General features: G+C 34.7%; 1 protein-coding gene across 9 annotated transcripts; it reads right to left on the bottom strand.

The window, feature by feature from the left end:
* Positions 1 to 19,442: 19,442 nt before the first annotated feature.
* On the bottom strand, positions 19,443 to 126,266 carry LOC142351519 (reversion-inducing cysteine-rich protein with Kazal motifs-like). Of its 9 annotated transcripts, none has more exons than XM_075403581.1 (20): positions 125,333 to 126,266; positions 86,754 to 88,140; positions 80,498 to 80,602; positions 74,787 to 74,902; positions 47,157 to 47,198; positions 46,210 to 46,322; positions 43,297 to 43,424; positions 42,320 to 42,535; positions 41,778 to 41,923; positions 39,964 to 40,139; positions 38,920 to 39,210; positions 36,647 to 36,828; positions 29,030 to 29,287; positions 28,181 to 28,444; positions 27,489 to 27,763; positions 26,620 to 26,774; positions 26,055 to 26,183; positions 25,432 to 25,565; positions 24,423 to 24,667; positions 19,443 to 19,970 (listed from the first exon to the last, which is right to left on the bottom strand). In XM_075403581.1, the coding sequence occupies exons 2-20, from the start codon at positions 86,845 to 86,847 to the stop codon at positions 19,569 to 19,571; spliced, it is 3,471 nt and encodes a 1,156-aa protein (XP_075259696.1). In that variant the 5' UTR covers positions 86,848 to 88,140; positions 125,333 to 126,266; the 3' UTR covers positions 19,443 to 19,568. The 9 variants fall into 9 exon arrangements, with proteins under 9 accessions (XP_075259696.1, XP_075259702.1, XP_075259700.1 ...); XM_075403587.1 differs by having other exon boundaries at positions 27,489 to 27,739; positions 125,333 to 126,265; XM_075403585.1 differs by lacking the exon at positions 125,333 to 126,266 and adding an exon at positions 98,280 to 98,466.
* Positions 126,267 to 134,847: the final 8,581 nt, after the last annotated feature.

The raw sequence follows: 134,847 nt of genomic DNA, 5'->3' as shown, positions 1-134,847 counted from the left end.
ATTAGTACGAGCCAGTTTCGCAAGGCGAATACCTCTACCTATTAAAAAATCAAGCAAAAAAAGCGCGTCAAAAAATTTCAAACTACATACAAAGCAGTCACCATGCAAATCCACCCAATTAAATTAAAAAAAAACTGAGGCAATAGACAACGACAAACTTTTTTTACCAACTATGCACCATCTTGATCTCCAGAACAGCTTCACTCAAATAATTCACAATGAAAACAAGACAATATCTGTGGTGTTTTAAAACATTTTTATAGTCAGTTCTTTTATTAGCAGAGCACGTCTAAGTTTCAAGTTGCTGGAGAATGGAGTCAAATTTGTTGTTGCAATTTTGGCGGCTTTTCTAAGCAATCAAATTCCTGAAGATTGCAATAACATTAGCAACATGCTGTGAGGAACAAAAGGGCATCACGGGCCTTCGAGATATCAGTTGATTGAAATCTTTTGTCATCTTGATAAAATTTTTACATTTGACTCGTAGTTGTTCTGTCTTATATAAAGTAAAGTTAAGAAACGGCTCAAATTCAAAGGAGCGACGATTTTTTTGGTAATTTGCAAAATCCCTTATTTTTATGTAGGCTAAGCAGCCTGGCTCTTTCCGTTCAAAATTAGCGACGCAAATTTTCACAGAAACAAGAGTTCTAAATGAGTTTTTTGTGGTACTAAATCTAGCTAAAAATTTGCTTGAAAAAGGAAAAACGAAGCGTTCGCGCGTGTGTTACATTGATTTGTTGAACAGGACCAAATAACTGCTCTCAATTGTTTTTTACTTATGTGACTTCGCAGCGATTCTTCTGCAAATTTTTGCTCTCCCTTAATCACAATCAAGTTAACAGCAAAATTTTCTGAACTGCTTACTTGTTTTGGTGTGGATCCTTAGGAAAAAATAAAACCTAAAAACCAAACAAACTAAATTTAAAATGATACTTCTGCAAAACAAGTTAAATTTTTTGAATTTAAATTGCGGTGCTACCAGGTGTAACGCCGAAATATAAATCACCAGTTCACAATCAACTGCAATGAAGAGTTAGAAACGCGCAGTTAACAATCGCGTAGAGAAAGAAATGCCGCAAAGTGAAAGGTAAAGACAATCTGGTTGGAGCAAGCCACGGACTCTTTCCGATTCCAAGGCAGTTTTTCTGTCAGCTGTCTTTTAAATGTGATCTAGAAAGTAATAAGGAAAGTATCACCATAACATGAATAAAACTTCTGAAAGAAACAATTAAACCCCAAAGCTCATTAGCTTTGGATGTCAGCAATCAAATTAGTACGAGCCAGTTTCGCAAGGCGATTACCTCTACCTATTAAAAAAATCAAGCAAAAAAAGCGCGTCAAAAAATTTCAAATTACATACAAAGCAGTCACCATGCAAATCCACCCAATTAAATTAAAAAAAAAACTGAGGCAATAGACAACGACAAACTTATTTTACCAACTATGCACCATCTTGATCTCCAGAACAGCTTCACTCAAATAATTCACAATGAAAACAAGACAATATCTGTGGTGTTTTAAAACATTTTTCTAGTCAATTCTTTTATTAGCAGAGCACGTCTAAGTTTCAAGTTGTTGGAGAATAGAGTCAAATTTGTTGTTGCAATTTTGGCGGCTTTTCTAAGCAATCAAATTCCTGAAGATTGCAATAACATTAGCAACATGCTGTGAGGAACAAAAGGGCATCACGGGCCTTCGAGATATCAGTTGATTGAAATCTTTTGTCATCTTGATAAAATTTTTACATTCGACTCGTAGTTGTTCTGTCTTATATAAAGTAAAGTTAAGTAACGGCTAAAATTCAAAGGAGCGACGATTTTTTTGGTAATTTGTAAAATCCCTTATTTTTATGTAGGCTAATCAGCCTGGCTCTTTCCGTTCAAAATTATCGACGCAAATTTTCACAGAAACAAGAGTTCTAAATGAGTTTTTTGTGGTACTAAATCTAGCTAAAAATTTGCTTGAAAAAGGAAAAACGAAGCGTTCGCGCGTGTGTTACATTGATTTGTTGAACAGGACCAAATAAGTGCTCTCAATTGTTTTTTACTTATGTGACTTCGCAGCGATTCTTCTGCAAATTTTAGCTCTCCCTTAATCACAATCAATTTAACAGAAAAATTTTCTGAACTGCTTAATTGTTTTGGTGTGTGGATCCTTAGGAACAAATAAAACCTAAAAACCAAACAAACTAAATTCAAAATGATACTTCTGCAAAACAAGTTAAATTTTTTGAATTTAAATTGCGGTGCTACCAGGTGTAACGCCGAAATATAAATCACCAGTTCACAATCAACTGCAATGAAGAGTTAGAAACGCGCAGTTAACAATCGCGTAGAGAAAGAAATGCCGCAAAGTGAAAAGTAATGACATTCTGGTTGGAGCAAGCCATGGACTCTTTGCGATTCCAAGGCAGTTTTCTGTCAGCTGTCTTTTAAATGTGATCTAGAAAGTAATAAGGAAAGTATCACGATAACATGAATAAAACTTCTGAAAGAAACAATTAAACCCTAAAGCTCATTAGCTTTGGATGTCAGCAATCAAATTAGTACACCAAGCCAGATTCGCATGGCGAATACCTCTCTATTAAAACAGCAATAAAACCGCGTCATAAAAAATGTTAATTTACATTCAACGCAGTCACCACGCAAATCCACGCAATTACATTAAACAAACTGAGGCAATAGACAACGACAAAATCATTGTACCAATTATTCACCATCTTGATCTCCAGAACAGCTTCACTCAAATAATTCACAATGAAAACAAGACAATATCTGTGGTGTTTTAAAACATTTTTCTAGTCAATTCTTTTATTAGCAGAGCACGTCTAAGTTTCAAGTTGTTGGAGAATAGAGTCAAATTTGTTGTTGCAATTTTGGCGGCTTTTCTAAGCAATCAAATTCCTGAAGATTGCAATAACATTAGCAACATGCTGTGAGGAACAAAAGGGCATCACGGGCCTTCGAGATATCAGTTGATTGAAATCTTTTGTCATCTTGATAAAATTTTTACATTTGACTCGTAGTTGTTCTGTCTTATATAAAGTAAAGTTAAGAAACGGCTCAAATTCAAAGGAGCGACGATTTTTTTGGTAATTTGCAAAATCCCTTATTTTTATGTAGGCTAAGCAGCCTGGCTCTTTCCGTTCAAAATTAGCGACGCAAATTTTCACAGAAACAAGAGTTCTAAATGAGTTTTTTGTGGTACTAAATCTAGCTAAAAATTTGCTTGAAAAAGGAAAAATGAAGCGTTCGCGCGTGTGTTACATTGATTTGTTGAACAAGACCAAATAACTGCTCTCAATTGTTTTTTACTTATGTGACTTCGCAGCGATTCTTCTGCAAATTTTTGCTCTCCCTTAATCGCAATCAAGTTAACAGCAAAATTTTCTGAACTGCTTACTTGTTTTGGTGTGGATCCTTAGGAACAAATAAAACCTAAAAACCAAACAAACTAAATTTAAAATGATACTTCTGCAAAACAAGTTAAATTTTTTGAATTTAAATTGCGGTGCTACCAGGTGTAACGCCGAAATATAAATCACCAGTTCACAATCAACTGCAATGAAGAGTTAGAAACGCGCAGTTAACAATCGCGTAGAGAAAGAAATGCCGCAAAGTGAAAAGTAATGACATTCTGGTTGGAGCAAGCCATGGACTCTTTGCGATTCCAAGGCAGTTTTCTGTCAGCTGTCTTTTAAATGTGATCTAGAAAGTAATAAGGAAAGTATCACGATAACATGAATAAAACTTCTGAAAGAAACAATTAAACCCTAAAGCTCATTAGCTTTGGATGTCAGCAATCAAATTAGTACACCAAGCCAGATTCGCATGGCGAATACCTCTCTATTAAAACAGCAATAAAACCGCGTCATAAAAAATGTTAATTTACATTCAACGCAGTCACCACGCAAATCCACGCAATTACATTAAACAAACTGAGGCAATAGACAACGACAAAATCATTGTACCAATTATTCACCATCTTGATCTCCAGAACAGCGCCACTCAAATAATTCACAATGGAAGCAAGACTATCTGTGGTAACAAGACAATAAAAAAAGTAGTATTACCGCAAAACTCGCAAACCTGAACTAAAAAAAATTGAGAAATTTGAAGGTCTCACAGATGAAATCGATGAACAAGATGATCAAGTCAACAACCAGTCTGTCAGCCAACCAGGAGGTAAAAATATACAATTCTTATTATGATCAAGACCGATACAATATACAATAATTGTGATGCAATTGTAGAAAGTATCGCCAATTCGACTACACCAAATTTAGGCGTTAGCATTGGAAGTTTAACAACAAAAATCTAATGGATTCAGGTAGAGGATGCACGTTAATCAACAAATTGTTGGCAGACAAATCGTCAGCCTAATTGTAAATTGTAAAATAGTAACAAGTCACTGTAAAATTACTAACAAGTGGAAACTAGTAACACAGCAGAGTTGCAAGAACGGGAAACCACTGCTGAAGAATGAACGTCTAAGGTCTCTTTTTCTAAAACATTCATTTTCTTAAGTTTAATATCCCGACTTTTCGACTAAATTTTATCGCGTCTTATTTTTACTCTTCCAAAGTCCTAAGCTCTTTTTTAGCCTTAGTTTACCTAAGTAATCCATTCATTGTGAAATAAAAATATTGAAGAGTCAACAAAGCTCATAAGAATAATCAACTCAAACAATCAAGTCCGCTCTGCATAAAAACACAGAGTAACGCTGCGAAGCAAGCCGCGAACCTCCTCACGTGATGCAATGCTTCAAGTGCCAACAATTTGGTCACTCTGTCAAATATTGTAGCAATACAACTCGTTGTCTCCATTGCTCTCAAGAGCACAGCGTTAAAAAAGCACCTTCCGAAAAGAAAACGCAAAGTGTTCGAATTGTTTGGGGTCATTCCAATCTCTATCTAGGCTTCCCAGCATATCAGATCAAGGTGGCTGAAGCTTTGAAAAAAAAATGACACTAAATATTCAACATTCGCAAACAAAATCAAGTCGCATAGAAACTGCGAAATAACTCCCTCTTCTGAAGAAGTTGCTATTCTAGTAGCAGAGGTCCTGAGCAAAATACGCACAGTTCTCTATGCCATTTCAAACGGTGATACAATTAGCTTTGTCTCGAACAATGCCTCGCACGTCTTCAACGAAAAAACTGATGAACAAAAAATACATGAAAGCATAAAAAGCGCAAACCTTGTCCCTGAAAACACAGCACCAACAAATCATGCATCAATCATCCAGGACTTCAGGCAAATGGATGAGCTAAGAAAGGAACTGCTGCGGACAAACAAGAAAGTGAATGAAATGACCTTATTTTTAACATAAAATGATACAGATATTATGTGTGTAAAAACAACCAAAAACTTGCAAAAAAGTTTATCCCCAGTAGTTAAATGGTAGCAACTGTAATCTGTTTCAATAGACATCACGGATCTCTCATTTGAATAAAATCCAAAATCATTTTAAAGTAAACAGAACCAGTGCAGAAAAAAGAGATAACAACGGATGAACCATCGAGATCTCAAAAAATATGGATTAAGCTGCCTCCAATCGAAATTTTTTTCTCATTTTCCTCTACGATTCTCCTACAAAGCCCCCAAGCATATAGAAAATTTTCACAGAAAGAGAGTCGAAAATTTTTTCATAGGTGGCGACTTTAATTCTCTACATCAGGAACTTAATTGTTGTTAAATTTTTGAAAACGGCCAAAAACTTCTTAATCTAATTGACAAAGGCCATTTAAAACTTTTTGGCAACGGTAGAATTAAATACCAATCGTCAGACGGTAATAGCAAAAATATGCTGTATTTGCACTTTTGCGGAGGTTAGTTGTTTGAGCATTTCGAGTACTTTTTGTGTCAGAATATCTAAGAAGAGAGCATAGAACAAAATTCGAAAACAGTTTTTCTATATTTTCAAACTTTTTAAACTTTTGGCCACCGTGCTACCCAAGAAAACATGAAGTCGGTCAATTCAGTGACAAGGTTGTCATTTTATTGCACGAACCACTCGAAGATTTTTTCATTAATACAACGCAAATTTCATGCATTTTTGAGACAAAAAAGGTGAATAAATTGAAAGGAAAAAATCAAAGACAACTAAAAACCGCACCTAGGGAAGAAAACTGAACATCAGAGAGGTGCTCTTTGGTTCAGCCAAATCACTAAAATTTTTTAGTATCACTTTCAACCGTCATCTTAAGTGGAAAGACCACTGCAACAGCCTAGTGATGAGAGCAAACAAGCAGAGTATTTCCACTCTGGAGACTAATCAAATTAAACATCAACGATGAGACTGCTATTATTCTATAAATCCTGAATTCGCCCTCTGTGCTTGTACGCAAATGCCTGCTGGCTGAACCATTTGCAGTCGCTGATCAATTAAATCAAGGTGGTACAGAACCCAAAAACTCCATGACGAAGCAAAAATACCACGATGCAAAGACATGCAATAAAAATTAGCCCTCATTTATATTAAATCAGCAACCAAAAATGGGAAACTGTTCATAGTAGACTGAATACGCAGAAAAAGACATTTTCCACTCAACACATGCAAAAAGTACTCCTGATAATCTCATTTAGCGTCAATTTTTTCACGCACAGCAGACTAGAAGCACAAGTAACTGATCATAAAACTTGACTATTCGGACATATTAGCATCAAGCCCCAGTGCATATCAACCTCCAATAATCATTCCTACGCAAATTTTTGTTCAAAAACATAACAGCAGAGAAGGAAGAAAATTAACCACAACTACTAAATAAGTACAAGTAAAACATATGACTGCTGAAATTAAAAAAAACCAACAAATCAACGAACTGATATTTGGCCTTCAGTTCAAGCATTCCATTAATTCCAAACATATAACGAAACAGCGCAGTTGCGAAGATGCCAAAGTAAATCAGCGATGTTTAAGAGACTACAGTTCATATCCAAGTCGGACCAAAAACAAGTTTTTCCTTTTCTCTCCTATGTGAAGGTTTTTTCTATCAATAGTACTGTGAAATTAACGGCACAAAACAAAGCGTAACAGACCAGTCCCAAAAAGCACAAAATTGTGCAATCTAGTGGTATGAAGTTCAATCCTCAGCTCTGCTTCACCAGTCCCTCCATTTTAGTTCTCTTATTGCGTTTCAATATGCAGCATCTCTGTTCACCACTCGAACTAAAGTGTATACGGTCAGCCGCTCGCCTAGACAACTCTGGGCCTGAAAAAACACGCTTTTATCTATCCCACTTCACGTTTTCTTCTCCTCTCCTTTTTGCCGAGTTCGATCAGCCGCTCTCCTAACTTATTCGAGGCCAAACCGATCTAGCGATTTTGATACATTGTTACCATATTGAATTGCTTGCCTTCCCATATTTCCATTTTTTTATTCTTTTCGTATGTTGCACTGAAAGCCAAAATCTGACAGTTCATTGGTGATTTTGCATTATGTTACAGATCATGTTTCACCAGGTAATTCAAGAAAGTCGTCAATCATTGCTAAACAGCCATCTGAACTGAAGCGATTTACTCAAACTCAAAATTCATCCGAGTAAAAATCAATATATAATCTTTAAAAATCACTCAAAAAAGGTGCTGAACCTGAACGTCAAAGGGGTGCCCATTGGTAAAACCAAATCACTAAAATTACTCGGTATAATCTCAACCATCATCTTAAGTGGAAACACTACTGCAACAACTTGGTGATGAGAGTAAACAAGAAGAGTATTTCAACTGCGGATACTAAGCAAATTAAACATCAACGAAGAAGTTCTGCTCCTAGTCTAGAAATCCTAGATTCACCCTCTGTGCTTGTATGAAAGTGCCTGCTGGCTCGATCGTCCCCAAGCGCTCATCGACAAAATTAAAAACGTTCAGAGTCGAGCACTGAGAATTTGCCTCCCAAAAAACCAAAATGGAAAAACTCTTTAAAAGTCTTAGAACAACCTCATCTTTCCAAAGAACTACTCAGCTTATAAAATATATGATTTAAATTCTTTTAAACCTGAACTATTTTAAGTGACTCTTATTGTACTATGGACTACCCCGGATCAAAGTTTACTTAACAAATTTTGCTTAATGGTCTTGACTCCTATTTAGATTCTGAAACGACTTTTAAAATCGCAGATCCGCAACAGGCTTCGTTCTAAAATGAGCCACGGAGATACGTTATTACCCAAAGCCAGAACGACAGACAAAGAAACAACAGAAGACAAAAATAGTATCAATTTAGTGCGCAATAAAAGTCTTAGAACAACCTCATCTTTCCAAAGAACTACTCAGCTTATAAAATATATGATTTAAATTCTTTTAAACCTGAACTATTTTAAGTGACTCTTATTGTACTATGGACTACCCCGGATCAAAGTTTACTTAACAAATTTTGCTTAATGGTCTTGACTCCTATTTAGATTCTGAAACGACTTTTAAAATCACAGATCCGCAACAGGCTTCGTTCTAAAATGAGCCACGGAGATACGATATTACCCAAAGCCAGAACGACAGACAAAGAAACAACAGAAGACAAAAATAGTATCAATTTAGTGCGCAATAACAAAGAATTTGAAAAAAAAAAGCAAACACCAATCTATAGTATCCGGCCGATGATTGTTTATCAATCCCAGTCCATTTTAATTTCAATTTGCATGAGAGAAGGAACTCCAAATATTTGTACAGCAAGAGGACTCCAGATGAAGAGAAAGGCTAAAATGTTTTCAACTAACCTCCAACAAAATGTATTTAACACAACTGTAAACTCTAGAATTACGCTTCATGGGCTATAACCCTAACCAATTTTTATTTTTGTGACCTTTCACTAAAGCATAAGTGAAATCGATATAAAGGAAGCACTTTTTAATAACATTACAATGTTCACAAGAATAATAAGGTCACATGGATAATAGGTAGAGCTACTTGTCAATCAACAAATTACTAAAAAGCAATTTTCAATTCGAATGATCAAATTAGCGCTGCTACAAAACAGAGCGCCAAAACAGGCTGGAGCAAAATAGACAAGCCGAGAACTTCCTCATTTAATGACTTGTTTCAGTTGAAGACAGTTTGGTTACTCTGCAAACGAAAATAAGAAACTCATGTTGTCTCCTTTGCTCTCAAGAGCAAATACTTGAAAACTGTACTGCTCAAAAAGACAATGTAAAATGCATGAAAAGCCAAATACTCATATCGCTGTTTATAGCAGCCTTCCATTGCATCAATTCAAGGTAACTGAAGCTCCGAAAATTAAAAAAATCATTCCAAAGATTCAGCTGTCACAAAAAAATTTAAGCCGCAAACAAATCATAGAACGACTCGTCAAATGAAATCGTCGATTGAAAAAAATGCTATTCTGGTGGCTGAGGTCTTGAGCAGAAGACGCACATTTCTCAATAAAAAGTCATACAGAGACATAGTTAGTTGTGTCACCAAGAGTGCTTCTCGCATTTTCAGCATCTCGCATCGACGGACAAAGAATACACGAAAGCATCAAGAGCGCAAGTCCAGTCCCTGCACACAAAGCATCGATGCATCATTAATCAGACATGAACAGTTTCTGTGGAAACTGTAAATTTTTTTAAAAAATGCAATGCGACTGCCATGAAATAATCAACAAAACAAACGATTCAATTCTTTAACTCTAAATGATAAACATAGTGTGTTTGTGAACCAAGCCACGAAATGGCAAGAGGTTCATCCTCATTAATTATATAGAAGAAACTGAAACTTCTTATGATTATCATAGATCTCTCATTTTTGAAAAAAAAAGCAATAACGATTCGAAGCAATTTAAACCATTGAAAAAGAAAAAGCCACAACTGACTATCACTAGGAATCCTGAAAAATTGAATTAAACTGCCTCGAATTAAAAAATTTTGTACCGTTCCATCAAAAAAACAACCAGCATTGCTCACAAGAAGAAAAATCACGGAAAAAGTGAGCAATGCTTCTATATGTGGTCACTTCATTTCTCGGCATTAAGAATTTAACTAGTTATACGACACTGAAAATGGCGAAAATATCCTAATCTTATTCACTAGATCATCTTAAGCTTCTTAACAAAGGTCTTTACAAATAGCCACTGTCAGATGGTAAAAACAAATTAATGCTGGACTTTTTTTGAGATAGTTTAAGGACAAAATGTAGATTCTGTTCAAGGACAAAATGTAAATTCTGTTCAAGGACAAAATGTAGATTTTTTTTACGAAAAGCTCGAAGATTTTTCCAGAGGACAGTTTCCATGAAGTAATGAAACAGAAAAATGACAAAAAATCAAAAAACGACGCAAAGAGAGCTAAAAACGCAGCTAGAGATGACTAAAAATCTCCATGAGCGGATTTTAATTACCTTCAAAAGGAAGTATAATGATCTATATGACCAGGTGAGATTAAAAGAATGACAAAAGGAATTTTAAAAAATTTCGAAAAAGTCCAGCTGTCACAAACCAAATTAAGCCGCAAACAAACCATGGAATGATTACCTCAATTGGAAAAAAAGTTTTCTGGTAGCAGAGCTCCTGGTGAAAAAGACATACGACCCAGTTCTCAATAAATTGTCTTACGGTGAAAAAATTAATTTTGTCACTAACAATACCTCTCAACATCTCAACATTCTCTCAACAGACGTTTCAATTGCATTTTCAACATCTTTTATCGACAAAAGAACACACGAAAATATCAAGAGCTTAAAACCAGTACCTGCCAACACAGCATCGATAAATCGATAATTAGCCATGCAGAGTTCCAGCAAAAACAGTTAAATTAAAAAACGTAATGGGACTGGCAGGGCCTAAGCAATAAGTTTGACAAAAGGAATTAAAACTGTTTGGGCTCTGGAAACCGATCCAGGCACAAACCAACTAGAACCATCTGAGTGAAAACGTTGCTGACAACCTACATTAGTTTTAAAAGAGTGCATTGTTGTCTCATAATAACTGAGATGGTCAAACAGATGCTAAAGTACACAATGCAAAGACACACAACAGACGAATAATTAGGTACTCGTCAATGCAGTACACTTGGAAGCGAAGCCCAGTTAACAATCGACACAAATTGTGACGATGAAGAAGCCGAAGTCCTGGTCACTGACCCGGTTGTTTCTATCAATCCCAGTCCGTCTTAAATTCAATTCGCATGAGAGAGGGAACTCCAAATTTTTATACAGCCAGGGGACTCCAGATGAAGAGAAAGCCTAATGTTTTCCTTTAACCTCCAAAAAAATGTATTTAACACAATTGAAAACTCTAGAAAAACACTTTCTATGCCATAATTCTAACCGAGTTTTATTCATGTGAACGTTCACTAAAGCACAAGTGGAAGCGAGATAAAGGAAGCACTTTTTAATAACAACGCAATGGTCACAAGAAATAAGGGTCACAAGGATATTAAGTAGAGCTACTTGTCAACAACGGTCTTTACACATACAAATGGTCGGATGGTAAAAGCAAATTAATGGTTGACTTGTTTTTTTGTGATAGATCTTTATTTGAGCACTTTAACGATTTCACTTTGTGAGTTTCCAAGCAGTAACGAAAAAAAAATTGATCAAATTGAAAAAAAGCGACATGAACAGAGCCGAAATGCTCACCCAGAGATGACTAAAAATCTCGACGAGCAGAAATTAACTACCTTCAAAAAAATGAATCGATTTATAGGACGAAGTGAGAAAAGAACTACAAAGGGAGAAAAGCAGACGAAAAAGGCAGCAAAGAATTTTTGAAACCGATCAGGAACTAACAAACGAGAACCAATGAAAATAAAACGTTTCTGTCAACCTATATTTGTTTAAAAAGAGCGCCTTGTTGTCTTAGACCTTGAAAAAGTGAGATGTGCAAACATATGCTAATCGACACAATGCAAAATTACACATGAATCCCAGTTGACAATTGACAAATATTGTGACGAGAAATTCTGAGTCTTGGTCGCAGTAATTCATTGGGTCAACAAAATGCTACCCCGGATCTGTCAGAATCTGCTACAATTTTTTTAAAAAAACTAAAAGAAATGTATTGAATCATAGTCTGTCTTCTCTTTTCTAGCTCAAAAAAAATCTTAATTAGCCCCGCTTCTGTTCAAAACTTAAGTCGAACATTAAAAAGAGATGGCAAAAAGGACAACAACAGAAAAATTGAAAATTTGCAGACCCGTCAGTCTTAACAACTGTCAAGCCGAAATCTGTCAAACTGCAGTAACGGTTAAATTTAATCAGCAAGTAAGTAAAGCCTTTGAAAGTTCAGAAATCGTCGGGCTAGGGTTTTTGATGTTAAAAATGCTTCTGTTGAGGTCTCTCGTCTTGGTTTGATTCATTATTTGAAATGAAAGTGGCTGGAAGTGTCAAACATAACATGGATGAAATCATTCTTATCACACAGAAACATTTTTGAAGACGATCACAACGGTTAGCAGAAGTTTTGGAGTCTCAAAGCAGTCAATTGGAGTCCCACAACGAGTCCCGCAACTGTCAATTGGAGTCCCACAACGAAGAGTTTCACATACCCGTTTGCTCACAACGACAGATCAAATAACACATTTCGCAGATAGTTTTGCATTATAATACAGTTCACGGTGCATCAAAATAAACAAAAAAACTCCATTAAAACAATCCATTTCCGCAGTTTATCCAGCCGTGCTTAGGTCATTCATTTTTTATGTTTCTATATGTGGTCATTTCAATTCTCGGCAATAAGAATTTAACTAGTTGAATAATACTGAAAATGGCAACATTCTCTCACTCTAATTCACAAAAGTAATCCTAAACTTCTTAAAAACGGTCTTCATACATACCAATTGTCTGATCGTAAAATCAAATTAATGCTGGACTTTTTTTGTGATAGATCCTTATTTGAGCACTTCATCGGTTTCACTGTATCAGATCGTCTAGAACACAATCATAGAACAAGAATTATGATAATGAACTTACAAGAACTCACAAGCAAGATTTACTGATGATCAAATCAGCGGCTCGCTCCGTTCTCATGAAAAATATATATTGATCTCTTCAATGACATGTTGTAGACTTAATTCACAAATAGCTCGAAGATTCTTACCAGATAACAGTTTCCAGGCATTAATGAAACACAAAAATTGATCACATTGAAAAAAGCGACGCAAAAAGAGCTGAAAAGCTCATCTAGAAATGACTAAGAATCTCGAAGGGCAAAGTCTAACTACACTCAAAATGAAATAAAACGATCTATAGGACGAGGTGAGTAGAAGAGAATGTAAAAAGGAATTCAAAAATGCAGACGAAAAAAGCAGCAAAGGATTCTTGAAACCGATCAAGGAACTAACCAACAAGAACCATTCAAAATAAAACGTTGCAGTCAAATTTTATTTGCTGAAAAAGAGCGCTTTGTCGCCTCAAACAATGAAAAAGTGTGATGTCCAAATAGATGCGAAATGACACAAAACAAAATCACACAACAGATGCACAATTAGGTACTCGACATTGCAGTACGGAAATGAATCCCAGTTAACAACCGACACAAATAGTGACGACAAAAAATTCGGAGTCTTGGTGGCAGTAATTAACTTGGTCAGTAAAATGCTGCCCCGGAACTGTCAGAATCTGCTACAACTTTTTTTTAAAGAACTACAAAAAATGCCTAAATTTATTATGTTTCTTCTCTTTTCTAGCTCAGTTAACATCTCGTAACACCCAGTCAGTTGAAAACTTAAGTGGAAGATTGAAAAATGATGGCAAAAAGGACAACAGAAAAATTTAAAATCTACAGAACCATCAGTCTCCACAATTGTAAAGCCGAAATCTGTGAAATTTTACTGAACAATATAGTCATGGAGCAATGTAAATCCCGTAACAGTCAGCGAAACTTGAAGCGCGCACACGAAATATTGCTGAAAAACGGTTAACTTTAATCAGCACCTAAATGAAGCCCTCGAATGGTGGGAAATGGTCGGACTAGTGTGTTCTGGTGTTGAAAATACCGTTGGTGGTGTCTGGCGTTTTGGTTTGATTCATTGTATAAAATCAGAGAGGCTAGAAGTGTCACTCATAACATGGATGAAATCATTCTTATCACAGAGAAACATTTTCGAAGACAAACACAAGTCAGCAAATGTTTTGGAGTCCCACAGCAGTCAGTTGGAATCCGACAGCAAGTCCCGCAACTGTAAGGTGGAGTCAAGCAACGAAGCGTAATAGCCCCAATTTTTTTCATCAACTGGTTTGCCCACAATGAAAGATCAAATCACAGTTCACTGATAGTTTTGTATTATAATACAGTTCACGGTGCATCAAAATAAACCATAAAAACTTCAAATATAACAATCCATTTCCTAGACTGGGGTGATTTAAAGAAATTTAAAAATTACTTCAACTAAAGGCCCACTACGTGATCATTAAAAATCCCTCGAAATAGGTTTCAGCACTCATTCTCAAATCTGAGATGTCCCCATTGAAAAAAAATCAATTTAGTTGGTGGCACTCTGACCCATTGCCTCTCTCATCTAAAGCGGAAAGATTGTAAAAGGAACTTAGTAATAAGAGTTAAGAGCAGGGTATTTCTCATGTGTGAGTGAACAACCTAAACATCAACGTAGAAGGTCTACTAATGGTGTACAAATTTTGTCTTCACCCACGTTTTGCTTGCAGGAGTTTTTTTGTGAGCAATCGCAGGCACTCTGCATTAAATATGAAAACGTCGAGAATCAAGAGTTGGCCTTAAAAACCCAAGTTGCTACAAAACAGGAAAACACCCTCGACGAAGCAAATACACAAACTTCACAAATTCGAATGAAATCTGACAAAGATGACATCAATTGGGTAAACAAACACAGGATACAAATTCTTGAAATCATTTCAAATTCGAATAATCATAGAGAATTCGATTTTAAGCTGTGGTAAAAGAGAGAAATTGATTCACAACTAAAAAGGACGGCAAATAAAAGCAAATAACTGAAACTTGAATTTAAGAGTCTCAGACCAGTGAACAAAAAACGAAATGACTTCCCAGGTTGAGGTCCAGACCCAAATTTTCGTCTGATCAGACTTTCCAGACCAAAATTACTTCTGATCAAACTTTCCAGACACAAATGGTCTCTGTTCAGACTTTTCAGACCGAAGTCGTTCTGATCAGACCATCTTCAGACCATAGTCCAGACTCAAATTCAGACCATTGCCCAGACCGCAATCAGACCATGATCAGACTCAAATGCGCTCGAAGAGGTTATGATCAGACCCAGTTGCGCTTAAAGCCACTTATGATCAGACTGAAGCGCGCTCGAAACTGATTCTGATCAGACCCAGCTGCGCTCGAAACATTTATGATAAGACCCAGTTGCGCTTAAAGCCATTTATGATCAGACTAAAGCGCGCTCGAAACTGGTTCTGATCAGACCCAGCTGCGCTCGAAACATTTATGATAAGACCCAGTTGCGCTTAAAGCCATTTATGATCAGACTGAAGCGCGCTCGAAACTGGTTCTGATCAGACTCAAGTGCGCTCGAAATGGTCTGATCAGAGAACGATTTTTCTTATGAACAAATCACTTAATTTCGCTATAATATATTCTTTTCATAAAAACTGATGTCTGCAGTATTTATTTCATCTAAGGAAAAATCAATTATGAAAGTATTGCTAAAGAAAACGAAACGCAACATTTGAGAGCAAGTTTTATTTAGTGTACCGTTTAGTTTAAATTTCTGACTCAATGGATGTTTAGACAGCTTTCCATAAGAAACATTGTGGTCTCCAGTTGATCAAAATTTCCTCTTAAGGGGACCGGCCTTTGCTGTCAGCTGGACTCCTTTTTTCTGATCAGAGCTATCGAGCTTTAGATGAGTCTCTGATCAGAACGCTGCTTTGTTGTTGCCTCTTGGCAGCGCCAATATCTCTCAATAAAAAAAAACAAAAAAATGAAAAAAAATATTGCGCTCGAAATGGTCACTGATCAGACTCAATTGCGTTCGAAAACATTTCTGATCAGACCCAAGTGCGCTTGAGGAGGTTATGATCAGTCCCAATTGCGCTCGAAGTCGCCTCTGATCAGTGCAAAAGAAATACGTACTAAGTGCGCTCGAATCCGTCTATGATCAGACTTTTCAGACAAAATTCTCCTCTGATCAGACCATCTCCAGACCATGGTCCAGACTTCTCAGACCGAAATGACCTCTGATCAGACCATCTCCAGACCATCGTCCAGACTGTAGTGAGCTCGAACTTCCGTCCAGACCCTGTAATTTCGGTCTGGGAACACACGGGTGTGTGCTCGACTGGGTCTGATCATAAACCAATTTGGGTCTGGACCTCAACCTGGGTTGCGTACTAAAAACTCCAAAATTACAGCACAATAGTACAGTTGAGTCTGGCACAAGAAATTAACAAAGTTTAAACCATTACATTTTGATTCATAGTTTGACCAAAAAATTTGTTTCTTTGTGACTATTTTTTCATTATCAACTTTAATTTTAGAGCGAAACAGACCAGTGGTTTAATACAAAAATTCATTTCAACACCTAGTGGATACACTGCAACCCTCAACTCAGCTTCATTTATTTCGTTTTTTCCTTCCATCATTTGTCAAATTCAAGCAGCCTCTCTGTTCATTAACGAGGTTCAAAAATATATGCCCAGCTGCTCGCCTATTCAATGCGAGGCCTGATAGAACACTCTTCATTTATCCAGCTGTGTTTCAGTCATTCGTTTCTTCCGGCTTAGCCGGTCAATCTTCTAGTTACTTCGGGCTGCTTTGATTGTGGTGTTATGGTTAAGGTCAGCCTAAACTTTTTATCCCTTTTTTTATAACTTTTAATAAATTTGCTATCTTTACTTTCGAATTGAAACTTTTTTTCTTTTTTGATGAAATGTTATTGCTACTTATCTGTCGATTTTAAAACATCCAACATCCCTGCTATCACTCTCAAGCAACATTGATTTCTACATTCTGCATTAGGAATAGTTATTATAGAACCTAAACGCAACCTGTTTCTTTTATTAACAAAAATGGTGGATTCTGTCCTGATAAATACTAGCGCAGCCTTTTCACTAACCTTTTAAATGCGTCGGTTCGAATCCGTCAATTATCGTTACCTTTTCTCCAACCGCAGATATTTCGAATGTCTAATAGCAGTTTCAGAAGACAATTGAAAAGAAATTCATTTCCAAGACCATTTAGTGCAGCCCGCTGTTACAATTCATAGAACAAAGCTAAGACAGTTCGAGACCCGCCCATACTCTGCAAAATTGATGTTTCCACCTCTTATCTCACTCCTATGCTTTTAGAACTGTTTTTACGCTTTTTTCATTTAATGCTTTTAGAACTAAGAGCATATCGTGGAAAGGCAATTTTCTACTACAAATAACCTACGGGGCTAGCCCCGTAACATGAAAAGAAGGAAGTTTCAAACTGATCCATCAGAGTTCCTCCACGGTACTTGAAATGGCCGAATAAACCAGATGCCAGAAGAGCAATAGTTTGCAACACGAGAAAACTGAGCCGTCATTTTAACACGAACCCCTTTTTTATCCTGAAAATCTAACTTCTTAACGTGCGTTCAACTTCTTCTTTAGCTGAGGTTACGCATACATTGCTCTAAAATTGCTGACGAGCTTAAAAGTATTAATTTTTTTGCTGTGTTCGTGCTAAACGCTTCTAGTTTTTCATTCGGATCACCTCAAACTAGATACTTGAGAGGATTAGTATCATTTTTTGATGTGAAAAAATTTTGTTGAAGATTAGTATTACCACTGTTGCGTTCTCAGACCTCGAGTAGAAATTTGTCTCTAAGTACATAAATTCTTTTAATTTTTGTGTGGCAAAAGAGTGGGAAGCACATGGTTAAGGAAAATGAGAATGACAGAGTAAAATGAATAGTTTGTTTCAATAATAAACTTGTAAGCGATTGCGTTCAATTGTTTTCAAACTCAACAAAATTCAAGCTACAGCTTTTTAACAGGGAGTGTTTACCCGTTCGTTTGTTTGTGGGTTTTTTTCTGCGGGCGTCCTGTCCTTGGAGGCTTTCTGCATTTACACAAACAGCTGGGGTTACTTTTCCGGCTAATTCACTGAAACCTTTTTACTGTAGTTGGTTTCGACGTTTCTCAATTATTTTCATAATTTGCCCTCGAACTTGAAAAAAGAAGCATTTCTAAATCATTTGTTGGTTGTTTGATTTTGTTAGGTTGAGAGAATAGAGAAAGAGAAAAATAAGGAAGCACCAATTGTGTCGAAATGGGCAATTTAACAACAACATTTTGACTGATTCATTGATTGATCAACTAAAACGAAAAACACTCAACAGGTAAGTGTGAAATAGGATTTGACTAGAGCCCAATCGGGTAATTATCTAATTCATTAACTCAAAATGAGAAAACAAGTAAACAAACCTAACTCAAAATATTTCCCACAATTGGTAGAATTGAGAAATCTTATCGCAACTCCTGTTGTTTAGTCTCATTCTCAATTGCTCTCTATTGGTTCGCCTCATTGACTATACTTTTTACGACCTCTATAACATCCTAATTCTGGAACATTCCAATTCTAGAACATTCCAATTCTAGAACATTCCAATTCTAGAACATTCCAATTCTAGAACATTCCAATTCTAGAACATTCCAATTCTAGAACATTCCAAATCTAGATCATTTTTTTAAATTTTGCTTTAATGTTAGGTGTTGCTACAATTAATCAAAATAGAAAGGTTCTCCAATGCTTTCCTATTTCTTTTCCCCCTAAAAATCATCGAATTAAAAAGGTTGAGACTCCACAACAGCAGTTTCCCATTTGGGTCATTTTGAAGTGCAACTATGGTTCAGACAAATATTTCTTGAACACACTAATTATTAACGGTAAAGTATTGAAAATCAACTTCTGCAAAACAATTAGTTCAAAAATATTGTTCAAATATTTGTCTGACAAATATCGAAGAGCAAGTTGAGAAGGGCGATAGTTTTTAGGATTTTTTGGGTATTTTTTTAATTTTTTTTTTCAATTTGTTCAGATACCTTCTATACTAGCCTCTAACATTGCTCTTAACGACTTGTAATAGTGATAGTAAGAATAACAACTATAACACTGATGATAATCTCTATTGATCAGCTATGAATTGAATTGAATTGCGCTATAAAAATAGACAAATAAGATAGAAATGAGAAAAAGACAGCAACACAAATTTGATTCGAATGTAACAATACAAATTTCAATGTGAATTTATTGCAAAAGTTTAATGTCAAAATGAAGGGAAGAATAATGCATTCAACTGCAGTATAAAAACAAAAATAGCCTCTTTGGTACTAAAAAAGAAACGAAAGGGGAGATAGTCTAAAAGACCCTGTTCATATTTTATATATCTCAAATACCATCATTCACTCATTCTTCCGAACTCAAGAGGGCAAATTAGACCGATATGTTGCAAACCCCCCCCCCCCCCCCCCCTCCACTGTCCCATTCAGATGCTGGTTACGCTCCTTTCAGATTTTTGTCGTGCAGCTGGAAATTATGTGCTAAAATGGTGTCTGCTTGAGGAGTATTGCCATCGGAAGAGTGAGTGAACAAAGTGCGTTGAGATTGGGTTGAATTTGTATAATTTTAAGTTACAGATGACCATCTCTCTCAAAAGAGAGTGGAGGTTATCTTGCGATTGTGCCTGCTCTAATACTGCTACTTGTCATTACTTGTGACGTCATCAGAGCACAGGAGGAAAGTGAGAATGAGTTTGTGAACAAGTAGTATCTCCACGTGAACAAAGTGAGCAACAGGAGGCTGATTAGAGTGTGATTAGGCGTGGGTATGGCTGGGGTGGCGAAGGCTGTGAACTTGACGAAAGAGTGTTCGAGGTCTGCTCCTACGATTGGGAACAGGTGTATGTTGCTGATGAGGGTGATGTCTCTATTGGCGACTAGGGATATGATGCGTTTTGATTCTAGGATGCAGGCCTGCACCTGAGTGGGGCTTGGACTCTGTACGGGCACAGTGAACAGAAGGGTGACTGAATCGTCCAGGGACAGGTGCCCATAGACGTCACACTGCGGCTGCAACCAAAATGAAGTCACTCATATTATTAATAAAGGGTGTTACAAAGCTCATCACTATGTTCATTATAACTTTTCCGCTTGTTCCCCCCTTCTCCAGCTTAGTGGGTACATATTATTTACACCCCCCCCCCCCCCCCCCCGACCCACGTGCCATTTTCTTACATAACGATTTACTTTGGAATGGTATGCGCTCCGTAACTGAGGGGGGGTGGGGGGAACGTACTGCGTGTGTGTGTAGGAGGGGTGGGGGGCACAAACGAAAAATATCCCAATTTTTTAACCTCATTAACTTGTTACAAGAAATTGTTTTTGCAAGTTTGCAATTTGAAATGGAAACCCTGTTAACATAATACATTACTACTGTCTATATCCCTATATTCTGATATGTTGAATACAATGATTGCAAATCAAATCAAATTATTACTTTGATGGCTATAAAAAATGACTCATCTCTAATAAATGTCTCAATTTTAGTCATGCAAATTAAAAACCGCGACAGCTAAGTTTGATGCTAACATGCGAACTGCCCCCCTCTCCCTCCCTCCCTCCGTTAGAATATGGAATATGAATATAAATTATAACAGTATACAAGGCGGCTCGTTAATGTGCGTTCGCACATGATGTTCCGACCCGAGCACATCTACATTTTTGACTTAATTGTCAACCAAATGAAGAGATAACAAAAATAGATGTTTGAATTTTAAAAAAAAGCTACAAAACCTAACTACAAATTGAATTACATAATGCCATTTCTCATTACAGCGCGATCTACCAATAAAAAGACTACGAGAGAATACAGCAAACAACAAAATACGCAAAAACAAAATTTTCACGGCAGAAACCAAATATATAATTTTAAAAGCACCTAGTAACAACGTCAAAATGCAATCAGATAAAACCTTAACTCCACAAATTTAGTTTTTGCTAACTATACAGCAGATGTATGTTTTTCATAATGAGATTAGGTAAAAAGTTGACACAGAGAAAAAAAAATGAGGTTAAAGTCAAAGATCAATCAACATTTCTTAAACCAAATAATTTCAAAAGTCTAAAAAAATCTTTAGCTTTTTAACAAAATAATTCTTGATAAATTTACTAAAAAGTCAATATGAAACTAATGGGACCTGTCTTTGCTGAGACTAAACCATAGGAATAAACTAAATACGCAGAAAAAAATGAACAATTTACACAAAGACGCAGAAAATCTCAAAAGATTACGAACAATAACATAAATTATTGAAGCCATTAAAATCATTAGCTATTATCTGAATTTTATTTATTTTTATTTCAGTTTACATTTAAACTCAGTCAGCTAAAATTATACTGAAAGAGAAAAGAGGTTCGTTCATTTGGGCCACATTTGAAAATCATTGGGATCTGTTATTACCTGAATAAGCTAAAAGAAGAGAAAAAAAAAGAAACACAAATACACCACTCACAAAATTTTTTTATGAAAACGCATAATGTCCACCAAAAAAAACATCAGTTACGACATAATATTAGTAGACAAGTTGTTTTTTGAAATTCAAGGAATTGGAGTGGACTTCTCAATGACGAGAATAAGTTGACGAAAAGAACAAAAAAAACTGAAGTTTGAAGGCATTTAATACGCTAAATTATGCCTAGATGATGTGACGACTAGGATGTTTGTAATTCAAAATTTATCAATAAGACGTTACAACAAGTCATTGACTATGAAAACAACAACAAAAACAGGCAAAATCCAAAAGTTCGGTAGAAAATTGAGAGAAGAAAGTGTCGAAGCTATTTAAACCATAAGCTTTTTTCTCTGAAAACTTTTTCAACGATCCATTAAACGTCTTCACTAAGCCAATGGGAGCTATCAATATTAGGATAATGTAAAACGATTTCAAAAGGAACCAAAATTACTAAAAAAAACTCCAAAATTTATAAAAGTTATGAAAACTCATGCACCGAAGTAAAAAAAAAACAATAGTTAGAAGACAAAACCGCTAACTAGATAAATTGTTGTTGATGTAGAAAAAAATGCCACGATGTGAATATAAGGATGTTTATCATGCCTAGGTAATCAATAAGACATCACAATATGTCTTATGACTATGAAAAAAAACAAATACAGGCAAAAACCAAAATTTCTTTAGAAAAATGGAAGAAAGTGTTGAAGCCATTTAAACCATATTTTTCTCTCAGAAAGTTTTATCTATAATCCTTTGGACGTCTTCACTAAAGGAGGATGTATCCATCAATATTAGGACGACGTGAAAAGATTTCAAAATGAACCAATAAAACGAAATGTCCAAAAAAAATTTAAAAAAATTTGAAATCTTTGAAATTTGAAAAATTTGATAAAGCCTTCAATGAGATTAACTTATGTTGCAGTGGTATGAAGGAGTTCAATCCTGTTTATACTGAGATGAACTTACAGTTCACAAAAATAAGTTTATGATTTTCTAATTTTAAAAAAAAGTTCGAAAAATTATTTTCAAAGTCTTAACAGCCATTAGCTGTCCACTCACAGCACTAGATAGGTTCACTTAATACTCATCAGCAAATCTATTGCACCTTTAGTCAACAAGTTTAAGCCATAGGATTATAAAACTTTAGTAGAACCTCAAAAAATGAATCAAAATTTCATTTGAAATTACAAAGTTTGAGATACGAATCCAAAAAAAAAAACATGAGCGATCCCTTTGAAACAAATTTTTTGTTCATTAGGCTTCATTTGATCGTTAAAAGAGCTTTGCATTAACGGAACTTTGATATTAAAAGTGTCTAGTAGTCTCTAGGTGACTTGAAAAAACAAAATTGCCAAATTTTCTAAAAAAGAGCTCCCAAACCTAATTCGAATTTTTCTTATATATTAAACTTCCCTCTAAGACTAGAACTAGTCTTTATTATCTCCTTTCGTCTATTAAAAACCTAAAATTGATATATTTTTTGGCGTGAAATCTAGTTTCGAATTAAATTTTTCGTAGAAAAAACGATAATTCGAACGAAAATTACGGTAAAAGTGAACAAAAGTGAACCAAATATCCAGTGTTCACATGAAACCTTAAACCTCGATAACTCCTCGAAAAAAACGGAATTCAAAAAAATCTTTTTAATTTCGAATTCTACGCTGGACGAGCTTTTTAATGATACCATGCACATTTCTCTACGGTGAATATATCGGTCGGCCAAAATTCACGGAACAAAAAAACCCATTTGAGTATATAGTTCCTCCCCCCCCACAAGTGGGGTCGGAACAATAATAACTAATTACCTTCCCAGATTTTAGTATGCAATCAGTGAACATAGCCGGCAGATTGCCGGAATAGCTGCGAAAGAATAGACCTGCGTGCCGTATAATAGAGATAGAAACAGATTCAGATCCAAATTGAAAAAAAATCGACGCCGCTCTAAAAACTAGGTAAAAAACATTATTCAGCGATAAATTAATAAAGCTTGTTAAAATTCTTCCGCAGAAGCCTCTTATTAGGGACCTTAACTGCACAAATGAGTTTCTTTGACCTTAAACAAATTCAAATTAAACTTAAGTTTTAAAGTGCAAAAGTCATTTTATTGAGTGAGGTAAGTCACGTATGATCAAAATTTAATCACGCAAATAACCTAAAAACTTTTGCTAAAGCGAGCGAGAAATGACGTCACGCGCGCAAATGCCGTTAGTGAGAGGAAGAAGTCAATCAGAAAATTTGACTTTTCAGCTTTGCTGTGTGAACAAATGTAAAACGAAAAAAAGGCGTCAGACGACGAAACAAAAAAACATAGCAGGACAAGTCCTGACGTACAATTCAAAGAATTTTCATTGACTAAACAGAAAACTAGACCTAGAACGGACTATGAATGGATTGGGAAAACCATTTAGAAAAAAATCCGATCCAAAAAATCGAAAAAACAGTAAAAATCAAAGTGAAATTGCCGCATGTGAACAAAAAACCACTAGCGAGAAAGCGAATTTTTGTTCAAACACCGTTTCCTCACTCTACTTTAAATTTAGAGCGAAAAAATTTCACGCCGCAAAACCACTCGCTTTTTCGCTCCATTTCCTGTTTCGGCGTGACCAAAATCACCACTCCAATTTGACTTCAAAAATCATGAAAATGTGTGAACAGATCTTAAAAAAAAGACAGCGCCCCAATACAATTCAAATTCTTTGAATTGTAAAAAACCAAGAGCACCGCAATATAGCTTCGCTCAGCTTACAGCTTCGCAGCTATAAAAAACTTTAAAAAAAACCGGCTAGTTTGATCACACATTGGTACGAAAACAAAAACTTTGTTCACGCGGCAAAAATGAAACATATCACTTTCATATTCATCCTCTAATAATCAGCGTCAACAAACACGAAAATCTGAGAAAACGCTTTCACTCATGTCTCATATGAAATCGGGAAGTTTTCTCAAATTCATGCTACATCTCGGATGATTCGAACAGCATATGTGAGATGGTGCGGGGGGTGTCACTTACCAAGGTTATTTGTTGTCTGACAGCTAGTACCACATCCCTCACGGTGTACTGATCAGCTGGGTTGTGGCTGACATTACCCACTAGTGTGAGATGGACCATATCTACCAGATCAGGAACCACAATCAGTCTGGCCACGGCACCACAAATAGGACAGCACACCCCAAATGCATGCACTCCTCTGCAGAAACTGGGCAGAGCCGAACAGGTGTTCTCTATCTTGTAACACTCCCGGGGCTCCTTGTCAGCTAAAAAAGTGTTGTTGTTCAAATTCACATTGTCGTTGTTGTTGTTGTTTCAGATCTTCAGCTCCCTCTGGAGTTTAGATTTTGTTTCTCAGTTGTCGTTTTCAAATAATATCCTTTCTGATTGTTTCTGCAAAAGCTGTTGTTTTACATAGTGACCACTAAATTATTTTTTTAACCCAATCAGAGAGCAAATTTTTTCAATAACTGTCTCTTTTTAACTCACCCAATTAAAGGGGAGTTAAAAATTTGCTTCAAAGTTGACAAAAAAGATAGAACAAGTGACAGACGTAAGTTCATAGAATGAACTTTATCAATCGACTTAATGGACAATGAATTTTATTCATGTACCCCAGTCGAAATCGAATGCTTATCTTGCAAGATAGCCCTCGTCTTCAGAAAAAATCTTTCAAGAACCATTCATCTTGCAAGCTAACCCTTTTTGCAAGATCTTGCAAGCTAACCCTTTTTGCAAGATCTTGCAAGATAACCCCTTTTTGCAAGATCTTGCAAGATCTTGCAAGATAACCCTTTTTGCAAGATCTTGCAAGATAACCCCTTTTTGCAAGATCTTGCAAGATAACCCTTTTTGCAAGATCTTGCAAGATAACCCTTTTTGCAAGATCTTGCAAGATAACCCCTTTTTGCAAGATCTTGCAAGATAACCCTTTTTGCAAGATCTTGCAAGATAACCCTTTTTGCAAGATCTTGCAAGCTAACTATCCGGTCTGGACTGGGGTAGAAATAGGGGGTGAAAGGTAACTAACATAACTGTATGGCGAAGTCTCGACACTTGCCAGGGTAGTCGACTAATACCCTGTCTTGATGAGCAGCACAGGCTGAGGAGTAAGTGTGTCCATTAGTACCACACACCTTCTTCATTTCACACTTCTGGTCACACCTACAACACACACACTCAAATGCTAACTCTAAATGTGATAAACACACTTCAGAATATCTTTCATTCGATCAGATTGGTATACAAACTAAACCTAAAACATCTCGTTTCCCGAAATATCAAAAACTTCTAACCAAGATTTCGCTGGAATTTATTTTGGTTTAACCCAATCTTTAAAACCAATATTTTCAAAATTCTCCCCCATGCTGCTGTCGTAACATACTGACGATAGAAATTTAGACAACTGATTAGATTTCATCGGCATTCAAAAGCTTGTTTTGTTCCCTTTCCCGAATATTTGCCAATCTCTTAGAGTAATTCAGACCCGAGTTTCAAAAAACGCCAAATTAACATGTTTTAGCCGCGACCAGCACTGAGAAGGTGAAAACTTTAACGCATAGACCAAGTTAAGAGCCAGCAAACTTGTACAAGATAGTGTGGTGTTGTATGTAAAGGGGGGAGGGGGGAGAAGGAAGGGGAAGGGGCGAGTACCTTCCAGGGTATGCGATCTCTGCCCTCCTGCCATTGGTTGTGATTGGAAGGTCAGTGTCACATCTAGATGCGTGTGTCCTCCCGTCTTCGTCACACACGTGTTGTAAACAGTCGTCCTCCTTCACACACCTGTAAACACAAACAATCAAACATTCCAAAGTGAGTTATATTGCTGTTTTTATGGATAGTAGAGTTATGGGTGTCATTTTTTAATGAAATTCGTGATTCAATGAATCTGCTTCAATTATTGTGGTTTTAACCAGTCATTGAAACTCGTGCAGTTGTGATAAGCTTACAAAAAACGAGCTCAATTATTATTAAAAAGGCGATGTTTACTTTGTTGATTCGGTTACAATCACAATATCTATCTAACTCCTAATTCCGAATTATGAAGTCTTAATCAAACTTGTCCAAAAGCAGTACTCTAATGAACCTAATTTACAAATGTACATGACAAAAATATGTACAATAACTCAACTGTCCATATTAACGGACACAGAAGTCACGTAGATGTAAATTAAGTCGTGTAACTGTTTAAATTGTTGTTGTTGTTGTTGTTGTTTACCTGTGTTGTATGCACTCGTGTGTTTTGGACAGACAGACTTCTCTGTTGGTGACACACTTGTACCCGAATGGACAACTAGACATCCAGCACCTTTTCCTCAGTTCACACATTCCCAACTGGTAGCTTCCTGGACTAATTCCCAGGGCCTCTGCAACCTACACATTATGCATGAAATGAGTGAATATTAATAATATAGCCAGATCGATCATATATTTGTTCGATACGCACCTCAACAAAAATTTAAACACAGAAACGAAAAGGTTAGATAAAATCTATTTATTGATCGGAAATTAAAATGGCATAAATGAAAGCGTTTTGCTGAATTCTCAGGTTCAATTCGACAATCACCCACTTTTTTCCTGATAAATCACCTAATTTTTTCCTGATAAATCACCTAATTTTTTTCTGATAAATCACCCAATTTTTTTCTGATAAATCACCCAATTTTTTTCTGATAAATCACCCAATTTTTTTTCTGATAAATCACCCAATTTTTTTCTGATAAATCACCCAGTTTTTTTCCTGATAAATCACCTAATTTTTTTCTGATAAATCACCTAATTTTTTTCTGATAAATCACCCAATTTTTTTCTGGTAAATCACCCAATTTTTTTCTGATAAATCACCCACGTATTTATTTTATTGGTTATAATTACAAACAACTATCATTCATAACTCGGGTAAAAACCATAAATGTCATGTCATGTTTTATTGTAACTTTGTCGACTGTTCCGCAAAACATTCAAGAAACGCGAATGAGTGAATGTCTTTCAGATTTAGCGGTTCCTTTTGAAATGAACGAAAAACAGCTTGGGACAACTGGAAACAACACACCTGGTCATTAGAACAAATCTGGTCATGAATCATACCTGGTCATTAGGGTAAGTCCTGCCATTCAGAGCACAAGTAGCCAGATACTCGTCGTCTGCATTGTCAGGCATGCCAGTGAACTCCAGTCCATACTTGTTCATCTTTGTAGTGTCGTCATTCTCCAGCACGTAGTCAGAGAGACAGAGTCTTTTGGTGCAGAATGCCTTCCCGTCCAGACACGAACACAGATTGCACTCGGCCATATAGTCTGTGGGGGGATCGCCACTTGAGGAGCGGTAGGATCTCTCACCTATCATTGAATCATCTTGAGACACTGAAGCAAACTTTCGCTTTTTTAGATTCAAACGGATGATCGCCGTATTGACCGAGCTCGATCTTAGCCGACAACCAGCAAAAAGAGCATCTAGCCGACAACTTACATAAGTTGAAAAAAATAGAGCGTTTCTCGAGATGTGATTGGTAAATTTGAAACGGTACTTTCTTAAACGAACAAATTCTTCAACACCTAAGGTGATTGCATCCAACACCCCCCCCCCCCCCCCCACCAACACAACGACGACCACCACCACAAACAGAGTGAGCAATTTCGAAGAGGCTTAGGGCGGGCGCACGGCAAAAATACAGCAAAAGCGATGATCGCGCGGATCCATCTTAAACCCGCGTTGTCTAATGATTTTAAGTCAAGCGGTTCTCATCATTGGATCTGAGCAACTAACGAGTTTAAGCTTACTTGAGCTATCTTGTCCAATTCTGATCACATTCGGATTGTCTGCCTTGGTGGATTTAGGACAGAACTTGCGCAGTTCAAAAGAGCAGTTGGCTTTGAGGAGTTGTCTGGGAAAGAGGTCACAGTAGAAGGATGTCTTGGAGGGGTCTATGTGCTGGACACACCTGCAGGCCACACATGCATTTGCCAGACCATCTCTCGTTGAGATCACAATGTCACCCGGAAGTGCCTTCATGTGGATCATCTCCCAGTCTTGCATTGCACATCCTGAAATTCATTCAAACTCACACTTGATCATTTCCATTGTTCAACTCTTTCACTAACTCCATTCCAGATCTCAAGTATTCCGGAGATTTATCCCAAATTTTAAACTTTTTAAACTTTATCCCAAATTAAAGATAGAACTTTGAATTTTTCTAGCTTTAAAATTTCCTGTCACTTTTGAACGGTGGGCCCTAAAAACACTCTCTAAGGAACAATTAAATGTCTATCCTTCAAAAATCCTAAAGAAGTTGCAATTAAATCAATATTTTTCCTTTGACCCCAAATCTAACGTTAGAGAATTTTTGTAATCAAGATGGTCATCTGCTCAAATGTTTCTTCTTGCCTCTAGAATATGAACCAAGAAAATGCTCAAATGCCAGCTGACCCGAACCCCAAGTTTGATTAAACTGATAAAATGAAAACTATTCGTACTCTGAGTGGTTGAATGAATCTTTTTCTTCATTTTTTAATTCCGGTGTTAGATTTATAGATACCTCTGCACGTTGATTCCGGGATGTTAACACCAGTAATTTTTAAAGAGCCAATATTTCAAAATTGCAAAAGAAACTAAAAATGATATATCTTCACCTTTTGTACATTTGCTCTGAACCGTAGACGTCCCTGGTCCCGACGAGTATCGACTGCCAGACCCCGTCCTGGCGTGTGTTGAGGGTACAGAGTGCAAACTGGGTCTGGTTAATTCACACACCTCCAGCTGTGAGTCCCTGCAGAGGTTGCTACTGGAACAGGGGTAGGACACTTCACTGCTGGCACTGCCGGATGAAGAACTGCTGGTTGAGAGGGATGACGAGGATCCGTAAGAACTGGACTGACTGCCTTGTGTTTCTGAAAGAACCAAAGGTTCAACATATCGTGACTTCTATGTTTAGTGATTTCTGTTTTTAGTGAATTCTGCTTTTAGTGATTTCTGTTTTTAGTGATTTCTGTTTTTAGTGATTTCTGTTTTTAGTGATCTTTATTTTTATCCATCTTCCAAATATTTTGACTGAACCAATTACCGAATTTTGACAGAATTCTGGCAGAATGTAAATAGAGAGCCTTTCACATCATTGAAGTCAAAATTCAAGTCATGAACAAACATGCTTCCGTTAAAAAACCTTGTAGAATGCGCCAATACGCCTCTTCGAGTAGTAAAGACCAACACGTTGACAATAATTGCTTCACACTTCGTTGGAGAGCATTTAATAACAGGTGTCAATATCCATTACAATGCATACCTACCACAATTATGAAGATTTAAAAAATTTTAATTGAGTGCCAAAATATAACGGGGGAAAGGTTAATAACAGTTCCAAATAGGAAGAAACAAATTTACATGTAGCTGGTATGACAACCGTCTAGATCTCAATGTTGTCAACAGAACTCTTCAATAAATCTGAGTTCCTGCAAAGGTCTTGAATCGGACACGAAAGAGTACCGATTCACAATTCCATACTTGCAGATAACCGGGTGTTCTCTTTTAGGCTTCTTCACCGAATGATGATGACAACTTGTATCAACATCATCAATTTTATTGTCTTCGCTTTCACAACCCGGGTTCGAAATCTCTAATCTGCGAGATTCATTGTCAAAAACAGCGCTGTTTGGGTCCAAGCATTTAATGAGTAGATAGATAACCCCAGTGATGAAAAAGGCACACAGCATAATACAGACAAAGGCGAATAACAGCCATAAAAAACTTCGAAGAATTACAAATTGCATCTCGCTTTCACTGTAGTAAAGGGAACCATCAAACTGGTTATTTGGGGTCATTTTGAAACTCGTGAAGCCATTATGACGATCACAACTTCATCTCAGAATAAGTAAAAAATGTAGTCAAATCGTTTCCAAGCACGATCGTGGGAAGCCTGATTATAAGCTTTCAACAACCAATTTGAATATTTAAGTTAAAAAGTAAACAATGAATAGAGAAAACTTTTTGTCAATTCAATTTTAAAAAATAAAAAGGAGACGCCATTTGAGCAATAAAAGTATCAATTTTGAAACCGAAGATTACTTTGTCAAAAACAGGTGAGGAAATGTTATCTTGATAGATTGTCAAAACCGTCAGACAACTACCTTGATAGATCTTAAAAGACAGAAAACGCTTTAGACAGTTTACGAATGACTGCACTTGAATGAAAAGATTAATTTGTCGTTTTATGAGCGAAATAACTTTTTCTTTCTCCGGGCTATAAAAAGAACAAGTAAGCAAAATAGACGTTAGTTTACAAAATAGGGTTCCCCGGGCAACGTACAACATGTCCGTATGTCTGGCAACTTTCACTTTAGACTTCCGGGCAAAATAACAATTTACACAAGATCACTTTCCAAATGTGAACAAAGCACAAATTTGTATTCTGTTGACTTCACGAACAGCTGTTGGTTGTGTAAATCAAATTTGAAAAGTTTGAAATTTGAAATGGTGCCGCTGGTTCGAGATACTTTGAACCTGTCCTTCCTAGCGGGGTCCAGACATTCAATTACCACAGCTGGCACATTCAACTGAAAAATTGCCCAGATTGATTTCTAGTACCGGGGTGAGAAAGATGCGGAACTGCGATAAAAGATTTGACATGGTTTCGCCAGACAAAACAGAAGCGCGTTCGAAAAGTACAGTCGCCATTTTGAACAATATGCAAAATGGGTGTGCTGGTCAATTTACAAAAACGCACACTTCACACTTTTATTGCTTCGAGTGAAATATTAGGTTTTTATTCACAACCCTACTCGAAAACTAAAGTTAATCTTGCAAGATTCTCGAAGAAGAAAAGTCAATCTTGCAAGACCATGCGAGACAAAGTTAATCTTGCAAGATCTTGCACACTCAACGTTTGTTTCTGACTCGGCAATGTAAATTTGCGGCTAAAAAATTCAAATGGAATAAAAAATTGAAACCAAATGGATAAAATAACGAAAGAGAATTTTTCAATAATTCACATGATCAAAGAGACAAAGTTTGCAAAACGTGACACTCGATAATATGATATCAAACAACGCCCTGATTTGCAAAAAAATGTAAATATTCTTTTAACCATCTGGTTATAAGTAATTTACTTGTTAAAAAACAACGGCATTTCAATCAATATCGAGCATCCAAATAACTATACCTGGTAATGCAAAAAGTAATTTGCGTAAAAATAATAGGAAAATAACATCCATCACAATAAACAGCACCCAGAGTTCAAAGGGCACAAATAAGTTTTTCATTACACGGTGGTAAAAACTAGTGCAGTATAAAACTGCTGTGATTTGCGATGCAATTTTTGGCCTTACTAACAATAAAGAAAAAGCTTTGTTGGTGCTTAAAGAAAATCATTTTTGATCATTTTGTGAACAAAAAAAGCTGCAAAATTTAAATTGATAAACCAAAACCGTAAAACTTTTCCGGGAATTAAGTATTTTTTTTTACAAATATTAAAAACTAAAACTTTTAGATATTGGATTCAAATTTTAATTTGCAAACAAGAAGGCTCAATAATGTGCGTTCGCACATAATGTTCCGACCCCGCTCATCCACTTTCTTGACTTAATTGGCTACCAAATGAGGAAGAGATAGAAAACATTTAAAAACATACATATCTTTCAACAAACCATTAATGAAATAGAATAATGACAAGTTCGAGGCCCGATGAACTTCCGACCCCCCTCATCCACCTTCTTGACTTAATTGGCTACCAAATGATGAAGAGATAGAAAACGTTCAAAAACATACATCTTTCAACAAACCACTAATGAAATAAAATAATGCCAAGTTAAGAGGCCCCATGAACTTCAGACCCCAATCATCCACATTCTTGACTTAATTGGCTACCAAATGATGAAGAGATAGAAAACTTTCAAAAACATACATACCTTGCAACAAACCACTAATGAACTAAAATAAAGCCAAGTTAGAGGGCCGATGAACTTCCGACCCCGCTCATCCACATTCTGGAATTAATTGGCTACCAAATGATGAAGAGAAAAATATTCAAAAACATGCATATCGTTAAATAAACCATTGATAGAATACAGTAATGCCACGCTAGAAAGCGGATGAAACTTGTTGTTAATAGGACTACAAGAAAAGACAACCATAAAAATCAAATAACAAACAATAATTGCGACGAAACTTGATGTTTATAATTGAAAAATAATAACCAGATCAAACTCGCATCAGATAAAACCTAAACAAGAAAATTAACCCAAGCTCCATTTGAAAAGATAAGGTACCTGTCCTCAATGCGACTGGGTAACAGGTTGACCACAAAGAGCAAGAAGAGGCGAAGTTCACAAAAGTTTCTACTTTTGAAAACAATTAATTTCAAAGCAATTAAAATCCTTAGTTTATAAATGAAAGCATTTATATCTCCATAGGGAGCAATTGAGACCTGTCATCATCCAGTGTACGTCATACGACTAAAAAAAGAAGGACATATACCGGCAACATTAAAAAGTTCAATTAAACCCCGCGCGATAACGGCAATGAAGTCGTTAAAACTTTAAGTTTGTCACAAAGTGCATTATAAATGTCCAATTGCGCAATTTTTCAAAGCCAATGGGACCTACCAATGAAGTTAATTAGAAAGAAAACAAAAATACATCAAAAAGTACAAATATATAAAAACCACGAATTTTTATGAAATCTTGTAGCAAGAAAGCCGAGAAACAAATGGATGAAACAAATACCCTTATAAAGATTAAATTATATCAAAATGGAAATCCAAGAAATAAAGAGTAACGAAATTTCGAAAATTTCAAATGAAATTAAATGGCCGAAGCCATCAGTCAAGACATATAACCAGCAGCGATTTGAGACTTCTTGTTAATGAGGTCGAGATACATGATGACCAAAATGAGATCAAAAAGGAGTTAAAAATTCTTTCATTTCTTTTAAATTTTCATGTGAAAGTCGTTAAACCTTACAGCTATAAAGTGCAATAGTTCTATAGGTTCAATTATATGTCTTTGGAAAGCAATTGAGACCTTTCATTATCAGCTGTAAGTGGTATACCATGAAAAAAGAAAGAAACAAGCAACAATTTTAAAAATGGAATTTTGCGAGAGAATTGTGTCTAAGCACATAAAAGCATACACTATTCAACAAAAACAATCATATTTAATTGCACCTTCTTCCAACGCTCTGCATTTATCCAACTAAGCATCCCATCAATTTAACCTGTCAATAAAGTGATAATTCGACAAGGAAACCAAATGAACCTATAAAATTGCGCAAATATGCTCATAATTCATTTTTAAAGACTCGTGGCATCAAAACCAAGAAACCATTATTTAAATATAAAACTGTTACAGACATTAATTTATAAGTCACTGGAAATTGCTTTTGGCCTCTTTTTATTGAGACTACGCCGGAAAATGAGCCAAATACGATCACATAGTGGCAACGTTCAAAAATTCACCGACCCCCCTCATCCACCTTCTTGACTTAATTGGCTACCAAATGATGAAGAGATAGAAAACGTTCAAAAACATACATCTTTCAACAAACCACTAATGAAATAAAATAATGCCAACTAAGAGGCCCCATGAACTTCAGACCCCAATCATCCACATTCTTGACTTAATTGGCTACCAAATGATGAAGAGATAGAAAACTTTCAAAAACATACATACCTTGCAACAAACCACTAATGAACTAAAATAAAGCCAAGTTAGAGGGCCGATGAACTTCCGACCCCGCTCATCCACATTCTGGAATTAATTGGCTACCAAATGATGAAGAGAAAAATATTCAAAAACATGCATATCGTTAAATAAACCAATGATAGAATACAGTAATGCCACGCGAGAAAGCGGATGAAACTTGTTGTTAATAGGACTACAAGAAAAGACAACCATAAAAATCAAATAACAAACAATAATTTCGACGAAACTTGATGTTTATATTTGAAAAATAATAACCAGATCAAACTCGCATCAGATAAAACCTAAACAAGAAAATTAACCCAAGCTCCATTTGAAAAGATAAGGTACCTGTCCTCAATGCGACTGGGTAACAGGTTGACCACAAAGAGCAAGAAGAGGCGAAGTTCACAAAAGTTTCTACTTTTGAAAACAATTAATTTCAAAGCAATTAAAATCCTTAGTTTATAAATGAAAGCATTTATATCTCCATAGGGAGCAATTGAGACCTGTCATCATCCAGTGTACGTCATACGACTAAAAAAAGAAGGACAAATACCGGCAACATTAAAAAGTTCAATTAAACCCCGCGCGATAACGGCAATGAAGTCGTTAAAACTTTAAGTTTGTCACAAAGTGCATTATAAATGTCCAATTGCGCAATTTTTCAAAGCCAATGGGACCTACTAATGAAGTTAATTAGAAAGAAAACAAAAATACATCAAAAAGTACAAATATATAAAAACCACGAATTTTTATGAAATCTTGTAGCAAGAAAGCCGAGAAACAAATGGATGAAAAAAATACCCTTATAAAGATTAAATTATATCACAATGGAAATCCAAGAAATAAAGAGTAACGAAATTTCGAAAATTTCAAATGAAATTAAATGGCCGAAGCCATCAGTCAAGACATATAACCAGCAGCGATTTGAGACTTCTTGTTAATGAGGTCGAGATACATGATGACCAAAATGAGATCAAAAAGGAGTTAAAAATTCTTTCATTTTTTTTAAATTTTCATGTGAAAGTCGTTAAACCTTACAGCTATAAAGTGCAATAGTTCTATAGGTTCAATTATATGTCTTTGGAAAGCAATTGAGACCTTTCATTATCAGCTGTAAGTGGTATACCATGAAAAAAGAAAGAAACAAGCAACAATTTTAAAAATGGAATTTTGCGAGAGAATTGTGTCTAAGCACATAAAAGCATACACTATTCAACAAAAACAATCATATTTAATTGCACCTTCTTCCAACACTCTGCATTTATCCAACTAAGCATCCCATCAATTTAACCTGTCAAAAAAGTGATAATTCGACAAGGAAACCAAATGAACCTATAAAATTGCGCAAATATGCTCATAATTCATTTTTAAAGACTCGTGGCATCAAAACCAAGAAACCATTATTTAAATATAAAACTGTTACAGACATTAATTTATAAGTCACTGGAAATTGCTTTTGGCCTCTTTTTATTGAGACTACGCCGGAAAATGAGCCAAATACGATCACATAGTGGCAACGTTCAAAAATTCACCGACATTTTTAATTATATATATTCGAAATCATGAGACATTAGATAACGACTAAAAACATTGTCTAGGTTCACTTCAAACTCCTAAAGAAGCCAATTGTATCTTTGATTGGCGAGACAAAATCATTGGACTTTACAAAGAATAGCAAACAAAAAGCAAAACGTAAGTCCAAAAAATTTTACGAAATTATTTGGTAAAAACTATATAGAAACTCTGAAACTCAAACAGCTTAACTCTGAAACCATAATATATGACCGTTGAACCTCATTATTTTTTAAATAGTATATTAAATTAACATGAAAAAGTGTAAATGCGAAATATTTTGAAAAGCTGCGTCCCAATAAAATCTTATTGTGAGGATCCATGGTGAGATCAAGAGAAGCCCTGATAAAGCTGGGCGTCTAAAAACACTCTATTGTTCAAATGATTGCGCATTAGATCAATTTTTTAACGAAATTTTCGTTATATCAAAAACAAATAATGCATTTTGTGTGATTATCGAGTCAAAATTTGCAAAAAAAAATGGCAAATTAAAATTCCAGAAGACTCTTAAAGCCAGCTGGAGTACAACTAGGTCCTTGTTTGAGCATATGAAAAATACGTCCGCAGTTTTTAGGTGTCTACTTCCCGCAAATTTAAAGAAAGTGGGCGCTACCGTTTACAATTTTAACAAATTTTTCAGCAAAATTGACGGAAATTTGTTCAAAAATACGGAAAAAGTGAATTAAAACAGCAGAATATCGTCTACTATTCACACAATTTTAGCGAAGCAGTTGAGCGAAAGCAACGTAATTCGGCAGAATGTTCACGAAACTTCAAATATCGATAACTCCCTGTAAAAAATGAAATTCAAAAAAATCTTTTTAATTCCATATTCTACGCTGATTGGGCTTTCTAATGATACTACTCACAACTCTCTACGATAATTATATCAACCGGCGAAAATTGCCTGAACAAAAAACCCATTTGATTATATAGCTCTTCCTCCACTAAAGCGGGTCTGAACAAAAATGTTGCTAAGTGTAAACATGTTGCTTATCTCACCACTCAGTCCGTATATAGACACGCAATCTGTCTCGTCTTCCAGACTGTTTCCGGTGGATGTGCCATACTTTCTGGATGATGAGCCAAACATGCCCACCCCTAGCAACATGTCACAGCTCTGGACTGCGTTGCCTGCCTTGGAGAAGTTGCCACACTTGCTCAGCAGCCGGATACAGTCTGATCTGGAAGAGACAGTTGACATTTGAGCAATCGAACACCATCACAATTACAAATGATATCATATTACATTTTCAGTGAAATGTGGCTTCTATTGACATTAGAAACATGGAATGAAGTTTCTTTGTGGCAATTAAAAAGTTTGATTAAGTATTAAACGATCTAATCGGTGTGTTGAACCAACTCCAGTGCTGAGAGGAAACTGTTTTTTTCACGCGTTTTATAATCTGGGGGAAGAAAATCGCAGCGCGTTTTTTTTCAGTTTATCAGAGCAGTTTTTTATAGAAAAAAAAAACAGTTCCTATTTACTGATAAAAATTGTTTCAATTGGTCACTTTTGCATGGGTTCATATTTATTAAATTCTTCGAAATTAAAAACAGGTCTTTTTGATATTCATGCATTTTTAAATTCTACGCAAACTTTAAAATGATTTTACCGCAAATCAGTTGAAAAACACATAAATGAATAGTAGCGGGAGGTTTGTAGGTTTCATCAGTTAAAAAAAGATAAAACGAAATTCAACGAAACAAAAAAATGAGAAAATTCGTGTGCTTTGTATTTTACCTGTGCTCTGTATGATTATTTTTATGTAATGATGATTCTTAGGGACTTTTGAGTACCTTATAGCGTCATGTGGATTTTGAAGTAAGGTATTTAAGTGTCTTAATTGGTTTAAAAATTTAGTTCAAAATTTTTGCCTAATGGCTTTAAAAATCCTGTTCGCCTAATCGAGTGTTCGCCTAAAATCCTCCGCCCCGTGTATACTGTTTTTAAAGAAGATATGAACAAAAAATCACTTCCCCTTTTGCGCCGTTCCTCAAGTTTTTTTTACCGAAACACCTTTCTCAGACGTCATTTCAGACTCCCACGACTTGCTGTTTATTCAAACAAGGCGACACACTACAAAAATCTGAAGACTGAAGAAAGTCTATGCGATTAAATTTGAATTCTATGTGAATTGTTTAATTTATCAGCCCGAGAATGGTTAAATACTAGAGCAAACAGAAGATGAAATTTGAAAAACTAGATTGTTTTAGCATTTGACCTTTCTCGGGCTTATAAATTAAACAATTCACATAGAATTAAAATTTTATCGCAAAGACTTTCTTCAGATTTTTGTTGTGTGTCCCCATGTTTGAATAAACAGCAAGTCCCGGGAGTCTGAAATGACGTCTGAAAGAGGTGTTTCGGTGAAAAACTCGAGGAACGGCGCAAAAAGAGTGGTTATTTTGTTCATCATTTCTTTGGAAACAATATACAAGGGGCGTAGGATATTAGGCGAAAACTCAATTAGGTGAACAGAGTTTTTGAAGCCATTAGGCAAAAATTTTGAACTAATTTTTTGAACCAATTAAAACACTTGAAGACCTTACTTCAAAACCCATTAGATGCTATACGGTACTCAAAAGTCCCTAAGAATCATCTTTACACAAAAATAATTACACAAAGCACAGGTAAAATGTACAATAGTTGTTTAACCTATTACATCACTTATACACCCCTACGTAAACTTCGGGCAAAAGAATTTGGCAATAATACGAGGAAAGAGTGGAGATTATAAAAGTTTCACTTCATTCCGTACACTGCTTTATTTAAATAGTTCGGAGCCATATAGGAAACGTCGAGAAAGATGTTGCCATAAATGCTGGATGGACCTAAACTGAAATGCTGCAATTACTCAATACTTTAATAAATTGCGACTTTATTTTTGTAAGCTATCATCGTGTAGAAGCAATTTTTAGGAACGCTTGAGTACTATACAGCGCTAAGTGGATTTTGAAGTCCTGTTTTAACTGTGTTAATTAGTTATTTGCCTAAGGTCCGCAAAACTTGAAAATTTTTGCCTAATGGCCACAAAATTGTGTTTGCCTAGCAGAGCTTTTGCCTGACATCCCATCCCCCCTACATACATCACCTTCACGAAGTATATATCACGAAGTATAATTTTACAAAGTATATATCTCTACTTTGAAGTCTGAATTAAAAAAACTGCAATGCTAACAAAAATTGAAAAAGCAATTGTAATAGACTTTAACCAATATAAGGGTTTTCATAGCCAAAAAAATAAGTGCACCAAAATCGGGACGCTACTTACCGACATAGTTTAGACGTGTGCGTTCTAGAGCATGGCTTTATCGTCAAGGCACAAGCCGCAGCTTTGAACACGAGAGGTTCACAATTCGAGATGTCCTTCAATGCGATCTCAACTCCCATACCAGCACCATCTGAATCAAACCCCCCTTTGTTCTTGTCACTTTTCCCACTGCTCCCTTCCTCTTCCTCCAAATGGGCGAACATTATTTTGTTATTGCGAGACCAGATCTTGTATAGACTGCTGGCTGCTTGGTCTGCTTCGTCTGTACATCTTCGGAAAGTAGATTCGGGTCTAAACATTTGAAACACCAGCTGAATAACCTATTTCTTACAGTCCATTTAGGGTCATACCGGTGTCACGACAAAACACCCAATGCCAAAATTCCCAATGAGCCAAAATACCAAAAAAAAACAAACAAGTTTTAATTGTAAGACTATTTCATTTGGCCATGCCTCAGCAGCGCGTGGGGCTTGATATGAAACTATCACAGCCAAATATGAGATCAAATTGTTCACTTAAGCATGATAAAAACCTGCTTCTATATCAAAAGCTAATTTGAGCTCCTCCTATTGATCGAAAAGCTCAAAGGGCATAAATTGGGTTATGATATTGGGTATTATGGCATTGGGTCTTTTTCCACATTGTGCATTTTGGCATTGGGTAAATTTTCATAGAATCATGCCAAATTAATTCCACAAAACGGCAGTGAAATTAACCGACAATTTTGTCACATCCTAAGATGAAACTTTGCATTCTGAGAGTCAATAACCAGGATTTGGATAACCATCTAAATTTTAACTTCGGACATTACTAACTTTTTTAAATCGACAAAAAGATGACAAAAAGTCATTCACTCTCATGCCGAGAAGCTCTAAAAACGATACATTAGAGACACTGAAAGTTTTTCATCTTATAAAAATTTAATTCACGGACTTAATCTGGGTTGAATCTGCCTGCTTACAGTTCATTCTTGATTTCAAACCCTTAATTCGAGTTGTAAATTACACCTGCTCATTAGTTCTGTGAAAATGTAAAAGTGCTAACTGATTATTAAATGATGAGCAAAAGTTCATTCTTGAGCAGCCTGGTCTGCACTGTCCAGCCACTATGTTCTGGACACATGACACTGCATCTCCAATGTCACTCCTCTGTCCACAGGCAAGGTCAAATGACTCCGCATTGTTAGATGTACCCTTCGAACCACCACGCATTGTGAAGATCTAAAAATCATTAAAATATAAATCCTCAATCTTTTCCATTTCTGCCCCTCCACCTCTTAGTGGGTTCATATTCTTTGTGGTATCCCGTTTTTTCACCCCAAGCGTTCGTGCCATCTCTGTAGCTGGTGAGAGCATAATGTACTTGGTGTGCGGGGCGCAAACGGAAAAATCCTAAATCATGTGCGTTCCACTTTTTCAACTAGAGCGAGTGCATTAACAACCGTGACGATTTCAACAAAGACTTTTCTAGCATTTATACCTCCTGAATTTTCGGATAAGTTTTCTGCAAACATAGGCGAACATTGAAAAGCGAACATTGAAAAGAACGTGTTCCTTTCATTAAGAATTGATATCATCAGGATATGCGCATTATAAGTAGTTACATTTGAAAATGACTAGATAAGTTGTACACAGATGAACTTTTGCAATTTGTTAAAAGGACAAAACTGGGGGGGGGGGGGGGGAATGTCTATAGGTCAAAAATCACGTTCTCAAAATTCATAAGTTCTCAAAACTCTTCCTCGTGTATTCAAAGCATTCAGCATGATATTGTTTCTCTTTGAAGTGACAGGAAATAATTACTTAGCGGCGTTAGCCTTCCGGCCAGAGTCAATTAAAAGCAGCTTGGAAGGGAGGGTGAATAGAAAAGAGCTACGGAGCAGGGGTGGGTTTGAAGTTGTGATTTGGTACGGAGCTGTTTTGATTATTGCCCAGCAGGGTCCGTCCAATTATGTCGCAAAACATGCCAGGTGGGGGGAGGCTTAACTCAAAACACGTCCGACCAGTTTCAATTTTGAACACAATTCCAATGTCAAAACAAAAGCACGTCTGCATAAATAGGAACAAACAAGTGTTACTGTTTTCATTTTACTTCCATCCAAAAATGCCTTAAATTTGAACAGTATGTCGTGCTCTCACAGCGTGAACAGATTCAAAAACGACTTCAGAATAAAAACAATATTTTTGCCTGTTTGTTGTATTGCTTTCGCGTGCTGTTTTGAACCAGCGAAATTTAGACTACTTTTAGCCTTCTTCAAACATCCCAAGCAAGACTAAAATATACCTATGATTCTCACCAGTTTATATATAATCCGGCAAGAGAAATGCAAGACCGATCACATATACCATTTTGTTGCTGAGCCTCGAAAATTTTTATTAATCAGGAACCAATTTAAAAAAATGCGTAAATGCTAGAAGAGTTCTTTATTTTCGATTACATTAAAAATTTGAACTGTGGAAACAATTTTTCCACCTCCAAACTTTTGCACTCAAAATTTGTATTGTAAATATTGTTTTAACTTTAAATTGTACAATCCCTATAATAGAAATTTGTATAATTTCGGTAACAATTTTTTGCTGCGCCTTCAAAATTTAGCTCTTGAGAAAAATTCATATTTATCTGATTAAAATTTGATTAAAACTTTTTGAACGTTACAAAACCATTTGCACTCTAAATTTCACTCTAAAATTGTACTCTAAAAAATCTTCTCACCTGAGGAAAATTTGACGACGGGGGGGGGGGGGCAACTTTGCGACATTAAAAATTTTACATTGATGTTTCCAGAGATGAAATTGATGTTTCCAGAAATGAAAACGATGCTCTTTAAATTTTGAGAACAGTTTGATGGTAGTACTAACATTAGTGCAGTGTCTGTGACATGAGTCGGTGGGTGATATCATGTTGCAGCAGTACATGCCCTGACCATTGACAGTAGACAGAGTCCAAGTCAGATTCAGACTGTCGTCTCTTGGCACTTTGCTGTCTCGCGGGAACTTATTCAGCTCTGAAACACAACAACCACAAATTAGGAGTTAAGAACGAAAACGGACAAAGGGCACCAAAGGGAAAAATGGGATCAAAAAGGGTAGAAAAATAATAAGGGTATAAAAGGGTAAAAAGGTGAAAGGGTAAAAACAGGGTTAAAAAAGTTTGGTAGTATTTTAAGCAAGAAAAATGCTTTTGGCAGGAAAAAAGTTTTTGGCTAGAAATGTGCTTTTATTTTCAAACCAAAGTCTATCAGAACCTATTAAAGAACTTTTCAATATACAATGTTGTTATCAGTTTAACAACAAATTCTATACAAATTTAATTATCGCTTTAAACATACTTCTTTTATCAATCGATAAAAGCGAGATTCCTTTGATTGCAAGTGACGTCATCAACTGAAATGAAATCGTACCTGAAACTTTGAGACACTTTTTCAAATGTAGTACTGCCTCCTCTGCATCTGATAGACTGAATGAGGTTGCAGTCCTAGAGGGATCCACACACTTCTCTCTCAGGTTCTCATACGATATCCTCACATCCAGAGTCTGCAAGTGTCTTCTGCACTGTTCTCTGCTGCATGTCCATGATTGGTAGTCACGACTCTCGATTTCGTCACAACACGACTCGTCTGAACAAAGTGAACAATTTTTCGTCACTTTAAAAACTTTTTCCTTTCCCAGTTGTTAAGAACAATTATTTTCGATGGTGTGGGGTTATCTTTCGAATGTGTTATTAAAAATAGTTGTAGTGTTCGATATTTTGATTTAGATTATATATTAGTTATTATATTAGATTATATATATATATATATATATATATATATATATATAATATATATATATATATATATATATATTTATATACATTTATATATATATATATATATATATATATATATATATATATATATATATTTATATAATTGTTTCCTTTGATTGCAACTGTTTTGGATGATCGTCGAAAAAGTCACTTCTGTTCGTTTTCGACAAAAAGTCATTTCAGTTGCACCAGTAAAATATACAATATACAATATGACCATATTGAACAACTGATACTTTTCCCCTAAGACTCTCGTCTTAACAAAATCGCCAAATCCGTTTTACAAAAGAACTCCTTTTCCCAGTAAAATATATGGATAAGACTACATTGAACAATTGATACGTTTACACCAAACGCATCTGAACAAAATCACAAATTACGTTTCACAATAGCATTTTTTAAATATAATATTGAACCTCAGCTTGACCATCTTAGGCAAATTTAGCTGCAATAGTGGTACGACGCCGAAGTTTCAGAACTGATTTCATTTGTGATGGACACGACTATGAAAACTAAGTTACCTACTTCAATGCTACTACATACTCCAGAATGTACTGGTGTTAAACTTACAGTGTGTGCCCTTATGGTACTGGAGGTCTTCTAGTAACTCTGACAACTCGTTTCCAGTCGGGCCCAGACACCTCCGGATCCTCTTTAGTGTCTTGTTCAGTTGCTCGTACGTCCGATCCACCAGACCACTAAAACACCATGAATAGCATCACATGTGGCGTAATAACAAATGGGACAGCTCAGAACCAGCTCAGAAATGGCGTAATACTGGTTCATTGCGAATAACGGAACTAACAATTGGTTTCACAATTATAAAGTTAATGGTTTAGACTTTAGGTTCTCCGAAATTGTCAGCAAATTCTGCGCAAAATATATTAAAAGTTGATTTTTGGAATCGACATCAGCTTGTCTTTTTGCTGTCTATGGTGGTCCGATAGTTTAAAGAATTAGGAGTGATTTTATAAGAAAAGCTTTGAGCCTAAATAATTGGTGTCAACAACGCAGAACTTTTGCTTCATAAAAAAGAGGAATATTCGTTTTTTTTTTCACTTTCTCACAATTCATGTTACAAAAGCCGCTTTTATTTTTCTATTCCCACTAAACAACTTTATAAACCAATTAAAGGCGGACAAATTGCACTCAAATAACAACGAGTGCTCGCTATAATTGTCGTCTGCTTCATCGCGGGGAGCCTCTTAAAATTACATTACAGCTCTCTTTAGACCACTATAAATATTAAGGCGGAAAAATGAAACTAATTTCAGAGAACTGGTGAATATACTACTGTCTGATTTCGTTTGTACCCCCCCCCCCACCAGCTTAATGGGTGCATATTATGTGCAACGCCCAGACGCACGTGCCATATTTTACATACTGACTTACTATGTAATGACACGTGCTCTGTAACTGGGAGTGCATAACGTACTGGGGTCACAAACGGAAAAGATCCATACTTTCAGTAGTGAAGTGCAGCAAAATAAGTTAGCGGCTAAACTTCAAATCACGCTTAAAACAAGAAGTCAAGCGTGAAACCGTCACTCAAAATCACGCATGGGAACGAACGAATATTTTTAACATTCAGCAATGAAACGGAACAAAAAAATGTAGATAAACAGAGAAGGTTTAAAAACGAAAATTAAGCGCTTTTCAGTTCACAGCAGCGTAATTCAGACAAATTGTTACATTTACAGATGCGAAGGAGAAAAAGAAACGAACAAATCGCCCAAGATTGGTTGTAACTTCTCTTATAATTGAGACCATGGAAGAATTAAAATCAGAGCAGTACATATTTTTTTATCGCTCTGTTTCATAATAGAAGATTTTGCCAATGTCTCGACGGCGGCGATTGTATTTCAATAATACGAGTTATCAGAACATTTTTTTTAAAGTGCCTCAAGTTGAATTATATAACTATCTAAATATCTCGCGTGAAAACATGCTGCAGGTAAAAACAGTGTTTAATTTTTCTGAGGAATAATAGCTGAGGCAAAAAGTTTGATTAAAAAACTGCTGAAACGATAATGAGAAACAAGACATGAAAGATAAGTTCTCGAATGGCAGAATTTTTATAATTAATTAACAATAGTAAAAGGAGTTATTGAAACTAAACACCACTACAATTGATTATCAGCAAAAAAATTGAGCTAAAAAAATCAACAGAAAAGAACAACACAAAGCAGTTAAAGCAACTTTGACAGTTGTTTGAGCAAAACATACATCCATTCTAAGAATCAACGCTGCGTCAAGATACATTGTGATTCTATTTTCTTGGAGAAAAATTAGGTTTTAGTCAATCCACAGCTTCAAATTTTGAGCTATAAATTTTGTGTTGCAAAAAAATTGCATAACCAAGTTTGATCAATTGATAGGAATTTCGATTGTGTAAAACACGAGGCAGATATACTCTTGATAATTAACACCTTGTAGGAAGAGAGGGTAAAAGATTCAGCGAATACTAAGAAAAAAATCATTTTTAGATATCAGATTTTGCATTAAAAAACAGATTCCTATTTTTTTTTGCTCCCGCTTCCATTGTAGCACTTGTTTCGATAACAGAAGTTACACCTACTCGCTCGCTTTAAATAGAAGTCTACAAATTTCAGGCTTTTGATATTTTCTGCCGGTAAAAAATTCTGCTGTTAAAAAATTCTGCTGTTAATTTCAGATTTTTGATATTTTCTGCCGGTAAAAAATTCTGCTGGTAAAAAATATTTAACACTATTTTTAAAGCCTATAATAGGATTCAAGTTTTCCAAAGTTGTTCAACTGGACCCAAATGGACTCAGAGAAAAGCAGGGCTCGTTTTGACGCCTATTACCATTAAAAGACTTAATTTTCAGGTATTTTTTCATTTCAAATTTGGAAACCCGTGCCTACGAGGATCTTGTACACAACATTAGACACACTTATTGACGCTTTTCTGCCATTTGATACAAAACAAAAAAATTAAAACTTTGCCCTCATGAGTACATCTTTGGTACCATAAAGTCTATTATTTGGATTGAGACGTTTAGTTGCCAATTTTAGTTCATTTCCTACAAAAAAGTGCTATACTGCTATTATGTTTAAAAAAATTACTTCCAACTGGCCAGTAATTTTAAGTATTTAGGTGATGTTCTAAGCTAAAAGAGTTGGAGAGCAATAATGTGTAAACGATTCTCTCTGAGATGATTTAATGATACCACAAGTAAAATAACTGATTGTTGTTGTTGTTATATTTTAACAAGTTCGTTTTATTCGCTATCAATATTCAATCTGGGATCATTTTTCGACTCTCATCAAATTTAGAAGTCTACTGAGAACTTTTTGTAGGACGCTCTTTGCTTAGATCGGAAATGTTTAGTTTTCCGTATCGATGACTTACAACGCAAGGCAAAACCAAACGCGAAGCAACTTTGGCTGAATTTAATATCATTCATGTTATTATACATTTCTTTTGAGCTTCTGTATCAAAATTGACAAGTATTTACTTACTCTAGAAAATCCTGACATGCATCTTTGCACTCCGCCCTGTCGTGTGGGTACTTATTCTTTGTACAAGACTTGTGGGCTGTCTTCAAACTGTCCAGACAATAAGCAATGCCATCCTAAACAGACACAAAGTCTAGTCTATTATTCACTCTTATGGCATTTTGACGGTTATGGCTGTCAATGCAGCTTAATTTATTTACTGCAGAGGAGTAAAAGTTCAAAAGCCAACTGTCGTTAGGGCGGCGCCATATTTACAACGTCCAGGGCTGCAAAGCATCAGTTAAATTGAAATTCAACAAATGACAGGGTGGAGTTGGAACAATTATGAAGGTCAAATTTTGTTTACTTGATCATCAGAACTGCTTTTTTCTATTACAATTGATGAGCAACTAATATACTATTTCGCTTTTTTTCGAGTTTCAACTTAAGGAAAAAAATGTAAACGCGAGAGAATTTTATCGATATTCGAAGAAAAATAATGCAAACATTCTTAAGAAACTATAAAAAATTTAAGGTAGAATTGCTATGGCTTCATGAATTCGGAAACAATGTATATAGGTTTCGTGACTGATAAAGTTACTGCGAAAATCCGGTATTAATAGAGAGCCGCGCAGCGGTTCCAGATGAAAGCCGGAACTCCGCAGCGGCTTTACGTAACTAGAGTTACGTAACGTTGCTTGAAACACGAACTTGAAACTGGGTCGCTTGAAACACGTGGAATTCTAGAAGCTGGCTGTGCATTATCAGACTTGCACGTGCGTGTTCCAGGCATCAAAGCCTGCTGGACGGAATATTTCTCGAACCCAGTCATTAAAACAAAAGAAGAAGCTACGATGACGTTTTAAACGATGACGTCTGCCACTAGAGATTGTTTCTTTTGCTATGATATAAACCTGTATTATCTTTGTAACTTGCATAAGAGAGCCAAACCATATAGTGGAGAATTTCACCTGGCTTTTGCATGTTGACTTGACCGAGTCTTCCGCCATCGCCTAAAACACAAAATATTATTCAAACATCATAAATGCGGAACAGAAAGTCGCCAAAACCAATAACTGGATGTCAAACAACAATTTAATTCTAAGCGACCTTAAACAGCACACGATAAGTGAAGCTCCTGGCGTTTGGGTCTGACTAAATATTACCCGCCGTGACCTTAAGGTCTTAATCTCCCAATAATGATTCTGCAATCAAAAAAAATTCTTGTACACAAAGATGGAGTGCAACCAAGTTTTGTTAAATATTGGAACCTCAATATCCGGGTTGATAAGGAAACATGAAAATCGATAATTGCGTTATAAAATAATTTTGTTCGCGGCATCTGATGCTGTAATGTTAGGTAGTCTGAACATGCGCAACTACTGTAAAAATGGACTATCAGTAGTTGCGAACCATCATCATCTCTTGAAAAACATCGAATTAATACAAATCTTTGTTATCAAACCTTGATTCGGAATCAAAAGTTTTTGCTCATTAAAGGTTTAAATTTTCTTAGTGTCTACTCTCAAATGAGCCGATCATCTCTTACTTGGAAACCTAAAGTGCTACCCATTACACCAACTGGTCTTCAACTTTGAATTCTTGACATCTAACGTGTTCTCTCGTTTTTTTACCCCTCAATCTCTCAATAAATTTAAGTAGAACAAGTAGAGCTTCAAAGTGCTCTAGCACACAATTTGAAATTGGTAATCCTCTCTCAGCCTTCTAATATGTTACATGAATTTTTGGGAAAACAACAGGGAGTCATATTCCCCTTTCATAAATACCATTTTATATATACGCAAGACAAGCTGCATCCGTTTAACTCATTAAAAATTAGAATAATAATCGATAATTTGTCCTAAAAATTGTCTTCAGTTTTAAAAATATTTTTATTGAAAACACTACAAACAGTTGTAAATTTTCATCTGATATGGCTAAAGAATCACTGTTTATGATCCTGGGCTAATTTGGCAAATCTCGTGATTCACTTCCTGATAATCCTTCTATTACTTTCCTTATTATTTTTCTGTTTCAAGGTTTCTGTTTTGGTGACATAATTTAGAGAAAGTAGTATTAATATTTGCATAATCATGGACAATTTATCGTGCATAGTGAAAAAAAAACAAGTTTTCCAAGCACTGTAGGAAAAATAAAACAACTGTGGGAATAAATAAAGATCGGATGAAATGTTCTCAAACGACAGGCGGGGCGCCCTCCCTTATGCTCGTCTAAAACCTTAACCACGTAGCTACACTGTATTTGCTACTTCCTAACTCACAACCGCTTTTATTTCAGCAAAACTATATTTCGGAATGAGAACAATTGAGATAACGCAAAAATTACGAAAAGCGCGAAAAAATTACTTGAGAACGAAGATTAGCGCAATAACGGTTCAGCAGAAAATTTTAGATTAGAAAAAAAGACACATACGTTTCTCGCCTCTGGCTTCGTTCGAGAGCAATTGAAAACATACATCTCATGGTTAATCATATCAACGCGGAAATGTTTTGCTGAAATCCAAAGCTGTCTCTATTAAGTCTGCTAAGTTAACATCAGAAAAAAATTTGAGTAAAAACTTCAATTGATTCACGATTCAATGTCAGTAATTTTGATAGCGGTCCAACTGAATAAACCTGAAAGATGATGAACAGATTCTGCTGTAAACAAACGCTTTCAATTCATCTCGCCCATTTCTTTCTGTTGTCTGAATTTTTGGTCACTCATAAATACTCAAGGTATTTATTCCATTAAAATTCAAATCAATATTTTCTTACAATGACTACTCTCAAATGTACGACACGATATCATATTAGTCTGTAGTCGTTTAAATGCTCATTCAGTTGTCAATGCCAACAAGGCCGACCCGACCCGAGCTCATCTACAGTAGCTTTTTAACAGAAAAATTCTTTAAAAATTTACAAAAAAGATATTAGAAAACTAACAGGACCTGTCTTCAGTTGAACTAAGCCATAGAAACGGATTGAAAGTGCAGACTAACTCAAAAAACGCAAACCATTTGCGAAAACAATTTATTGAGGTAATTAAAATCATAAGCTAATAACTATTTGTTTTTTATTTCAACTGTTATTTGTACTCAGTAAAAATGACACTGAAAGGTTAAACATGTTCACTTGGGATTTTATTACGCTAATGTGCTAAAAGAAGAGAGAAAGAAATACAAATATTGACCACTCGCAATATTGACCACTTACTGTTCAACAAACAAAACATCAGTTAAGACATAATGACAATAAATGCGTTAATTTTTGAATTACAAGGAAGCGGAAGGGAGCGCTCAATGATGGGAATTAGTTACAAGTTGAAAAAAAGAAAAACAAAAAATTGAATTTTTTTTTAAAAAAATAGAGAACAATTATCATAACTTTTAAATTCTATTAGCTATAAACTGACTGCATTGAATAGCTAAATTCAATATTCAATGAGACACTGATGAGACTTCTCAGCATTTAGAAAACATTTTCCGACTACAAAGAAAAAAAACAAGCAAACACAGCAAATTTAAAAAATTGAAAGTAAAGTATCGCAGCCATTAAAATGAATTACTCAGTAAAAACTTTTTAAATTTCAATGCATTTTTTCAACAGCAGTGGGATTTTTTTTGTAACAAAATGACTTCAACAAACCAGCAAACATTAAAAAAATTAAAACACACAAAATTTTCGAGAAAACCCGTAGTATCAAAGCTACTAAACTCAATAGCTTTGAACGGAATTCAATAATTACGCTAAGTTTTGCCTCGATGGTACGACAATGATATCTGTCATTTGTAAGACATCTGTAAGTTTTCACAATAAGTCTTATGACTATGAAAACGATAACAAATACCGGCAAAAACAAAAAACTCATTAAAAAAAGTGCGAGAATAAAACATCGAAGCCTAAACTTTCTACTGAATTTTTTTTCTATGATCAATTGAACGTCTTCCCTAAGCCAATGAATTATAAAATTAATAAATTTATGAAAACTCGTGGCATCGAAGTCATAAAACCAATATTTAGAAAATAAAACCGCTAGTCAAATTAATTTTGGTTGCAGTAGAAAAGAAAAGGGTTCTTGTCATTAGTGAGACGGACTTACAAGTACACAGACATAAGATGTTAAAACTAAAAATTCGAAAAATTGTTTTTGAAGTCTTGGCAGCCATTAGCTGTCCACTCAAAGCACTAGATAGGTTTAATTGCTGCTCATCGGGAAACCTATGGCAGTTTTAGTCAACGAGACTATGACAGGACTACAAAAAATCATTAAAATCTCATGAAAATCAAATTTTCATTAAAAATTACGATAACTCAAGAGTCCGAGCCATAAAAACGTGAGCAATTCCTTCAAAACGAATTATTTGTTCATTGGCCATCATTTGACTGTATATAAGATTTGTCATTAACGGATCCTTGATATGAAAATTGAATAGTCTCTAGAACTTGAAAAAAACACAAAAAAAATGAAAAGATCAGCTCTCAAATAGATTCGAAATTTTTTTATAGCAAAATCCACTATGAGACCAAAACTAGTCTTTTTATCGCCTTTCGTCTATTAGAAACGCAAAATCGTTTGATTTTTCAGCGTAAAAAGTAATTTTGAATTAAAATTTTTCTAGAAAATATCTTAATTTGAACAAAAATTACGCTAAAAGTGAACAAAATCACGCCAAATATCACGTGTTCACACAAAACTTAAAACCTCGATAACTCCTCGAAAAAAGCGAAACTAAAAAAATCTTTTATTTCGAATTCGCTGGACAAGCTTTTTAATGATACCACTCACATTTCTGTACGATGAATATATCGATCGGCCAAAATTGACTGAACAAAAAACCCATTGAGTATATAGCCCCCCCCCCACAAGTCGGTCGGCCAAACATGCAATTTCCCTATTTGAAACCAGGAAACAAACCCGATATCTCCGCATTAAACCGTTTCTTCTGCATTCCATCATTTCGGGTGAAAATAAAGTAACTGTAATACAATCACATCACATTTATTTTACATGAAACGTCCACCTACAACTCATAGGACAGCAAAATCGTATCATTGAGTTTTTCGGGAGATTAAAATATCTCAAAAGTTCAACTTTAAATGTAGGGGTAATTGTAAAGGTGTAAATAAATACCCGAGCCGATAAGCACATTTAGGGTGCCCTAACGGCATCGTTCTCTGGAAAAAATCATTAACTGTTTCACTGTCCTAGAAAATAAATTGTTGCAATTCTCAAAGTCTAACTTTTAAAATCTCAGAAATTGTCGCAGCTGAAATACTAACTGAAGGTTCTTCGAGAGTGCATTTGCACAAGTGCTTTTTAGACTTTTTCTCTGAAGATTTCCAGTAACAAGAACATGCATCCGAACCCACAGCATTCCAGTCGAAGTCTATGGGTTCATTCGCGTCATCAGCTGCTGTAACTACACCCAATAACGGGACAGGGATGAAGTTATAACTAATAGATATAACTAGTAAAGAGTAATACGCCCATTTCAACAGCATTATGATGGGCTTGGTATTGAACGTGACTTACGGAGTAATCAAAAAGTATAATTTGCAAAAATTGGCAATTATATTGCTTGCTTAAGTTAAGATAACGGTTTAAGCATACAGAAACTTGCAGTAATATCGAAATAATAACTCAAGAATTATTTCAATGCTATTATTGCAATATATAATATCTTTTGAATAGTTTTTACAAAAGGTAAAATGTCTTGGGTGGTAAATAAATTTGAGGTCTGCAGATACAGTGTTTAACTCAAGAAATAATTTTGCAATTGTGACAATAATTCAGGCTTCAAAATTGGACGTTTAAGTTGTTGACAAACTTGTCTGAAACCTGCAATGGACGCATAAGCTGGTGAAATTAATTCATAGACTTGATTGAATACATGAAACTCTATAATATATCAGTGTTTGTTCAGCTTTGTCATAAATCACGCATGCCCAAACCCTTCATAACTTATTAACTTAGATAGATTAGGGACACTGCAAGTCGTATCATGGCATAACTGTTTCTGCTCATTTTTATCGTATTCAGCCTAGACAGTTGTGAAAAAAGGTAACATCAGACATAATTTGATCATCTTAAACTTGTTGACCTAAAGTGGTCGGTTTTATGCTCATTTAGACGAAAAACTGTCTAGCCGATGACGATTCCGCAATTTTGCAATATATATGCAAAATTGGAACCTGGTTTAATAAAGTCGGCAAGAAGCCTCCGTTTTTTTCTGAAAAAAAACTGTGTTCTTGTTTAAATGCTCTAAGAGTGATAACTGTTTAAGCCTGTATATAAAAACTGCAATGATTCATAACTAAATCCAACTTTCAAAGCCAAACCCTGAAACTGGGCTAAGATAAAGACCTGCCTTTAAATTACCGGGTCTTGAATCTGCAATGAGGCGTTATAAGTGAATTATAAAAACGGGGCTGACTGACTGGTAAAAGCCGTTTAAATGATTAACTGTTTTGTAATAACTATTACAAGCTCTCACTTAACTAGCGAGAGAGTTGCTCACTTGGAATAATATCTTTCAATTTTAGGATTTTCAGCCGGTGAAAAACTGTGTAAATAAAGGCATATGTTCACAATAACCACAAAAAACACCTGGCAACATTATCAACTTGAACACGGTCAGTTAAGCTAGGTTTGACTTAACCTACAAAATGAACAGCCACGAATGGTCGTCAATTAATTCGCTAGAATAAACAGTCTGATCATAAATTTTGCAAATTGGAATAACGATGTTCGACGCTATAAATTAGGCTCAAAGTTGGCCCAATTTTGCTGTCAAATAACGAATCAATCATTTTTATTTTAAAATAGCGAAAACCAACCCAATCGAACTGATGTAACCAAAATTTAGTAACTTGGGTTTTGAAATTATTCCAGGCTATATATGACTAACAAATTACGAGGACAAAATTTTCGAATATTTCAAATTCAGAAAATCACCGGTCATCAAGTGGGTGTTTACATTGTTCATATTTGTAAACAAAAGAAAACAAAAACAATAGTGAAAACAATATTCATATGTAAAACGACGCGTCAATTAGTCCGTGTGTAGGTCTGCAATACAAGTAATACCCCTTAAGCTACAACTGGCCAGAATATTGCTGGCGGTGGACAAAAATAACAAGATTAAGATAGAGTGGGGGGAATCTTTTCATCCCTTTTCCCTAAATTCCCTCAAGATGGCTCCCGGCTTATGGAACAGCAGCAGTCTACTTTTATTCTCTCCCTTTTTCTCTCTTTATCACACTCTACCCATGTTGCACTTACTAAATGGGCTATTTTTATTATAAACTGGTAGTCAGTTGATCAAATTGTTTGTAAAGTCCCACACAAATCCTACTTGCCACCTATTTAGTACATAAATAATGGCGATAAAAGAGCGAACATTCTAATGATGTTAATCGGTAAATTAAACGCTAAACGCCCTATTTAGCCCCAAGAAATTAAATTTGCTCCATAAATTGCCCGGCTTTTAAGTGTTTCAAAAAGGGGAGCGGGTATAGTTACTTTACACCTATTATTGGGCTTTGTTTACTGTGTAGTAAGAGCTATAGAAGCAATAGACATAGTTAATTCTATTGTATGTGTTTTTACTCAATTCTCCCATTCTTTTCCTTATTTCGCCTTCCTTTTCCTCTTGTAGCTCCCCTTTGATTTTCAGTTTCCACTTCAAAGCATTTGGTGTTATTTGTCAAATGCAAACTAGTGCCGCCACAGACCCCTTTACCCCCTTTTTTTACCCCCTCAACCTACCAACCCCCCCCCCCCTCTTCCTGTTTTCTATCTTCCGTCCTCCCTTCTTAGTCCCAGTGAAGTCTGCTAAAAAGGACTTAGGCACTTAACGAGAACAGAGTCTACAGAGAAGCGGGAAGCATTTGAAGATATAAAGGCCTCACCTAATCTCTATTTGCATATGTTCACCTATTTTTGGTAAATCTTATTATTTTAATTTTCTTTGAATTTCGATTATGTGGTTGATGTCCAATTTTAGCGCCCAAGAAAATCCCACGTCCCATGACTAATACGAAGATGAAAGATGTTGTAATCTCTAGAAAAATAAAACAGTACACCATGCTTTTTTCGGGGCATTTTTATTCTTGCAAATTTTGAGCCGAGAATATGATTGCGGAACAAAATGCAGGCAGCCCAAACAGCAAATATAAATAGCAAGGGAAAATTCGGAATTTCATTTCTAACATGCTCGGTTAGCAAAAAAATATATAGGTAGCGACCAAAATTAACACCAGAGAATATGAAATTAGAAGAAGAATTAAGTAAACCTCAAAACAAAAAAAAAACTCAACCTCCAAACATAAAACAAACAACTAACATCGGATGAATTGCTCTCGAGCGACAGGCGGGTTCAATTTAATTTAGGGCTGTAGCAAATAAATGTTTTTATGGGTGCAAAAAACTCCAACCTCATAGGGGTTCGAACCTACGACCTTCAAGTCTGAAATCCTAACCACTAAGCTATAACGGCTCTGATACTCAATCGCTCACAATGGCTTTTATTTTATCAACACATTTTATTTCGCAATAAAAGTAATCGATATCAAGCATTAAAAGGTCAATTGAAATCGTATAAAGTTCTAGAATAACAGTGCAAGAACGGTCAAGCAAAAATTTTGCATAAAAAGGACAAAAGTTTACAATAACTGCTTCAAATTTTCTTTGAGAGAAATTAAACAGAAAAAAGAAAAACTTAGGGACAAAGCGCACCAAATAAAAAATTGATGCTCTCATGCAATCAACATTGGACACATTCAACACAACTTTTACTCATATAATTGCTTCGTGTAAACCCATTCCCGAGTCACAACTAATACCAAGGAAAAGAGTTCCTGAAAATCCACCAAAAACTCTGTGCAACTAAAGACAAGATTAAATCAAACACAACTGTTTGCCCAAAACTAACTAAAAACAACACTTCGAGGGCCGAGAAATTCCACCTGATTCCACCCATCAAAAATTGTACAATCACAGCACGAAAATCCTATTTTACCCAACAATTTATTTTCCACTAGCATTCAGCTACACACGATTCAATGAAAATATAGCAACTACAACATTACCCAATTCTTTGAAGCACATAAGAGATTTTTTAAGAGACAAAACTATAAAAGTAAATTGGTAAATGACTGTTAAATATTTTTCTCCCAAATAACCAAAAAATGGTCCAGCTCCGCGGTGAGAAAACTGGAAATGAGAAAATTTTAAAGATTGGTGTTGTCTTGTCGTGTTGTCAGTTAAATGAATCTAGTTAAATGTCAGTGCCGTGAATAGAAAGCTTTTTGACCTCTGTTTCACTTCTCCAAGGAATTTTATGGAGGAAAAACACTGTTAAAACGGAAAGAAAGGTCCCTGAATCAGCGCTTTCGGTAGAAAAACAAAGAAACAAATAATTTATCTGTTAAAAGAGCTTTCATAGTGGATTTAGATTTACATTTTTTGATAACTTTTTTAAATCAAGACGACAAAAATGCTCAGATAAATGCGTAAATCAGTATATGAGGAACGGTGTTATGCTCCACATGAGTAACACGTTGTTTGCAGTGTCGGTAAATTTCTGCAGAAAAACAAAAAAGTCAATATTTTTTCCAGTTAAGTGTAAGAACTGGCAGTCTGGATTTACAGCTGAGAATTATATTACGAGATTGGCTGCTCCGAGTGATGGTAGTTCAATTAGTTTTATATAAACTTCTCAGCTGCAGAGATATTGCCTCTGCTGGCTATAAATGTTTCACAATCTAGTAGCAGAGCTGAACAATGCTGTACTATTCAGTAGAACAACAGATTTCGGTGCCAATTTAGGATACATCCCACTCGGCAATGACATTCAAATGATGCTGCCTTATGTCTTTCTCTGTTAGGTTTTCGTTCCGACGACACTGAGTGGCGAAAATTTTTTCTTATACTTGATTCGAAATTTTAAGGACCGTCACACTAGAGATGTAATGACGCGTTAATACAGACCAAATTTGAACTCAAAATGTTGTTTTATTTCATGTTTATATTGCTTTTTAAAAAATCTTCAGGTGTACGTAGCTGTTTGATAAAATAGTGTACGTGTTAAATATATAGAGCACAAAAATCTTAAATATTTCCTCAAATCAACCTAGGAACCAAGATTAAAAATGACCTTTAATAACTCAATCGTCTCCGCGATAAGTAAAAAACAAGATAACCTTAAATTTACAAAACTCGTGAAACGATCAAAACGGTTAAAACGCGTCAACCTCCAAATGAAATCTCAAATTTAAATTTCTGTCAGATAAAAGTAACTCTAAATATTTCGACAATTTTCCCTTCTTAACTACGGCTCAGAAAACGCCATAACAGTTAAACCATGATTAAACAAGCAATTTGCACTAAATTATAAAACGTTAGAAACTCCATTCAAATTGCGTGCTGTAAAAAGTGAAAATAATGGCTTGTGTTAATGACTCGAAATAAATTAATAGAGTCATTGAAAGTCGGTCTGAATTTGATATCAAAGGACAGACGGTAGAAAATTAGAAGCAAAAAAGAAGACAATTTAGATCCAATTTAAGTGGCAATAACCGTGCTAAATGGCATGAGAGCGCACCGCCTGTTGGCTTTCATGTTTAATTATGTTTACAATAGTCCCGCAAACAAACAGGTTAAAACTAAGTCAATGATTTCACCACCAGCTGAACCAACCTCACGTGCTCTTGGCACCAATAACCAAAACAATAGCGCCAAACCCATACACGCGAGCCAATATACCTAAAACGACCCAAAAACTTTCCAGTAGACTGCTCGCATATGGTATATTTGCTTTGATATTCGAAAAAGAAGGAAAACAATATTTCCCAACTACCCGAATTTGAATTGCAGTTTAGTGGCCATCAGTAAGCAGGGCTATTAGGGTTTATTGCATCCTCAAAGAATTGTGCTCTGAATAAAATTGGTCATATTTTATTTGTCTCCACTAACTTGGAGTGAGTAGGCGCCTAGGTAATACTATTGACTAGTTTTCCGAGTTGTCTAAAGAAAATTAGACCACATTTATAGTTCTTTAGCCATGCACGAAAACCATGAGAGCTATCACGTCACTCCAATGCTTTTCAGAAACGTTTACGAAAAAACGTTTACGAGTTTAAAGCAAGTTGGTATATAAGAAATATTTAGCAAAACAAAAAAAACACGTTCGACACGTAATTTTCGGTTTTAGAATCAGAGCAAGCAATTCTTTTCACATGCTTTACCGGAACCATAAATCAGATTAAAATACCAAAGAGAACAAAAACAACCGAAAGCAGATTCATGAAAAATAAAAATATTGAAATTGCAAAAAATAAATAACTTCTCATTTTCGATACTGCAAAAAATCAAATGGCAATCAATCATCGTAAAAACTTAAAGGCAAAGAGTGGCTACTTCCCTTTTCAATCACAGTAATCGTCCACCATTGGATACTGAAGTAATTTCATTAAAAAACCATGAATGTATGTGTATAATAGTACCTCAGAGCATTATGAAAGAATTTCTCGTTTTACAATTTTACTAAGCTTCTTCCGTTTTGACCAGTAAAATCTTTCATAAAAGTGCCTGTGTTGAGAATTACAAATATTTGGCTTCCAAAAAACTTTAACTGTTGTTCGTGAGTTAAAATTTTTTAAAAAAAATTACGGATGGTTACGAGTTTTGTCTCACGCGTCCTTTGAGTTTCAAACTTTCTCAACTACAGCGGTAATTTGAACGAAAAGTGGTGGCCTGGTTTTTTATGCAAAAGTTTTGTACGAAAAGAAATAAAACTGAAAAATGGCAAGTTCTAGAACGAAGTATTTAGAACAGATGGAAAAAATTATTTAAAAAAACCTTTAATCATGAAACTCTTTATATTTAAAACCAAAATTCTGCAACCTCGACTGTTGGAGCTGAGCTCGCTAAGCTTGTGTAGGCGGGAAAATAGAAACAAAACACTTTCTTTTGTCCTAGTCATTTAATAAATATAGTTCTAGTTCTAGTTACAGTTTGTCACGTGAGAAAAAAAAGAGAAAAGGGGGAAATAACAAAAAGCAACACACAGAACTCAACGTAGTAGCCGCAGAAAACGGCTGAAAGTATAACTCAGCAAAAATATTGCAAAACAAATTGTCTTGAGCAGTAAATAACGTGTTACTGTGTCTTGAACTAGAAATATTCCTGAGCAGTAAATTGTTACTGTGTCTTGTATTCAAAAAATTATTCTTGAGCAGTAAATTCTGTTACTGTGTCTTGTATCTACGAATTATTGGAGCTGAAATTCAACTGTTACAACCCCAACTTCTGGTATTCTCAACTTGTGAGTACAAACAGCAAAAGCCAACTTAGGTTTAAATTTAAATATTTTTGCACAAACAGGTCTTAGACATATATCTTTTTCTTCGATTTGTTTTTTCTATCGGATTGAACTGGTATACATAAAGAGATCCCGTATTGTGTGATCTGTAGCAATCCAGTTCAAATTGATAGTTGAAAAAACTAAGATTAGCCAATAATTACGAACAGAGTAGTTAATGCAACGGTAAGTACAGCAGAGCGGATATACAGTTACAAAAGCGAACTGCATAAACGAAGTATCCGGGCAGATTTTGTAACCACTCAGAACGAACTGGGCGGTGTAAAACTTTCTTTGTGAAACACAAGGAGAGCAGCCGTTACATCGACATTCATTGACAATAACAAATAGTGTGTCTTTTTTAATTCTTTAATGGCATTAACGTTGTAGGACAGAATACAAGCTTTCTCATAATTTTCAATTTGTTTTTCGGAAAATAAATCGCTCACATTCAATTCAGTTTATTTTTTATCTTTTTAAATTCTATGAAGCCTGGAACAGAATTGTGCAAGCCAACATATTCATTACAAAGCCTTTGTATTCGAATCAACTAGAGTTGATCAACAAACCGTTTCATAAAAATTATCAATAGATTACTAGATCAGCGGAACCAAAGCGCTATTGAGATTAAAATACGACAGATTTTGAAAAAGAGATTATCGCTAACTCTTCTGACTTCAGTATCTTTGTCCTATCTCTTGTTAGCGCTTTAACTCCGCTGATCGCAATCGGCTTTTGTGTCTTTAATTAAAAAAAATGATCGACGTTATTTATAAATCATGGAAAGTTGAAGTCTGAGAAAACGAACTAGATTTCAAAATTATTCAATTTTACTATTTGAAATAAAAACCTATATTAACTAATTGAAGCAAAAGTATTAAATCGACTAATATTCCGCACTCAATATGGAACGCTAAATAAATTTAAGAAACCTCATTTCAATCGCATCACTAAATTACAATTCTTAGAATGTGCCCCATGAACACAACTGTACCCTAAAACTAAAAAAAATATGCATGAATACAAAATGACTTGCATTTCATTTATTAAAAACGTTTATGGAGAACAAAAAAAAAGAAAATGATCAAACATTTACCATTTCTCCAAATAATCAGAGTAAAAACAATTGATTTCGTATTCATCAGAAAATTATAGGTGACTCTTATTTTTTTAACAAAAAACGCTGCCACTTTGTCATTCCATATTAACTTTTAAATGTTTTTTCTTTTAACTACCATCAATGAGCTTCATAATGACTCTTTTTTGGCGTTTCAATAAAATTACTTTCAATCCATCTTAACTTTTAAATGTTTTTTCTTTCAACTACCATCAATGAGCTTCATAAAAATTCTCTTTGGGTGTTTCCATAAAATTACTTCCATAACACCCAGTGTCCAAATTAGCTTTGGATGCAATGAAGGATCTTCTCCGTATTCACCCACCTAAATAAATGGTGCCCTGAAAATTAGCCGAAAACAAAACTCGCCGAAAAGTTTTTACTGAGATCAATATGCTCGGTCGTGATATTTTGTTCGGTTGTGATAGATTCAGATCAAGTACCATAAGCCGCTGAGGCATGGCGATGGCCCACGAGGTATGGCCAAATGCGCCAATTTCGTGTTAAACGAGCTCGATAAATCCGCGTCCCACTTATGTTTCCTGACAGCAATTATCTCAAGCAATTAATTTGCTAATTTTCCAATTTTTGACTTTCTCGGCTAATTTTTCGGCTAACTCTTCTGACTTCAGTATCTTTGTCCTATTTTAATCCTGATAACGCTTTGACTCTGCTGATCGCAATTGGCTTTTGTGTCAATTTTTTTAAAAAAAATGATTGATGTTATTTATAAATCACGGAAAGTTGAAATCTGAGAAAACGAACTAGATTTCAAAATTATTCAATTTTACTATTTGAAATAGAAGCCTATATGAACTAATTGAAGCAAAAGTATCAAATCAACCAATATTCCGCAATCAAAATGGAACGCTAAATAAATTTAAGAAACCTCATTTCAATCGCATCACTATATTACAATTCTTAGAATGTGCCCTATGAACACAACTGTACCTTAAAACTAAAAAAACACTTGCATGAAAACGAAATAACTTGCATTTCACTTATTAAAAAGGATTATGGAGGAAAAAAAATGATCAACCATTTAGCAATTTCTCCAAATAATCACATTAGAAACAATCGAATTCGTATTCATCAGAAAATTGAATGAGACTCTTACTTTTTTAACAAAAACGCTGCCACGTTGTCATTTCATATTAACTTTTCAATGATTTTACTTTTCAATGTTTTTTGTTTCAACTACCATCAATCAGCTTCATAAAAATTCTTTTTGGGCGTTTCCATAAAAATTACTTTCAATCCATATTAACTTTAAATGTTTCCTCTTTCAACTACCATCAATGAGCTTCATAATTCTTTTTGGGCGTTTCCGTTAAAATACTTTCAATCCATCTTAACTTTTAAATGTTTTTTTCTTTCGACTACCATCAATGAGCTTCATAATAATTCTTTTTGGTTGTTTCCATAAAATTACTAACATAAAACCCACTGTCCAAATTAGCTCTGGATGCAATGAAGGATCTTTTCCGTATTCAACCACCTAAATAAATGTTGCCCTTAATATTAGCCGAAAACAAAACGAGCCGAACAAAACTTTTTACTGCGAGATCAACATGCTCGGTCGTGATATTTTGTTCGGTTGTGATAGATTCACATCAAGAACCATAAGCCGCTGAGGCATGACGATGGCCCACGAGGTATGGCCAAATGCGCCAATTTCGTGTTAAACGAGCTAGATAAATCAGCGTTCCACATATGTTTCCTGACAGCAATTATCTCAAGCAATTAATTTGCTAATTTTCTAATTTTTGACTTTCTCGGCTAATTTTTTGGCTAACTCTTCTGACTTCAGTGTCTTTGTCCTATATTAATCTCGATAACGCTTCGACTCCGCTGATCGCAATTGGCTTTTGTCTTCAATTTTTTTTTAAAAAATGACAGATGTTACTTATAAATCCTGGAAACTTGAAGTCTGAGAAAACGAACTAGAATTTGAAATTATTCAAACAATATTCCGCAATCAATATGGAACGCTAAATAACTTTAAGAAACCTGATTTCATTCGCATCACTGAATTACAATTCTTAGAACGTGCCTTATGAACACAACTGTACCCGAAAACTAAAAAAAAATGCATGAAAACGAAATAACTTGCATTTATTAAGAACGTTTATGAAGAGCAAAAAAATGATCAACCATTTAGCAATTTCTCCAAATAATCACACTAGAAAAAATTGAATTCTTATTCATCACAGAAAATTGAATGAGACTCCTATTTTTTTAAACAAAAAACGCTGCAACGTTGTCATTTCATATTAACTTTTCAATGTTTTTTGTTTCAACTACCATCAATGAGCTTCATAAAAATTCTTTTTGGGTGTTTCCATAAAAAGTGCTTTCAATCCATATTAACTTTACACGTTTTTTCTTTCAACTACCATCAATGAGCTTCATAATATTTTTTTTGGGCGTTTCCATAAAATTACTTTCAATCCATCTTAACTTTTAAATGTTGTTTCTTTCGACTACCATCAATGAGCTTCATAATAATTCTTTTTGGGTGTTTCCATAAAATTACTACCATAATACCCAGTGTCCAACATAGCTCTGGATGCAATGAAGGATCTTTTCCGTATTCAACCACCTAAATAAATGTTGCGCTGAATATTAGCCGAAACCAAAACTCAAAACTAGCCGAACAAAACTTTTTACTGCGAGATCAACATGCTCGGTCGTGATATTTTGTTCGGTTGTGATAGATTCACATCAAGAACCATAAGCCGCTGAGGCATGGCGATGGCCCACGAGGTATGGCCAAATGCGCCAATTTCGTGTTAAACGAGCTAGATAAATGCGCGTCCCACTTATGTTTGCTGACAGCAATTATCTCAAGAAATTATTTTGTTAATTTTCCAATTTTTGACTTTTTCGGCTAATTTTTACGTCGGCTAGGACTATGTACAAACACTTTCAAAATATAATGATGCAGCAAAAAGAATCCAGAATAAAAATGCTGCATCAATTATTGCTTTTCGTCTGTATCAAAAACAAAAACATCATAAAAACAGCTCCCTCATGCTTTCATAAAACTGGCTTGTAGACGGTGTGAACAACCATGAGACACCCTAAAAAGATAATGGTCTCGATTTTTAAAATAATTGCAAACCCGGATTACGGAGAGCATCATACTTTTTTCAGTGTTAAAGAAATTGAAAATGCAACACACGCATCTTAAATGCTTTTCTAACAGCCTCGGCGGCTTTTCCAGCAGAATTAAAAAGATGCGCTATAGGTCTTTCGCTAGATTTCGTTTCCGTAGCCCTCAAGAAGAAGTACAGCTGGCAACTCTTAGGCAGCTCTCATTTAAGTGACTTCATATACAGACTTTTGTATTTTTTTAGGAATGTCAAGCAACGCCAATTTTTATTTTTAATTAATCCGACAAATTAATTTCACCTTGTAGTATTTTAACTTCACCGTATATGAATTAAACTTTTTCGTTTTCAACAAACATAAATATTCAAAATATAATTGAGTTCCCAAATTTAGTATCAGTAATGTAGTGATGTCAAGAAACAAGTAAACAATGGAACTGTAAAGATACTGGAACTGTAATAACTAGGATTTTATAACTAGTTTTACGAAAAAATAAAGATAAATTGGAGAGTCGTTTAGGAGGCTAGTGAGACAAGGAAGGAAGGAGTAAGAGGAAAATGAGCAAAGGAAGAGGGGAGGTTCCCACTACACACAAGGAGGTTGCACAAGCTGTGTGTTACATAAATAAACAAGAGAAAGCTGCTAAATTGTACGTACTCAACAAAAGAAAATCCGAGGCGGCCTCAGCGTTTTTTCCAGCAGTAATAAAACGACGCGCTATATATGCTGAGAATTAATATTTAAAGGCCTCTAATGTTTGAGTAAGAACAACAAAAAATAATACGCAAGAGGGGCGGTTACAATTTTACAATGGCTTACTTATTCGGCTCACTTAGACAAACACCATACAAATATTATGGTCATTTTAGAATAGTACAAGCGCAAAATTATAAATTTACTACTGATTATAGATATTGGTTTGCTTTGTGTAGCTTTAACACAACAGAGGTAGGTTTAACACGTGGCTTTACAATAGTGTGATTGTCTGTAAAAATTATAAAAATGACAAATTTATAGGTTTTTGTCGACAGCTTTGTATGAAATTTGGTTACGGCTCCGGAATAAAACTCAAAATTTCTGGGGCTATCAACCACAGACTCGGACAGCGGGAGGGTTTGGTGGGGAAGTTAGGGTTGTCTTCCTAGAGTATTATGGTGTATACCTCACAAGAGAGAATTAAGCAGGAAAAGAAATAAGGAAAAGTTGAGAGAGGGCGACAAGGAGAGGGAGAGCAAGGTTGTAATTTAGCTGTGTCAAGTTCACCCCAATGAACAAGCGCTAGTCAGGCAGGGGGGTAAAGCCACTCCTTAGTGAAACGATAAATCGACATTTGTTTACCCAAATATTGGGCTAATTGTTGTTCTTTGCCATCTAAGCCTCGCTGAAGATTTGCCGCAAATTAACTCAAGTTGAAACGGGGGGACAGTACCAAGCTCTAATTATTCCTGGAAATGATAATTTGATAAAAAACAATTTCAGACAGCATTTGAGCCTCTTATAATAGCCATACTCTCTCTATGAACATACTATGGGCAATGTTACTGCCACTATGAAAGCCATAGTCTTGTTTAGAAGGTCTGTCTAAAGCGCCCAAACACAAACTCCCCGGGCTTACTGAGGGGGCTTTGGAACACAGGGCTGTTTGTCCGTGGTTGAAGTTACAACAAGAATAGACAACTGTAAACACGCTAACGAGTGTAACACACTTTGCAGGTAGAGAAGAACTAGTTCTATCTAACTTATCTCCCATATTTATGACTCTTGTTGTGTTGTAAAGCGAATGAGTGTTACAAACGTGCAATAAAACATTTTCTAATCCAATATGACTTGCAGCTATGTCGGCTGGAAAAGAGAAGGTAGAGGGAAAAGAGTGAGTGAGAGAGACATAGCTACTCAAGATATTACTAATAGTTGCGTCTCTATTGCTCTTTCCCAACAAATTGCCAGTATCAAGTTTGAAAGCGAAACTCGCAAGTCAACAGAGCAGATATATTTGTTTCCAGTTTAGTAAACAATCACCGCATTATTTTCTACAAATTATCAAATACTTGGTTTCAATTACATTGTTAACATTATTTACAAAATGTTGAAACCACAAACTTAGACACAAGTTCACAACTTTTGAAGAGCTTTTATGTTCAGGGTTTAAAAATAGCAATTTTTGCAAAAGTGTTCAAAACTCGGTTTTTAAAATTCGAAGTTTTCAGCTTTTGCTGTTAATGTATTCTGAAAAACGCACTGTTTTCTAAGTTTGTTCCTGCGTAATTGTTCAAATCAAGCGTGATCAATTCCACTTAAAGCTTCCGCTTCACTGCTTAAATTTTAAGTTTTCACTCTCGTCGGAAACTAAGTCAGTTTCTTCAGCTCTTGTTGAGAAAGAGAGGTAAGCTAATCATAAGAGCGGGCTGAGCAAATCCGGCTTCAAACAGGAAATCTTAAGGATTTTGGGAAAGACAGTCACGCCTGGGTGATCTCAAATTAACTGGGTTGTCATCGGCTCAACTTGAGCAATTAGGCGCAAATTGGGCACAATGATAATATTTTGCACTTGTGCCAGACCAGGCCCAAAAAGCGGCCGGCCACTTTCCCACATTTGCCAGAAAGAGTAAGAACAAAGCCTAATTGGACATGAGCGAAGGACTTTGAAGTTACCGCGTGTCAACTAGTTCGAATTATGAGTTCACAAGGTGAACTTCGCAGTACCACTGGACGTGGTAGGAACCCAAAAAGCCTGGGATTCACCGGCTGCAAATTAGCCCAAATCCCTTTCAGCGCCAAATTGTTTCGAGAGCATACCTTACAAATTAGAAGCCCAACTGCAAAGTGGAAAGATTATTTGGGTTTGCATGACCCACTGTGCTTTTAATACAATTTGAAACAAATACAGGAAACATATGGACACATAAAACTGATTATTAATTATGCGGCCTTTATTGTAGCAATATAATCAAAAGTGGGTGTGCTATCATTTCAATGATTTTCTGTCAAATCTAAGTTACTGAACATAGTGCCTCGATTGCTTCAGACGAGATCAATTTAAAGACCTTTTCCCTTTTCTACCGGTAAAACATTGAGATGAATTTAAAGATCCTTTCCCTTCTCTATCAGTAAAAAAAATTAAATGAAGTTAATGATATATTCCTTTTTTCATCGGTAAAAAAATAAGACGAAGTTAAAGACTTTTTTTCCTTTTTCATTGGCAATAGCATGAGACGAAGTTAAAGACCTTTTCCCTTTTACATCGGTAAAAAAATGAAATGAAGTTAAAAATACTTTCCCTTTCTCATCGGTAAAAAGTGAGATAAAATTACCAATATTTTCGCTTTTTCATTGGTAAAAAAGTCAGATGAAGTTAAAGATCTTTTTCCTTTTTCATCGGTAAAAAAATGAGATGACGTTAAAAATATTTTCCCTTTCTCATCGGTAAAAAGTGAGATAAAATTAACAATATTTTCGCTTTTTCATTGGTAAAAAAGTCAGATGAAGTTAAAGATCTTTTTCCTTTTTCATCGGTAAAAAATGAAATGAAGTTAAAAATACTTTCCCTTTCTCATCGGTAAAAAGTGAGATAAAATTAACAATAATTTAGCTTTTTCATTGGTAAAAAAAGTCAGATGAAGTTAAAGATCTTTTTCCTTTCTCATCGGTAAAAAAATGAGATGACGTTAAAAATATTTTCCCTTTTTGATCGGTAAAATGAGATAAAATTAACAATATTTTCGCTTTTTCATTGGTAAAAAAGTCAGATGAAGTTAAAGACCTTTTCCCTTTTTCATCGGTAAAAAAATGAAATGAAGTTAAAAATACTTTCCCTTTCTCATCGGTAAAAAGTGAGATAAAATTAACAATATTTTCGCTTTTTCATTGGTAAAAAAGTCAGATGAAGTTAATGATCTTTTTCCTTTCTCATCGGTAAAAAATGAGATGACGTTAAAAATATTTTCCCTTTTTGATCGGTAAAAAGAGATAAAATTAACAATATTTTCGCTTTTTCATTGGTAAAAAAGACAGATGAAGTTGAAGATCTTTTTCCTTTTTCATCGGTAAAAAAAAATGAGATGAAGTTAAAGATCTTTTCCTTTTTCCATCTATAAAAAATGAGATGAAGTTAAAGATCTTTCCCTTTTCCATTGGTAAAAAAAATGGAATGAAGTTGAATATCGTTTCTCTTTTACATCAGAAAAAATGAGATGAAATTAAAGATCTTTTTCCCTTTTCCATCGTTAAAATGTTGTGCAGTGAAATAGATTTTATTACAAGAGCATTGAAACAGCCATGCAGATGCATTCACAAACTAACTTTGGAAAACGACCCCCAAACTCAACGTTCAAGCACAGAGAAAACAGAATTAAACAAAAAAGTGTCAAATCAAGCTGCAATCAACGCTAGAAAATTATCTGCGCTTATAGACCAACAAAACCAAACTAATGCGAGTTTAACATTGAGATATTTTTTTCAATTTTTAGCCTTTCTCATTAATTGTTTTTACAGTAGACAAGTAATAAATTTTATATTCATCAAACGATTGGAAATTACTCGCAGAACTGATCTTACAGCATTCTTTTCTAGCTCTGCACTAATCACAGTTCCAGTCCGAGCTCCTATACATAAGTTGTAAAAAATGGATACCCGGTTGTATTCTTTTGAAGTAAAAAAACGCCTCACCAAGGTTCTTTGCAACATTTTTATTTTTTTTTACCCTAAATCACAAATCAAATCTCAATTAGCTTTTACCAACAATTAAATATTCCTTGGAACACAACGCAAGCAAAAAGTGGTACCTCATACTTACGAGGAAACCGAAATTGCAAAGGAAAGAACACAAAACTCGCTAACAATCAATGTTATTTGACAAGTTAAAAAAATCCGAGCAAATCCTCACATAAATAACCGAGCAGCTTAAAAATGTTTTAAGAAACGGCTGCTAATGAGCAATCTTCCCTTAAGAAACGTAGCACGATTTTTTGTAGGACTCAATAATTTTACGTGATCAATAGGACGGCTTAGAAAAGCATCAATTCAGCCATGATTGCTAGTCAAAACAGATTTCATCCATTTAGCAACTATAGCAAAATCGAAATAAACTACTTCACTGAATTGAATTTTCAGTCTTTTATTTTGATAACAGTGCTTTACAACGTCGATTCGACAATATTAAAATATATAGATAAATTAAGTAAAGGAATACCAACCAGCAAGTTATTTAAAGATGCTCGAAAACTCATCAAACTAATGTTGCACTCCAAAAAATATGAAATTAATCTAAACAAAAGTTATAATAATAATAATAATAATAATAATAATAATAATAATAATAATAATAATAATAATAAGAATAATAATAATAATAACAATAATAATAACAAAATTTATGCTTTCTCGGTTTCATCTCTCTTTTTCAGGAACAAAAGCTAATAATTCAAAAAAGGGCCAAAATTTGTGAGCGATAAAAACAATAGGTAAAAATACGATCCTGACTCCAGATTTTAGTTCCAGCAATTGCGTTAAAACATATCGTTAGAGTAAAAAATGGAAATTGTGAAAAAAGGTCTGATTATTTAAAAAAATTTCCCCTAAAAGACGTAACACGATTTTACCTATCTTTCGAGAACTACAGCTAACAATTCAAAAAAAGAGGAAAACTCTTGTTTCACAAATTTTTTGAGATAACCAAGTTTCACACATTCTTAAGATAGCAAAACAGTAGATGAAGCTATGTTTTAGATTACAGTTGAGTGCTTACTTTTAATGCTAAAACTTGACGTAATAATATTTATTCGAATGACTAGAAATCTATAGCATAATTTCAGGAATATTTAATTGATTATTATCTAATATTTTGACTTTTTCAAGTATTGTTTAAAAGAAAATAGCTTCCTTGATTTGCCTTTAACGTGTCGGGGCAAAGCAATGCCAGACAACAGTCACGAATCGCAAAATATTCCCAGACGAAAGAGTCCCAGACCAAATAGTCCAATAAACGGAGACAAAATAGTCCCAAACAAATTTTTCAAGGGTTATTGAAATATCTTAACATTACACATTTGGTTATAAGATGTATTTCTTAGAGCAGACACACGTTGTGAACTGAATATAATGATAGAAAATAGAATGATTTTTCATCTCAGAGCCAAAAAAAATTGAAAGAAAAAAGCGGGTCCCATCTTCTTTGGTTGCCAGTGGGCAGCAAAAAAAACTTTGATGACTATTCAATTTTTGTGTAATCCAGCAGCTGCAGATGAAGAATTGAAGCCTTATAGTAGATCACTAAATTAATATAAAAACTATTTACTCAAATAGGAACTCAAAATCACATTTAATTGATTATAATGAAAGTTTGAAACCCTAAGGTTTGCTTTATTAATGACGTTTTATGTTCGTTTATCTTTCAATTAAATAAACGAACACAAAACGTCACTAAAGCAAACTTCTGATTTGTCGAGCTAGATGAGACTTAAATTATAACCAAAGCTAAATCTTAATATCAAACAATGATTTTTCTGGTTTTGGAACCATAAAAAACATATCTAGCATAATTCAATATCACTTGTACAGATTTTTAAGTTACAGGAAAGGAACACTCGCTCAACTTAATTTTAATCAATGATCAATTAATCGAGTTATTTTAATCTTAATTATGTATTCATTTGTCTTACTTTTTTTCGATTGAATTTAAATTTAAAAATTTTGATATTTCTATTTTGATATTTCTTTGTACAGCAAAAAGAACTTTGATGACTATTCAGTGTTTGTGTAACCCAGCAGCTGCAGATGAAGAATTGAAGCTCTATAGTAGATCACTATTTTATATATAAACTTTACTCAAATAAAAACTCAAAATCACATTTAATTGATTATAATGAGTTTGAAACCCTAAGGTTTGCTTTATTACTGACGTTTTATGTTCATTTATCATTCAATTGATTATAAACGAACACAAAACGTCAGTAATAGCAAACTTATGATTTGTCGAGCTAAATGATCAGAGAAAGACTTAAATTATAACCAAAGCTAAATCTTAATATCAAATAGTGATTTTTCTGGTTTTAGAACCATAAAAAATAGATCTAGCATAATTCAATATCTCTTGTACAGATTTTAAAATTACAGAAAAGGAACACTCGCCTAATTTAATTTTAATCAATTATCAATTAATCGAGTGATTTTCATCTTAATTATGTATTCATTTGTCTTACTTTTTTTCGATTGAAATTAAATTTAAAAATTTTGATATTTCTTTGTCGGTAATATCTTCTCAAATTTGGACAAAAAATTTTCTGACAATAAATTTGTTTCTCCTCCCCCTTTGTCTGTTGCTGTTTATAAAATTACTTGAGAAAATTGACATTAATTGACAAAAATTCTCAAACAAACAATAGCGATGCAGTAGTTATTCATAAATCAATTCGGCCTTTGACCAGTTGTTTGAAGATGGCAAAATGGCCCTTAAAGCGGCAGTACTCAACATAGAGATGGCAATCGAATGAAAGCGATAGTAATTGAGGAGCTAGGACAGTAGATCGAAAGACTGTAAAAATCGAAAGCGAAAAAACGTGCTTTGTATAACAACATGTTCAATCGTGATAACTTGTTCGGTTAAGATCAACGTTCATGATCCCACGGGGCACTAAGGCATGGCCAAATGAGCTAATGCTACGTTTAAAGCATCTAGCGGTTTTGTTAAATTGCATTTCAATTACAGTGAATCATTATGAAGCTTGTGATCACTTTTTACTTTACATTTTCTGTCCCAATTTAATGAAATTTTATCACTTTCGATTTACTGCCCTTTCGATTTTCGGACCGGTCGCCAGTTATTGAGAACTCTTGACTGGAGAGATTCTCGAAGCATTACAAGTCGAAGTAGTCAAAAGGTAAATGCAAACCACAATATCTATTATTAAGCTGAATGAAACTAGTAATACACACCGCGGTATGAAAATAACATGTAATTGTTTAAACCAGCATCATCTGTAATTTTGTTAATGACAGACCTGCAATTAAAGAACCAAAACTGTGATCTTTTCAGCTCGTTTAAATGGGTTTTTAAATAATGTGTAATAAGTGAAACGATAATGCCTAGTCTTCTGGTTGAAGACCTAAAATTAAATATTTAGAACCAAAATCAATTCCCTCAAATATGATTATTTGGAACATAAACAACATAGCCGGCAGATTGCCGGAATAGCTACGAAAGAATAGACTTGCGTGCCGTAAAATGCAGATAGAAACAGATTTGGAAAAAAAGTTATCGCGGTCAACTTCTGTTAAAAGGGGGTGGGTGTACATTTGAGAACAATTTTGATGCAAAAACTTTTGACAAAGAAGAGGTAAGAACCGGCTGCATTAACCACTAGGCCACACGTCCCTTATATTCTTTTATATTATAAACAACTTTGATTTAGTGAAAAAGTGACTGAAAATGTGAAGCCACAGAATCTTCTAGAACAAAATGTAAAACGAAGAAGAGCATCAGACGACGAAATAAAAAGACATAGCCGGAAGAATTCCGGAAACGAATCGAAGAGTCGTCTCCGTGAACAAATTGCCTTTTAAATCAACTGGTTCCTACTTAAGTGACTATTGAAAACAAAAAAAAATCAGTCAAAAATGTAGAAAGACCATAAACCAAACTGAACTAAAAAATTACATTACCCCTATATATAAAACAGGCCATTTTTTACGCAATTGAAAACATCAAAGTATGCAATCAGCAAACGTCAAGCCATGTTAGGCTCCCAAAACTTTATTGAACAAAAATTTGAATACTGCCAGAAATAGCCAAAATTGCTACAAAATTTATCAATTTCCGTTAAGTTCTCTCAGTCAAAATTTATAATATAAAAACAGTAATCAACTGGCAACTAAATAAACATTGTCGCTTTCAAAAAATACATAATTTGTCGCTTTAAATCACAATGAACGCGAATAACCCAAAAAAAAAACAAATCAAATCGATATTAACCAAGAAAAAGACTAAAGAGACAGAATACTCAAACGCAAAAAATTTCATGTTACTAAAACGAAGCCCTAAGAATATTCGAAATAAAAGTGTTGTTCAAAGTTTGTAAAACTGAAGCTAACAAAAACTCAACGCCATATGTTAAAAATTCAATTGCAAACAAAAAAACTATAAAAAAAATTCAAAAGACAAAAATTGTTTGTTCAAACTGATTAACTTCAAAATATTAAAGGCAGGCCGAATACAACTATAGATCTTAGGAGAATGTTGGAAAGAAACATGCTAGATTGTGGAGAATACATACATTCTGATAAAGATAAAAAACTAATTTTCAATTTCTGAAAATCAAAAAACTAAATTAAAACTCTTAATAAATTCCAACTAAAAATCATATTAAAAACTTGTGGTACAAAACATGTTTTTTTTGTGATTGAGCAATCGAGTCTTGAGAATATTACATAGCCATCTTCCTGTCTCACTAAGAAGTGAAAACAGCTCAATTGCGAAACATTAAAAAAAATTTTAAAAAATGTTCAAACTATGGTGAAATTTCTCAATGAAATTTGAAGAGTTATCGCCAACAACAATTCAATTAGCAACAAAAAGAAACCAATAAAATCGACGGTGCACCGAAAATCTTTTTTTGTAAATAAACTCATGAGTACAAAAAACTTCGAAAACTTCGACAAAAACCGCCAAAACCAGATTAAGGTGTACAATTTCAAAAAACAAAAACACCTCACATCAAAGAGGCGGAGGCGGGACCAATTCAGGAACTATCAAAAAGACGTTGACATATTTACTAATTTTATGTAATAAAAACTCCGCTCAAAGAATCAAAAATGAAGAAATTAAGGAAAAAAGCCAAAAATTGACCAAAAAATTGAGAAATAAGGGCCAATTTTGCACTTGAATCTCATTGTTAAGCTTTTAGAAACATTGTGGTATCAATTTCAGATAGTTGCATATCCATGAAGCATCGATCAAAAATTATTTATAAAAAAACCAAGTTAAAAAAATTGGGCCAAATGGACGAAAGAACGGCTAAAAACTGTCATCTATATGCACCAATCTCTCAGAAACTCTTTTCAAAGTCCAAAAGTCCATCACTGAACGCAGCGCATGAACAAAAAACTTCTCTCGCTCAGAAATAATTAGTTCCCATGGGAATTTTACTCACTTTCACTATTAGGTCAAAACGCCGCCGGAACAAATAGTACTTCCGGTAAAAAAAACTTAAGAAAATCAATACTCCTCTTCGAGTCGTGAAAACAAAAAGCACCGGAATATTGATCAGCTCAGCTTACAGCTATAATGACAATTCATTGACATAAAGCAACTGACTTCGGACAAATTGCTTTCGAACGACATGTGGGGCAAATTAAATCAGAGGCTATATCCTAGATATTTTTTATGGGAGCTAAAACTTCCGATCAAAGAGGGGTTCGAACCCCGCCCTCCTACATACTAGATAGAAGCATTAATCACTCGGCTATCACGGCCCAGTGATAACTTTTATTACAATCGATTTTGTTTTAGAAACAGACTTAATTTAAGTCAAGCAAAAAGTCTCTCACTCAAGAAATGAAAACAAAATATTCTAGAACAAAACGTTCACGCTGAAATTTTGCAAAAAACAAGTTTACAAAAATTGCCTCAAACTTCGTTAGGAAGTAATTAATAACCATCAACTCACTATTAAGAACAAGCCCCCGTTGAACGTGATAACTCATTGCACCCCGACAAACAAGAAAGTTTGCATTGTTATCATACCTGTTTGTTTTCAATGATTTGGTATTCGGAGCTTTTTGACTGAATGTACAAAAATGAACTATGATGAGCACGTGATCAACAAAACGAGAGAAAACAAAATTTTAATATTTTTGGTCATATAATATTTTGTATTTCATTACAATATATTTTGTATTTCATTGGTTTTTGCGAAAACTAATAAAATTTGAAATTTATGGCTTTTGAATGAGCAACAGTTTCATTCAAAAGTGAAGGATTATAGGTATATTTCAATTTTAAAAAAATAGAGATTGGGAGGATTAATTAAGGAATGAAAAAAAGAAATTCTTGATTTCTCAATTTTCTGTCAATAATTAGAGCTCAACTAATAAAACAATGTTCTTTAGTCACTTTAAGGACGATTAAAATTCTACATTTATAAATTCTGACAGTAGTCAAACATCAAAGAGCATCATATAGAAAAAATAAAACTTCAGAGGAATGAGAACGGATACACAAATATGGTTTTAAATCGAGATTTGAATAGAATTTATTAAAATGATTCAAGAAAACAACGCCCCTCCTCTACTATCATTTCAACTTCAATAGAAACTTCGACAACAGGACGGTAAAAATTTACTGTAACAACTTACTGAGTTAAGGAAAAAGTTTTGAAAGCACGAGTTAGGGTAAAAATTTACGGCAGAGAAAAAGAAATTGTCAACAAAAAATGAGTTTGATTAATAAAAACGAAAGTTTTCGATTTTTGCGTTCATCGTCAGGTTGACTTAAAATTTATGCAGAATCGAATAAATATGATTTACAAAATATTCAAACTTTTCTTTGACTAATCTATCTGATTCTACGAAATGAGTTAAAATAATAACGAATTGTTTACAGTTTAAATAACTTTTACAACAAAGAAATACTCTAACTCAGTTAAAATAAATTTACCTATCTTTAATTGGCGTGACTTAAGCATTGCATGTGCTATGTTAGAAGGTCGAGATGGAAATACGAAATAATCTTGTTAAGAGATAGGAACTTTTGACCAACAAGAAAGAGCGAGAAAATGGGTAAAAGATAACCTAGTTCGGGAGCTTAAGACCAGTTCGTGTAATAGTTATCATCACACTAGGCTTGCAACTGACATGCTGGTTCGAAGCCTGTACTGGTCCATTTTCACAGTAGTTGCGCCTGATTGGTTAAAAAATAGCATTTGAATACTCGTCCTTTGATTATGGGGTAGATACTAGGTGGACCCTAGCACACTCAAAGGTAGTTAGGAGTCTCTTATTGAGAGATGTGTTTACCTTTGGACACTGATCGTAGCAAGACTGTTTCTTGGACCAAGAAGGATTCACAATTGCACTCTTGCAACATTTGACATAGTTGTCCATCATCGCATAAATCTCTGGCTCCACATTAGCTACAAACACAAAAACAACCAAAATGATTTCTTTGACAATATTTTGATTGGATATAGTACACATCATTAAAGACCCGATGAACCGAGTTGATGTTAATGATTAACTTGTTTGTAATTGAATTAATTTACCGCTAACTAGATTTTCATTTTCTTTCCCAGCAATCGAGATGTAAAATTTGTAAATAATGTCTTTGAAGTATGAAGGAATTAAGCAAGAGTAACAAGGGGAAATGAAACTTTGAAGATGACCTTCCCCAGTCGGATCAAGCGTTATCATGACTTACTCCCCTAATTCAGACCAATTGTGCAAAACTTACTTTCGAAACGTTTGAAGAATACCTTTTTCCATTTGAATGACACGACGGTGAACAGACAAAACAGTCCCAGACAAAACAGTCCCGGACAAAACAGTCCCAAATAGCAAAATATTCCCAGACAAAACAGTCCCAGACAAAATAGTCCCAAGAAACCAGACAAAACAGTCCCAGACAAAATAGTCCCAATAGCTCTCACACGTATGATTTAACAAGCGGATATAATTTAATCCCATGTTCGGTTGTGATAGTTTCATATCAAGTCCCACGGGCCGCTGAGGCATGGCCATGGCCATTAAGTATGTTAAAACAAACAGGTAATAGCGACTGCTAATTTGCTGTCGGATTATTGAACGAACATTTCAAAGTACATTGGGTATAATGGCATTGGGTACATTTTATTTGGGACTATTTTGTCTGGGACTGTTTTGTCTGGTTTCTTGGGACTGTTTTGTCTGGGACTGTTTTGTCTGGGAATATTTTGCAATTTGGGACTGTTTTGTCTGGGACTGTTTTGTCTGGGACTGTTTTGTCTGGACACGGACACGACAACAAAAGGTCAAATCACTCTCACGTTGTCAATATAATGAGAGCAAATATTTGTGAAAAAAATGCCGGTGGATAGCTTTACTTATCTTAATTTGTAAATCAAAAGAAAAGTAAAGTAAAAAGTATTTTGAAATTCGTTTTTGTGAAACTAAATTTATTTATTTCACTATTCACTAGAAAAGTAAATATTGACAACTAGCATGCTTTAAGCATTTCTGGAACTCACTACAGGAATGGCTAAGTTTCTCAAAACTGAAACAATATGACGATTTCACTCAAAAGTTTCAAAAATGCATTTTTTCCAACCCAAAGCTGTGAGAACGCACATTTGAAAGTGAGCAAAAATTCAAATTTCATAGCTATCTGCACCGGATTGAAAAATGCTTATATTTGATTATTTTTGCATGTTTTATTGGTGTCAAGATAATTTACACAATTCCAATTTCACCGAAAGCCAACTTTAATTTACCCTATTGTTAAAATTACCAAAACGACTAATTAGCCTTATATATAAACAAATAGCCCGTGGGACTTGATATGAAATTATCATAACCGAACATGGGATTCTAAATGGCAATTTAATTAAACGGCCCGTGGGACTTAATATGAAACTAAGACGACTGAGCATCGGATAATTGAACGAAAAGATGAAAGAAAATTGGGCAAGTTTGCATTGAGTTAAGTGGCTTTGGGTAAAATGGAATTGGGTAAATTGTCATGTAACCGTTTCATTTTTCAAATGCGCTACTGTGATAACCAATTTAAACATTGAGCATATCAGATCTCATAGACACAATTAATTATTTGTTTTCTGAGAAAAAAAATTGTCATGGCAAGCTGTGATAGCATTGGGCAAATATTATGCATAACATTAAAGAGCGATCTCAACTATTGGAAGTAGATTTTCCAATGATACTATTTTTTTGCTGATATCTCATATGATTTTATTGCTTTAAGCGTGTACTTTTAAGACTTTAGACAATAAAAAATGCAACTCATTAATTGGGGTTTGAGAAATTTAATCATATCTGAGCAGCAAAAAATTAAAGTTTTGTCTTTTGCTTAGACTATTACGGAGATTCCCCCATTTTTTTATTCAAAAGGGGCGTTTTAAAATCATCTTCTCTTAGTGAAAAAAATAGTCACACAAACAATGGAAATCGGGATATGTGTAAAAAAGGAGTGATGGTGGGACAAAATAGCAAAAAACAACCGTAGTTCAGGAGCCACTAGTTTGCCGATTATCCATAATCCTGTGACATGACCTAAAAAATCCATCCAACATTCACGTAATCGGAAAGAATTTTGATGAAAATCATCATCACGTCTCCAATAAAGGTTTTATACTCCATTGGTTCGCCCCCCCATGAACAAAAAAAACTAAGAAAATTGTCAGAACACTACGTAAACAAAAGATTTAAATATTTCTTTTCATTAAATCATTTCCCGAAAGGGTAAAAACAATTTAGAATTTGAATGGATTGCAATCATACGTAAATGGGATAAAACACAACTAGCTATATAAATTCCCTTAATTAAGATGAACAGTTTTAGTAAAGACAATGTAAAAGGAAAGATCATATTGAAAACTCCAATTGAAATTCCACGTTTTGTTCTTTTTCAGCATCACGTTTCCGTTTTAGAGGTCACGGAAATAATTTGAGGGAAGTCTTTATGGGCAATGTGGTGCACACAAAGTTCGTTCAAATATTGCTTATTTCTCGAAGACCAAAGATTGTGAAGATTTATTACTAGTTATCGAAACTCGATACTTAACCACAACTCATAGGAAAATATGGTTGAGTTAACACCTGGTCCATTTTTGTAATCGGTAAAAACAAAAAAAATATTGCACCTCAAAGTAGCCAAAAACTTTTCATTAAAAAAAATTTCGCTGCTTCCGCAAATAATTCAATTAGTTTTTTCAATGAATACGCCAAAAACTGTCATAAAAAGAAGCCGTTGATAAAGTGAACGATATGCAGAAATTACTGCTCACCAAACAGCTTCACATTACATATTTCTGCAAAGGATGCAAACCATCAACTCCAGATGCTCAGACGAATTTCAACGTCTTGCTTTACTTATAAAAACTAACCGCGTCTTTTTATAGAATTTAGCTCACACTAAAAAGAAAAACACAAACAATACATAAATAAAAAAACCAAAATCTTGATTTTGGTAACATGACATCAACTAAAGTACAACCAGTTAGAATTATGAGAAATTTGGATCAATATAATCGCATTTAGTTTAAAAGAAAACAGGGAAGAACAGTTCTCAACCATGGGATCACAAAACTGACAAAATCTTAAATTTCATTGACTTCTCTACATAAAAATTGAGTGTTTAAAATAAAGTTTTTGTTTGCATTTTGACTTAATGAAGTAAGCTGCCACCAATAACGCCAAAAGATCGATCGACATTAAACTGTAAAAACAGTTGCTCACAAAGATGTCAAATGAATACAAAAAATCAAAAGCAACAGAAGGCCAACTGACCTTCTGAAATTATGAACCCCATAAAACATTTTTATGAAATACTCTTGCTTGAAAAGATGGAAGTACACAGATAGCTGGGAGAATATTTCTCGACAAAACCGTTACTACTTTAAAAACGACCAAACTTTCTGGCTTCAAAGAACTCAATAAGAATGAATCACAGAATAACAACAATTTTTGCCTGAAAACTAATAAAAAATATTCTAAAATATTCTGTTAAACAAAAAGTTTAAAAACTCAATGATCTCGCTTATATAAGAATCTTATGCGAATTAATCACAAAACAATATTGTTTTTCAGAAAACTAGCAAAGATATATTCAGTCGATCAAACAAAATTAGGTATAAATCCAACAACAAAACCTTGACCACTAAAACCATTAAAACAACAATATTGTAAAATTAAATTACAATAATTAATGTTCTTGTTCTGTAAGTGTAGTCTCAGAACCTGCCAACACTTCTTTCTGCTTTTTTTAGCAAAAGACAACTCTTGTACAATTGCTCAAAAAAATTGGGGAAACTTATTCAGGCGTCCGAAGAAATTCCATTTCTTTTAAAAACTTTTCACTCCACACGAAGCAAGTGAAACATTTTTGTATAGGAACATCTTTGTGGCATGTTTGAAGCTAACGTACGACGGTTTAACATATTCGGTCATGTATAAAATTTTGGAGACAATAAACTGTTTGGCATTTTCACTCACGGCTTTCTATTACTTTTCATTGTGGGCTCTAACAGTTTTAGTTTTGCTTGTTTAAACCCTCAAAATAAAGCCTCACTCCATATTGTACAACTTAATAACAAAAATCTGCATTATAAAGGAAACAATAGAGAAATTAATTTTATTTGCAACTTTTTGATCTTGATATAACTTGTACTCATTCGACAGAGTTACCAGTTTGCTCATATTTTTCTAATAAATTTAAAAAATGCCAGTTTCCGATTCCAACAGACACAAATTTAGAAAACTAAGCGTATAAAGGATTAATAACGGATCCACAAATAGTAGTGAATTCATTAATTCATTGTTTTCTTGCCGTTTATTTCCGTTTTTGCTGCTATCACTCGTTGTAAACAATTAGCTGAGCCATAAACTATTTAATATTCTTATTATAAAATTCTTAATAAACTTAATCTTAAAAAGTTTTTAAAAATTTGGGAAAAAATGATTTAGTTATTTGACAATTTAAAAGATTCGAAACAATCAATTGATTTTAATATCACAACACGACACCATTGCTGATCAAATTTCCATTGTTTATTGCGAAGAAAAATGAAAACATTATTTATACAAAAAATTTTCCCTGAAGCTGCATTTGTGAAAATAATTTTGTATGCAAACCATTTTCCTGTTGTTTTTTTATGCCTGGCTAGACGTCCTTCATCATCAGAGTAACTCAATCACAACAAAAGCAATCAAAAATGAATGCTATTTTTAAAGATAATTTCATAAGCTCTATTTTGGTACGGAATTTCGTGCAATGCATTAAATTACAATGCAGATTTTGTTTTTTTTTCAATCGTGGCAAATTATTAAAATCGCAGATCAAATTAAAACCGTTTTGCAATCGTCATATCGAAACATATACCTTTCATATTTCCTCTTTCCTTAATATTCCCTCCTTTTCATCGTCCTTTCGAAAAATCTTAGAATTTTCAATTTCTTTCTCTATTTCGACGTTGTAATGATCTGTCCGCTTATTCGTGAGTTAAACTTGTCTTTTCTACAGTAGGTGATATCTGCGTCAGTGGATTCGAAGTTGATAACAACAGTAAGATTACTTTTTAAACTACTTTTAAACATTGCGATGAATGAACTGCAAAGAAAAATTGTTCGGTATTGCTACTTGCTAATTTAACTATTTTAGAAACCGTTCACACAAAACTAAATTTTACAACTTTATCGTGGGAGTTTTGAAAAATGTAAAAAATTTTCCGTGGAACGGAAATCTATGATAACCGCTTTGATATGCTAAAGACTCTTCAAAGAAACCCGGTCTCTCAAAAGAACCTCGAGAAGTAATTACAACAAAATATAATTATTTATTTGTTGACGGCTAAACTGTCAGACAAAAAAAGTTTGCGGAAATCCTTGATTACGTCTGTCTGTATTTAATGCCTTTGAAACAGGTACTGTTTTCCATTCCTTTACATTAGCAGATGCACATATGCTAATGAGGTTTAATTATTGTACACTAATTCGCTGTTAACTGTATAATGATGACTCACTTTGAGGAATTTTGCCCATTTTCCTCCTCTGTCTAGACAAGATGACGTCACTCCCATCATGTGGAAAGAGTTGCTGGCTGATGAAATTGTCGGGGCTGATATGATCTGAAGAACAAAGGAAGGAAATTGTAAATGAGATTTAATCACACTTTCTTTGGGGTCAATTTTATTATAAGTAGATATTGGCCTATATACCCAGTACAAGTCGTACATTTGTGCAGCAGTTTTCAAAATAATGATGTCAATAATTTGCAATTTTTCAGGCATTTATCTCAATTTAAAACCTTGGCAAGCCTTAAGGCACAATTACTCACTAGTTTTTTGAGAGAAAACATGTAAAATGAACTCAATAAGCTGGACAAATATTATCAACAATTATCCTGAATAATTCAATTAATCTAGAAATTATTGCACTAACTGTGACTGTTCGCTTTCACTGTTCTATGTGAAACCGAAGTAATGTGTTTACGCACATGATATTCCGAAACCTCTCAACCGCTTTCTTTTCTTGATTCTCTACCGAATTGAGCTAGAAAGCAAATTTGGAAAATTGTTGAGTCTAAATTAGAAGAATTGACATTTTGACTCTTTTCGAAACTTACTTTTCGAGATACTCAGAGCAAAAATGACAAAAAGAAAGTATCCGAATAAAATTAAACACGTTAAAATGAAGAAAATAAATTTTCATGCAAAATATCCAGAGTTTGCACTCAAGACAAACGGGTGACTATTTAGACATCTCTTCTCCCAATAAATAGATAGCGTTGACTATTAATTTTATGTATTCCAGAAAATATGAATGTTTAATACATGTTCAGAGCAAAAAAAATTTCATGATTAACTTCAAAAATATATGAGATGAATAACGTTTATAAGAAAATTAAAAATTACTTTTGTTTTCGAACACCACAATTGTTGTGAGCAAAAACGCCTGCGGGGCAAATTGCAGGAGATATTTTTTTCTATGCACATATGTAGAACGTAAAAAAATCTATGAAATCCATGCCAAAGAAACCTCATCGCACTTCATTCATTTGACTCATCCACTGCTGATTAAGAACTAGTATATCTAGTATATTACTCAATTCATAACTAAAATTATTAAAAACCTTAAAAAATTATCATGAAGCAAAAACTTTTGCAAAATAATTTTCACTAACATTTTTTCATTCCAGATTATCTGTTTTTTTTTCGTACTTTCAAGCAAGACTTGAAGTGTTTATATAGTTCATGTTCTTGAATTTGATGTTTTTTTAAAAAAGGTTTCAAGAAAAATAAAATTTTGTAGCAAAAGGTCTACTCGTTAAAACTCAGCTCTATGAAATTGTTCGTTTGAAATATGCTCCACCAAACATACTTTTCCAAATAAAACTGTACTTTTCTGTTATCCATCTTTGTTGGTGCATAACTCTAACTGTCCTATGCACGCCCTTTTCTCCATACCGTATTGGTTATGGCGTACCGTATAACACAAGCAATTTGCAACAACTGGAGGGTCCTAAACGGCGATGAAGGGGTCAGATCCAAAAAAAATTACTGAAATTTAAAACTGAAACGAAACTCGACCGATTATCATCAAACCCTTATAGAGTTCATTTAGTTGACGTTACATTCACCCAATGGTTAAGAAGGAAGTAATCAGCTATTTTCGTTACGACTTATGCTATGCTTTGGGTAAATTTCTCAAGTCTGTTTGTTCTATAACCTTTTTCCCGTTTTCCACTTCTTTGATTCATGTGTCGCTGATTTATATCTTTAATGAAAGAATGATTTTAGTAGAGAAATTTGGAAGAATAATGAACTTAATGAAAGAATGATAAATTCAGAGAACTTTTGGTCAAACTATGAGGCCTAGAGCTGTTCAAACCCGTACTTACTTCAAATTGGTTTTCTATCATATGTTTTAAACTTCGAATCAAAAGTGAGAGCATTAAACATCAGGAGTCATTGATAGACCCTGGGCATTGGAAAAAAATTGATGCAATTCTCATACAACACCCAGCTGATTGCCAACATAGCTGCGAAACAAACTTAAGTAATGTAGAATACAGGTAGCTACAGATACAGTATTGAGTTGATGACGTTGCAAACCTGTTTTAAAGACAAACTTTTTAAAAACTTGAAAAAACTAAAACTTTTATAAAAACTTCAAAAATTCAATTTTGTTCAGCTTAAAACTCACCGGAAACCAGTTTAAGAAATGACGCCAAATATATAAATTTAGCAAAAGAGCAGTGAAACAGCGACATAAGATTAACAAAATTGATCTTTTGAAGTTGAGGCGTAAAAAATGTGAAACGAAAAAGAGCGTCAGACCACAAAACTAAACCCAAGAACACCGAAATGTAGCTATGCTTGGTTTACAGCTTCGCATCTATAAACAAAGACCAATTAAAGGCGGAAAAATTGCTCTCAAACGACAGGCGGGGCCGCAGTGTAGATAAATGTTTGTTATTAGTTGAAAAAACATCCGACCAATATGCGATTCGAACCCGCGACCTCCAGAGTCCCAGCCATATACCCTTTACAATTGGTTCTGTAAAAAGTCCCTGTATCAAGCCACCTTCGCTTTTATTTTACCAAAAATCTTTACTTAGGAGTGAGCACAATTGAGATCAGGAAAAAATGATGGAGAAACATGAAAAAAGGACTTGAGAAGACAAAAAATGTCCTAGAACAAAAGCAAAAAATTGGATAAAAAGACACACTCGCACACATTTACAATAATTGCTTCAAAATTCATTTGAGAGCAATGAAAAAGTCATCTAGATATTAAAACGGTGCCATGGCCATAAAAACTTTTAAAATACTAGTCAACTAGTCAAAAAAAACTAGACAAAGGTTCATTCCCAAAACTAGTCAAAATTTCATTGCTATGAGCTCACTCACACTAACAACTGTTGCATGAGTCTACGGTAGAGAAAACCATGAGCAAAGGTATTTAACTGGAGACGTACCTAATTATTTGAAATATTGTTTATGGAATTTGTAAAGAAAAGTTCAAAAAATTGTACTCAATTCAATGATATATAATTATGAATGGTGTTGCTCGGTCTTTCAATATTTAAATTTATTAATAGGTTGCAGAAAATTCACATTGTACGTAGAAAATGGCACAAAATTTCAAGCTTTCCTTTACCGAAGTAAGATCAAGTTCTTTAAATAACTAATTTTTTTTCAGTTTCACATAATGATATATTCTTAACTGTACATAGCCTCTTTACCATTTGCATTTTATTCCTAAGCGTATTAGAGGAAATCAATTGTTTTTTTAAAAAAATGGATATCAAGTAGTCAAATCGCCATATTTTTGGCTTTGTCAGATAAAACTTCGTGAATGTTCTTTTAATAATTCAAAGATTTAAAAAACAGAGAACATTCTGCTTTATGCGTATGCTTTTGTATGCTGTTTTCCCTATTTTTTTCCGTAAACTACAGTAGATTCTGTTTCTAATTTTAAAAGTACAGCACAAATGCCTCCACTTGATTTCTTGTCTAACTAAGACAATTCTGAACCTGTGAACCAAGTAGCGGAAAGCTGTAGTAAATTACTGCAATCCAGGCAGAACAATTTTTGAGAACACTTACGGAAGTTTATTTGTAATTTGAATTCTAATGCTATGTTCTTCTTTGTTTGTCAAAGGTCAAAATTCTTTACACGAAAAATCCCGGAAACTTGACAAAACTGCTGTATCAAAGGTCATATTTTTTCGTCACACCAAAATGGCGTTTTGGAGCCATATTCGCAATTTTTCTGCTTGGAAATATCAGTTTTACTGCAAATCTTTTATCAGACATATTCGTTGACTAAGATATTCTACCAGCTATGTAAATCACAAAATGAGCGGTTCTATATATTAACTTGTGGAACACCCTATCAAATGAAAAAGGTCTAAATATCAACGTTTAAACCATTTCATCCGTCTAAACACAGTCAAAACAAAACATTGATGAGACCAGTATCATCTCGTTTTAGAAAATTTACGGAGAACGGCGGATGAAAAACTCTCATTTAAAGTAGAAATTTCATTGAAGTACAAAGTAAAACAAGTAACCTTCAAAGAAAAATAATCCTCGAGCAAAAAAGCCGAAACATTGGGGTAATGCGTACTTAAAAATTGATAGATTTGTATGAATTTACTAAGAAGAATTTACTTTAATAGTTCATATATATGAACTTCATACGTTTTATCTCAATGATCCCACATTTTAAAAACATGTAAAAACATATAAAACAATCCGTTTTAGTTCTGTTAGATAATTCATCATTGTAAATCTCACCGCGTCATAAATTCAAATCCATTAGAAAGTGAGAATTCCTTATCATGATCAAGAAAACGTGATGCGACAACTATTCATGATTCCCACCGACAATTTTTCTCTTCGTCAACTTCGCAAAAATTCTTGATGCACTTTGCTAACTTTGCCAATTTTGTTAACTTGGTTTCTTTTAAAGAACCTTCGAGCAAAAAAAAACTTCAAAAACGTTAAATTTCTGGAAATAAAAATATATGGTTAAATTCTACTTCCTATTGTTAGGACCACATCAGAGGAACTTTTAAAAAGCACGGTATGGTACATTTTAGGACCCAAATCAACGACTTGGAGCCTATCTGAAAGCCTTCCAACGCCACTTAGCAGCCATCGTTCGCGATTATTCTAATTCTTAAAAAGCCATCGTTTTTGATTAGGCAAAAACCCTGTCGGATATTTAAACATCACTCGTTCAGATTAAAAAAAGAATATTAATGTTTGGCTATTTGTTTTAAAAAACAGTTTTCAAGGGGAAAAGGGCGAAAAACTTTTTGCTCCATATTTAAAAACTGAATATCGACAAAACGGTTTTCAATTAGTTCTTCAGTTCCTCAACAAAAGTATTAACAATGTCATGTGAAAAACCATCAAATGCCCTGAAAACATTGGCTACATCACTTTTTCAGAGAATACTAATTCTTCGTTTTAACTTCACAGAGAAATTTGATAAAATTGATTCATATTCGCTGAACAGCGAATTTTCATTGTAACTTAAGAACAGATTACCCATGTTATCAATTTTTGCTATAGTTGTCACCGCTTACCCTAAAGTAAAAAGCTTATATCCAAATAATAGAAAAAAAAGAAACCCAAAGAATTGCTCAAAAACACAGCTGTAGCTGTGTTGTCATCATCATTTCAAAAAAATTTGTTTTGAACTATATTGATGAGCTGGATACACAAAATTCAGCCTCGCACATTCTAGCCATCATCAAAATGTTGCTCTTCAATTGTTCATGCCAATATTTTTTATATCTAACTCTTTCATTCTATTGGGAGTAAAACAACTGCTTGTCACTTTAAGCCTGTTTTTGTGTCTTAACTGATTTCAATTTTTCCTTTGTCTGATATTGTATTTCAAAAAAATAGTCTAGATAACAAACTCAAAAATTAAGAGACTGTTAACTACAACACTTTGATCCTCCAAAAGAACGTAGCAGAAATTTAAAACGCAGTAGAACGTTTGGCATTCTGATACCTCTACGTTCTCATAACACTGAAATTCAAAGTCAATTTACTAATCAATAATTTTTTTGGCTATGCTGCTCAAGTTTGTTATAGGGCAATTTACCCAAATGCCAAAATACCCAATTTGGCAATACACCCATTGCCATATGCCCAATTTTTTCCCTTTGATCTTTTCGTTCAATAATCCTATTACAAATCAGCACTTGGTATTACAAGCATGTTTTCTCATAATTAAGCTGATAATTTAGCCCCATTTTTGGCTGTGATAGTTTTATCTCAAGTGCCACGGGCCACTGAGGCATAGCAATGGACGGCGAGGCGCGGCCAATAATACACTAGCTAAATATGCTAAATAATCGTTCTGTGAGTTTCAACAGTAGGACAAAATATTGGGTATATTGTGGGTATTTTGTCACATTGGGTATATTTGGTATTGGGTATTTTGTCCTGAGCTTAGAAAAAAAAGCATTTTTATTGGCAGTTGTAAAAGTGAAATTGTACTATAAACCTTTTTGTTCTGTACTTGGATTACTTGGATTTTTTGTTTTGTACCTAGAAAAAATTACTCATGGTTCTTGTCTCCTCTCCCCTCACACCACCTTGAAAAAAGATTTTACTAGGTCGGAACACTTCATGTGCAAAGTTTAGATGGTGCCAATCTCCCTTATTTAATCTTACGATTATATATTACAGCCAGTGTGGAAAATGGGTAGTGCTTGAAAAAAATATCAATCATTAAATGCGAGAATTTTACCTGCAGCTTGAAGAGAAAGTTGACAGCAGTTGCTAAGAACGTGTAACAAAATGGGTAAAAGAAAATAATAAACAGGACCAAGGAACGAATCCATTTTTGCAGCAAAAATCAATGCTTTTGAAACTCTTAAATAATTCTTAAAATTGCCGAATTGGATTTTAAAATGAACTAACTTAAAGAGTAATTTAAAAGTTTGCGAATAATAAAATTGTAAAACTAAAACAAAATCTACAAATTCTGTAATTCTAAGACTCCTTTGATCTCTGATAAGTTATGTTGTAGCTTCGGTGAATCAAGGGGTGGAAATAAATGGTATTCCAATTACAGCAGTCAGATAAAACCCTTTTTACGCGCAATCAGAGAGCATAACAGGGCGCAGAAGATGGGTAAAATGGCGGGGCGGTCGGGGTGGTGAAATTAGTTCACTCCGCCCAACAGGAAGTGGGTAAGAAAATGAAATTGGGGTAAATTGAGTCGAAAGTTCCTCCGCCTTCCGTCATCAACAGGGAAGAATCATTTCACGCCACATCATTAGCCCAGCTTAATTTGACCACGATGGGGGAGGGTGGGCTCACAAAGTGAGCAGTGGTAGTAACGGGTAGTCTATCCACAGAAAAGCAGGAATGGGATGGGGTGGGGTAGGGAAATGAATTTTGGGTAAGTCTTGCTGTGAGAGGATATCAGATGTCTTCTACCTTCGAGGAATCTCCGACAGTTAATCACTGCAAGCCATCCAACAAATTTTAGTCTAGTCAAAATTGGGCCAATACTCAACTCTAAATTTAGATCTTTCTTTAGTTCACAATTTCAGTTGAAATTTTTTGAGCTATTGGAGCATCCGATTAAGGAAAAATTAGCTTTTAAGTCGCTACGACCCTGACACCGTGGCTCGAGGTAATTTAAACTTTTTAAGTAACTATCAGAAAGGACGCTTACGAAGAAATTTTTAACTGATAAAGTCAGAAATACTGGCAAATAATCATTCAGATTCGCTGATAACAAATAACAACAATAGCGTTGGTAGTGTGGTAGTTATTGTGTTCACGTGCGGCAGGTAAGAAGCCACACTACCTGGCCAATTAACTCTAATCTCGAGAACAACAATGGCAGAGGCACCGCGTATTGAACACTGCGTGACAGAGACACGATGCAATTTGTCACGTCAAGTCAAGATATAATTGGGTTACCAATCAAGATAATTTGAACACATTATAATTGTAGATCCAGCCGAGAGAAAAAGAATGAGTGAGTGTTTCTATATTCTCTTTGACAGGTAATCAGCGGGAGTGATGGGACGTGAACCAATTGGAGCTGTATGAACACTGATCAGGTGTGAACACATTTATTGGTCGGCTGTCATTTGCTTAGATTTGACATCGTGGATTGGCTGAAACAGAATCGGTTGATTACGTAACACGGACATAAAAAAACTTGCTGTTTTTTAAAAAAAAAAAACAAAACTCCAAAAGAAACAAAATTATATCCTGCTATCTTTAAACCGAGAAGAATAAAGGGGCAATGTCTGTTGCTGATCCTTGGTTGACATATTATTGTTCCTATATTATTGCTATGTTTGTACTTAGATTTAATGGCAACTGGGAATTTTAATTCAATAATTCACGGATTGCTAACTTTGTTTTTTATTGATTGGTTGATGGGTAGATTGAAAAGCACATTTGTGTTATTTTCATTAATTTCCGCTTAATCATGTAGAGTATAGTAAAATTTACCGTTTATTGCAAAAATACAATAAAATGCTAATAATTAAGCTCCTTTAAGCCCGCAAAGTAGACTATGGGCACTAAAAATGACAAAACATTTCAAATTAGGGAAAATTACTGTTAAAATTCAAATTTGCAGTCAATTCTTATGACGCAAACTGCAATGGTAATGGGCTTTGAAAAATTTACCATGATGTTGAAAAGCTACAGATTCAATTTATAGTGAAAAGTCGTTGCTTAATTAAAAAATCTATATTTAGAAAGTAATTAGATAAATTGAATGAAATTATTGCCTCCTATAAAACCTCTTTAAACTTCAAACCTCAAAAAAAATCATGAATTTCAATATTTTTTTTAAAAAAATCAATTGTGTGAGATACTTGCCTAATTTTGATTTATGTTAAATGACTTCTCACCGACCCCGTACAACGACCAATTAACTAAAATTCTAAGTTAATAATTATAATTCAAATAGCAAAACCTAAAATGAATTTTTTAAAATAATAAAATAATCTAAGCCAGGCGTTGTTAGGAATGGTTTTAAGTAGCTGCTTATTACTGATGGCCGCCGTCAGCACAGCTGAAGAGCAATTTCTGTTAAAACTCGAGTTTTATTGCTTCCCACTTTGAAAAGCTGCAAGTTGATAAAATGAAAATTAATGGGAAATTGGAAATGGGATTGAAGTGGCCAAACAATGGGAATAATGAAGAGTGATTAGTTTTGGAATTCCTTAAGAGAGGCTGAACAAAATTGCGGTCATACAATTGTTGAATTGAAATGAAGTGAATTTTTGATTATTTCTTTTAAATGACGTTTCGCTCTTAAAAAATAGATGGAAGGCAAACACGCGTTGAGAGTGTGTATAACGGTATTTGCGTGTGGAAATGTGCGTATTAGTGGTGGTGGTGGTTGCGCTTAATTCAATTACCGTACGGTCTGTTTCAAAAGCAGGGGATGGCGAAGGGGGTAGGGAAAATGTACGGATTGAATAATTTTTCCCAACAAATTATAAAAGAAACAAATTGTACGGTATACACTCGCAGTACAGTTGCGTAAGTCATTTCACTACCATGCTCTACCTTTATAGTGTTAAAAAACGAATCGAGCATGTACAAGTTAGTATATAAACTGAGAGCAGAAATAAGGCAGCTATGTAGGAGAACCTTTCGCTGTGAAAAGACTAGTTGCTTCTTATTCGACGTGAACAAATCAAGGAAAATAGATAGAGGAAAGGGAAAATATTGTGGACATAGATAGAAAGGAAATTGATGAAATTCTAGATTACCTTACTGGCAGACATAGTTATCTACTCAGATATGCATATTAAACTAATCACGCACTCTGCAATTCAATAAACTTGTATACATAACTATCTATCTTTTGGACTAATTTAAATTTTTCTCAGCTCGACCAGACATAAATTTGAGAAATTGGCTAAATTTACGGAAGTCTATGCATTTTTTGCCCCTAATTGAACTGGGGCAATTTAACCCTAATTAATGTATGTAACTTCCTCCACGTGAACAAAACCCAGACAAAATATTGCCAGAGTGATTTCAATTTAATCTGTCTGAAATTGAAATAGCTGACAGGCGGGGTAAATATATTACAAAATTTTGGGCAAATATTAGTCATTGAAGGAGGAGGCAGGGATTATAAAATCCCTCAAGGCAAAAAGAAAACAAAAAACAAAGAAAAGTGAGTATAAAAATTGTAAGCACTTGGGCGAAAGCCCACAGGAATGCTAATGAGGTAAAGCATTAGCTCCTGAGAGCAGAAATACTGAAAAGGTGGGGCATAGAAAGGACTCATTCTTCTGTGTAGCCCATTAGACCCGCCCAGTAGAGTCGCATGAACAAGTTGGAGATGTGGTGAAAACAGACACATTATCAGATGTCGCGTTTGATATCATACTGTTTATTACTCACTGGAGATATCATTTAATATTGAAATATCCACGAATGTTGGCTTGGAAGAATTTTGGTGAAAAAAGCGGAAGAGCAGAAAAATCGGTTCCTCATTATAGCCACCTCAGCTTAGTGCTGATATCATATAGCCCCCCCCCCCCCCCCCAATATAATTACAGAAACTCTTGGATATTGGGCGACAGCTCGATTAAGCGATCATTAAAAAAGAATATTAGGTAGTTTTCTTTGAAAAAACTTGCCTACAAAAAATATTCGAAATACATCCCAACACATTGCCACAACCCGAAGTTTGAACATAATAGAAACGGAGAAATTTTGCGTTCAATTGAAAATAAACCAACAAATTGAAAACGAACCAACAAAAAAAAACAAATTTAAGACAAATTTAAAAAAAAAACTTAGTGCATTTTGACAAATGTAAAGAAACTTAGTTATTTTCTTCCTGAATTTCATACAATTCGAAGTGGCCTTCATAAAAAAGACAAAAATTTCTGCCTCATCATTTCCGGAAATGGGACAAAAACTTCAGATAGTAGTGATTTTATCCATCAAGAACAAGGAATTACAAAAACAACAAAAACGTAATTTATTATTATTTTTGGTTATTATTTTGCAAAAAGTACGAATAGTCTCTACGACGGAACTTAATGACCACCCAAGACATTTTACGCAAAATTATACAATTTTGCATTGAAAAAGAGCAGTTCTGTGGGAGTTGAAGTCAGGAGTTAGACAAACTCCAGCCATTTAACGCCAGCCAATTATTTCCATTTAACGCCAGCCTTTTACCAAAAATTCATTTTCTTGTAAGTAAAACTTTACAGCACTTTTCACGAGAAATTTTTAGTATTGGATTCTTGCCTCCTGAAAATGTTATTCCTTAGTATGAATTGTTCAAGAGCTCTGCTTTATGTCGAAGAGTTTCTGCAACTCGTCCAGTTCCCAAAAAAATGTCATGATCTGAAGGTCCAAAACTGTTAGCCAACTTTGCTGAATACAGATGCTTGCAAAAACTAGCAGTCTTCATTAAAAAACAACCCTTTTGCTTGAATAGTAACTCAAGAATTGGGAAAACAACAAATCACGGAATATTTGGAAAAAACTTGAACAAGGATATCCTTCACCACCAAAAAAGATCTCCAAATGGCTGTAAATATTGGAAAATTTAAAAAATTTGCTATTTCTTTATTACACTGTTTCCGCCTAATTTCGGCTTCTTGTTGGTTTCAAAATTTCGCCAAAGTACCACTATGTAAATCTTCGACTAATATCCTACGCCCTTCTAGGGTTGCTAATAGTCATAGCATCATGCCCGCGTTTTTTCTGGCCTGAAGTGTTTACAACGTGGCTTAGAATATTAGGCGAAAACTCGCTTAGGCGAACACAAAATTTGCAGCCATTCGGCAAAAATTTGAACTAAAGTTTTGTGGACATTAGGCAAATACCAATTAAAACTTATTAGCGGTAATTCAAAATCCACTTGACGCTATAAAGTACTCAAGTTTTCCCAACAAATGTTTCTCCATGATAATAGCTTACAAAAACGGCCACGTTAATTTTTTTTAATATTGAGCATTTGTAGCACAATTTCTGTCCGTCCAGCATTTATAGCAGACATTTTCTCGAATTTTTTTACGTCCCATAACTCTAACTATTTAGAATGAGGCGATTAATATTTTTTATCATGTTTTCGGCTTTCCTCCGTATTTTTTGCCAGAGACCGTTGCGGAATGTTACCGAGGGGCAAAAATAATTTTAAAAAATGATATATTCTAAATAGTGTTTTAATTGAAATTCGCCTAAGCTCCACACAAAGCTATAGTTCAAAATTTTCGCCTAATGGCCACAAAACATGTATTCGCCTAATAAAATTTTCGCCTTATACGCCATCCCCCTTTACAACGTTCACTTTGGAAAAACAGCTCAAATTTTTTTCAGATTTATCGACAAATAGAATAGATCAATTTGTTCGATTTATAAATGTAATAATATTATTCTAATTTTGAAAAAGTAGGCCTAACTTTTTTGGACTTAAGTTCAAACTACCGTTTCATGGGGAAAAACAGAAAATATTTCAAGACATCAAGTCAAAGATCACAATTTATATGCATATGAGGTAAAACCTCCTGGCTAATTTGGTATTAAAACAATTTGTTTTGAGAAAAAAAAAACAAAATATTAAACAGATTTCATCAAGTCAATGATAAACAGAGTTCAATTTTGCCCTGAAACCTCTCGGCTAAGTCGACTAGGAGCTCAAATAGTCCTATATTTTCCCTGTATGCATGCCTTATTTCTTATTTGTTCCTCCCATCAATTTCACTGCTGCCTACTTTTCCACGCCCTCTACTTGTCTGTAAGAGAACCCTCCCTCCACCAACAAAGGACCGCAATCGTGTTAAGCATTCCTCCATTTCATCAATAATGCCCCACTTGACCCAAATAAACAAAACAGCCCTCCAAAATTGTTACATTTGGATAAGTGGATTGAGCTGTTCTAGCATTTCCAACCTCTCCTTTTCAGATTTTGTTGCTAATAGCAGTTGCGCAATCGGCAGAAAGTAAAACTAGCGGCTAATCATGGTTAACTCTCTTATTGGGCTAATAGAAGTTTTTCTCCAAAAGTATGGTTCATGTTTCAAGTGTGGTTTTAAATTTTATTACTTTTTTCTAAGTGTTCAGGTCCGAAAGCGACAGCATTCTGCTAATATTATAAAACTCCCCAAATTTTGAAACTAGTTGTTATTAATGACCAAAACTATTTTCAAAAAGAATGAATGTTTTTTTTCAACATTTTTGCTCTATTTACGTAAATTTATCCAATAAAATTTATTCTATAAATAGATATCATTAATAAAATTTTAATCTAGAATGATAAACGCTTCAAATATTTGAATTTAGAAACAAATACTGAAGACAAGTGAGATATGAAAAGTGGCTAGGGCTGGTTCCACTATAATAGGTCAGTTTTTGCTCAGAGCGCACCATATTGGTCTCAACGCATTGAATAATAGTTTTCACTAAAATTGGTACCAATGAAAAAAAACACCGCCCTTGTTAACTTAGAATTTAACTTAAGAGAAATCAGCACGTTCTTGACTTGTACCCCGCCCATCGAAAACTTAACAAAATATTGAATAAAAACTTCATAAAACAATATCATTTAAGGTAGGAAGGCTGAAGCCACAAAAAGTCCTAATAAAACGGAAGATGCCACAACTGGGAAAATAATTTTTCGCATATTTAAATTAATGTCGCTTGGGTTAAAAAAAACCCTTCCCCATTATACAAAACTCATTGATCTCTTTGTTCCGACTCCTCTTGAGGGGGAGGAACTACAAACTCAAATGGGTTATTTTTTTGTTCAGACAATTTTGTCCGATCGATATATTCATCGTAGAGAGTTGAGACTGGTATCATTAGAAAGCTTGTCCAGCGTAGAATATTGAATTTAGAAGATTGTTCTGATTTTCGTTTCTTACAGGGAGTTATCGAGGTTTGAACTTTTGAGAAAATAGAGTGAATTCCGTTGACTTTATTCACAATTTCCGGAAAATTTCGCTAATTTTGATAAAAATTGTCCAATTTTTTAAAGAAAGTGTTGTTGATTTTATTTTTAAAGACAAAAAATATTGACGGCAATTTTATTTGATTTTTTTGTCAAAAATTCAAAATTCTGACTTTTTCATCAAAAACAGCACAAAATAGGTTTCTTTAGTCCACTTTGACTAAATTTGCAGGAATACACACACAAAAACCACTAACAAAATCTTTGTAGACTCAAAATGGGACCATTTCTACTTCAACTTCCGTAGCAAGTGCTCCATAATTCAAACTTTGCCGTTTTTCGCTAACTTTACTTGTTTATCAAAAACGAAGCATTTTGTTTTGATTTTCCATTAACAAAATATCTATATCTATAACATTCGAAAAATTAACTGTTCCTAATGGACGAACAAAATTAGCAGAGCTAGTTTTGGACCACACTTGGATTGTTACAATTCAAAAATAATTTGGATTGTAATCAGACGGTCATTTTTATTTAAAAAAATCGATCTTTTTAATATATTAATGAAATAACAGAACATTTCAAATCAAAACTCACTAGTGATAGGCCCAAATTGCTTCCTTATTGGCCACAAATTATTGTATCTAGTTGATTACTTGAAAATTTATGGCCGTTTTGACTTTTAACAATATTTGATTTTTAAATGAATAATGGCTTATTAAACTTTGCTTAATTTTTCTCTTAATTTGGTCAACTTGTAGCTTAGAATCAGCAATGAAAGAAACTTTCTTCGTTCTATTGAATTCACATTCTATGTTTATTGCGGTTTTACACCTTAAATTATGGTTTTCTGGCTTTGATACTAATAGATTTCACATTTTTCTTATTTTCAGATATTTGCCCATTTTTCACGTTTTCTAGTCCTGTCACATTGTCGCGTTTTTGACAGATCATGTATCAGATTATTGGCGTTCAAAATAAGGCACAATCGATAATATTAAAAATTTTTAAGGATATAGATTCTGGTTTCAACGGCTTCGACAAAACTTTCTCAAATTTAATTGAATTTTTTAATTTTGTCTTTAACTGTCGTTTTACTTTGTCTTTTTAGACGTATGAAATTTCCTGTACAATGACTCGGTTTCATTGACTTTTCATGGAAGAATAAATGGGCCGATATTTTGAATTTAGATAGCTGATGGCTTTCACGATTTTGAAAACAATTGTTTTCCAAAATAATAAAAAACACTTTTCAACTTCATAATTTTGCCCTTTTATTGTCTGTTTTCTAACTAGTCTCGTTAATTACGGGCTAACTTTGACAATATTGTTGTCATGGGAAGGTGTCACAGGGATTAGTGTCACAAAATCTGATGTTTTTAAAGAATTCGTTATGACTTTACTGACTTTACTTTTCACAAAAATTTATTTTTGATTTTTGTCAAATTTTACGTTCTTCTTGTAGACGTAAGATATATTCGGCATAATTGCAGGTCTCAGGGCTATCTTCGGAAGAACAAACAAATCTATTTAATTATTTCAATTTCTAATTAATGGCTTTCATGTCTTTGGGAATAATTTCTTGTCCAAAGAAAAGTATTACTTAGTTTTGCCTCTTCTTTTTTGTCTACTTGTTACCTGATTTCATAAATGGGTGGTCGTATAATTTATTATCGGTGTTCAAAAAAGGTGCAATAGATCATATTTTGAGGGCCAAAGTATGGCTTTACGGGTTCGAAAGTGTTCTCTGGCAAAATTTAACTGATTTGTTTGTTGTTGTCTATTTTTTGTTCATTCTGTAACTCCATAAAAAATGAATACCGACAGTTCTTAATTCCAATCTATAGACACAACGATAATGCTAATTCTATGGGATATCTTAGTTGATTTCTAATGGTTTTCATTACTTGGAAATTGTTTTGAAATAAGCGAATTTTTCATATTTACTGTTTTTGTTCTTTATTGTCTAATTTTAACCAAGCGTTATTATGGACTGGTCCCTTATCTTTTCTGGTGAATTACAAGTTATTTTATTTCGTTTAAGTTTTATCTGGCGCTATTGACTTTGTTATTAAGTTCTGTTTTTAAAACGGACAAATTTTTTGATGTAATTAATGCTTGTTGTTGTTGTTTGATTTTGCTGTTTGTCTTGACTCACTTTCTTAATATTGACATATCTCATCAATCTAATGCATCATTTTTTACTCCACTGAGTTATTTGATTTGGAGGCTATCTTTTTGTTCATACACCAATTTTTTTGAAAAATACTTGAATTTTGGGGGTTTTCTTTCTGTTCCTCATTTGGTAGACAATTATGCCAAAATTGTAAATGAGCGGGGTCGGAACCTTATGTGCGATCGCACATTTCCGAGCCTTCTTGTTGAATTATGTTATCAAATACGTTCAGTGTTCGAGTTATTTAGGAAAACTAAAACATTTGTTAAAACAAATCAAAAAGCAAACATGTGATTTGATTCCAGGGTAACCCAAGGCAATTTATTTAAATTTACTTGTTCTAAATAACATGCATTAGAAGTTTAAAAAAACCAACACGAGTGTCAAATTCTTTAACTTGTCCGAAAATTGCCATTTGTGATTAACTGCGAGCAATCAACACTGCATATTTGAACGTTGCATATTTTTGAAAACAAAATTATAAAATTATGAAACCAAAAGAAAAAACTGGGAGTAGAAATTGAAAGTAAAAAATGAAAACGCAAGCGTTTAATACTGTTTTTAATCAGTAATAAAAGCAAGCAATTATTACCGTTTAATAATCATCTTTTTTTTTCTGCGGAAAAAACTTCTGCACTGCAGCGTTGAAACGTTGTAAAGCCCAAATTTTTAGAATGCACAATCATTTTCGGCAATGAAAAATTCGAAATAAGTTAAATAAGTTAAATGAAATAAAGTGCCAAAAAATATTGATAATGGCAAAATTGATTCATTGTGAACAAAAACACGAAAACAATACTACAAACCTTCTATGCTGCGACGAATTTGATTTACAGTCTCGTTACAAGATTACCGCAAAATACGAGATCCTTAAACTTTTAACATAATTTATCTACTTAGAATTTATAAGCAACCTTGTCTAGCTTATATGGAATGAGCCGCAAAAAAACCCACAGACGCAATCCGAGAAGCTAAATTAAAATTTCCTGCATAGCTAATCAGAAAGCACTTACCTTTTTTTTGTAGACAGGAGGTAACACTAATGCGTTCGAGCCGACAATATACCTAATTTTGTAACAGAAATAATGGAAATAGCGGTTTGAAAGGGTACAAAATGTCGGAAACGTTCACAACAAGCGGTTTAAAGCCACGAAAGGCCAAAAACGATAATGTCACAAAATACTAAATAAGTGAGTGAAACTATACTTCGTAGATGGTGTTTTTTCTTTGATCAATTTTGTCTCGGTAATTAACTAAAAGGTAATTTTGTTCATACTTTTTTACCTTCTGTTTTTGAATTTGAATAATACACACATAGTTTTGCCTACGAGTCACAGTACAGACACGCGTAGTGAAATAGACAACAGAGCCATACATACAATGAACAAAGACATTAACACGAGATAGGAGGCAATGGGGGAAATTTCAGCGTGTGTGCAATGGCTGAAAGAGTGAGTGAGCGATAAGTAAAAAAGAACGAGAGTGGGGGGGGGGTGAAAGAGGCAAAAGTGGGAGTTGTATTTAGTAGTAATAGTAGCAGCAATAAGCGGAGCAGCAGACGCAGCGAATGTGGAAAGATAGATAGATAGACAAAAGAGTGCTAACGAAGTATGGCAAAATAAAAGTGGAAAAATTCTTCCTTTTGGTCCATACCTCCTCCGATTTTTGTGTTCACACACAGCCTTCACGCGCGCCTGCTTTTCAACAAGGAAGGGGCAAGGCACTGCTGCACTTCCATAACTACTATTACTACTTAACTACTATTATTAGTATTACTGCCATAACTACCGCTATCTTTTGTTATTAACTAGTAAATTCAGTGTACGAACAAAAAAGGTTAAACATACTAGTAACAAAATACGAAAAAAAGGTAATAATTTCAAATTTTCACATCAATTTAAATTACTTCTCCGTTTAAATTTGGGACCATACTTTTAAAACGACAATTTCTATGTTTTCCTTCCTAAAAATTAAAAGCCCCTATTTTTCTGTATAACGGGATTTTTCACGCTAGTATCGAGGCATTAATGTATGTATTTATGTACTTACGTGTACACTTGTGTATTTACGTGTGTATGAATGTAAGAATGAGCGACCGCAGCAGCGCGCAGACAAAGGAATAACAAGATACAAATTGAGATATAGATTTAGAAAGATAGATCTACGATTATGTCAGAATATAATATCCTTACGTGTATATGTGAGTGAATAAAGCCTTGTATGTATGTATGAAGACGTGAGTAAAGATACATATAGATAGATCTAAGATTGTCTGTCTATATGTAATATCCTTACGTGCGTATGTTTTGAGGTATATGAAGATAGAAAGAGTGACGGAAAGTGGGAAGGAATGAATTTGAATGGATGTTATAAATACAAAAAGTGACATTGAATGTTGAGAACTGCAGGCGCCATTTCCTCCCCTCTCTTCCCCTTCAATCCCACTCGGCCGAATTCCCACTTATCCGAACAATTCACTTCAGCTTCACAGCGGCTTGTCTGAGCTGCCCCCTCCACCCCTCCACCCCCCCCCCCCCGCCTCCGAGAAGAAAATAGCCATCTATAACTCACATGTTTACACCTTTCTAATGGTATTTAATACTAGGCTAGTCCCATACCTCTTATCAGGCCCTGCAAAGCATTTCTAGTATATAAAAGCTCATAAGTTTGTTCACACATGTTTATGAAATCCCCCCCCCCCGCCTTCTAGCTTCTTTTCAAATTCGAAGAAAAGAGAAAAGCAAAGCTTGGAGACAAATTTGCTTGTTGTTACGTGTCACTTTGACCAGTTATTTCAAAACAATTTCAGCTGTTTTTCCACTGCAGAACTTTTTTTGATCGACTATATATCGATTTCAGATATCCAACCAATTTATACACTTTCTCCATTTTAGTCAAATATCAGATATTAGTTTAATAAGATGTAGGATATTAATATTAAATATTAGTTTTATTTTTTCTCTCGGTTTTATCTTTCTATAAATTTCTTGCATCAACTTCATCTACAATTTCATCTCGCATCAATATTTCGGTCGATTTCTCGTTCGCTTTTGTGATATTGACAGAAAAGGATTTAAATTTGAGTGACGGATTTAACACGTTGGTCCATTCATAATGTATGAATAGTTCCAAATTTCAATTAATTTATCCCCTTGTTTCCTCGTTCCCTCTCTTCCCCGCTCCCAGCTAAAAAGCAGGAAGCACAAGCGGGGAGGCAGTTAAGACAAACAACCAAATTGCTTCACCACTCACAATAAGCCGAACAAATTACAAACACACTTTACATTAGTTGCTACACTATCAATCGTGAACAGAATTACCATTTCACATTTTCACTCCTTAAAAACACGTGAAAACAAAAAAAAATGCAAGGACGGACATACATGGTAAAATCGATTTAATTTCTTTGAATTTAATGGCACCAAAAATTGTTTATAAACTGTTAGAACCATTTATAAACAAACAAAGTTGCATAAGTTTTAAAAAATTATGAAGTTATAACTGTTGCAAACAATCATTTTTCGCAAGATTTTTGTCGATTACTGGAAAAAAAAATTAAGTGAAAATTCATTAAATTCTAAAACTCAGAGTCAAATACGTCAGTTAGCTTCACAAAAAAATTATCGTCTCGTATTATGAAAGTTTATGTTAATTTTTTTTTCAACAAAAAATGAAACGAAAAAAAACCAAAAAAAATATTTCCAATAAAACTCAATGAAAAACTGAATGATGAAAAATTGAATGATTTTGGATGATAATCGCAAGAAATTGAACCTTGATACGATCACACTTTTTAGGTGGGTTTAATAGCCCCGTCTATCTGTCCTCTCCGAGATATCTTTTGTTATTATGATGTAACAATGTTGATAATAATGTAAGTAATTAAATTGTTGCTTTAAATTGATTTATTTTATCATAAAAAAGGGAAATTTATTCTTTCTAGATATATTTGCTATTCGGCTAATAAGCACTGCTGGTACTATGTACATTGCTAGAAATGGTACAAACAAACAGTCAAATGTCATTGTGTGTTGACAAGAGCAGAAACATTGTATACAATTCTGAAACACTCTTTCTAACAACCAGACTAAAGCAGTCAATCTTCCCTTTTGTAAACAAAGACAGCCGACCTGTCATGTTTAATGTGAACAGCTGCAAATTTCCCCACAATTGTTTTTGGGAATTTGAGCTCAAATGACAGTAGCATTGATTTGTCTTACTTTTCAAAACTCAAAACACGTTTCACAACCCATACATTTCTAAATTGACAGGTCGCTTTGTTTTCACGCAGGCTCTAATTACGGATAAGGCGGATCAACTGAGAGACAAGTAAACAAAAGAAACGAAGGTTTGGACAGTTATCGTCTCTAGCAGAGCAAAACCTGGATTTCAACCTTTTAGTTTAATGTAATCTTTCGCAATTAAAGTTTAATTTTTTCCAAATTTTTGGTAAAGGTGCTGAATTTGCGGACCAAGAAAAAAGACAGCTGAGAACAGGCTACTGTTAATGCAGTGCAGACTAAAAGCCTAATGGTGCTCCACTGCGATGACACAGAAACAAAATTAAAATTATGAATAACATTCAAAATGTGACAAAAAACTGCTGAATTCACGATCAAGGAAATTAGTGCAAACTTCAAATCGAAGAACTTGAAAGCCTTCTTTTCATACCCAACATTGCTCTTTTCTTTTGACCATGGCCACTTAATTGAAAACTACCACGTGCTACCATAACTGCAACAAACATTGTCCAGAGTATGCTCAACCTGAATCTATGCTTAAATGAGAACTCACCCTCACAGAAACCGTTTCATGGAAGCAGGGGATTGAAATATCAATGTTTGGAAATCACATGGTGATAGATTTCGACATTTTTAGGCAATGGAGAAGTTCTCGGCCAATTGAATTCCAACAAAGCTCGTCGTAACTTTGAGCTGGAATTTAAACTAATTCAAGTTCCTTAAATTCGTCAGAGAACAGCTTCTTGGATTCCAACGAACAGCCCTGCCAAAACCAGTGAATTTTTAAATCATTTTACCGGCTCAGGAATAAAACAGCATTTTCAGATCACTTAAGTGAGGAAAAGAGAAAACCTGTACTAACAGAAGAACCGAATTTTACGATCTCTGCAGTAAAATTTCTGATAAACGAGGTTGCGAAAATCACACATAGCACCAACCGAATCTGAAGAGCTTTGAGAATTACTAGACCAGATTTCAAAAAGACTATACCGGACAGTTTATATATGAAAATTCTTGCTTGCTCTCAGGCTCTCATTTACAATCGTTGTTTGCGCAAAATCAGGCACCCCAAAAAAGCTTTTATTTGGCTCCATTTCCGAAACTTTTAAAATACTCGTGACTACGTGACATGCCTGGTATAATACAACGACAAACACATTTGCAACACTTATCAAGAACATCAAAAAGTTGACACTTTACAATACCCTAACTCCTAAAAATGCAATAAGAAGAAATTTTAGGTTGATATTTACATTATACGCAGTGAGCTATTTCTATCAACGTATCACTTTCAATTTTCTAATCTGTTAGTATTTTCTAAATGCCTATTCACACTTATTCACATGCAATAATTAGTCCTTTTTTACAAGTTCTTTCAGGAGCACGTGAAATAATCAAAACGGTCAACTTTGTTAAAACCAAAGAGTAGTATATCGTGAGCAAGAGTGGGGGGGGGGGGGGTAAAAGGAAGTACCTATGTATTAACATTAGGTATAGGCTCCTACCCTCCAATTTCCAAAGATGTACCTCCTCACAGCATGACTCACCGGTATTTTCGTAGTCACTTTTGTCCATTTTTTCTTGTGAATATTTTGTTTACAAAGGATTAAGTTTTACTGTAGCGTGAGAAAATATTGTTTTAGTCATTAGGGGATTAAGTGCTTGTAGTGATTTAAATGAACTAAGATGAGAAACTCATATAGATAAAAAGTGTGTTTTAATTAAAAGTTATTGAATGGTTCATTTTTGTGTGGGTGTTAATAAATGACATACTGTTATGATAGATGGCTCATACTGTGTGGGGGTGAGAATTTGGTTAAAAATGTAAAAGTTTTGGTGTGAGTTAATCTCCGAGCATTAATCCATGCACACTTGTGTATTTGAAATGAGTATAAATAGCTGCAACACAAAATCACTTTTCATTCTGGTACTTTTGTTAACAAAATTGTTGTTGAATTTTTGCTAAAAATGAGTTTGCCAACTACACCTATCAAGGAGGAACCAGTCTCTGACTGGGAAGGTTCTCCTCCCACTCCCAAATTTAGCAGGCCTCAAATGGCTAAGAGAACCGCGGGCCGTCCCGGTGTTCGCAAACAAGTAGCCAAACGCACTGGCCGACCAGTTAAATATAGAAACTGCAAGGCCATTTGCAAGGTGCTCAACGAAAACTTAGCTGATCTGGATCTGATTTAGATAAGCCTAAAAATAAAAAAACTAAAAAAAAAACAAAAAAAAATAACAAAAGAAACAAACGGTTCACAAAAAACCAAAAACATAAACAAACCCCAAAGTCGCTGGTTCGATTTACCCCTAGTGATTTGATTATCTGTACAGAATAAAAAAAATATCTGACAATAATCAAACTACTAAGTGTAGTCGAAAATGAAAATTGGGAAAACTTACAAGTGAGTATTTGTTTTATATTTCAAAAGTCTTTCGACATACTCGCAGCAGTTTGGTGTATTCGAAAATGAAATCTGCATAATTTAGATCTGAATACATTTGTGTTTTAAGTTTAGAGTTTCAATTTTTTTTTCAAAATAGATGTTAGTTGTTGAATACAGTTTATTCCTGATGAATGGTATCATTCTAAGGATGATGTGGGGGTACAATAGGTGTCAAAATTCGGAAAAAATGGGTTTTTTAATGGAAAGAAAATAGTTTCATTAGGGCTTCTGGACATTGATGGCTGAAGGTTTTCTGCGAGTCTGAAAGCCACTTAGAGTATATGTGATATGCGCTATGTGTCAACTCCCGTCTTACCTATCACATATACCCATGCAACTATCAGACTCTATATAGAAAACCCCGCCGGCTAATGCTCGTCAATGTACACCAGATTTTCAGCCGAGAAACCATTGAACAACACAAGAGGACCCCACCCGGGATCGAACCCGGGACCCCCGGATGGGAGTCCCAGATACTACCACTGAACCATTGGTACTTGAGATGACTTAGATTTTAACCATATTTATAATGGATCATAACGTAATGACATCCTATTTTATTAACACAAAATCAGTTTTAGCAAAAGAGGATCCCACCCGGACTCGAACCCCGGATGAAAAATTTAGAGAATTAAGTGTAATTTACAACTTATTTGAGTCTCAAATTTAACAAAGGAAAAAACTGTTTCCCGCAGCTGAATAAAGTTTCATTTGTAAAAAAGAAAAGAAGTTAAATTTCTTAATAACTACTCATTTCGAACCAGCATGAAACTCAATTTATTCTCACGACAGAGATGAGCAAAAACCCTAACAATCTATTTCGGTCATTTACCTTTTCTCATATTACACTTTACTAATGCCAAAGACGTAGCTCACAACATGATACCCACGCTGTTCACACGAAAGGGATCAGCAAGAAAATGACTTAGCAACAAAATAATAAGGTCATTTACCTTTTCCCTTATTACACTTTTCTAATTTCAAATTCCAATAATGTACCTCACAGCACGATACCCAAGCTGTTCACACGAGGGGGATTAGCAAGATAGTGCCTTAACAACAAATCAGTACGGTCATTTACCTTTTCTCATACTACACTTTACTAATGTCAAACTCCAAAGATATTCCTCACAGCATGATACCCAAGCTGTTCTCACGAAAAGGATTAGCAAGATAATCTCTTAGTAAGGACATTTACCTTTTCACATATTACACTTTGAAAATGTCAATCGACAATAATGTACCTCACAGCACGATACCCAAGCTGTTCTCACGAAAAGGATTAGCAAGATAATCTCTTAACAATCCAGTAAGGTCATTTACCCCTTACAATATTACCCTTTACTAATGTCAATTACCAAAGATGTTCCTCACAGCTTGATACCCAAGCTGTTCTCACGAAAAGGATTAGCAATATGAACCCTCAATAACAAATTAGTTTGGATTACTCATTCATTCGCCACTACTATTCATTATTTCAAAACAAATTCTAAAAATCAGTTGGTCAAAATTCTAATTTAATTTAACTTTCTGTTTTCAGATAGACTTTGTTTCTTTCTCGTTGTTGACAGTTTCAAGTTATCTTTTTGTTTTCAGGTAGACTTTGTTTCTTTCTCCTTGTTGACAGTTTCAAGTTGACAGTTTTCAGAAAGACTTTGTTTCTTTCTCCTTATTGACAGTTTCAAGTTGAACACTTGCAGTGTTGAAGCGGGTAAGCAAACAAATTTAACTAATAGAAACCTTGATTTGTTCCTGTATTAAAACTGAACCATTTTAGCCAGCCAAAATTTCCCCCAACAGTAGATAACGCAACACTTCACTTCACATCTAAATCCAAATACAAACAGGTAAGTTTGCTCAAATTTAACTAATAGAAATCTTAGTCTGTTCCTGTATTTAAACTGAACCATTTTAGCCTGCCAAAACTTCCCCTCAACAGTAGATACCGCAACCATTCACATCACCTCTAAATCCAAAAACAAACAGGTAAGTTTTCTTTTAATAAAATCTGCTTTCGGGAGGTAAGATTAAGATTGTTTGTAGAATGGACCTCAAAATTGTATCAAAGGGAACGAATCAGCGAATCAATCTTTTTCTTCCCATTTATTCGAACGATGTGGTTCTGGTAATCGAAAATAAAGTAAATGGGCAATGGCTAGCCGAGGAACGTACTATTCTGCCTCGCGCAATTTTCGAAGACTTTAGTATGATAAAGCACGGAGGTGAATTCGTATTACCTCACAGCGAAGTTGTTCCTGACTTCCACTCAGTTGAACTGGAACCAGTAGGACTCCAGGTAAAAGATTGTGAGAACCTAACTGACGTACCAAAACAAGTTCGAGAGAAATTTATGGATTACGAACTGAGCTGCCAACCTATGTACGAATATCAGTTAGGACACCTTAGGGACCGCGAACTTTATGAAGCTTTGTGGCAACTTGACAATGACTCTCCGTTAACTGTGACGCCACCTCCTTCATCTCCAAATGAAATCAGCTCCTCAGTTTTGGAGGCTCCACGTAAACGTCAAAAGAAGTTGGATAAATCAGAAGCTGATTCCAACGATGAAGACATTGAGTTTGTCATCCCTGCTAAAAAATCGATCAGTCGAAAACTCTTTTAAAGATTTTCCTGGACAAACTTTTCAAAAATTTTGGATAATCATTTTTCAATTTTGTATTTTGTTATAGTGAAAACTTTCATCATGTTTTTTGAGAATTTCTAATACCTATTTATGAATTAATTCTGAATTAATTCTTTGTGAAAAACTCTAACTTTTTCCAAAGAGTTTAATAATAAAAAGGTAGCAAAGTGCACATTTTAGTATTATTTCCAAAACAATTTCTGGAGTTTGAAATCAGTAGAGAGGACAGCAGTTTTCAGGCAAACTTTCATTTTCCCTGTTAACAATTCAAAAATCAGTTTAATAATTGCGGAAATTATTTTCAATTTTAAAATTTACTTTCATTTTCACTTTTCAATTACGTGCAAACTTTCACAGATTTCAAACAACAAATCCTCATCTTGCTCTGTTTTTTTTAGAGAAAATGCCCAGAAGTTCTAACCCAAAGGAACAGTGTTCTTCCTGCAATAAGCTTATGAAATCCAATATGAGCAGACATCAGAAGCTTCACGCAATAGTTTGCTCACAATGCCCCAAATCATTTCCTGACCAAGATAAATTGCAGAAACACATTGCTTCCGTACATGCACCGTCTCTGGTTATCAAAAAGAAGTTTTCCTGTAGCAGCTGTCCCTTGTCCTTCTCTACTTATTATCAACTTCTACATCACAAACGAAACAGTCACCAACGTTCAACTCTTAGCACCTACGAGGAAGTTGACTTATCTATCTATGGAGACTCTCCCGCTCTTCATAGTGAACGTCAAACGGTTCAACACTTTCTGAGAGACTCGGTTCTTGAATTGTCCAGAAAGAAAGTTCACAACTTCAAAATAATGGAGATCAACCATGAAACAGTGATCGACAAATTGGATTGTGTTTACAACGAGTTACCCAGTTCAGCTAAAATCAATATTTCGTTTGGATTCGTGCTGCAGAGTGTGCAAAATCCTGACGAATTCCTCTACTACTACGCAGCAGATAACAACCCCGTATTCTCAAATCCCATGGTTCTCTCTGATGCCTCAGATCTCAATTATATTAAATCAATGTTGAGACAAGATGAATTTTTACCAAATCTAATTAATCAACGTCCAGACACAAAGTGGAAGTTTTATTGTGTTACAAATGTCACTTTCTTTGTATTTCTCCTCAGTGGTGTTCCGCTAGGATGCATAGAACATTCAATTCCATCAACCTTACTGAGGAGTCCAATAGTTAAATGTTTTGTATCTGACTGCGAAAACAAACCTTTTCAAGACAATTTATGTATGTTTCGTTCCTTGCCCTATGAATTATATGGTAGCAATGAGCTACAACAAAAAACAATGGAATTGATGCGGATGTTTCTCTCAGCGACACGGAGAAATGACGAAACGTTTCAAGGAATACATGAAGACGATATTCCTGTTCTTGAGGCTCTAGTTGACAGAAATATTCAGATTTACTCCATATTTTTTGACGAAGAATCCGAAATGTTTGCTGAACATACTCGTCGCTCCTCGATGAAACGTTCAAAGAAAACTTCGTTACTGAGATATGAAAATCACATTTGTTGGACAGCAGACATCAACAAATTCCTCAAAACGTTCCGGTGCTACGTATGCGATCAATTTTTCGACAGATCCTTAACTTATTGCGGCACATGCAAAACTGCTCAGAAAACACGCAACACAAATATCCAACAGGAGCCTATCAGTTATCTGAAACTATTTTTGAACGTCTGGAAGATGTAAATATTAATGTTCCGCAAGAGCTGAGATTGTTTTCTCATCTTATCGTATTCGATTTTGAGTCAACAACAGTCCCCGACAGTACACTCAGAAACACAGATTTGACTTCATGGATTGGAAAACATGTCCCCATTAGTGTGTCAATATCCTCGAATCTGCTCTCCGAACCAATTTTTATTTGCAACGAAGATCCACTTCAACTAATCCGTGATTTTGTATCCAGCTTGAGTAATATAGCGGAAAAGAGCACGCTTCTAATGAGGGAGAAACTCAATGATTTCGTACTGGTATTGGAAGAAAAATATTGGGCTCTTCGACAACTGGTTCCAGTGGAAGACAAGCAGGTACCCACCGGAGCGGAAGACTTATTTGAGAACGAAGCTGAACCCGAGGTGGAGGAAGACGAAGATCTTGAAATTAGGAGACTGAGAAGCGAGCTCAGGGTGATATCAAAATTGAGACAAGATTTTGAAAAATATTACAGTACCATACCTGTTTTCGGATTCAACAGCTCTCGGTATGATTTAAACCTAATAAAAGAGTATCTTCTGCATCACCTCTTAATAGAAAAAAACGTTATTCCTAAAGTGATTCGAATGGGGAATAAATATATTGGCATGAATTTTCTTGGTCTACAGTTTCTGGACATTTTAAACTTCCTGGGAGGAGCGACAACTCTGGATAATTTCCTAAAAGCCTATGGAGCGAGTGAAGAGAAAGGTTTCTTCCCCTATGAATGGTTCGACAGTATTGAGAAGTTGAATGTATCCCAACTGCCACCAATTGACAGCTTTTGGAGCAAGTTGAAAAATCACAACGTTCTTTCAGTCGATTACGATATGTTTGTGGAATTGAAAAACGGTGGAATGGAGCAGGATGAAATTTTGAAGAAGTTGAGACTCAAGAAAGTTCCACAAAATGCCGAAGAAAATTACTTGGAGCTCCAAAATATATGGGAAAGAAAAGGTATGCAGACGTTTCGTGACTTCCTCATGTGGTACAATAACAAAGATGTCGAACCTACACTTGAGGCTATGAAGAAAATGATCAGTTTTTACCACTCAAGACAAGTAGACATGTTGAAGTTGGGTTACACTCTTCCCAACTTGGCAAACAGGTTCCTTCATTCGTCAACAGATGCAGCTTTTTTTTCCGTTTTGTGAGAAGGATAAAGAATATGATAATTACATTCGAAAGTGGCGAACAGGGGGACCCTCAATTATCTTTACAAGGTATGCAAAAGTTGGTGAAACAAAAATTCGAGAGTCAGAAAACGTTTGCAAGTCCATCGTCGGAATAGATGCCAGTCAGTTGTACCCTTTTTCCATGGCAAAAGAGATGCCAACAGGACCCTATACAAAGTGGGAGTACAATGAAGAGACTGAAAAATTTCATCCGAAGAGGAACTGGAGAAGCTACTTTGAACAGCAGGTCATGGACTACTTCCAACAGGTTCACCCCAATTGTAAAATGCAAACCCAGTTCACACACAAGAAACAAAAGAAGCTCGGTCCTTATTTAGTTGATGGGTTTTGTAACCATTGCAACACGGTTTTTGAAGCGATGGGTTGCTTCTTTCATTTTTGTCCGTGTCAAGAGGAAAAACCGCTTCTCTTCGAGGACATAGAAAGCGGATTGAAGCGGAGAGAACGTGACAATGATAGAAGAGAGTACCTGAAGGGATTGGGGTTAAATGTTGAAGAGATCTGGGAGTGTCAATGGAAGAAATGGCGGACAGACAACACAAATGGGGTTAAAGACTTTCTCAAGTTAAACTATCCCTTCCAACCATCGATGAACAAAAACTCGCTCATTGAGAAAATTAAAAGTGGAGAACTGTTTGGTGTCGTCAATGGTAGTCTTGAAGTTCCAGAGGAAATGTATCCTTACTTTGAAGACTTTCCTCCAATTTTCAAGAACTGTGAAGTGGGACGCGATGATATTGGGGACCATATGAAAGAGTTTGCAGAACGCAACAAATTACTATCCAGACCCAGAAAAATGCTCATTTCCAGTTTCAAGCTTGAACGAGGACCAGTTATTACATCACTTTTGTTATTTTATCTAGAAAAAGGTGTGATCCTAAAAGACGTCTTTTGGTTTCTCCAATACACTCCCCGGCGCTGCTTTGAGACGTTTGTTCAGAATGTTGTCGATGCCCGCCGCGAAGGAGACCAGAATAAGGAGTCAACAGTCGTTGCGGAGACAATGAAGCTGATTGGAAACAGTTCGTATGGATATCAGATCATGGACCGTAGTCGACATACGAATACCAAGTACGTGAAAGGATCACAGGTGGACAAATTTATTAACAATAGGTTTTTCAAGACTATGAATGAGCTACCAGAGCAGATATATGAGGTAGAAATGAGCAAGTCGCGTATCGATCATAAAGAGCCAATAATTGTGGGCTTCTTCATCCTCCAGTACGCCAAACTCACCATGTTACAACTTAAATACAACTTCTTCACCCCTTTCTGTGATAAGAACAAGTACGAACTCATTGAAATGGATACCGACAGTCTCTATATGGCCCTTAGTGAAGAAAAAATTGTAGACATCATTCGACCACAAATGCGATCAGTGTGGTACTGGATGAGACAGAGCGACTGCAATGATAACTTTGCAGCAAACTCTAGCAGCAATTTCTTCCCACGAGAATGTTGCAGAAAACATGCTGCCTTTGACAAGAGAACTCCTGGACTTTTTAAGGGAGAATTTAGATGCTCTGAAATGATTGCTCTTTGTTCAAAGACGTATTGCTGTTACGATGAGGAAACAGACACAGTTAAACTATCAAGTAAAGGACTCAACAAGAGCAACATTGAGGAGCCCCTAAACAAATATAGAAAAGTTCTGTTCAATGAGGAGCGAGTTTATTCAACAAATCGTGGCTTCAGAGTTGTTGACAACAAGAAAGTTTGTACCTATGAACTAAAGAAAGTGGGACTTTCATATTTTTATCCCAAGCGTAAAGTCTGTGAAGATGGTATTCACACTACTCCTTTAGATTTATAACTCGTTTTCATTAATCTTATATTTAATTCGCCTCTGTTTTTAATTAACAGTTTTCCTACCAATACCTCTATTTAACAAAAGACTTTTTTGAAATAACTGAATTAGATACAAATACACATACAAATAATTAAATACAAAATTACAAAACCTCAATAAAAAGTTTTGAAAACCATTTGCAACATTTTACGGATTACTGTTTAAAAATTTCAAGATTTTGGTTTTCAAAACTTACAAAACATCAGCAAAGAACTTCAATATATGAAAATCATTTAAATATTTAGACGAAACTTTAGAAAATAGCACATGTGCAAAATAAATAGCATATAAACCACACAATTCTGAATCTTGGAGTTTCTCCTGTACTAATGAACCAAAGTTTGCTCTTGTCCTGATGCCATATTTTTCCAAAACTTCTCCCATCGAATCACCGTAGAACAACTTTCCATTTTTATTCGCAAGCAAAATCCAGTGGGAGCCCGGTTGAGTAGATGGATCTATGTTGATTATACAAAACGTGTTTGTAGGTAAATATTTTGGTCGAAGGTCTGCAGGGAAGGAACCGAGGTATTTGAACTTTAGGTGTGGGAACCTGTTGACATGTAAGAGTTGTTGATTATCCATTTTTGGTGACTGATCCCTCCTTATCAACTGCAATTGAACTTATACGTTCACCACTAACGAATAATTTTACAGTATTGGTCAAATTGTTAGCAAAGTAGAGCTCCAAACGAATTCCTGCTCCAACTACATCAGGAAAATGCATTTCGACACTGGCCTCCTGTGTTGAAGTGAGATCGAAAAATAAATGAAAATGATTTTTTTAAAATCCTTGTATTGAATGTTAGGACCGTCATCATCAAATTTGAGTGCTTTCATTGTTTCAGCATAAGCTCTCACGTGATTTTCTGTTTTCAAGTTTACAATAGTTTGATTCCCACGCACAATTTTAACTTGTCGAAGACCAAATTTACGAAAATGGAACGGATTCGTGTTGTATGTTCCACTGAACTCATTATTCAGATTCATAGCAATATCAATCATTCGAATTGGTTTGTTTGAAATATATTTTCTTGTATAAACTGGTTCTGTCCAGCGGGAATAATAAACGTCTTTGGAAGTTCTTCATCATAGTAAAATATGGCAGGTTCTCGAAGCAGTCTGCTTTTGAAACTTCTCATCCAGTTATCTGAGATCGCTACCTGTCTAGTAAAAAGGCAAGCTTCCAAAATTATAGCCTCAGAGTTCAGCCCACCAGTATCGATCATATAGAACGCTGGAGATGATCGGATCAATTTCAGTCTGAGGTTGACATTTGGGAGAAGTAAAGTTTCACAAGCAAATAGACCTATTGCCAACGGACCGTAAAAAGTAAATTCATCTTTATCTTTTTGAAAAACAGTATCTGTAAAAGCTCTTTTTGTAAAATCGTTCGGCTCAATCTCGTATCGATATCCTTGGCATTGGGATAAGCTCTCCTTGGTTCCTTTTGTTCCTGAAAATTCAGCAGAGACAAAAGCTTGGTGAGCATAAAGAGAATTGGCACTGTGAACTTGTTCATTGTTTAGATAGACTTCGCAATTAGAGAAAAGTGAATGAAGAGCATTGTTTACCAGTAATGTTTCTGCGGCATTATCCAAACGTGTTCGATCGCCTTTAATAACCCTTCCTCTGATGAATAATCGAGTAGATCGCAAGTCAGTGAAAATATTACGATCAGTTTCCAATTGAAATTCGATTGTTGATTCGTTTAAGGAATTTGTTGGAAATATTTGTTGTTCATTGGACCAAAGAATTGGGTCTAAAATTGGAACTTTCCGAAAAAAGTCGGGCATAGAGTGAGACAAGGAATTCATTTTAGCCGACCGTTTTTTATAATGATAATTGAGGAAATGATCAAGTTTTTTTCTGGAATAATAAAGTAAGTTGAACTTGACCAATAGGGAAGAAGGGAACAAGCTGTCCAGCAGCGTTTCTTAATTCTACATGGATACTGTGGAAGTTCGATTTGATTACTTTATGGAATCTCAAGTGTTCGAAACTGCGATAACTCAGAACCTGCGATCTCTTAAAAATCTCATCATTATGGAACTCTCGGTGTTTGAATGGAAAGGAGCGTAGAAGAGGACATTTCACATCACCGACTGAATTGGGTTCAACTATATCCAAGTAGAGTAAAACTGTATGTGTTCCAGTAATATCAAAAGGGAGATCTGCCGTTGCCCAGGACTTGGTGTTGTATGATCTTTTCGAATAAGGCATAACAGGTTTGTCAGCTTCAACGCCCAAGTTAGCAGCCAAACTTTTGCTGAATGATACATTTTGAGATTCTCTATTGCAAAAAGTTAGTCTTCGACTTTTTTGTCGATGTTGATGGAAAATTGAGGATCTAAGTTTTTGGGATGCCGTGCTTTTTTGGGAATATCTGTAAGACTCTTTACAAATTCATCCATAGAGTTAAAAACTGCTGGTGGAATGGCAAAGACATGCTTAAATTTCTCATCATAGTGAAAGGTCATCAATCCTCCTTCAACGTTATAACATATACCGGGATATGATACTTCGACTAAAGCTACTTCCCAAGATCCATCCAGTTCAATTTTGTCGGGAAGAAAATTAGTGAATGAAGCCATTGTATTTTGAGGATAAACTTGAGAGGAAGGGTTGGATACTAATTCAAGATAAAACGAATTCATGATGTTTGACTGTACTCTGTGACGTTTGTTTGGGAAAATGATTAGTCAAGGTTCTTCAGAAAGTCTTTCCGAATTTTTTGCCGAACGATACTTTGTCTCGTGTTTTTCCTCTTTTTCATACCACCACCAACTTGTTTTCGTATTGTTGATTTCGCAGTCTTCTTTACTGCTTTTTTAATTGAAGTCTGTCCTGATAAAACACCTCCAATTTCGGGAATGGCGGACTCGATTACATCTCGTCCAATTTTTTTTTGCTGCAGGTAAAACGTATTTCTTGAGAATTGGGAGAGTTGTTCTAGCGACTGTTCTAGCCAAGGCTCCAAAACCACGCCCTCTCTGACGAGGAACTCCTTTAAAATATGGCAGATTGTAACCGTCCATTTTCTAGCGCGACTAATTGAAAAATGATTATTTAACTTTTGACAATTCTTGCTCGTAAAAGATTCCATCAATGTTGTCTCCTTTCTGATCAACAACAAAGTAAGTCGGGAAAGGAGCCAAAGTGTTTATTTTTCGAATTAGGAAAATTTCATGTGTATAGTGAGGCTTATATCCTTTTTGAAAATTGTGCCCTACTAATACCATCCGAACTTTATCACCTACTTTAAAATTAGGCATCTTGTTTTTTCGTAGTTTCATCCGCTTGTACATGGCAGTCAAAAAGTCAGCATTGACTACATTTTTGGGTGCCAAACCAAAAACTTCGATTTATTCTAGAGTTGATGATGTCAACAAACATTTGCAGGTCTTTGATGTAAGATAATGTGTCCTTTTCCTCCAGGTAGCGGTAAATTAAGTTTTTCAGGGTTCGTATAGCTCTCTCGCCAAAAGCTACTTTTGTTTCACTATAAGTGTGAAATATTTGACTCCCACATCCTCGCAGAAATTGGCCATATCTCCAAAAAACTCTTTTCCTTGATCTAGCCATAACGTTTTTGGGAAATTGAGTTCGTTCTTTTTCGAACACATTTTGATAAAAGCTGCTTTCACACCCTCTGCTCCTTTGCTTCGTAATGCTTCTACTCGCAAGAATCGAGAAAAAACATCGACAGTAACGAGTAAAAAGTTGATACCTCGGTTCCATTGTGATAGTTTATCCATTTGAGCAAGATCCAAGCACCAAATCTCATCAATATAGCGAGCATGCGCATTTAGCCGGGGAAATTTTCGTCTGATTCCTTTGTACTTCGTATAAGAGTCTTTTGACTGTAAAAATTCAGTAACTCTCTCGCGACTGATTCCACTTGATTTTGTTAGGTTATTGATAGAACCGAAAGCTGCTGGTCCCTTCCCTTTATACAACTTCTGCAATTTGATTCTATCTGAAACTGTAATTGAACCAGTCTGAGCCATACTTTGTCCTCAAAATGTTGTTTTTAACCAGATGTGGTCTCAGATTTAGAACTTTAAGAATAAGGAAATAGTTTGGATCAACTGGAGCGTTCTTCAATTTAATTGAACAAAGGAATGTTTTTATATCAACTCCTGCGTCAACGTTGTCAACAATAACTGTATTGGAAAGTGAAATTTTTAACCGTTTGTTTTCGTAAATCTCTTTCAAAGTTTTCAATGTCTCAGGATAGTTCTCATAAAGAAAATCCAGGTCTGTCTTAAGTTCTTTATGTGGACGCTCGTTTTTTTCGGAACTAACTTCTTCTTTCACTTTTTTGATAACTGGGAAAACTGTTTCTTCTTTTTTATAGATCTCGCTGTAGGGTTCCGGTAATTTCCTTTTTCTGCTCTCCCACAGTTCTTTTGGAACAAGAACAAACTTTTTGACCTCACTCATTGAAGAAATTTGAAAATTTATTCATACAAGGTTGATATATGTAATTTAAAATTGTTATTCCAGCTTTCGAGCCCAATATAAGTCTTCTGGAATTGAGGGTTGTTGATTTTGACGTGAGTTTTCTAAGTTGTTTTTGGAAGCGAACAAACTGATTTTTTCTTACTGCTATGAGGTTTCCTTCAATCAAGTTTACAATACACTCACAGTGAAATCTGATGAACTCTTTAGGACAATTTAGAAGGAAAGCTGGTTGAAATTTCTTGCTGAGATTGCGAAAGAGCTGCAGAGTATAATAGTTCTGTGCGTTTATCATTAATATCAGTAATACGAGCACGACTGTTCGGTACAAAGAATTCTGAGGGAAATGATGTTACATTTGAACAGTATCTCAACAAGTCAGGTGTAGATGGTCTCAAATCAATCATAAGATGACCATATGGACTTTCTGTTGCATCATCATACCACTGTTTTAGTTGTCTTCCGAGTCCTAGCTGTCTCCCCAAGATATCAATCTGCTGCACATCTCTCGGTGATTTGAACAAAACAATGTGAGTAGTCTGCAGCTCGGCATCACGTCCAGTTTTGTTTTTGTGGAAGAGATTATGCTTGATATATACACAATTTAGGTTTCGATGTCTACCGGCTGTCGCAATTCCGTTGAATTTTTCCCACTTGGAAAGAATGTCCAATGAATCATCGAATATAAGTAAATATTTAGTGCCGTCAGCGGGTAAGTTATCGATTAAATCAAAGTCAACTCCCTGAATGAATTCTATGTCTGCAATTGATTGCATCATTGTGTCGTAAATTGACTGAAAGTGCTTATAAAAGTATAAAATTCGATCAAATGATGGTTGAAAAGTTTTCATTCGTAGCATATCATTGATAAAAACAGTTTTTCCAGATCCGGAACGACCAACAAGATACATCAAAATTCGTTCGTTTGTTGAAATGATTTTGTTCATTTTATGTTCTGGGATTAGGAAGTATATAACCAACGGCACTTGAAAGAATAGCAATCCAAACTGTTCGTTTGTCACAAGTTCTAGCAAAAATAAGATTAATAATTGAAAACAGAAGCAGTACTAATACAACTAAGCACTGAAATATTGACAAAAAAGCTGTTCGAGAGCAAGTGCGACCACAGATTTTCCAAGGAGGTCTTTCTTGATTGTTATTATCAAAAATAAAGTCAGATGCGTGATTTAGATGATCTGTCATTAGAGAGCAACTGAGTTTTGTTCGTCTTTAGGAAATAATGATTCACACTTTGATAAATTGGAATCGTGGTGACATTTTCAAAAAACAACAATATGCAAGACCTGTTATATGTCCCAAGAAACAAAAATTCAATATAGAATTAAAAAATGGAACCATGTAACAATATCCAGGGCCGATATTTAGATTTGTTTTCAGGTATCCTGCGGCATCATGAAATGTAGCATGTAATCGAAAAACTTTTGACCAATTGAGAAGTTTTTCTAACTTTGAGTCACCAACTCCTATTAGTCCCCCAAACGGAGCTTCTCTGTTGATTTTATCCAGATCTACATTTTTGATCAAGCTTCGACAGACAGCCAAAAAATAATTTTTGCGTTTTGTATTTCCAACAAAAAGTTTACTGATTTATTTCTCTAACGCTACAAATTCCTCAATGTTCATATCAAGCAACTGTACTGGAACATTAAATTTTAAAAAGTGACTAAAGACAAACATCACATCGATTCGGATCATCTTGGAAAAATATTCTAGTCACACACACCTTCCGTCGAGCAGTCTCACTCACCTCCCAGAACACATCAAATTTTGCTTTTTCCTTAACATCAGTTGGTTGGAACACAGTTTCGTCAATCACCAGCTTCGCAGTACCTACAGTAGGTTCGAACAGTAGTGCTTCTTTTATCATCTCAGGTATCTTTTCAATAACAAGCTTCAATTCTCTGGCCGATAGCATCAGAAATTGATGCAGAATATACTCAGTTTCCACATTTTCGCGAAATACTTTCAAGTGAGTCCAGTTAGAGTTTGTGTTGATTGTTTCCTCTGGGATGCTGATTTGAACTTTCCGGTTACCGTATTCTTGAAAGGACCAACAGTTGTTTCTTCCATCGTGCTCCTCAATTGGTTTTGAGTCGGTGTTGTCTTTTTTATCGTTCATGTCTTTAAATAGAGAAAACATGCTCTCATTGTGGTAATCAAACTGTGGAGAGGGAACAACTGGTTTTCCCTTGTAATTTCGTTTGCGGATGGGAAAGGAGAATTGTTTTTTGGAATTAGGTGAGACTGAGCTTTGATCCATCAGTAAGTAAAAATGAGTTTTTAAAGTAGAAAAGTTGGGTATACAAGGGTAACTGAATATTGGAGTGGAAAGAAACAAATGAATGAATTGTCTTCAAGAAAGGGCTTGATATCTTGAACCAATGAAATTTAAGTAAGAACGAGAACAGTAGCGAAAAATAAACTTCGTATCCAATGAGATGTTATAAAATAATTCGTAACCAAAGAAAATAGAGCGTGCGTCATGACGTAATAGTTATGTCACTTCTATTTTTAGTAACATCACGAGATGCCAAAGATGAGTTTTCTATATTTAGTCACGTGAGGGTGAATTTAGCATCAAACAAAAGCGAGTTATCTCACTATTCTATTGGAGAACACCTATAGTTCGAGAAAGGAATATTTTGATGAGATGATTGAGTCTCTTCATTGTCAGTTTCCTGGATCGGAGGAAGAATAAGGTCTTTGAAATCGGGCAGATTGAAGGCTTCTGGTTTTTTAGAAAATGAGTCCGCATGCTTGGAGAACATGTCTTCTACCCACCAAACACCGTAGTGATTTATGTCACGAGAGTACGGGAACATAATTCCTTTGCTGTCTTTCAACGGGTGAAACCCTTGTTCTTTTCGAATTCTTTCAATGGTTTGAAAATAAGTTTGGAGAGAAAGCAGTGAATTGTTGACTTTTTCTACGGCTAGGTGGAGGTTATGATGTCTAGCTGCCTCTAAAGTTCTCCACAAATCCTTCGGAAGTGTCAAGCTAGTTGTCTGAGTTTTAATTGTTACTCTAGTGCAATCCACCTCAAAAGATAATTCCAAATTGTTATCGGTTACTACCGTTTTAAATATTGATGCTTCCGTGATAGGAGCGTAATCTAAATCTGAATGAAGTAGAAAGAAAAGATGTTGAAGGAAGTAAAGGAAGAATTGGAGTATTTTGCATTTTTTTTAGGCTACTTATGTTCAACCAAGAAAAAAGACAAAATGAATCGTAAATGTTTTTCAGCATCAACATTCCAAAATCAGATCTGACAGATTATGTGATTGGCTAAAAAAAATTAAGAAATAGACATTTTCAAAACAATAATACAAATTTTTCTGAAATCGGAAAATTGGAACTTCAGTTTAAAACGATACAGTGAAACACTATTTTAAACAAAAAATTGATTTAAAAAATTGTAAAAAAAATCTGTAAAAACCAAAAATAAAAAATTGTACTTTTTTGTTAATATGGGAATGGGTGGGTAAATGACCTTATTAGTTTGTTGTTAAGACACTATCTTGCTAATCCCTTTAGTGTGAAGGGCTTGGGTATCATACTGTGAGGTACATTTTTGAAAATCACGTAAGCTGTACATAAGTGTAAATGAGTCATCCTATCTATTTTAATATTAAAACATTACCTAGCTAATCCCCCTTTGTGTGAACAGCTTGGTGTCATGCTGTGAGGTGCATTTTTGAAAAGTCGTACGTAACTGTAAATGAGTCATCCTAATTTATTATTAAAGGATTATCCTGCTAATCCCTTTCGTGTGAACAGCTTGAGTATCATGCTGTGAGGAGGTACATCTTTGGAAATTGGAGGGTAGGAGGCTATACCTAATGTTAATACATAGGTACTTCCTTTTACCCGCCCCACTCTTGCTCACGATATACTACTCCAAAGCATGATGTTCATTTTGCTGTGCAAAAGAAGGTTCAGGATTGGTTATTTGTCACAGTAGCAAAAAAAGATTTGATAAAAAAAATCACACGCAAAATGTTAATTGATGCCCACGAACAACAGTGGGCAAAAGGCACACCAGGCATATAGTGCCAACAAGAACAATTAAGCCACGTTTTTGTAGGAACCACCAGCACTGGCATCAGCAATGCAAGCTGATTAGCTGGGTTCTCTGACGGCCAATCGCAGCACTATCACACACACATAGTCAAACTTACCTGCAGGAGGCGGGACACCCGCACATTAGCATTTTTTTCAAACTTTATAGCATGATCACATTTATAAATCAATTGTTACAATTCAGTCTACCTAACGCTAGATTGATAGTTATCGGCAGCTATTAATGACAAGTTTTATTTTATTTATTGTATTTTCTTTATGAAGCAAAAAAACTAACAGATTATGGTCAACTCCTGAAAAAAATCCAAAAAATACTGGTGATGGTTAATGTGATACCTAAAGATCCTTTTAATCGAAATCTAATAAAAATCCTGAAAGCAAATCTTTTCTTCGGCTACTACAACTAATAACAAATGACGGTTGAAATCATTCTGAATACAGACAGTTGATTGTTAAAAATAACGGACGGAAAAAGCAATCATAGCTATTTGAAATTTTTAAGATTCCAACCGCTCTACATAAATTGAATTTTGGAAACCTAAAAGCTCGACCATAACCATCAATCGCATGCAGAAGTTTGTTTCCGTTTGCAAAAATAAAATTTCAGAAATACGAGAACGAAATCAAAAACCATAAAGCTAAACAGATTTTCATTTGGCAGGAAGTGGTCCACTTTGCTTTATAACTTTGGGCAGTGAAGGTTAATAAAAAACTTGCGCGACAAGCATCGACATAATTTGAAGAAAAAAAAGCTTTACAAGCACTTTTCTGAAAAATATATCTTTCTTTCAGCCAGCAGTTCAAACACAACCATCGCAATTGTTTAATTCTTCAAGATTAATTGTGATGCTTTTCCAAATCTCACGGAGCTTAAACAACGAGGTGGATGTCGATATTTGTGTTTAGGGCAAGCTTTTTTGTAGATTGAAAGACCTGTAAACGCATTTTTCAATACTTTTTTTCAAAAAAGTCTTCTTTTTTGCCATCACAATCTCTTTTAAAATCAACCCAAAAAAAATTAAGTCAAACCTAATAGAATGGCTGTTATTTTTAATTATCATATAACAATATCATCAAATAAAGTATTTCTACGAGAGAAATACGGAAAATGCAAAACACAGCATTGCAGGTTTTCTGTATTAATAATGAGACAAAAAAATGTTAAATATGACGCAGATAAATATTCTGCTCTGATAAATATTCATATGTTGATGGATGAGAGACATAAGCGTTAGAAATTCCAAATTTGACTTTTTATAGAACAAAATTTCTTAAATCTTTCGGACATGATGGCCATCTTCGCGCTGGAAAGGTTTTCAATTTGCTATATTAGTCATAAACTACAAAAATGATGTTCTCTTGCACTATAAAAAAATTATAGCCACGCAATTGAAAAACCAACTTCATTTTTCATCGAAAAAACAAAAACGACAATTCTTAAAGTTCGAGATTCTCTAGTTTTTAATTTTATTTAAATGCCATCAACAGCTTAACGATTATGGAGTGTCTAAACACCAGTTTGTTTCACAAACAACCATAATCCTACTAAAACAAACACTTGTTGAGCTTACAGATAGTAGTCACATAAATTATTCTTATAAACAAGAAACTATCCATCGAAAAACAAAAAGTACAATTGCCACTGCCATACAATTGTCACTTTTTCGTCGAAAAAACAAATTAGTTGCGTCATTTATCTTTTGATAAACAATTTGCTCTTCATAACGGTTTTATTTTCCTCAAATTGTCTTTTCCGCTTGGTCCAACCAGTTTTCATAAAATATTCGTAATTTTTGCATATTTGCCCCTTTTTTGTAGGTTTTTGTTTTCTTTTCACAGTATTTCAGTAATGGGCGCCATGATTCACAATTTTTTCACTTTAATAAAACGCAATCGAAGATTTTCAATGTTTTTAATGAACAGCTTAATGTTAATTGGCTGGGACATCGTTTTCGTGCAAATTTTTTTGTGCGAATTTTTTCGTGCCAATTTTTCATTTTTGCCTCTATTCGTCGTTCTTTTTGCAGTCGTATGAGATATCCTCGATAGTGAAAGGCTTCAATCTCTCTCTGTGGAGAAATAAAAGAATCTCTCAATGAATTCATTTGATGCATAATGTTTCTATTCAGTTCGAAATTTAATCTTTTCAAAAAAGCAGTGTTTTATTAAATTTTGCCCTTTTGCTCATTTCTTGTCGACTTGTTACCAAGTCCCATTGAGGATAAGTTCCATATTTTGTTCTAATAAACTATAGGTTAACTTTCTCGGTGTAAGTTTTATCTGATGACATCTTGATTTGGTTATTAATGATTTTCAAAAAAAGGACAACGAGTTTTGGTCGTAAATAATATTTGAAATTATTTGATTTTTATCGCCGTCTTTTCTGGTAGTAGTCATATAATGGTAGTCACAGGTCTCAGAGGCCTTCTAAGGTAGATTGTTTTATTCATTTATTAGTTTGTTGAACGACATGTTGCCGTGTTGATTTCTTTATCTCTTCCTCATTTGGTAGACAATTAAGTGAAAATGTAGATGAGCAGGGTCGGAACTTAATGTGCGAACGCACATTACCGATCCTCCTTGTTGTATATGTAACTGAAAAGTTGTAAGCTGGATTGGGCTTCACAAAAATAATGAAATAGGACATTACTGTCTAAAGTAAAATTCTATGCAACAGATAATCAATTCTGGGACAGCTAGCTTTATTTATAACCAATAAACATCAACACCATCAATTCAAAAACTTCCGGAAGAAAATGTAAAAACTGCAATCCAGTAAATTAAAAGCAGCTACTCAGTATTAATATGACATTTTTAGGATGCTAATTTTGTAATATTGATGAAAATCACGAGCCAAAGAATCAACTACTAGAGCTAAAGTGTATCCGTAAAAGTTTGATCAATAGCGGCAACAGTTTTTTCAGCAAAATTATTTAATTTTCGATCAAAAAGTTAAATACAATAAATGGAACAAGTTGAAAAACTGAGCTTAAAAATGGCATACCTGCATCAAATAAAATTAATTAAACCAAGCATGCAAATCATAGTAGTCTGCCCAAAATCTAATTAATAGCTGGCTTTGAACACTATATACATTTTAGTAGTTTTGAGATTTAACTCCCGCTTTTATTTTGTATATGTTGTCTTAACTCAGATTCTCCAAAATACTCATGTCGTGATTTCATATATCTAAAAAATAACGTTGATTTTTATTTTTCAAAATTTTTGATTTACTTAAAAAACTTTAATTTTCTAACCTGACGATCTCCTTTATAATGCACATACTCGTTTAAGCAACATCTCTACACAAATTATACACCAAGTACTCACCAACTGCAACTATAAAACATCAATTTAAGGAGCTGAGAAAGAAACAATTCTGTACTAATTGGTAAAAAACAGAATTATTTCATTTCACTTTACAGGTTGGAATTGGACCGTCAAAATTGAGTCAATTCGCAAGTCCTCTTCGACTCAATATTAAAAGTTCATTCGTTGAGATATGCAAAACGATACAAAATAAGCGAGGCTACTAAATGCATTTCTGCACTGAAAAAGGACTTAGAAGGTAATATTGTTTTCATTATGCGGATCGGAGAAATTAGGGAATATGTTTGGATTCTCTGTATATCAGAACACTACTTCGGAAAAACATATATTTACGCAAAGGTCAAGTGAGCTGTGATTATTTAAAAATTAGATTTTGTGAAATTTATACCTGAAATTTCTTTCTCGCATTTATTGAACTCAAAAAAGTAAAGCAATACTAATTTCAATTTTTTATTTCTGGAGATAACGTGAAAACAGCTAGTTGAAACTTCCCTCTCTATATTATAAAAATTAAAGAAAAAATCAGATTCATGTAATCCATCACATGAAGCTTTAATTGTGAACAGTTCTGAAATGGTGCTTGAACAGACAATGCCTCTAAGCATATTATCAGCATGAATGAATAACTATTAATTGCAATTCTAACGTACTAAAAACTAATGTATTATGAACTGACTATTAGAATACTCAAGTTATGACAACTTAGTAGTAGCCTTTATGTTGCACTCTATTAAAAAAAAAGCCATGCCATGTTTTGAGGAATCAACTATCGGCCGGAGATTCGAATTAAATTGATCTTGACAAAAACGAAAAAAGCTCTTCGTTTTCCTGTTTCAAAGACTCGTTTTCTTAAGCAAATATCAAACCTCTGGCGAATAACATATTGATAACAAAAGAAGTGCTAAATATAAGTCAACTTACAATTAAATGCAGCCAAACCGCTCCTCTTTTCCTCAAAAAACGAAAAACAATCAAACATTCTACGGGATGGCAGAAACAGAAATTCTCTTACAATTGTAACAACCACTAGCTAGTACATCAGTCCAACAGAACTGGGGAATTACTGCAGCTGTGGTGCTAATGTTAGCAAACTACACTGCGGTTCTGGGTATAGTTGGTTGAGACATTTTCGCCCCAAATATTTCTGGTAATTGTTTTTTGCGGTACAGTGATGGGTTGTTGCCGAAGCAGTCTGTAAATAAAATTGGCAAGCAGCTGTATCTGTTTAATGTTCCCAAACTCCTATTTTATTTGGGGGCTAAGAAATTTACATCTGACTGACTTTTCTGTGCAATCAATTTTCGCCGACAACAATCTTCTGGTACAAAACCGAAAACGCATCTTTGAAAACCTGATTCAATTGTTAAGGTACCATTTTATCTGTTATTGTATTTTTCGAACAATCAAACAATTAAACCAATGATATTAATTTCAGAGCATAAATTAGCAAGGAGAATGAGATATTGTATTGAAAAGAAATACTTAGTTACAGTCATCACTATCTAATATAGCGCATAATTGTATTCATTTCTAATGTGAGGTAATAAGTTAAGCATTAGCTGCTAATGCTCGAGCTATATCGCTAAACATTTAGCCAATGCGCTCAGCTGAGCTTTTTGTTATTCGTGGCTATTCCTCTGCTGCTGCGCCTGAATCGCCAGCCAGTGGATTGTATCTTCGAAGAGTTGGAAAAAGTGCTTCTACAAATTCTATGCTTTTTATACTGATGGTTTACAATTTTTGCCAGCTGGCACGGTTTAAATGGTTGAATCACTATGTCGACATATACCACGGCAATAGTACTACAGTAGGATTGCATCAGATAGCACTAAAAATGTTTTAGTTTTGTATTATATGTAGCACTAGTACATTAGAAAGGTGAAGGCAAATAAAATTGTGAAACAAATCGGTATTAATCAATTTTAAGGTTATTTTAATCTTTTCAGACATCGGAACGGCCAGTCCTAGTCACAAATTATTTTTAAAAAAACTTCCGAATTTTTCATTTCTAACATGTAAATTTCACGATTATAACCAAAAGTTAGGCATCTACACAATAATCTATATAGCTCAAATGACTTATGAAAATTACTTGTATTTTTACTGGTGACATTTTTTACCGCTTTCACCGTATTAAGCGGTAAGAACTGCAAAACATACAACCATTCACAGCAATTACATTATTTCATCAATTTTTAGCAATTTAGGGAGTCACAGTACTCAGTTAGGAGAAAAATTAGAAAACTTACTTTTTTTATGGTCTGTTGTAGCATTTTCGATAGTGGTTTTTCATTCAAACATTTGACAATTATAGACAAAGGTTAAAAACACGTCAATCTGAATTAGTCTTAAAAGAACTTTAAGAAAATTCATTTTTTATTAAATTTTTGAAAACTTCATGAAAAGGAGGTCAAAATTATGTGTCAAAATAGTTTTTAAAAACCTAAAAAGAGAGCTTTTTAAAACGGCATTTACTCTTTTCTCCATCCCCCCTGGTGTGCTCTTTATGGGACTTTTACGGAAAAAGTTAATCTTGCAATTTGACAGTCGCAAACTTTTTCTTGCAAGAATCTAACAAAATATACTTTTTACTGTAAGAATCTTACAAGATATACTTTTGGCCTCGACTAGATAGAACTCTGATTTATGAGTAAGTTGTAGTCCGAGACATAGTATCATTCGAAAATTTAATTCGAAAGGTTACATTTTTCAAAAAAAAGACTAATAATCTCTTATATTTGGCTAGATTTTAATCTGCTAGGATCTGATGTTTAACAATTAGGTCATTTTCAAACAAAAAAAACTCGTGGAAACAAACAAGTTTCGGGTCTTTCCCAGCTTACTGGTCAAATAACCTATACCCCCCATCATGGTAAACATTCCACAATGGGGGGGCTATATTTTCGTATGGGGGGCTATAATGGGAAAGACCCCAAATTTCTTTCAGCCACAAAGTCAAGTAATAAATTTAAATTTACTGCCTCCATAAAAAGATCCCAATTTTGCTAAATTGATCCGATTTAAAAGCTTTAAAGGATTAAAAAAAGTGCGAAAAATTTCGAGTTCATTAGCTTCAAAATCAAGTTTGACCGGAAAGTCATGTGACCGCAAAGCATTAGAATCAATAAACGACATTAACACTCGTCGAAATGACAGATAAGAATTTAGTAGCATAAGTGTAATAGTAGTAGCTGTTATTATCTTAACGGTTAAGCATATTAGCTGAAATAAATCATAAATTATAAACTGTTACCTGTTACAGACTGGCACTAACTAGCTGGCCTCTGATATCTGTCTGCTTGTCTGGCCGTAAGTGAAGGCGGGCTATTGCTGTAAGATGCAGTGATAAATTATGCAATTTGACAGTCGCAAATTGACGACAGCTTTTGCAAACTAGTGGGGCGTGCGAAGTAAATGCGTGTAAGTGGCAGTAGCTTATTTAAATCTTACAATTGCGAGTTAAGACAATGTAACAGGCAAATGTGAGGTTTAAAATAAGTAAAAAGGCGGCGCGCCTGAACAAGTGATAGAATAAAATATACAAATTGGCCAAATTGAAAGGAATCAAAATAATAATGGTTTTCGTTTCGCGGGCTTACGCTTTTCTCTTCAGGGTCTGTTTGAGACAGGCCTGCTCTCTGCTAGTTAGGGAATTTAGTTATGAATTTAGTGTCTTTACGTCGACAGTTGCCCCGGCTTTCAACTGCTTGTCTGGCTACCCCGGCCGGCCACAAATCAACCAACACACACACTCGTACACACACGATCAGGCCACTGAGCGGGCGGGCAAAATGGGAGCTAGGGTTAAAGGGGGCGGCTGAAAAGATTTGGAGGAACAACTGCTGGGGCGAATTGAGGTGAGTGTTGGGGATATTGGTTTGGTGATTTGGGTTTGAGAATGAATAATAGCTAATAATTAGAGCAAATTGAGATTGAGGCTTGGCTATTTAATAGAAGGACGAGTGTTTTGTTAAGAAAAGACTGGTGGCGGTGGTATTGGTGGTGGTGGTGGTGGTGGTAGTTGTAGTTAGTAGATAGATATAAGAGGTGGCTTAGTTATTACTCGCTGGCTGAGGTAGAAAATGTTTCAATTTAGCCAGAAGTGAGTGGATTTAAGCCGTAAGTCTTCAGCTCTCTTGCTGAGCATGAAAAGCATGAAAAGATTGAATCGATTTGAGCGACAGACAATTTGTTCACCACTCGCCTGTCAATCAAATCAACCACCTTCTATTACACACACATATACACACATGAACTCACTCCACGCCTGTCAATACTACTGCTGCTATAACTAATTCTTTTCACCAACTCTCCCCCCAACGCCAGCTTGGCTTAAAACAACAACTCACAACATCTAGCCACCCCACACCAAGACACGCACAAACTAATACTCGTAAACAACCCCAAGGCCCGTTCATACCCAATTAGCCTAAAATACCCATTGAAACGAATTCAAAATTATTAATTCCACTCTCACAAAGTCAGCAATTTCCCCTGTTTTCTCAATTTACACTAGTAAATAGGTGTTTTCGGACAATTAAATTTGAAAAGATTGATTATTTTATTGATTTCAAGAAGTAGAAAAACAATTCGGCTAAGTGAAAACTCGTCCAATTGTGGCATTTGAGTGTGTAAATTAGGCGGAGAGGCACGATCTGTTGAATGTACAGTTGCTCAAACATTGTTAAACATACAAGCTCATTAGAGCGCAAATACAAGTCATAAAAATATAACAAAAGGTGTGTGCATTTGTTAAACTAATCAATCAATCATCTCTAATCGGCTTATATGTTCACCTGAACAAATTTATAAATTGGAACCAAAGTTCTGCAGAGCCTGGTACAAAATATGACCTTATATCAATGTAACGATTAGTTAGGCCATGGCGCACCTGATAAAAATTTGATCGATCATGTCTACCATAATTGTATCGATGTATTATTTGACGCTTTTTAACAGGTTGGTTAAGATAGCTGTGTGAATAATTTCCGGATAGGTTCAAAATTATCCTGTTAACCGGCTCCGTGGACTAATTAATCAACTCAAACGTATACACAGGAACTGTCGGCTATGCATCAAAATCGTCGCTAAATCTACAAAATTTAATCAAAGTTAAGTTCAAGAAAGGTGGGGTCAAATATATTTCAAGGCTCACGTACTTTATATGGCGATTTCATTTAAGGCGGCTGCAGGTTTCAGTCAAAAATTTTACTGATTTCAATGCATAATTTACAATTCATCGAGCACCGATTTAGTTTTAAATTTCAACTGCATTTGTGTTCTCAAACATTTATAAAATGAAAACTACACTGAATATATTAAGAAGCAATCCCAATCCGCGATCTCTTTTTTTATATTAAAATATTATCATTTGGTATATGACATAAGACTTTGAGCACATTCGAAACGTAACAAAAGCAAAAAGTGAAAATATTCTGGAAACTTTAAACTCTAATCGGATCTTTTCACCATTCCCCCCCCCCCCCCCCATGGTACCTAATAGAGAATCGACTCTTCTCTGCTATACTTCAACACAATATTACGTGGCCTACAGGTTAGATAGCCGAATATGAGTTTGAGCGCAATTGCGGACCGCTGTTCACGGCCATGCCTCTCATGCGCTGTGGGATGTAATCCGGAAATTGCGGATCGGTTATCGCGGGAAACCCACCGACCCACCAGTCGGAAATTCTTTTCGCTTTGTATTCCAATTCGTCTATATGTCATAGCATAGCGTACTTTATTCTTTTCAGTGTAATACAGTTTGCACATACGTGGAAAATTATCAGTCGTCTCTGTTTGGTTAATAAATTTTTCCCTTAATTTCTATTCAAGAATAGTTCCCCTTTTGTAAAAGGAGGTTGTTGTCGAAAAGAGTCCTCTAGTTTTTAGTCATGAAATGAAAACTTTGAATATGTCCCTGCAATTATCGATTACCTCACTAAAAATGTCTAAGTAAATTTACCTGAAACGTCTGCAAGCACGCAAAATTCCAGGTGAGAATTCTTGCAGATTTACCTGCAAAAGTGAAACATAAAAAATATTGTGAATATACTATTATTTGAATACGCAAACCTTTGAATAAGCAAAAATAATTAGGCAATTGAAATGACAAATAATTTTGTTAACGTGACTATGTTTATCAAAACAGCAGATCAACAATTTGTTTAATCAACTTTCGTCAGTCCTTATCAATTTTTCACACATGAAAAGTATGTTTCTATTCTCCCCACTTTGGTCGGGTAAAATTGAAGATGATGATTAGATCCCCTCAATAGAAGATTTTGAAAACTTTTACCTCAGAAAGGTGAGATTGAAGTTCTCTATAAACATACGAGACTCTAATGGCGCGCTGGCTAGCAACAACATTAAACTCACGTATTTCAACTATTGGGAGTGACTCTGCCTGTCTGTCAAAAGTAATGCAAAATCTCTGGGATTGATAGCTCCTGATCGTCTGAAAATGTGGCTATTCGTTTTAAAGCGAAAATATACCACCTAATACTTCCATTGCCATTGGCATAAAAATAATACCTTAATGAAATCATTTTTGCTCAAACTCTCTAAACTTTCGAACTTAGATTCTTCTGTTTCGCAACCTATCATCTCAGCCGCATAATGGATAATTTTTAGTTGCAGAGAAGAAGCCACTCTAACATCAAGAGCAGCAGAACGGCCTGGCGTCCGTGATGAATAGAAAATGTCGCCATGTAGCAAATTTTTTATCAGCGATTAGGTTTCGTTTTCCCAAATTGGAGTTACGATAGCTGTCGAACAAGCTGATATAACCCGATCTTGCATTCTGTCGTGTCTTGCGATGGCGCCTCTACGTCCGTGACATAGAGAGCATGATCACCAAATACATCCAGAGTTTCATTGCAAAATGAAGGCAATTTGTCTCAAAGTCGCAGTTTTTAAAACCAAGTCTCCACTTTACTTTTACCCAAAGTTCCTTAAAGTGCGAACGCAGAGGTAGAATAGAAATTACCTGACTACTCAAAACAACAGAATTAAATTATGTATATAGATTTTGACTGGTAAAAAATTTAAAAGGCTAATTAAAATGTTGGTGATATTTCCGAATGAAAAATTAAAATGTTTTAAAGTCCGACCAGAAAACTAGAGCTTGAACGGAATTCTTTTCAAACTATCTAAAAAAAATACTTAAAATTGTAATGTGTTTTAGCGTAGTCGTTAACCTTGATTTTGACTTTGCGTGGCTGAAACTGTTTTATCACAGAACAGCGTTCCTCAATTGATATTTGACATTTTGACCATGGACTAATATATTCCGGCATATCTGCACCTGAATTTCTAAAAACGCTTTTTGCGATCCTTCAAAAGCTTTCATAACCAAAAATGACCAAGTTGTAATTTTGACGGCTTCTAGCAACCAGAAGAAAGCTGAAAGGCTAAATGAAAAACGATCGGACTTTGTCCAACAACTGCGTAACTAAGACTTATAAGTTCTGTGTCCATCAAAACAAATTTTATGACCTGGCTCGGTTTGCTGGAATCTGTTAGAGCTAGTGAACTTAACATAATTTTGGTTACAAAACTCATAAAATGGCGCCACGCATAAAATGGTCTAAAATCTTTATTCAAATGGTCTCCAAGTAATTCTTGGATTGCCAAATAATCTTAAGCAAAGCTTCTATCGTAGAAATTCTACAACTTTAAGAGGAAATTTGGATTTCCTCGTTTTTATGCAAAAAAATGCAAACAGTTGTTTTCCATCAGTGTTCACCAATGGAATTGTTTTAATCAGTGTTTCAACCAGTTTACATTAGTGCTTACTGATCACTGCCGTCTTGAACTGGCATTCAACTGCGGCAAGGAAGCGTGCATAGTTTGTTTTAAAAAAATCTTTTTCGATAAAGACCAAATATTTACCAAAAAGTAGCTTGAAAGGGCTCTAAGTTGTAAGATATTCCAAAAATTCAAGCAACAACAGTCATTATAGCAGCAGCCGCTTGAATACTAGATACCCAAGTATGAGATTTGTTGTATAGTTCTCATTAGAAAAAGAAATTTTCTTTCATTATCGTGCCTGGATTGTGGTTTCCTTAGACGTTCAGTTAATTAGGTTGCTAACTAAAGAGTCTTCTGCTGAAATGATTTAGACAATTTGTTTTTTTTCAGTTATCAGCTTAGACTAAAAGCACCTTGTTCTCAGAAAAAAAAATGGTTTTTTTAATTTCACTTAACGAAATCATCAGACAGTTTAATTTTAAACTCCCTCGATTCGATAATTTTTGAGATATTCTACGAAGTTATTGTCTGCATGCGTGAACATTGTTCAAAACTGTCAATTTCTTTCCAACACGTTCCCTCAAACAATCTGGAACGAGGTATTGAGGTATTGTATTAATAGTCAGTGATCAAAAAAAATTTTGAAATTGTTAGTTCGGTTGATTTTACTGAAAATGTTTGCAGCTGAGTCCCTGAGAGCTCTGATACTGTAACACGATGGTTCTCTTTGTTTTTTAGGTGACAAGTAAGAAATTTTGTTTCCTAAAACGGAAATTTCTTAGGGAACTTGGATTGTTTTTTATATTTGGCTATAATTTTAATCCTAAAGGCGATTTTTTATCACAGAAATGTAGAGAGCTATAGATATTTGGCGTGCTTTTTGCTTAACTTCATAGATTCAACTGCTTGAAAACGGATCCACGTGCCTTGACCAAAGTAATTGTTCATAATATGTTTTAAGCTTCTTTTGGGATTGTTTTTTTAAAAGATGGCTCTAATTGTTTGTCTTTAGCTTTTTAGAATACTTTTATGGCGTTTCTAGTCAGTTTGGAACAGAGAAAAAACTTCATCTTGATTCCTGAAAACAATCAATGCTTAATAAGCGAAATTGATCTGAAACGAAAAATAGAAAATATTCACCGAGGGAGCGTATCATGCAACCGTTTGCAAAACTGGTATAATATTTGAACCCATACGGTCATTTTTCGTAAAGGTACAATATAGTTTAAGCCTAATTGAACTTTCTGCAGTAAGGTTTTTTTAAATTGTAAAATCATTTTCGCTGTTTTCTCATGTTTTACTTAATGGTGTGCATTAGATTTAATGATGGTTCGCAAAACAGTTATTCGTCTACACCTTTTCCCTAAAACAGAGAAAGATTCTCTGTTCCAACTAAAGTTCTTCAACTTCCGCTCATAAGTTATCTTTCGAGGATTTGAACAGTTGCAGTTCTCAGGAGTTGATGGTTGCATCATTTTGTGCTTGTCAAAAGTCCAAATATAAGTTACTGCATGCTGTTCAGATTTATGAAAATAAATGGATTTTGGATGGAGTTTTGGGAAAATTTATCGATTAAAAATCTTATCTTCTCTGAGTTTTTTGCCACATCTGGAAATTTTTTCCCCTAGTTAATGATTTGGCGGATTTATTCGACATGAACTTTGTTACCAGTATTTTTTTCTTCTTACACCTAAAAAGTCTTGCACTGCTTAAAATTTTAATTGAAGTTCGAAAACATTTTGGTATTTTGAAGTGTCTTTTAATATTTCAAGGCATTGTTAGTTTCCTGATTAAGTGTCATCTCAAATCTTCCATGATAAGGTTTAAAAGTATAACTACCCGTTAGAATTTTGTGATAATTTTGTGAAAAATTGTTAAGTCGTTCTCTCTTTGTCACCTGTATGACCATCTGCCATCAAAATATTTTATCAATTAATGTAATTATTCATGTATTTTTGCGTTTTATTTGCGCATTTTTGATTTAGAGTTTTGTCCGGATTTAGAAAGTCGAAATGCTCTTCTAATTTCTTCATTTCATGTTTCCTTGGTTTTACTGATTACTTTTTGGAGGTTAGTGGCAAAATGAACTTCATCAGGCTATTAGCAAGTATTTCAAAAAATATTGTCAGATCGTGACATCGTTCAGACATAATCTTGACTTTTCATACCCTTATCGCGCTGATTATTTTTTCAATTTTTTAGTCGTAATACTTTTCTGATAGTTTTTGGGACCAAGAGAGATTAATTATGATAGAATTACCAACTTAATTAGGTTCCAGTGAAAAGATAATGCTGCACTTATCTCGCATTTTTTTCTCAAGTTTAATAAAATTTTCAAAATTCTACGCTTTTAAAGAAATTTTAATGTTTACTTCTAGATGGAATTATTTGAACAATAGTATACTCGCATGTTGCCGTGTAGTTTGCTCAAGGTGTATAATATTTCAGTTTTTAATTGTAATAGTTGTTTTCATTGTTGTTGACATGCAATGGTTTTTAGAATTTGCATCATAATCGATTCCTAGCATTATCTGCTCATTTTACATGTGTGTTTTGTTTTTCCTGAAATTTCACAGGAAACAATATAATAAGAGATATCGAAGAAAAATGATTTTTTTACAATCCAAATTATTTGTTTGTATTGGTGTGTTGTCTTTTTTTCAAGATCTTTTCACCTTTGTTTCTGTTTTTTCACGTAAGTGAGAAGTCAAATTAGAGTAATGATTTTAATCACGTTGTAGTAGTATAAGGAGACAAGTGAAAAATGAGTGGGTTTTAGGCGTTATTTGTCATACAAAGTACCTTTAGTGTTGCGTGAGAAATCGTTATTTGAACTAATTATGAATTTTTTATAGCTAATTTTTTTTTCGTGTGCGGCAATTTGACTTTCATTTTCGGATTTTCTGCTGGTGAGTACTATTAAAATAAAACAGTTCTAATTGCTCCTATTTGAAATTGCTTGAAGTCATCAGCTCATCAGCGGGCAGTTAATACTTTTTCTGATTTTAACACTTTTTATTGTAAAAAAATGATAGTTAATTTTTGGTTTCGGCCCATTTTTGTCAATATTTTTGCTGTCATATAACTTATAGTCATTTTGACGGGTCTTGTTTGTTGCTTTTAGTCTTATCAATGACAGGTCTTGTCTGTTGCAAAGAATGCCTAATTTAGACAATGAATTGTTTAAGTCATAGTTTAGCTTTTAATGGCTTGTTCGCTGTTAGTTTTCAAAATATATTGTTGAGTTCTGCTAGTATTTGTTGTACTAATTGGTGTTTTATCACCTAATGCCTTTAATGACTAATCTCATAGGCTGTTATTGTTGATTAAATTTATGGATTTATTTATTTTAGTCCGTAGCTATTGCTCTCTATGACTTTTATATTATTTGTTATTAAAAAGTATTTAATTTTTTAAGAAAAATGGTCTTATTTTTGCCTTTATAATCTAGTACTTTTGTTGGAGTATTTTTTTCATTCCCAAAATGTTGCTTTTTATGTACGCTTTCTAAGGATGCGCCTAGTCAATGCTTTGCTACTAATAGAGATCCTTGAAGCACCTAATGTTGCAACAGGCATTTTGCGCATGAAGGGTCACGGGCGTTGTTATCTATTTTAGTTCGACATTGCTGTTAGATTGTTAATTGTCTTGTCCTTAGTTAAATCAATTCGTTGCAAGTTCTACAAATTCATTGCAAAATTTCTCCACTGTCTAAAAGGTTTTTATAAATAGTTTTATTGAAATTTTTTATTCATCTGAGTTATCCAGGTTGCCTCCATAGCGTCCGTTTACACACAATTTTGAGTTATTTTGAAAGATGTTGCTATAATTATCTAATTCCGCTATTAAGATCTTAGTCAACTTTTCACTTAATTGGTTTTCAGACTTCTTCACTCTATAATCGTGTAAAACGAAAGCCTTAGATCGTAGTTTTTAAAAAAATTACAAAAACCCTGGATATGAAAAAACTAACGCTATTTATGAACATCAGCTATTTCAGAAAAACTTTCACAAAGTAAACTTTCAAGCTTTCAAAATTTTGGGCTCAAAATTTTTTCCAAAAGTTGTCTTTACAAAGAATTGTTCAATCCTGAAAAAAAAGTTTTGTTTTGGTTTGGTTCTTTAACGCACGCAAACTCACACAAAATCACCCCCCGCACACACACACACTTAAAAACACACACCGACACATATGCACCAGCACATACGCACACTCTTGCATAGAGACACATTAACAATCACACAAACACCCACACACACTCAGGAACACAGACCAGCTCAAAAGCACCTAAAAACAAAAAAACAAACAAGCAACATGTTCACACAAATTTACACATAAAAAACACTTAGCCATGAACACACAGACACATTTATATATATATATATATATATATATGTATATATATATATATATATATATATATATATATATATAAATTTTATATATATATATATGTATATATATATATATATATATATATATATATATATATATATATACATATATATATACAAATACACCACTATCACATACACACGGAGAGATTTCCAATTTTCCTGTGTTTTCTACATGTGATTACATCGCTTTTTCATATTTTCTGACCAAATACTTGTCAGCACCAATTTTGATTATTGTTTTAATCTGGTTGAATAGAAAGGAAAAAGGAAAAAACAATTTTAGATGGACAAAATAACGATAGAAAAGTCAAAGACCTTTAACCGATTTGTCGATTTTGATATCGAAGAGGACGAACTTTCGGTTGCTTGACAAAGGTAACCCAAACTGAGATACAAGAAAAATCGTTCCTCAAAAATCACAGTATTTCATTTCGAAAAAAGCGTCATCATTTAACTTTTAAAAAGTACATTAAAATCAGCTTCATGGCAGCGAAATGCGGTCTTCATTACAAAACAATAAAGAGAATGTCAGCCGAGTTCATACATTATTTTGTTGAAGAAAATGGGGAGTTCGATGAAAATTCAAACCCAGCTAAATGGCATCATGTTGTTATCTTT

This window comes from Convolutriloba macropyga, chromosome 13 (assembly GCF_964194025.1).
Source record: "Convolutriloba macropyga chromosome 13, txConMacr16.3, whole genome shotgun sequence".
Lineage (NCBI taxonomy): Eukaryota > Metazoa > Xenacoelomorpha > Acoela > Convolutidae > Convolutriloba > Convolutriloba macropyga.
Note: the sequence above shows the minus strand (reverse complement) of the source record. Positions and strands in the feature narration are given on the sequence as shown.

Excerpts from the sequence above, each read along its gene's own strand:
- LOC142351519 (XM_075403581.1), bottom strand. The coding sequence starts at position 86,847 with ATGGATTCGTTCCTTGGTCCTGTTTATTATTTTCTTTTACCCATTTTG. Across the intron at positions 47,199-74,786 it reads GCTACGATCAGTGTCCAAAG|GCGATGGCGGAAGACTCGGT; the intron begins GTAAACACATCT and ends TTTGTGTTTTAG. Across the intron at positions 28,445-29,029 it reads TCAGAGCAAATGTACAAAAG|GATGTGCAATGCAAGACTGG; the intron begins GTGAAGATATAT and ends AATGAATTTCAG.